The 136,933-nt window shown below is 50.2% G+C and overlaps 12 protein-coding genes and 4 long non-coding RNA genes across 22 annotated transcripts; 12 read left to right on the top strand and 4 right to left on the bottom strand.

Annotated features, from left to right (window-relative positions):
• Positions 1-8,540: 8,540 nt before the first annotated feature.
• Positions 8,541-10,726, top strand: Hoxa13 (homeobox A13). Its single transcript, XM_028864222.2, is given in 4 exon segments — positions 8,541-8,783; positions 8,786-8,923; positions 8,926-9,504; positions 10,227-10,726. Coding segments are annotated over 4 exon segments (1,155 nt in total). The 5' UTR covers positions 8,541-8,590; the 3' UTR covers positions 10,472-10,726.
• Positions 10,727-18,488: 7,762 nt separating this feature from the next.
• Positions 18,489-23,994, bottom strand: LOC119087616. Its single transcript, XR_005091098.1, has 2 exons — positions 22,381-23,994; positions 18,489-20,089 (listed from the first exon to the last, which is right to left on the bottom strand). It is a non-coding gene; the product is annotated as an uncharacterized LOC119087616 (long non-coding RNA).
• Hoxa11 (homeobox A11) lies at positions 23,295-27,143 on the top strand. The gene is made up of 2 exons (XM_028864223.2): positions 23,295-24,191; positions 25,625-27,143. The coding sequence occupies exons 1-2, from the start codon at positions 23,474-23,476 to the stop codon at positions 25,855-25,857; spliced, it is 951 nt and encodes a 316-aa protein (XP_028720056.1). The 5' UTR covers positions 23,295-23,473; the 3' UTR covers positions 25,858-27,143.
• A 1,260-nt stretch (positions 27,144-28,403) lies between these two features.
• Positions 28,404-38,416, top strand: Hoxa10 (homeobox A10). 4 transcript variants are annotated; one of them, XM_037203756.1, is made up of 2 exons: positions 28,404-28,976; positions 36,823-38,416. In XM_037203756.1, exons 1-2 carry the CDS (start codon positions 28,709-28,711, stop codon positions 37,095-37,097), a joined length of 543 nt encoding a protein of 180 aa, XP_037059651.1. In that variant the 5' UTR covers positions 28,404-28,708; the 3' UTR covers positions 37,098-38,416. The 4 variants fall into 4 exon arrangements, 3 of the variants coding, with proteins under 3 accessions (XP_037059651.1, XP_028719974.1, XP_037059652.1); XR_005091097.1 differs by having other exon boundaries at positions 28,717-28,804; positions 36,823-36,912; XM_028864141.2 differs by lacking the exon at positions 28,404-28,976 and adding an exon at positions 31,129-35,643.
• On the top strand, positions 37,097-41,322 carry LOC119087702 (transcription elongation factor SPT5-like). Its single transcript, XM_037204304.1, has 4 exons — positions 37,097-37,185; positions 38,815-39,336; positions 39,530-39,742; positions 40,309-41,322. The coding sequence occupies exons 1-4, from the start codon at positions 37,097-37,099 to the stop codon at positions 40,445-40,447; spliced, it is 963 nt and encodes a 320-aa protein (XP_037060199.1). The 3' UTR covers positions 40,448-41,322.
• Positions 41,323-43,432: 2,110 nt separating this feature from the next.
• On the top strand, positions 43,433-46,714 carry Hoxa9 (homeobox A9). Its single transcript, XM_028864142.2, has 2 exons — positions 43,433-44,214; positions 45,327-46,714. Exons 1-2 carry the CDS (start codon positions 43,623-43,625, stop codon positions 45,563-45,565), a joined length of 831 nt encoding a protein of 276 aa, XP_028719975.1. The 5' UTR covers positions 43,433-43,622; the 3' UTR covers positions 45,566-46,714.
• A 4,556-nt stretch (positions 46,715-51,270) lies between these two features.
• Positions 51,271-55,360, top strand: Hoxa7 (homeobox A7). Its single transcript, XM_028864145.2, has 2 exons — positions 51,271-52,863; positions 53,866-55,360. The coding sequence occupies exons 1-2, from the start codon at positions 52,488-52,490 to the stop codon at positions 54,180-54,182; spliced, it is 693 nt and encodes a 230-aa protein (XP_028719978.1). The 5' UTR covers positions 51,271-52,487; the 3' UTR covers positions 54,183-55,360.
• LOC119087614 lies at positions 55,072-68,862 on the bottom strand. The gene is made up of 3 exons (XR_005091095.1): positions 68,728-68,862; positions 57,386-57,487; positions 55,072-56,839 (listed from the first exon to the last, which is right to left on the bottom strand). It is a non-coding gene; the product is annotated as an uncharacterized LOC119087614 (long non-coding RNA).
• Positions 56,764-101,321, top strand: Hoxa3 (homeobox A3). Its single transcript, XM_028864146.2, is given in 6 exon segments — positions 56,764-56,845; positions 69,081-69,184; positions 86,509-86,591; positions 97,595-98,048; positions 98,051-98,245; positions 99,611-101,321. Coding segments are annotated over 3 exon segments (1,338 nt in total). The 5' UTR covers positions 56,764-56,845; positions 69,081-69,184; positions 86,509-86,591; positions 97,595-97,714; the 3' UTR covers positions 100,420-101,321.
• Hoxa6 (homeobox A6) lies at positions 61,215-65,130 on the top strand. Its single transcript, XM_028864144.2, has 2 exons — positions 61,215-61,851; positions 63,347-65,130. The coding sequence occupies exons 1-2, from the start codon at positions 61,410-61,412 to the stop codon at positions 63,604-63,606; spliced, it is 702 nt and encodes a 233-aa protein (XP_028719977.1). The 5' UTR covers positions 61,215-61,409; the 3' UTR covers positions 63,607-65,130.
• Positions 63,653-68,244, top strand: Hoxa5 (homeobox A5). Its single transcript, XM_028864143.2, has 2 exons — positions 63,653-66,199; positions 67,145-68,244. Exons 1-2 carry the CDS (start codon positions 65,305-65,307, stop codon positions 67,393-67,395), a joined length of 1,146 nt encoding a protein of 381 aa, XP_028719976.1. The 5' UTR covers positions 63,653-65,304; the 3' UTR covers positions 67,396-68,244.
• Positions 77,051-78,120, bottom strand: LOC119087613. Of its 2 annotated transcripts, none has more exons than XR_005091093.1 (2): positions 77,861-78,120; positions 77,051-77,532 (listed from the first exon to the last, which is right to left on the bottom strand). It is a non-coding gene; the product is annotated as an uncharacterized LOC119087613 (long non-coding RNA). The 2 variants fall into 2 exon arrangements; XR_005091094.1 differs by having other exon boundaries at positions 77,976-78,118.
• On the top strand, positions 78,311-80,411 carry Hoxa4 (homeobox A4). The gene is given in 4 exon segments (XM_028864147.2): positions 78,311-78,503; positions 78,506-78,695; positions 78,697-78,872; positions 79,363-80,411. Coding segments are annotated over 4 exon segments (852 nt in total). The 5' UTR covers positions 78,311-78,364; the 3' UTR covers positions 79,710-80,411.
• LOC119087615 lies at positions 80,182-91,015 on the bottom strand. Its single transcript, XR_005091096.1, has 2 exons — positions 90,287-91,015; positions 80,182-80,867 (listed from the first exon to the last, which is right to left on the bottom strand). It is a non-coding gene; the product is annotated as an uncharacterized LOC119087615 (long non-coding RNA).
• Positions 101,322-105,088: 3,767 nt separating the features above from the next.
• Positions 105,089-107,952, top strand: Hoxa2 (homeobox A2). 2 transcript variants are annotated; one of them, XM_037203755.1, is made up of 3 exons: positions 105,090-105,238; positions 105,982-106,192; positions 106,839-107,952. In XM_037203755.1, the coding sequence occupies exons 1-3, from the start codon at positions 105,227-105,229 to the stop codon at positions 107,576-107,578; spliced, it is 963 nt and encodes a 320-aa protein (XP_037059650.1). In that variant the 5' UTR covers positions 105,090-105,226; the 3' UTR covers positions 107,579-107,952. The 2 variants fall into 2 exon arrangements, with proteins under 2 accessions (XP_028720057.1, XP_037059650.1); XM_028864224.2 differs by having other exon boundaries at positions 105,089-106,192.
• A 4,082-nt stretch (positions 107,953-112,034) lies between these two features.
• On the top strand, positions 112,035-114,863 carry Hoxa1 (homeobox A1). 2 transcript variants are annotated; one of them, XM_028864227.2, is made up of 3 exons: positions 112,035-112,590; positions 112,794-112,888; positions 113,365-114,863. In XM_028864227.2, exons 1-2 carry the CDS (start codon positions 112,231-112,233, stop codon positions 112,851-112,853), a joined length of 420 nt encoding a protein of 139 aa, XP_028720060.1. In that variant the 5' UTR covers positions 112,035-112,230; the 3' UTR covers positions 112,854-112,888; positions 113,365-114,863. The 2 variants fall into 2 exon arrangements, with proteins under 2 accessions (XP_028720060.1, XP_028720059.1); XM_028864226.2 differs by having other exon boundaries at positions 112,044-112,888.
• The last annotated feature ends 22,070 nt before the right edge of the window (positions 114,864-136,933 follow it).

The following is a 136,933-nucleotide window of genomic DNA, read 5'->3' as shown; positions in this document are numbered from 1 at the left end:
TTGGAATCCCCTCAATTCTAAAAGGAGGGTCTTTATTTACTCCCAGCTTCTTAAAAAAAAATAATTAAAGATTGGAAATGGCAGATGAGACCATTCATGGCAAAAATGCCTTTACTGCTTTTCATAAACAGTAGCCAGTTCTCTTCACATCCTCCAAAGACTACAAAGTCTATGGCTCTCACCACAGTGCATAGTACCACCTATTGGCTAGATCCCCTCACATAGGAAACTCCCTTAGGTTTTATTGACTCAGCTACAGATTACTGAAGCAGCCCTGGGCAGGCAGGACAGCAGCTGAATTAACCAGAGACCTGAGTTGCAAAGGAACCCAGCATCCGGGGATCCCGGGCCAGGAGTAGCCCAGGTCCCATGCTGAGTTGAGATGGACTGGTGTGCTGTTTGGAACCTTTCTGCTCCCTCTCTCATCCCAACCTTGTGTGCACTACCTGAGAAGTCCCCTCGCCTTGGCCAGCCCATGGATAAACACTGGACTTCTAGCTAGATTCTACAGGTCCCACCACCACACATACACCACGCTCTCCTTTTCCTAGCACAAGCTGTAGGGACTTCTATTCCTGGGGTGACAAACGAGTCTGCTTGCTCTCAGTGACATCAAATTACTTTGCACCAGCCAAGGGTCCCATGACCCTACATAACCTCACATTAGATCCTAAAAATGTAAAGAAATATGGCCTTTTTAAAAGTGGCTGAGAGCAAGTAATTGCTAGCAGGCTTGAGGGGCTGTCCCCACCTCAGCTACCGGCCAAAGCGGATCCCAGCTGGAATTCACACGCTTGGCCTCTATAGACAGAAGCTCAATTTTGAATTTAACTCCGGGCCCTAATCAGGTCCTCGGAGTTCAAATTATTTTTGTGTAATTAGAGAAATCACAAGGAGACTTGAAGCCTGGGCTGCAAAAGTGGGGCCTGAGTGGGTGGTAGGGGATGGGGGTGCAGAGACAACACAGCCAGCTAGCTTCTGGAGAGACAGGGCTTCCACGTTAATTTTAAAACACAGGCCTTTCTTGGGTTGCCATGGCATAAATGTTTAGTCAGGAATTACGGCTCCATTGTTTTCTCATTTCCCTTTTTCCTCTCTCTCTCTCTCTCTCTCTCTCTCTCTCTCTCTCTCTCTCTCTGTTAATGTCTCCTTCCCTTTTCCCTCTTCCTCCGAATATTTTATATTCTTGATTCTGTAGTCTTTGCCCCGACCTTGACCCAAGCTTTTACTCCTTTGGTGAACTCCATCTTGAGATCAGGAGACCTAGGACACCCACACTGTCGTTAGCCACTGTGCCCTAGGCCACTCAAGAGTAGATGTGTGAGAACCCCAGGGCTGCAGTCAGGGAGGAAATGCCCGAGGAACATTTCTAGGGCTTTCTGCCACATACTACTGGAACTGGTAGAAATTGACATAAAGTATAAGCACATAAATTCTCCTGTTTAATTTATACATCCCTTATGAGTTTAGTCAAATAGCACTTTGCTGTGAACAGTTACATATACTTACTGTAAAAATCATCCCAGATATTTAGCAGCAAAAAAAGGTAATTTAAAAAAATCATAAACAACCTAATACTTTGGCTTTGAAAAGAAGCTGGACTGGATGGGGATGAATCTTATTAAGCAGCTTCAGGTTGTAGGATTTGTCAAACTTAAGAATTTCAATAATTTGGTTTTGCCATTTTGGTTTCTAAGGTTGCCAAGACTTTTAGTTAAACCAACTTCAGAGTTTTCTGGAATCATGTTCCTTTTCAAGTAGATCATGGAATGAATAAAACAGCAATGCCTTTATTCACTTTTTTAAAAAAAATCTCTTGTTGTAGAAGGGATATTTTTTAAAGTACACAGAACTGTGTTTCTTCTGAAAACCATGATAACTTTGGTATCAATCCAGTACAACTCTCTCCTCATAGTTTAATCATTAGAATTTTCTTTGGAGTCTCTACAGGGAAGGGAATGTTTTGAAATAGGAAATAGTCATTTGCTCAAAATGAAAATGTATCAGTTTAGGACATAAGCAGTACTGGGTTATAGTTCTCACACACACCCTAATCTTAAGGGAATGACTGAAATCTTCAGTGAAGGGGTGACTCACAGAAAAGGTTGATATAAGTCCCCTTAGGCAAGTGTAATTTTAAAAAAGAAGACACATACAATTTCAGATAAGATCCCAAATCGTTTTGTTCCAGGTTCCTTCTCAGTGAAACCTTGGGGGTTTTTGTTTGTTTGTTTGTTTGTTTTGTTTTTTTTGTGTTTGTTTGTTTTTTTCCCCCAGTCCAAAACTGAAACAACTCCCTTTTCTCAATCTTGAAATATTCTCAAAACCTTCTAGTGTGAATAAAGCAGTTCAATGCCTGGAATTTAATTTAATTTTAAATATTCAAAAAAAGAGTGCAAGGTAAATAATCATAAGGTTAAAGGTAATCTGGGCATAGCAGGGCTTTTTACACTTTTGTGTCTATCCAGGGAAATTATATTTTAAATCATAATTTTAATTGTATTAGGCAAAGAAAATGTTTTCCCTGCAAGGGAGGCGGAAAAGTGGTCAGCTGGGCAGCCCCTGGAATTGCCCATGTACTCCTCGGTTTCCAGAAACAGAAAGACCTTGCGTATTTTCTTTCTTTCCGACATGCTTTCTTTCCTCTCCAGGCCAGCTCTTCTTTATCCCAGCCCATAAGCGGACTATCCAAACCCAAGGTCGGGGGCTGATTAACGAAGCTTCCGTACCCAGCTACCCTCACCCGAGTGTAAATACCTATAAAAACTAATATCGAAAGTTTTTATTGAGCTTCTCCATTTCTCGGAGCATTGGGCCACGCAGGCTCCAGTCCCGCAGACAAAGGGATTGCAAGCCGGAGGCTCCCTCACCAGCTTGAGACTGCTCAGTGGGGTCCGGAGCTACAAAAAGATTCTAGGGGAGGACATCTGAACCAGATAAATGCTGAGGGCCGCCTGACCTTCAGTGAAGACAGGTGTATTTACAGTATTGACAGAGACAGGAGGGATGGCCGGTGGTCTGAGAAATCGGAATGGGACCGGAGAAGACACTTCGGCCACCAGGCTGATTTGACAAGGTGATTTTTCCCCCCTTAGGACTTGGTATAATGACTGTATTTCGCCAACAACATATCAGACATGCATGCACTACGCGTGTGCCTGTGCGTGCGTGCGTATGAAGGCACACATCGTTAGGATTACAGTATATACCGTGCCTGTAAAATCTGATTACACCTCAGTGTGTACTTGAACGAAGGGGTCTTGAGTTTCCCCTTGCTCCTTGGCGGTGAGTTTCCACCCCTCTGTGGCTTTGCCCATTGACTCCACAACCAGATCAGGAGCGTGGGACCAGTCCTTGCAGGGAAGGACTCCTGTGGGCCCAGGATCTCCTAGCTAATTTCTCGTAGAGAAACACCGAGCCCAAAAGGACCAGGCTTACGTGCAAAACCCCTATTTCCTCCGAACTCTTGAACGTCTTCGGTGTATTTGTTGACATAAAGAATCCACAACCCGGCGCTGGCTTCCTGTTTTGTAGCGAGCAGTGAGCATCCAACCTAGGGTTGGAGTGGGGGCTGGTGGCGTCGGGTTCAGCGTCCTGGTCCTTTTCACGTGGCAGCTTCAGGCGCTGGGTTACCAGGAGGTACCGAATTCTGCCAGCACTCGGTCCCAAAGTGGCTTGGGCCCCCCTGCAGTCCCACAAGCTGGTCCCTGTCCTGGCTGCCTGCCACTCCCTGTGGAAAGGAGCGTCCTCCTTCAGATTGAGCCTCTATTTACTGGAACTCGGTCCCTGTGCCTCCAACTCACATTCGAGTCCTTAGGTGAAGGCTGAGTTTCCAGATCTGGTGGAGGGCGGCGCAGTGACGCAGCCGCCGCCTTTAGGACAGGGAAGGCTCCTGCCACCATCTAAGCTCAGGGTGCTCCTCACCGCTGCCTGAGCCCCGCTGCTGGTTCTTCTAAAATGGGGGTGTGGAGGAGCTGCCCTCTCTCTCTTCTTTGGAACTGTAAAAAAGAAAACAGGCCAGTGATGTAACTGGGGTCCTCTCTGAGTTTCTGCTGTCTTTCCTTGTGTAAGGCTCTTTCCCCGTGGCTGGCTCCCGGCTGGTTTCGCTGTACCTGGTTCAATCTGGCAGGCAGTGAATAGGCCACTTATCCGATATTTTGCTCTCTTCAAAGTCCATCCTGAGGTGATCTTAGGTGATCTTAGGGGCAAGGTCTGTGGTTTTCTTCCCTGACTTCCCACTTCCACTTTTCTAAGCCTTTGGTCACCGTAGCACAGAGTTATTTCCCATGTTCCAAAATTGTCCCCACAGCACCAAACCTGTCTTTGACTTCATTATTGCTTCACTCTAGAACAAAACCTCAAACGAGTGACTCAAGCTATGACATTGCCCTGTGCTCTAGCCAGCCCAGAATCCCGGACACCCTTTCTCCTCCACAAGCCCAAGACACTGCTTTCACCCTGGTGCATACAGGCTTGAGGACCCTCCAAAACCACAACCTCCCCCTTGCTCTGTTCTTTTGGGCACTGCCTTCTTTGGGAATTTCTCCTTCCTCTCTCCTAGGCTCCTCAGCTCCCTCCCGCTTCCGCATCTTTCTTGCCTTGCCATTACCTCTTTGCCCCCAGCCTGCCTGCGGTGGAAGACAGAGGGTTAACGTCCTGCAAATGCAGATCATAAAGCGGCTTGGATACATTAGAAACACATGAATATCCCGAAATACAAAGTGTCTTTAAAACCAAACAAGGAATGTTTATCCTAATACCAGATCAATGCAAAGAAGGGCTTCCAGAGGGCAGCGCTGACAGCCTCCTTGGGGTAAAGTGAGAGCAGGTAAATTTCATTTGCTAATGAAAATCAAACTCGATTAGACCTTGGTTTCCCTTTGTCCTGTTCTTCTCCAACCCTAGGAACCCAGGGCCCTGTCGCCCTAGTTGGTAAGGAGTCCTCTACCAAGAAAAAAAAAATTGCAACCAAGGTCTCAAGCCAGATGCAGGAGGGCTGTCAAAGTCCATGGCCCCTGGCTTGCCCTAGTAAAAACCAAGAGCAGGAGAAAAGCTATGGAAACTCCTGGAACAAAGGCCAGGCTGCAGTCATGCTGCCCTCAAAGGGCTTCACTGAGAAATCTGGGAGCATCAGACAAAGCCTGGACAGTAACAGAGACTTCTCCAGCTCCCACCCTTGGCTTGGCGCTAATGACCACTGCGGCCTGAAGGTCATCGTGGGTGCTCTGGCTTCTCTTTTCTGAGCCATGGGGAACCCGGGGATAAAATGGCTGAGGTGCTGGTGCTTCGGCCATATCTTAGAAGAATCCTAAGCCTGGGAGACAAAAAGAGCTCAGAAAGTCAGGCCCTGCTAGCTGGATGGACAAACAAAATTTGCCTGTGCTTTTGGGAAATGAGGAAGAACGCTGGAAGAGACTGCTGGTTTTCCGAGAGAGCGCCAGCCTTCATCCTCTGCCCTTTCTCTTCCTCCCCACACCAAGCTGGTTTGGAACTGTCTGGGGCATAGTATTAGAAATCATTAATGAATCTCTTCTCTCCCACTTTGAAAGACCGAGGGATTATTCTTGTTTTGAAGGGAGTGGAAATTCAAGAAAGTCTTACCCTAAATTATTCCCAGAGTGCATTGTAATTCGAGAAACAATTTCCAGTGATGCCTACAGCTCGACAATGCAGTCATTTAAAAAATAGCGAAGACACAACACAGAAGGAGAAAAAAAAAAAGAGTCAGATGTGCCAAGATGCCATTGACACACGCCTGGGAGAAAATCGCATCAGTGTATGAGACAGGAGGAAAGCAAGGAGGCTGCCTTTCTCTAACTAATCCCGTCTTGAGGTTTTTTGTTTGTTTGTTTGTCTTTTTTAATTGATAAGAAAACATAAACCTCAGTAAGTCAGAGCCAAAGCCTTCCGCGGTGGGGATGCCACGTGTAGGAAGCAAAGTCCAATGGATTCAAGATGCGACCCAAAGCCTTCCCCTGCTCCATTCTCCCCAGACAAACCTGTTTCTGGCTCCTCTGCAGAAAAGATGAGATCCTTTCTCACCATTTTTGGAGTGGAGCGACCCAGCCGACTTTGGCAGTCTGTAGAGCTGAGGCCCTTCCTCTGAGTGCAAGGCTCCCGGCTCCAGAGAAATGAGGGGGAGGGAAGAATGTGGAGCCGGTCTTGGCTGCTGTGTGGACCAGCAGTCCTGCCATTGCCAGAGGCGAACTGGCACAGGAATCTGCTGGTGGAGGCTTCCCGAGCTGTGTTTTCGTTTTTCCGAATCTAGTTGGAAAACTTCGGAGGCTCAAAAACCCAGCTAAGAGCAGAGCAGCGGCAGAGAAGAATCAGTCCAGTCCGTAAAACACCGCCCCCAAAACTCTACAAAGAGCAAAAAATGGTGTTGAGTAGCCAAACAGAGCCAGAAACTAGAAAAGCAAAGGATCGTGGACTGGAGAGTGAGGGGAGGTGGGCGGTCGGCCTCCCTGCTGCCCCCAGTCCCCAGGCTTTCATTGAGGTTTCTCACGCTGACTAGACAGCAGCAACTTTCAACTTGACCTTGGCCTCCAGCCGCGTCTGACCTGTAAGTAAACTGCCCTCAAGCCCTCAAGTCTGCGAGGACTGGAGCCTGGAACCCTACTTGGTCTCTTTGTCACTGTGGAGTTTTACAATGCCACTTAGAGGGAGGAAGGAATCAACGGGAAGGATGAATAGGGCTCCGAAGGAACACAAAAATCAAGTCTTCACAGAGGTTTGTTCCTTAGTCTGCAAATGGCCAGTCAGTGAAAAGGTAAACTGGGGGCAAACCAATATTTACCCAGGACTGCTAAAAAGTCAGGAGAGAAAGGACGCACTGGGTGTGGGGGAGAATTGGGTGTGGGGATCAGGGAAGGTTTTATTGGGCGACACTTAACATTAGTCAGAACAAACCCAGAATCTGGGCAGATAAAAGCCTGAGCCTAGCCTTATGGGTCCCAATCCTGCCAGAAGCCCAGGGGGCTTAGAGAGCCGCAGATGGATGATATGTGTGGTGCCTGAACTTAGGGATAAGTCTGCATACACACTGGGACCCGAAGACAGGTCCAAGCCTGGCTGCCCACCAAAGCGCCTGAGACCAAAGGGTGCAGAACCGCTCCCAGCTTATATATTCCAGAATGCGCCCACTTTCGCTTTGATCGTTTGCTACCCTCTGGACATCTGGCCTGTTCACAGATGCACGGTCAGAAGTGGATACGGTCCTAAAGAGGCAGGGTCCCCCCAGAATCCCTCACCAAGACCCTGTGACTCTTCCAGTACAAACACCCCACCAGGCTCCCAGGTACAGGGGGACTCATCAGTCTGGCTCTTCGGTAGGTAGCACTGCAGGCTGAGCTCCTACTGGGAGGAAAGGCATGAAATGACCCCAAAGGTCCCCTTTCTCTTTCCCCAAAATGGAATGCAACAGTGGATTCCCAGATGTCTGGAGAATGGCGTCCAACTCAGGATCTATGGAATGGCTTGTAGGAAGCCCCAGAACTGGAGCTGGAGTCACAGCCAGCTGCCCAGCTGGGGCCTGTTCCTCTTAAACCCCTTCAGGAAAAGGCAGCCGGACTCATGAGACAAGAGCAGGAGTGAATGGCGCTTCCTTCATCTGAAATTCTCTGCAGACCAGAGAGAATAGTTGCTGCATCGAAATGAATAGTGAGCTGTGTATACAAGTGGGAGAATGTGGCGGTGTGCATCTGTGTGTGTGTGTGCGTGTGCGTGTGTGTGCACGCGCGCGTGTGAGGGGAGCAGGGAGATACAATTGGTTGTTCTGATATTCTGAGTCTGTGGGCCTAATTGAAAGTGTCCTCCAGGGCCTGAGAACAGGGAAGAGAGCTCCTAAAATGAAGCCCAAGTTTCCCAGCTTCGTAATGTCCTAGGACCCTTGCGCCAGACTTCTCCCAGGAACTGACAGGAAACAAACTCCCTGCCCTTGTTCCCCAGGGGTAGGGGGAGTCAAATCTCGACGTGTCCTAGGCGAAAGCTCCGACATCCCTGGTAGGGTCTAAGCTGCGGAAAGGCATCTCCATACCTGGAAAGAGAACAGCTCCAGAGCCCCCCCCCCCCCAAACACCCCGGGCCACGCTGGGCGAGTCCAACCCCATCTCTCTCCTCCCTGGCTACTAGAGAATTTACCTGACTCGTCCCCACGACCTCAGCTCTCACCCCAACCGCGGGAGCCCACGGCCCCTCCCAGCCTGCGAGCGATGCCCTGGTGCCCAGTGAGACCGGGGAAGGGATCGGGGTCCGCGAGGCGCGCGCCCTGGGTTCCCCACCCCACCCACCCGAGTCCCCGCCTCCTCCGTGGGTGACTGCTGCGCGGCCGCGCGGCGGGCGCTGGCGCAGAGGACCGCGCGGGCGGGCGGCGGCGGGGACGGCGGGCCCAGCGCCGAGCCGAGCTGGAGCCGCCCGCTTTGCATACGCCGGGGGCGGGCCGGGGGCGGGCCAATGGGCGGCCGCCTGGCGCGACCCCGCAGGGCGCGACCCGCCCCCCTCGCTCGGGCCCCGGCCCCGCGCGGCGCGCTCTTCACTTCTTGGGGGCTTTTTAAAACAGCGCCACTGGGGTCTTCTCCATGCGGCTCGGGCTATGACAGCCTCCGTGCTCCTCCACCCCCGCTGGATCGAGCCCACCGTCATGTTCCTCTACGACAACGGCGGCGGCCTGGTGGCCGACGAGCTCAACAAGAACATGGAAGGGGCGGCGGCGGCGGCGGCCGCGGCGGCGGCGGCGGCGGCGGCGGGAGCTGGGGGCGGGGGCTTCCCCCACCCGGCTGCCGCGGCCGCGGGGGCAACTTCTCGGTCGCCGCAGCGGCCGCCGCGGCCGCCGCCGCCGCGGCCAACCAGTGCCGCAACCTGATGGCGCATCCCGCACCCCTGGCGCCAGGCGCCGCGGCCGCCTACAGCAGCGCGCCGGGGGAGGCGCCCCGTCCGCCGCCGCCGCGGCCGCTGCCGCCGCCGCCGCCGCCGCCGCTGCAGCCGCCGCGTCGTCGTCGGGAGGGCCCGGGCCAGCGGGGCCCGCGGGTGCCGAGGCCGCTAAGCAGTGCAGTCCCTGCTCGGCGGCGGCCCAAAGCTCGTCGGGGCCCGCGGCGCTGCCCTACGGCTACTTCGGCAGCGGCTACTACCCGTGCGCCCGCATGGGCCCGCACCCCAACGCCATCAAGTCGTGCGCGCAGCCCGCCTCGGCCGCCGCCGCCTTCGCCGACAAGTACATGGACACCGCGGGCCCCGCGGCCGAGGAGTTCAGCTCCCGCGCCAAGGAGTTTGCCTTCTACCACCAGGGCTACGCAGCCGGGCCTTACCACCACCACCAGCCGGTGCCCGGCTACCTGGATATGCCGGTGGTCCCGGGGCTCGGGGGTCCTGGCGAGTCGCGCCACGAGCCCCTGGGGCTTCCCATGGAAAGCTACCAGCCCTGGGCGCTGCCCAACGGCTGGAACGGCCAAATGTACTGCCCCAAAGAGCAGACGCAGCCTCCCCACCTCTGGAAGTCCACTCTACCCGGTAAATGGCGCCCCCTTTCCAGCCCGGGTCTTCGGGCTCTTCTCCAGCTTCTCCTCGGCTCGCGCCCCCGGGGTCACTCGGGTGTCCCCCCTCCGCGCTTTCCCTGCCCTGGCCTGCCCTAGCAATTCTGAACCCCTGGGAGACTGAGCCCGGCTGGCTGGCGCTGTCCGCCCTGCCCTAAGTTGAGCTGCCCCCTGGCCCTCCTTCGGTGAGGGGTGAACTGGGAGGGAGCTTGTGGGTTTCAACTCCCCGCAGCCCCCTTCTCCCTGTGTGCCCCACCCTCCCAAGCCCTTGACACTGACTCCTAGATGATCTCGAGCTCACCAAATTGTCCCTGATAGTTCTTTGGGGGGATGGCTTCGTCGAAGAGGCTTAGAATGTTGGGACTTGGGGCAAGCTGAGAGGCAGGCTCTACAGAAATGTTGCGCCCTGTTGAATGCTAAGGTGTGGACTCCTAGGTCAGGCTATGGAGGAGCGCGGTACATGCAGGATAACCCGAATGGGGTGGTCGTTGGAACTCTGGGCGATTCCATGTCAATACACAACTAGCCATGCCCCTACTAACTCTCCAGGCTTAGGCAGAAGGCCGGATTGTACAGAGCGCGTGGCAAAGAGTAACCGGGCTTGCAAGGAGGGCCGGGAGCTCAGACTGAACTGTCTGCCGCCTGTGTCCTGGCTCTGGTCGTCTCCCAGTGTAACTTGCCTTCTCCCTTATCTTGCAGACGTCGTCTCCCATCCTTCAGATGCCAGCTCCTACAGGAGGGGGAGGAAGAAGCGGGTGCCTTACACTAAGGTGCAGTTGAAAGAACTCGAACGGGAATACGCTACGAACAAATTCATTACCAAGGACAAACGGAGGAGGATATCAGCCACAACGAACCTCTCTGAGAGGCAGGTCACAATCTGGTTCCAGAACAGGAGGGTGAAAGAGAAAAAAGTCATCAATAAGCTGAAGACCACTAGTTAATGGATTAAAAGTGGAGCAGAGGGCAGCTTGAAGAAACACCCAAGGACTCTTTCTTTGCCTAGATAATAATAATGCTTAATAAAAACAACAGAAGAATTGGAAAGAGAGACACTGACGTTTTGCTCTCCTAAGGGGAAATCTCTTTCTCTTCAATGGAACCTACAGTTTAAAACAAAAACCTTGGGAAATGGTAAAGACTGCCAGTTCTCCCGACAACCCTTCCAGACCGTTAAGTGACAAATTCTAGAGTCAACTCCTCAGCCCCTAAAACACACAATTTCAGATAAATTACGAATTTACTCAAATCTTGTAAGTATTTATGTGACTATTATGTTTTAGGATACTGTGTTAGTTGGTAATAATCTGAAAACTGGTTACAGAAACAAAAGGCTGTTTCTACATCCGCTTGTCCAGCACCATCCCTTTGAAAGTTATGCCTGCTCAGGTAAACTTTATTGAAATTCCTCCCATCGTATGTTCTGGAAAGAAAATGTGTCATGTATAGGTTGAGAGGGAAAGGCACTGAAATTTTGATCTTGAACTATTGCTAAGAAGGGGAAAGGGGAGAATACTCATCCAAGGATGAGTGTCTTGGTAGTAAATACGGCCAACTAAACCCTTGAGGCTACAAGGGACCCCTGGGTGGGTAACGAACTTTTAGAAATACCTTTCAATTACTTAGAACAAGCACGCTGGTGGCATTTGGACTAAACCAGAATCAGAGATTTTTTTTCCATAGGATCTATTGTAATTTTGAAAGTGTTTAAAACTCACCAAGTGATCCGAAAGATTCACTTTACGCCCCATGTCCTGGAAGGATGAATCCTAATATGGATTTCTCTTGAAATATACTCCTTTTTAAAACGTATTTAAATTGGCATTTTTCAATACTTGTTAAATATTTTGCTAGAGACATCATTTTCCTTTTTTAACTTTTAAAAAAGAAAACTCAAAATGGAAACCCGTTCTCCCAAAATATTTAGATGTCTACATTCTATATTTTAACCTACTAAAGGATTAGTATTTTTCCTTGTTTATTGTGTTATGAGACCGCATTAGAAAGTTTAGGGATTCATCTTCACAGTACATTTTTAATCAAGCAGTAATTTCAATTCACACATTCGTTTTGTTCATATGCACTATAAATGCTATCTTGTAAATAAAGACATTCAGCACACTGTGAAAATGTATTTGTGCACCTGCTTTTAAAATACTTCTACTAAAAATGAAAAATTAGATCTGTAGATAGTGGTATTAATTCTGTTAATAAAATAATCACTGCCATTAAAATCTGAAGGAAACACTCGAGTTACTTTTCTATCCTGAACTTGCACTGCACAAAAAGAAAATGAGCCGGTTTGTCCTATACAAGCCAAGGACCATTCTTTTCTATTATTATTCAGCTTTTTTTTTCCCCTAAAATTTTTGAGAAGAGGAAAATCTCGTATAACTAAAATCCTACAAATGAAAAGGCTCCAAGGAGATGCAAGTGTCAGGTATTCTGAAAGGGGGAGAAGAGAAAGGAGGAGGGAGAGAGAGTCTAAGTTCCCAGGCTCCCTGTGGAAAATGAAAACCAGTTGTTGAGTATCAGTAATGCCTAGACTGTCGTATTTTAAAATCTGCTCTTGGGTCTGCATGTGACTGAAAGGACAGGTTTGGGCATTTGTTGAAATGACAGAAGTAGGAAAGGCCCTAAACCTTGACCTTGACGAAAAAAGACAATTTGTGACCTTGACTTTTGACAGCTCATGAATTGGCCTCAGCCAGATCAGTAGATCAAGGGCGCCACCTAGTGTCTACAAATCTCCTTGTAATTCGTCCACTTCAAGGGAATCCAAGCAACAAGCTCTCTTACCTCCTTGACCTGTTTTAGAGATTTGGAACTCTTTTTTTTTTTTTTTCTCTCTAAAAGAAGATTTGAAAATATGTAAATTATACATGTGCTTGTATATATGTGAATATATAATATATGTTTATACTGTACACGTTTGAATATCAGTGTTTGTGTGCTTGTGTATATAATTGTAGAATTTGTACAGATAGAGTATTATTAATTACTGATGACTGAAGACACTGTAATTTAAGGTGAATTCTAGAGTTGAGGTACAAAATGTTCTTTATGCGGTGAAGTTTGCTTTTTTTCTTTAATGGCCAACTTTAATTCGTCCTCATAGCGGCTTGCTTTGCATCAGATTTCTGCAGATCGGTTTTAAAGCTGTATATGTTTGTTACAGTCGAAGAGGTGTTCTTAAATAACCGTTCTTTCCTGGCCTGCTCCCTCCAAGGTGGTCTATGACCTTAATTAGAACTATCTGGGAATCTTTACGGCAAATAAAAAGTCCACATACCTTCCTAACTCTAGAGTTCTAGAGTTACATTTCAGAAATTCAAAGAAATCCACCTCTTTGAGAAGTCAGTAAAAGAACTTAAATATTTCATCTACAAAATGGTCAGAGTATGGATGTACAAGGAAAATTATCCTGGACTGCTAAAGGCTGAGTGTTGTTCCAGGGTGGTGTGTAATCTTTTATTGATGCTTGCAAATCTACCGTTTGATTTGTGGGAGAAATAAATGTACTTAATATTAACAACCACAATCAAAACTATATTAACAATCAGTATTATAGCTACTGTTTATTGACCCCTAACAACATAAGAGATGTGTTCAGAGTCATAAATAATGCATATGTATGTTTATGTATTTAATATACACATAGGGTAGTGTGTGTGTGTGTGTGTGTGTGTGTGTGTGTGTGTGTGTGTGTGTGGTGTAAAGTCCATTCTGCGCACACATGTATTAAAATGTTGATGGAACCAGTAGCTTTGGGATTTGGATTTTCAAGTGCAGGTTAGTTTTATCTTTATGTTAGAGGGAAATAATAGTGCATGGGAGAACTGGATTCATCATTTGGTGGAAGTTAATATTGGCCAGTTCCAATCCCAGATGATGGAAACATCTCCAGCCTCGCCTGAAGACTGAGAGCTTCTTTATATCGTTATAGATGAGGAATTATGGAAAAGACATAAAGCTGTCTCAACAAAGGATGGTCCTGAAACATCCACCTCAGATGATCTTGTAAAGTGCAATCATATTTTGCTGCCCTGAGGATTTCCAACCATTTGTGGAACCAAATGAAAATGCAGCTTCAGACCCACCGGCCTGCACCTTGTGTTGCAGCCCCCGTTTCCAAATGAACTACCACCAAGCAAAGTTCATGACTTCTCCAAAATGTTTAAAGTGTTGGAAATTCCCCTCCAAGTTGGATCAAACACTGTTTATGAACTGCTCCAAAGGGGACTCTTCTGTGGAAGGGAGATATTTTTCTGTAGATGTAAGAAATATTCTGAGCCTACAGCCTAGGAAACAGGCCAACAGTAGCTCTGCAGATGGAATACTGCCCCTTTTGAATGCCGCCACTACTGCAGGAGTCCTGGGTAAAGTACTTCTCTCTGTCTGTCTGTCTGTCTGTCTGTGTATCTATCTATCTGTATCCCTCCAGAAGATGTCAGGGCCCCCTCCCTCTAGTTCTGAAATGGTTGTTGATAGTGTCAATCTCTCCTAACACCCTTTTTATTTAAAATAGCCATGGATTTACCAGATTAGTTGAGGTGGTTATGGATTATAATGACTTCTCAAGGTTTTTTTTTAAATATTTTTTTCTTTTTGTTTTGTTTGTTTTTTGTTTGTTTGTTTCTGTTTCGTTTTTTGAGACATGGTTTCTCTGTCCTGGTACTCACTCACTCTGTAGACAAGGCTGTCCTCAAACTCAGAAATTCACCTGCCTCTGCCTCCCAAATGCTGGGATTAAAGGAGTCCCCGCTATCATGCCTGCCTGGAGACTTCTTAGTTTTTAAATAGCAACCAGCCTGAAACCTTTAGAACAAAGACAGTCAGGAGAACATTGGCCTCCTTCTGAAAAAAAAAAAAAATAGGAATAATAATGGCAGACACTGATCCATGAATAATGATGTTGAAAACCTCATTCACCTATTTTTTTCTAAAAAGGAAACTTCCTGAATAAAAAATTATAAATATGGGACTTGAAAAAAAAAAAACGACCTTTTCCATCTGCTCCTAATACTGTCAGATTTATTAAGTAACTTTAAGTGGACGATTGTAAAACGTCACTGTGCATTTCACTAAGTATTTATGCCTAATGCCGAGCTCAAGCCAATTTTTTTTTTAAATTAACGTAAGATTTTAAAAACAAACGAACTTAGAGACAAAAGGGGAAAATATTCATTTGAAAACACTCAACCTAATTTAAATATTTTGAGAGATACACCCGAAGGCTGTGAAATTCAGTCGAGATGATGTATTTGTGCGCGAGTAATAGCCCGATAGTAGATGAGTACAGATTGTTCCATGCTGTGTTTGTGTGGGTGAAGGTGCAGCGTCTCGCTTCCACTCTGTGAATTCCCCCGGTTAGGAGCTCTGAGGAAGGTTGCCTGGGACTACTAATCCCCTGATGGGGGTTCAGAGGCGCCCTTCTGGGCTTGTGAACCTCGACTGAAGAGACGCTGGGGGATTGCTGATTTATGCGCATTCCTTTAAACTTGATCGAATGCGTGTCAGCAGCCCAAGACCTGGAGAATCAGAGAAATGTGCAGCGAGTTGCTCGCATCCCATTTTTCATAAGCAAAGATGAGGCCTTATCCAAAAGGCCTGGCGAGATTTATGCCTGCCTGGGTTTTTAGACAGGCACGCTAATTAAGTTTTCATCTGCTTGGCCGCCGGGTAAATAAAATCTGGCTTCGTGTTTTATGAAAATTACCACTCAGTCCTCACGCATCTACCTGGAGCAGACGAACGCCGGAGAGGTGCCTGCTATTTAAAATGTTATTATAAAAGAAAGGTAATGCTTGTGCGGAAAAATTCCAACGTGAAAGCAGCCAAGGCCTTGCCACAGTCGATTTCGTTTCGATCCGGCTCTGCGGCAGAGCTGGACCCACCCGGCAGAAATAATTCCACCGGTGTCTTAAGATCTTCGCATTTCTGTGAGCCGTCGGGAGGCGCGGGGCCTGCCCCGGTGCAGGGGTGTGGGCGAGTGAGAGCAGCGTGTCCGTGGACTTGGAGGGCTGCCGGCTGTCGCGCCCCGTTGGGGACAGGCGCTGCCCCAAACCCAAACCTGGCGCAGGACACCCCAGCTCAAGATGGAGGCCCGAACCTTGCCCGGGCCCACCCGACTCCGACGGCCTGAGGACGGCAGGCAGAAGAGCCGCGGGACCCCAGCGGAGGTCACTGTGGTGGGACAAGCAGCCCGCGCCGGCCGCGTGGACACAGGAGGGCCGCGGACACGCGCGGTGAGCCACCCCGGTTGCAGGCTGACGTCACCACAGGCCTCGCAGGCCTCGCCCCGGCTCCAGGGCTCTATTTGCTGAGGACAGGCAACCGAATCGAAGGTTTTGTGAGGGTGCCCCCTTCTCTGCCCCGCCCCTCCGTCCCCAGGAGAATAATCGGGTATTTAATCTCTCCTGGTCTTAATTCTTGGCAGCGTGGAAGGTGGTTTTGCAACGGGAAATAAAACTTGACAGGAGCATTTTCTCAAAAAGGGGTTTGGGGATCGGCTGAAAAGAAGCCGAAGTGTTTTGCTCTTCCCAACATTTCCGCCCTGAGGGCCCGGAGCTGAGCTCGGGATGAACCCCGGGAGAGCCACGCGCAGGCTCTACCTGGGCAGCGAAGCAGCCTCGGGGCCGCACGGTTCCCCCCAAGCATCTGCCGCCTAAAGCCTGAAGACAGGACCGGGGTGCACGGGAGCTCAGCACCGCCCGCCCGAGCCTGGCTGGCACTGTGGAATACCCAGGCGCTAGCCGAGGACGGCTGGGGTCCGGCCAGAAGAGGGGGCCTGGGGAGGCTCGGCTTTAGCGCTGACTTCTGCCCTGGGGGAGGGAGGGGGTTAGGTAGGTGGTGAAAGCCGCGCCTGGGGCTTTGTTTCCTGGCCGGTGAACCTGTGGTCCCACACTTTCGAACCGCAAAGGGGAATGGGGGTGAGCGGCCCGGCGTGCGTGGATTGTCTGGGCTGCTATTGGGTGGCAGACTGGAGACAGCTGAGTCCTCTTCCTGCACCATAGGCTTTTCTCCATAAAGGTCAAGTCCTCGGCGCCACAGCCTTCTTCACGGTCAGGGCCGCCTAAGAAGCCGCCCCGATTACAGGATTACAGAAAAGCATAGGATAATTGGCCAGGCCATCACTCTTGCTGCAAGCGGATCCTGGCCCCGGTAGCCTGAGCTTGAGCACCGAGGCAAGATTCTTTCTTAATTTTCAATTCCCTCTATCCTCACCCTCCTTTGAAAGGAGTCTTTGAAGGTGGGGATAGCCCAGGCTATGTCTTCATCCTGGAAGGGCAGAAATCACCCCCAGTGAGGGTGATTTTCGAGCCCACGGAGGCCTAACCAGGGCAAGATCGAGCGTATACACGCCCGGGAAGACAGACATGGCTGAATCGAAATTCTGGGCGGATGGGAAGAGAGGTTCAGCCGGCCTGGCGGCTGGCAATCCGATATGGAAATAAAAAGCATGCTGGGTTCCTCCAGTCCAGACTCAGGGTTTTTCACGTCTTTGGTGAGACCCTTAATGCCCTTTCTGCCTAAATCTATTTTATAGGAGGTGGACTTTGCCAATGCAAAACCCTTGACTTCACACACACACACACACACACACACACACACACACACACTCCATTGAGCTCTACAGGACAGAGAATTCCTCTATGCCTGCCTGCAGTAGGTCTGAGCACCAGGCCCAGCAGTAAACACAGCTTAAGACTAGCTGGCCACTGAGCCTATCACTCAAAGAGAACCGAAAGAGACCTGCAAATTATCTTTTTCCTTTTTCAAAAAAACGAGAGAGCGGGGCTTTCCCCCTAGAGCTGTCCCAAGGAGCTACATCAGGAAGGGTATCACGGACTCGGTACCGTGGTAGAACTGCCTGGCAAGGTGGATGGAGGAGGCTCCTAATGCGGGGCTCCTGGTGCGGGAATAGATGGGCATGGGGGGCTGCTCTTGAATTTCAAATGTAAGCTGCCGCCAGTAATGAGTAGAAGTGGATCTGTTCTAGGAGACATTTGTAATTTAGGGCCTCAGGATGTCTTCAGATCCTCAGCCTAAGGACCAGAGCCAACCTTCTGGTTGTGCTACACCCCTTTGTCTTTACTGCAGACACACTCAGCTGAGGAAACCCCGTTTGGGCCGAAGCTGCTGCGAGGAATGAGTGAATAGAAGGCCGGTATTGAGAACCAAGTTTTCACCCTTCAAAGTTTTCCTCACCCCACTCTCTCCCGCTCTGTAGGAAAAGAATAAATAAAATCTTCTCTAATGAGTTGGCAACCATAAAAAATAAAAATAGTTCTCCAATAGTCCCTCCCTTCTCCCATCAGCTTGAGACTCACTAAACTAAATGATAACCAGATTGTTTGGGCGATCGAGACCCTAAGCTGAGCTCTGTGCTCCACCCTCCAGTGGCCGGAAGAAGGATGTGAACTTATTCAGATGTTTAGGGGCACTGGATAGTAATTGGACCCACTAGTTAGGCTAAGAACCAACTGTGAGGTCAAGTTCAAGGTATTACCTATTCCCTTGCTTTAGAGAACAGGTAGGCCAGCTCAGGAGAGAGTTGACAAAGATACAAATTAACCTGTCTCCACCTGGTAGTGAGAAGAGAGATCCCCTGATATTTTTCCTAAGTATAGTGTGATGGGTTGGCCATAATCTGCCAGTAAGCCATACTCTGAGGATAAATAATTGGAGATCTTTGGGCCATTCCATGCAATCCATCTCCTTAGCTCACCATAGAGGAAAGACATACTTCAATGACACCTCCCACTTTGAAGGAGAGAGTACCTATGTGGTCTGGCTCTAGTCCCTGGGAAGGGTTTTGTGGCTGTTTTATCACCAGCCAACTCTCACACCTGAGTAAAATATGGCCACCAGACTAGCATTAGTTTTCAGTTTAGCTTTATAAACACAATGCAGTGTTGGGGGACGGAAGAAAAAAAGGCTCGTGCAAGCAACAGAGGGTGAAATATTTATGGTGTTTTAATCAATCCACTGAACAGCAGCTGTAGACCACTGAGAGCAAGACCTGGTCCGTCTGGTGGGTCCAACCCATGCCGGGCGCTTGGGATTACTCAGAATGGAAAAAAAAAGGAGATGCGTTCAGGAAAGAAGCAAATATTCTTGGGGCAAGGAAGAAGGGAGGAGGCTGTGCGTGGAATGTGGTACTCAATGAGCGAGGTAAAGAAATCCAATTCAGGTCTCTGGTGGAGGCCCAAATTGGGCAAGTCAGAAACCTAAGAGACCCCTCCTTTCTCCAAACCTGCCTAGTAGGTTCCTCCTGGGGCACTTGAACACCCCAGCTCCTGCTCAGGCACAGGGAGAGAGCAGGAAAGGGAGGGAGGAAGCCTGAGAAAGGCTAAGAGGCAAGACAGGAGGCAAGCAGACCAGCAGGAGCTGCCTGGGGACAGAAAAGCTTGAGCAGGCACTGGAGGGGGGGAGTAGCTTGGTTGAACATTCACATTATGGATGCCATGCTGAGCCTTCCAAGACCTGCAATGGGGGTTTCAGATTCCCCGAGTTAGGGATATCTGGCAGCGGCTGCCTCCCAAGCAACCAGAGAAGGCAATATAACCTTGCAGCCTTTCCAGTTGGTGCTGGAGTTTAGGAGTGCCCATGTCCGTGTCTGGTTTCCCCTGAAGGGGCATAGGACTATGTAGCCTACCGAGTGACAGTGCTGGTAGGTAGCTCAAGTCTCTTGAATGACGACTGCATTGGAAACCCCCCTGGCACAGCCACCCTGGTGACAAGGCCTTACATTGCCTTTCTACAAAGTGATCCTTTCAAAGCCATAGACACCCTAGGCAGCTTCCCCGCGGTTCTCTCCTACCACTGCCCCATACATCTCCAACTGCAAGAAAAAGCAGATTCCACAGAGGCACCTGGACACACTTTATTCTGGTATTCTACCTCGGAAAGGAGGGTGGAGGGAGCGAAGGGTGCCGGAATCTCCCTCCCTTCTTGAGGCGTTTAAGCCCGACGGGAGGAAAACAGCAGCCTCTGTGGATAGCAATAGACCCTTCACCCTTTCGGGACCAAATCAGAAGAACCCTCCAAAAGGCTTGGTTTGTTTTGCTGATCAAATTTCCTTCTTAGCTTTTCAGCCCGACAAGGCTAACTCGTTGGCCACCTCCAAACGCTGGGCCAGGAGCCTTGGCCAAGCGCTAAGGGGGTCTGCCTAGATCTTGAAGTTGGGAAAAACAAGAGGAGATTGAACCGGCTCCCTCCCTTCTTTACAGACACACACGCACCGTCAGGCCGCGGCCACTTCCTGCCTTTGTTTTTCTTCCTCCAAACATTTTTGGCCTCTTGCATTAGCCGCCGTAGGGCTCCGGGTTGACGATTAAAGGAAATAAACGTTGAGGAGTGTTTTCTGGAGACAGCCCGCGCTGTGGAGTTCTTGAGAAAGAACAGCTCCTCAGAAACCAATGTCCAGGGCCAATGTCATAGCCTTGCCGGCAGCCGCCTCTCCTAGGAATGGAACTCGGACTTGGCCTTCCGGTGTGGTCTTATCCCTAGTCCGGTCTTTCCCAGAGCCTGGTGGGCTGAGATCGACCTTCGGCCTCCTGCAAAGTCAAAAACAGTCAGTTAGGCTCAGAGCTGAGTGAAAGCCAAGGACCCGCAGAATCACCTCCCTTTCTTCCCCCGGATTGGGTCCGAACCTCACAGCAACTCCCGCCTTGTACCTTGATGCCTGCCTAGAGAACATTCACTGTACCGGGTTCAAGCCGGACAGGACCAGGCAAAGCGGCTGCTGTTGAGCAGCCTTGGGAATCTTAGCATCCCATCTCTTGTCTCTGCTTAAAGAGCTAACAGTAATCCAGAGCTCCAGGCCATTTTCCTTCTGTGGCCATCAAAAGCCTTTTCCTCATCCATCTTCACCGCAGCGCCCCCACACGCTCCCTTCGAGGATGCAAATCCCTCTGGGCACCCCTCTTCTCTACAGCCTGTCGAATTGCTCTGCCAACCACTCCTGGAGCACCTTCTTCGCCCACAGCCTTTCCTGGGGAATGTGTCTGGTCTCCTGCAGACACCCATGGGATACCTACCTGCCGGCTCCCATTCAACTAGCCCTCGGTGAGAACCCAGAGAGGACTGGCTGTGCGGAGCACTGCACAGTGCCACACCGACCTTTCTGCGGGCACCCCTTCTCCCTGGCATCCGGAGAAGTCGAGATAATAATGAGAGAAGCTGCCATGCAGTCAGGGGAGGCGGCCTTGCGTCCCCCGCGGCTGGGCCACCTCGGCCCCACCGCTCGGGCACAAGCTGAAGTTGACTGCCAAAACTGCTATAAAACCGCAGGTCTGTCTAGAACTGTTTTCGGTTCTCCTTAGACGCCCCCGGGTTCAATTATGGTCTTAAAAGCCCTAATACAAGTGCAAGAATTTGTTTGCCTTCACCCAGGGGCGGGGCAAGTCCTGCAATGGTGGCGCCTTTGTTATGGCAAAGTCACTGAAACCCTTCACGAATTCCTTTTGTTCGAGGGTAGAGGTGGTGAGGACTGGGTGGGCTGCTGGGCGAAAATTTGAGGTAGCAAAAAAATCAGCCCAGGGAGCTGCTCAAATACTGCTGCTGCTCGAAACCTCACCCCCTTTCACATTAGTCTCCAAAAAGATACTGTGAAGAGATAAATATTTTGCCTCCTTGGCGACTGCAGGAAATAGAAGTTTTTTTGCTGCCGGACCATCCGGTAGTTTCGATCCCCAGCTTTAGGAGGCCTGAAGCTACCCTTCCCCAGCAACCTTTCTTCCTCCTAGATGTACTCCCTCACGCCACTGCCGTCATCTATGAAGCCACAGTGGACAAATATGTCAAGCTGAAGATGCACAAGCAATTTCAAGTTCAGCTCTCAGGGATCCAAGGGGCAGGAAAGTTCCTGCAGCAAATCCTGAATAAAGAGTTCATTAAACCAATGTGTCCAAGGAGCTTGATTTGTGATAAGCAACCCTTGTAAATGGGGGGGGGGGGGTTGGAGCCACATAAACATTAATGCTAATAAATTAGTTTACTCCACTACACAGTAATTACTTGATATTATTGATATTTACAGTGGGCATTCAAATGCAATGGTGGGTCATTATTTGGAGAAAATACATAATGAGAATAGTTCTTTTCCAGAGCAATACATGATTAAATTTGTTATTGAGTCAGTTACATTCAGCTCAGCAATAAATAAATAAATCGATGTTGACACTTAAATACCAAAGATCTTAGCGTTTATACTCTAAATCTCCCCAAGATATGTAAATACCTTTGGTTATTTCCTGGATGAGGAAAGGGAAAAAGGTTTTCATTTTTCACTCTTGACTTTTGTGACACCCTAGCTCCTTCTAAGGGAGTTGTGGGGAGCCCCCAGGTTTGGGCCCCCCTCCCTGCTCTGGCCATGCCTAGCTGCCCTGTGCCTTCTTTTTTCTTTCATTTTCCCTAAATACTTCTTTCGTCTTGCAGAAGGGCAAGCATTATTTTGTCTTCTTAATCTCCGTTTCCTCCTCTGAAGAGAGCTAAGTTCATCCTAGCAGTTATGGCCTCGTGAGCATTATCTATATGTACGACAAGCCTAGCCTTTTCAAGACATCCCTGTGGCCCAAGGTGCAGGCAGCTCGGAGAACACCTCTTTTCTTTGGCACTGTGCTTCTCCTGTGGACTAAATAGCAAGAATGATGGGAGCTGCCTGGGGTTTTTTCCCTTGAATATCCTTTGCTTTCACTCTTAGGCTTTGCAAGGAAAAAGAGACGGCTTACTTCTCTCTTATCCAGTGCTCCTTTGGGCCATTACTCCCTCTTTGCCACCCTCCATTTCCCTCTCAGCTCTGAAGAGCTGCAAGCAGCCTGGTGGGTCCCCCAAAGGTGCAGCATACCCAGGAGAAGGCTCCTCGGATGTCAGCGCCTCTAAAACAGCCCAAGGTTCGCCTCAATTGCCTGGTTTCCCGATTCGTCAGCTTCAGCAGACTAGGCAGCTTGCGGACCGGTGAGCAGAAGTGCCGTCCCAGTGCCTCTGGCTCTGCGGAGTCCCTCCGAACCCCTACAGGCAGCGAGGAGAAGGGGGTTCCTCCAAGGGAAGTAAGCAAAAAGATACAGGGAAGGTGGAACCCGGGTGAGGCGAAGGCCCTTCCGGACCGCGCGGATTATTGACAAACCGCGGAGGAAAGCTGCTCTGCCTGTTGGCGGTTTGGGGACGGAAGGCACTAAAGCGCTTCGGAAGTGACCATGAATGAGAGCGTGTAATCAAGTCACCGTGCAAATCGGACAAGCCACGAGGCCGGCACATCCACGGCTGCGAAGCCTGGCCCCAAATGGGGTCCAGCCTGGGTCTGAGGCTGAGGTGTTTCCCAGAGCAAGCCTGGGGGTGGGGGGCGAAGAAGGAGGTGGCGAACGTAAGCCTTCGGATAACAGACTCCGAGACCTGGAGTCACACAGTTCCGGGCTTTCACCTGGCCATCCCCAGCCCAGAGCATCCTTCACCCACCGGGGAGTGGGGGGGAGGCGTCGGGAGTTGCCCTCTCTCGCCGACCTCAGCGCACTCGTGGACCAGGACCATGTAGCTGAGCACAGGAGAGTTGCTTGGGGGCGCACCCCAGCCTTTCTGCGCGCGGGGAGGCCCCCCAGCCAACATGAGTTACACCGGCGATTACGTGCTTTCGGTGAGAACACCGAGTGACGATCTGTTGCTTCCCCTGAGGTGGCTACAAAGAAAGGAAGCCGGGGAGGGAGGGGAGGGGGGAAAAAAGGAAAGGGAGGGGGGTTTAAAAAAAAAAAAAAGCCGGGACTAGCTCGCAGCTTGTCAATTTCAACATCGGGTCACATGACCAGCACCTCCCTGCTAAGGATGGGGATAGATTTCCACGTCAGCTTACGTCTCCAAATTTCTACTTCACGGATCCGCTTCAAAGAGGCAGCTGCAGTGGAGAATCATGTTAAGCTCGGCTACTGCGGAGAGCCCAAGGTAGCCCAATGATGGATTTTGATGAGCGTGGTCCCTGCTCCTCTAACATGTATTTGCCAAGTTGTACTTACTACGTCTCGGGTCCAGATTTCTCCAGCCTCCCTTCTTTTCTGCCCCAGACCCCGTCTTCGCGCCCAATGACATACTCCTACTCCTCCAACCTGCCCCAGGTCCAACCCGTGCGCGAAGTGACCTTCAGAGAGTACGCCATTGAGCCCGCCACTAAATGGCACCCCCGCGGCAATCTGGCCCACTGCTACTCCGCGGAGGAGCTCGTGCACAGAGACTGTCTGCAGGCGCCCAGCGCGGCCGGCGTGCCTGGCGACGTGCTGGCCAAGAGCTCGGCCAACGTCTACCACCACCCCACCCCCGCCGTCTCGTCCAATTTCTATAGCACGGTGGGCAGGAACGGCGTTCTGCCCCAGGCTTTTGACCAGTTTTTCGAGACGGCCTACGGCACCCCGGAAAACCTCGCCTCCTCCGACTACCCCGGGGACAAGAGCGCCGAGAAAGGGCCCCCAGCGGCAGCTGCGACCTCCGCTGCGGCGGTGGCGGCGGCGGCGGCGGCGGCCACGGGCGCGCCGGCAACTTCAAGTTCGGACGGCGGCGGCGGCGGCGGCTGCCGGGAGGCGGCGGCGGAGGAGAAGGAGCGGCGGCGGCGACCCGAGAGCAGCAGCAGCCCCGAGTCGTCTTCCGGCCACACTGAGGACAAGGCCGGCGGCTCCGGTGCGTATAAAGGCAGCGCCCAGCGCTTTATGAAAGGGGAGTTGGGAATCTAGCGCAGCACCGCTGTTAAATTTTTATATGCTGTTTTATAAGCATATAAGGTTTATGAAGGGCCTTTAGGTTTCCCCCAACAAAACTTTGTTATAAAAGGAGGGATCACGTGGCGAGTGCTGAAATTGGCCGTGAAATACCCACCGGCCAAAGCACGCTTGGAAAAAAAAAAAAATACAACTCCCTTTTTCCTTTTTTCCCTTCTCAGCTCCCAAACCCAACAGCATGATCCCGCTCGAGGCCAGCTCCAGGCTGGGGAGCCGGAGGTGGGCGCCTGTAAATTCCCCCTACAAGGGCTTCAGGAGCCTTTGATAGCGAGGTAATCCGGAGATTTTTATAAAAGCCATGTGTTGCGGCGGGACTCCAGTCCCGGCTGGGATTCAAAGGCATCGCTGTTTAACGATGGCGCTAGGAGCGCATTTAACAGATAAAGTAGCCCGCTTAGCTAGAGCAATATATTAAAAGAAACAAATTAACCTAAAGTTGGCCTTTTTGTCTAAAGGAAGCCATTTTCCTTGGCGCGGTGGCAATTACGCGCCCGCCTTCTGTTATTCACAGTTGTTATTAAATCAGTCAAAAGCAATGTGGGTTTTTTGTCTTTTTTTTTTTTTTTTTTTTTTTTTTGTGGTGGTGTGTGTTTTGTTTTTGTTTTTAAGGTGGGGGTGAATAACTGGCTCCTGCCTGAGGCTTAAGGAAGCCTCTCTTCCCTCTACCCTCTCTAAAACAGCATCCCTGCCCTGCTGAGGGCCTTCTGGCTGTGTGGTGGCAGTGAGCGCAGTGTGAAGGCCCGGGGTTGGGGGTTTCCTCTGCCACCTCCCACCTCGAGAGAGCTGGGAGGCTGGCGGAAGATGCCAGAGCTCTTGATCAGGAGTCAGGCTGACAAAGACCCCGCAGCCGCCCCAGATGTTAAGGAGGGCTAAATCATGGCTGCAACCAGGAAAGCCTGGGGCCAGGATGCATGCCTTTACTGCCTCAGGAACAGGCGGCCCAGGTGCTGAAGGTGAAATGTCCTCGGGCGGCTGTTTGTTTAGTCTGGCGGGGCAAGGCGCAGCCCGCAACCCCCACTTGCCTGCTTTCAAAGCGGTTTAACCAGAGCAAACTGGCCTGTTGCTGTGGGGAGCCCTCCTTTTTGCTCAAGGGGCAGCCGGAGCCCTTTCCCTGGGGGCCTATCGAGGGAGCTGGCTTTTATCTGAAGCCGGCTCCGACTGCAACTTGTCCCTGGCCAGCCATAGGAGCCTGAAAGGCAAGGGCCTGGGAAGACTTTGAAGGGGCCTGGACTGAGCCACCAGACCCAGTGGCCAGACCTTTTTCCCCCTTGGGGGTCTTGGGGTGAGTTGCAGCCCCTATTCCCTGTTGACTCTTGGCCCTCTCTCCCTGCTTAGGTGGCCAACGCACCCGCAAAAAGCGCTGTCCTTACACCAAATATCAGATCCGCGAGCTGGAGCGGGAGTTCTTCTTCAGCGTCTACATCAACAAAGAGAAGCGCCTGCAGCTGTCCCGCATGCTCAACCTCACCGACCGTCAAGTCAAAATCTGGTTTCAGAACAGAAGAATGAAGGAAAAAAAGATTAACAGAGACCGGTTACAGTACTACTCAGCTAATCCGCTTCTCTAAGGCTCCAGCCTCCTGGAACTGGGAGGGGGGGTTCATACATGTGAAATAATATGCAGATTTTGCCCTTGACAAGGTCAAGCCACACAGTGACTTGGGAGAAAAAAAGGGGGGGATGATGTAGGAGAGAGGGAGGCTGCCTTTGCAGAGATAGCCCAATCGGAAGGGGCCTGAAACTCTTGGTTCAGATCTCAATGGCTAAACTTCCTATTAATAATTGGGTTCTAAGAGTTGTGAATCAATAGAATGAATGGTTTGGGACCCCTGGTGGTTCACTCTTAGAGCCTGCAAAAGCTTTGGGCTGGGTGTGGTCACCGGGGATTGGGCCCCCTGCCAAACCCCTTGGAGGCCACCCCCTCAGGACCCTCTGCACAGAGCCTGCCCACCCCCAGGACTCCTAGGTCAAGAAGTTGTGTATGCTCTCCAGGCCTAGTTCAGCTTGGGGACAGGGGTAGGAGGAAAGGGGAGGGTTCCAAGATATCCAGAATGGGGTCGCCTTCCAAAAGTAATGTGAAAGGAAGTTGGACTAAAAGGTGGCTGTGAAATGGGAGAAAGCTGGACCCTGGAGGGAAGAGAAATCTGTCCAGGTGACATTAATATCTTTCCATCCCTCCTAGCTACCCATTGTTCTACACACAGGCCTGAAGCTCCTAGAGGCCACCTCCTGCAGCCCACCTGGGTTTTCTGCCTCCCAATGGTGGTAACTGTCATTCAATCCCAAAGTTTGATGGCAGAGCTGACTATTCCCGGGGGTAGAAGACATTGAAAAATCCAGAGGCTGTGCTGGCTGCTGGTCCCTCAGTCTCTGCAGGAAATGCCTGTGGAACGCTATGGTTTGGTGAAGTCTCCTCCACGTTAAGGAAGCTTGGATTCGGTGGGTGTCAGAACCGACAGCAGAGCAACAGGCCTGCCTGGCCAGTGGGTCCTTGCCTTTGGCTATAAGGGGCTGAAGTCTCCCCGCTCCCAAATCCCCCATTCCTACGCTGCACTCTGCTCTCATTGACTCAGAACTGAGGTTGGAAGCTTCTGGCAATCTTCTAAGAGCCGGAGAGTGATTTGGAATTATTTTAAAAGATAAATATTATATTATATATATATTTCCCCGAAGGAACCAAAGCGAATTTTAAGATGCAATGTAGAGGGGGCGGGGATAATAAAAAAATATTTAAAGGCTCTATCTGTTTACAGTGTTCCACGGTTAAACTCGCTCACTGCTAAAAATATTTGAATGTATGCTTCATACAGGGATGGTGTTCAAAAGACTTGTAAATAAAGAAACCATAACCTAATGTGTCTCGATACTCTTCTTCCCCCACCCCCACCCCCACCCCCCTTTGGTTGATATCTTTGAGGGTGCTGGAAAGAATGGAAAGGATGTTGGGGATGGTCTTTTCAATCTCTCACAATATTGGAAAGTGTTGGCATGCCTAGAGCTAGCCTACCAAGACCTGAGGACTTCCTCTGAGGAGCCAGGCGCTCTCCAAGTGAATCTCTTCTGCCTCCCTGTGTTAAGAAATCCCTGGCGGCTCTGTTTGTAATGAGTGCCTTCGGCCAGTTCTTATCCACCCTGTATTTCCTATATGTCTTACCATACCCACAGACAATAGGGCACACAGAAAATAAAGAGGATAGAAATTTGAGTATTGGGTCCTGGTGTGAGATTTCTCTCCCTGGTTGCTTTCTCCGGCCAAATGTCTCCTCTCAGCTAGCATCCTTTTACCAGTAAAAGGAGCGTGTTCCCAGGCCCCTGAGGGGTGTGTGTAGAGGTGGTAGAATCAGAACTGAACTACAATAGAAGCCAAGCATAGGAAGCTGGGACTATATGCCCTTGTGGAAAGCAGAAGCTTAGGGATGGGATATGTCAGGGCCTAGCATGTGAGACTGACTTCAGCCTTGGAGAAGGCCTTGGGGGCGTGCAATAGCCAATGGCCTGACCGGGTCTAACCTTGCTCACCTCAGGAGTGAGTAGAGGCCCCCTGGGTGTACCCTGTGGATCCCTTCAGCAACAGGGACATGAGTCCAGAGGTATAAAGGCAGAGCCGAACCTCAGGAACCTCTCAGTGTGTTTCCTGTCCCGCTCCAGCTCCCTCTCCGTTCCCTTGGGCAAAGAAAGATGCGGGGCTTGCTCTTTGTTTGCTGCCTTTGAACTTCTGCCTTAAATTTGGACATCACCCATAACCTTGAGGGGCAGAGCTGAAAGGACAGAGCCTTTTGTTGCACACCCCACCCTCTTTCCAGCCACCCAGGCAGAGCCAAAGCAGCCAAGAGGGTCTCATTGGGAGAGAGGCCTTAGGCTCCAGACTGGGCTCTGTTTATTTGTTTGTGTGTTTGTCTAACTGTCGCGACGGGGAGAAAGCGAGCTGAAAGGGGAGAGGGACAGACCCCCTAGATGAATGTCTAGGTTGATAGACAGACACACTGAAAAGAACAAGGGCCCTCCTGGGGGGCTCAAGGGGGCGGGCAGGGAAGCCCGGTTTAGGAAAAGACTTCCTTTGGGATGGTTAAAGATTAACCAAAGTCTCTCAAGTTGCTAGAGAGAGTCTAGCCAGGAGAACTGCTTGCAGGCGGGCGGCGGGCGGGCGCGGGTTTGATTTCTGAGCCCTATAAAAGCCCATCCTCCGATGGCTGTGACAATGTGGTCGTAAACCCGTCCGGGGCCGGCCAATTTGCATATTTGGAATGCGCCGCTATAAACCCGGCTGGGGTTTTGCAGCAATTTCTTAGATGTAAAAATGAGATCTCAATAGCAGCGGGTTGGGCACATTCTCTTGCTCTTTCTCTGCCGGGAGCCAGCTTCCTTTTCTGGGCGTCAGGCTGGATCTCCAGCCTCGCCTAGGCCCGCAGCCGCCACGAGATGGCGCACTTCCGATCAATGTCAAAGCCGCCAGGGAGCCGGGAACCCCAGCGAGATTCTTGGCCTTTGTTTGCTTCTGATACTAAGAGCAGCACGGTACGTTATTTCACTTGTCCGGCTCCCCTTCGTACTCAAAAAAAGGGAGCCTCGCGCTCAAGAAGTGATTGGGGTTGTAATTTAAAGCACAGCGCCTTCGCTAGGCCTCTCCGCATCGCGGCGGCGTGGAGAGGCTGCTGCCCTTTGGCAGTGATTTCAGAAATGACTCAAGGTAAGCGGCCACAAGTTTATCAATTTCACTGTAGCAGAGGTGGGAGTGGGGACGTAGCTGATGCCTAAGCGAAGCTCCAGGCCATGATTGAGTTTGTGGGGTGATGAACGTTTGCCACCCACCCCCACCCCCCCCCCCCACCCCCCGCGCGCACTCCCCATAGCTCTCTATAGTTGGAAGCAGTGGGAGGCCTGAGTGGAAAAGTTGTCCGTTTTAGCTCTGTGCGCCAACATTTCACCCAAGCTTCTCGCCCCAGGCGATCTCTCGATTTTTGCTGAAATATTCAGTCAGCTCTGAACGCGTTAGATACGGTCGGAACCCAGGCGAAAGAGAATCAGCTGTGCTGGGATTAGGGCTGTTCAGAGAGAAAAAGAGATTGTAGACTAAGGAAAACAAAGTTTCTCCTTGGAAACAATGGAGTGGTCAGCATCTGCGGCGGTTGGAGCGGGTTTATTCCCTGGGGCAGCCCGCCAGAGGTTACCGGTTTTCTTGTAGGTGCTGACTAGAAGTCTGCTCAGCAGGCTAGAAATAAGCTTTGTTCCAAAAAAGGCCATTCAAAGAATGGGTTTTTTGTTTTTTTTGGTTTTGTTTTTTTTGAGGATGTTGGAGACAGCCCCGTACTGTGTACTGCGTATTTGGAATGTGGCATCATAATACTGGTTGGCGTTTTCCAACAAAATCTTCTAGCTGTTAAAACGAGGGGGGAGTGTTATTGCATATTTTGCAAATTATACAAAAACACATTGGTAAATATCGTTATATTTGTTTAAACGGCATGGAGGATCAAGTTTGACCCACGAGGCATTTGTTCAAGACTTTCATAAAACAAGTGGTTTTGGTTTTTAAATAACCAAAGTCCTTGCATTTTGAAGGCCAGATTTAAGTCTCCTGTTTCTCCCATATTTACATTTTTATTTTAATATATTTTCATTTGTTTCTCGAAATAGTTTCTTTCCACAAATATACCACACCATGGATTAGTAAAAAGAATTTCATAGCAAATAGGTGCTGACTCTGTTCACATGTGTGTGAGCAAAAATTAATGCTTATGAATGGCTAGTTTTGTAAAGCATGGGCTCCTAAGTCGTGCCAGAAAAAAAAGTCAGCCTGAGCAGAAATGAGGGCCCACCCTGTGAACTGCTGCTGCTGGGAACTCTTCTTACACTTCTGAGCTGCCTCCAGTTTTTCAGGCCAGAGCTCTTTCCTTACCTACAAAACCAAGAACACACTGGTCCTTCAGGACCGCTGACAACAGGCCCCAATACTTCCCCCACTAACCTGCAAGGCCAACTCGATGGTTGCATTTACAGAAAAGAAAAATAGAAAAATATTTTAATCTGAGGATAGACTGAACGTTGTAGACAAGAAAAAAAAAACCACACATTAAACATCCCTGGAAATGTCAATATTCTTAAAGAACAGGAGAGGAATATTGCTTATGAAAAAAATCTAGTTATTCATAAATGTATAACTGGGAGAATTTCTGAAATTTTGTTAATGCTGGACATGCTGACGCTGTATTAATTTTCCACCCTGAAGCTTCAACCCAGCTCTACAGCCCTCTGCAAAATTTGGACCACCCAAAAAACGTTGAGAATGGTCTCCATACACAAACTGATTTGTATTTCATTCTCAGGACCTAGGTTTGGGGGGGGGGTTAGTTTGTTGTTGTTTGTTTTGTGTTGTCCTAGTGAAAAACTCAGCTTATTTTCATAATAAGAATGTATTTTGGGGGGCCTCACAAGGACCTGCTCAGGGAGAGGCATCTGCCATCAAGTAAAATGCAGAGGAATCCTCAAACTTTCTTGATTCATGTGCCTGGCATTTCCTGTGGCTCCATGGAGCGAATGGGTGTTATCACCAGGTAGAATCCGGCAATATTTACTCCCGAACAAACACAGACTCTAGCCGTGGCGGCAGCAGGGTGATTGCTACACATGCTTGGTTAAGGCCAGCAGGCACCACGGGGTTTAGGTCAAAGGCATCTAGAGAAGGAAAAGGGAAATCAGCAGTTGAGAGGAAAGGCTAAGGAGAAAAGAAAGAAAGAAAGAAAGAAAGAAAGAAAGAAAGAAAGAAAGAAAGAAAGAAAGAAAGGAAGGAAGGAAGGAAGGAAGGAAGGAAGGAAGGAAGGAAGGAAGAAAGAAAGAAAGAAAGAAAGAAAGAAAGAAAGAAAGAAAGAAAGAAAGAAAGAAAGAGGGATTACTATACTTAATCTCCTGGGGATGGTGAATCTCCGGAAAGCCAAGGAGCTCAATAAACAGAATATTTTTATTGAGGAAGCTAACACCTCATTGTTGTGGTCTAGGGAGACACTGGAGCCTTCAGGGTGGCTGAGGGATGCCTGGGAGTGCAAACCACATTTACCTTGAGTTTCTGAGTCATTGTATTTACTTTGAGATCGCCACATCAGGCCAGTGGGCCAGACACCCCACAGTATCCCACGGTAGGTAGGCTCTCCTGTTGTCCCCTTGCTCAGCAAGTCTCAGTGGGAGTAGACCAGAGCTCCCAGTCAGCATGGGATCTCCATGAAGGCTTACACGCTTAAACAAGGAAAGAAAAGAAAGAGCTCAAATTAAACACGCCCGTTTGGTTTCCTGCAAGCCGGGGAAGTTACTGTTGAGAACAACGTATCTGCTCTCCACAAAAACTGATGAAGATCCAGGCCAATGCCATGGTCTGTGAGGTTGGTAGCAGGCAATCTAAATTCCCCCAACCTTTAGCAGATGGGCGGCCTTTATACGCAGTACCGCAGTACCGGAGCTGACTTTTTAACCTTGGTCAGCATTTGCTGCCTTCTGGATCCCATCCAGCCTAGAAGCCCATTTGGCTATCCTACAAGGCCTTGGCTAGGACCAGCCTGAGCGGCTTGTAGCTGGGCACCTGGCTTATTTTACCAGGCAAATAGGCAGGGGCTGCTACGTCCCAGGAGAGTCCTGGATGTTTTAGAGAAATTGAAGAGAAGGCTTTTTTTTTGGGGGGGGGGACGCGGAGTGAGGTTCTACAAACTCCTTGAAAATGATGGGTCAAATCATGGGAATGCAGATTTGGAGTTTTCATATGATAGAAGTCAGAACTACCCTTGGATTACTCAGAGGGCTCCTTGAAACCCTGGAAGGTTAAGGAGGATGCTGTATCTGTATCACCGTCTTCCCCTTTCTTCTTGTAGCCTCTGCTGTCTCAAACACTCTCCAGTGGCCACTGGTCCTTTAAAAACCACAGTCAGGGAAGCTCCTTCTTGCATGTGATCCAGACAGGGGGGCAGCTGAGGGCTCTCACCCTGGCCCCCAAGCCTGCTGGTCAGCTGCTGCTCCTTTTCCTCAAGGAACAGTCAGCGCTCTTGGAACCCACTTCCCCACAGAAGAGCTCTCCAGAGAGGCATCTGAACAGCTGGAGAGCAAAGGGCCTTTTTTTACCCCCCAGGTAGCCCCAGTTTCAGGGCATTTCCAGGTGATACGTTGAACACAAGAGTTCCACCAAGCCTGTGAACAGAGTAGGGACCCAGCATATCCTGGAAGCTTAAGGTAGAACCGACCATAGGCTTCAATGCTCTGAAGGTTTGCAGCGTTCTAGCTGTCTGGCTCTTTAGACCCACCCAAGTTTAAATTTGCCTCGGCCTTGGGTGCAGAAGCAAAACAGATAGTTAACGATGTCTCACACAGACCCAGCTTTTATTTTCCGGAGTGGCTGCTGCAGATTGAAGCTTCTGGCAGCAGAGAGCTGATGCTCATCTGTGTTCCTATCCCCCTCCTTTCTCTCATCCCCTTGTCTCCTTCTTCATCTCCCTCCGCCCGATTTCTTTCTCCACTCCTTTCTTTTGCATTCAGATGCTTAGATACCCAGCCCTACCAGAGAGTCATCTTGGAGAGACAGAGGTAGAGGTGACAGGGATGTTAGCAGAAGCACGGATTCCTGGGCGCGGCTGGCCAAGCAGCTGCAAACAACCTCGGTTGCTTGAATCACAGAACCCAGAGGCTGGCCTCTACCTAGCTCCGTCTCCTATGTGTTTTCTGCATTCAGGGTCCTCTCAGGGTTGTCTTTGTCCAGTGGCTGGAGTCATCCTGGGAGGAACCAGAACATGACCATTTCAACGCAAGAGCCTTTCTCTGCTGTTTTCAGAGGCCTGAACAATGTAGTTGCTGGGATCTGGGCAGTCAGCAATGCTCCAGTTCCAACTGGAGCTGGCAGGCCCAGGGCATCCTGGAGACCTTGTAACCTTGTGGGTTACAGGTCAGGGGCAGAGCATCAACCGCACAAGCTCCACTGGATCCTGCCGGAAAAGGTCACATTTCCTGAGCTTGATAGGAGGCACACACTTGGGGGTTACATGTGTCCCAGGCTGACCACTTGTAATTGCTTAAGAAAGCACCCCTGAGTGGAACCCAGTGTCTGCTAAGCAAAGCTCCTGGTCTCTGGAGTCTCTTATAACAGGGCCCGAACCCAGCTTAGCCTTCCAGGGAATGGATTGCCTCATCACCACCTTGTTAAAATGTGCACACTATACTCAAAATGGCTGGAACAAGAACTGCCCCAGTCATGTCTTGGGGGCGGGGTCCTGTTTGGGGTGGTGGAGGACAGCAAGACATGGGTGTAGTGACAGGTTTTTTTCATAACCTCAGGGTGCATAGCAATGCTAAGGATTACTAATGCTAGGACAGAAAGCAGCGTGGTAGAGGTATGTGCTGGACACATCCTTCCAAGGTTTCCCCTCCAGTCCCGTCCCCCCCCCCCCGCCCCCAGTGCAGAAAGACCAGAAACCCAAGGCCAACATTCTAATCCCCCAAAGGAAGTGAATTTGGGACCCCTCGGGATGGCGGGGAGTATGCATTTGACTCTGAACCGAGGGGTGGTGGCAAGTCTTTGGCTGGGGTTGCCAGACCGTTGATTTTCACCTCACTGAGCCAGCTAGGCAAGGCCGGATGACAGAAGTAGAGGGCATGAACCGACTGAGCACGGGGAAGGAGAAAAATCCTCACTGGCCAAAGGATAGAGTAGGGAAGTCGTGGGCACTGGCTCAGGTGGCGGCGATCAGCCAGTGCCTTTTCGATATTATTCTTTGTGCGATGTGGTCTAGCCAGCTTCCAGTTCACTGTGGCTTCTGGACACTCCGAGGGTCTTGACAGCCTTAGGACCACACCAGCCACTTTGTGGGGAGCCAAATTTAAGAACTAGAACCAGCTCCAGGTCCAGAAATGAATAGGACGGAGAGACTGCGACAGGGCCTGCTTAAAGGATCAAGGGGCGACAGGGACTTATGGCCACTCCACAGCAGACACGGGAGCGCCCAAAGATGGCTGGGGTGCACATCATAAACACCCCACTTGTTAACAGCGCAGGGCCCAAGGGCGCTTCCAAATATATTCTTTGCTGGGGTGGGGGTGGGGGGGCGAGTTGCAGGCTCAAGAGCCAGGTCCCCAGACCGCCACTTTGAGGCAGCCCCCACAGTTCTGGCCTTCGGGCCATAGGTGTCAGGCGTGCGTGCGTCTTCTGGCCCATCAATACAGATTACATATTTATATCAATCGCGGGCTCCGAGGGCGCCCTCGGAGAGCGGCCCCGCGCCTACGAAACCAAACTGGGAGTGGTCGCGTGGAAACTCTGGCTCGGGATTGGCTGTGGGCGCCCGCCGCGGTGCGGGGGGATTGCTAATCGTATTCAGCATGTTTTGCACAAGAAATGTCAGCCAGAAAGGGCTATCTGCTCCCTTCGCCAAATTATCCCACAACAATGTCATGCTCGGAGAGCCCTGCCGCGAACTCTTTTTTGGTCGACTCGCTCATCAACTCAGCCAGAGGCGAGGCGGGTGGCGGCGGCGGTAGCGCGGGGGGCGGCGGAGGCGGCTACTACGCCCACAGCGGGGTCTACCTGCCGCCCGCCAGCGACCTGCCCTACGGGCTGCAAAGCTGCGGGCTTTTCCCGGGGCTGGGCAGCAAGCGCAATGAAGCGCCATCGCCCGGAGGCGGTGGCGGGGGTGGCAACGGGGGCCTGGGTCCCGGGACGCATGGCTACGCGCCCGCGCCCCTAGACCTGTGGCTGGACGCGCCCCGCTCCTGCCGGATGGAGCCACCCGACGGGCCGCCGCCACCGCAGCCACCACCCCAGCAGCAGCCGCCGCCGCCCCCGCCGCAGCCGCCCCAGCCCCCGCCCCAGGCCACATCGTGTTCTTTTGCGCAGAACATCAAAGAAGAGAGCTCCTACTGCCTCTACGATTCTGCGGACAAATGCCCCAAAGGCTCGGCCGCCGCCGACCTGGCCCCTTTCCCGCGGGGCCCGCCGCCCGACGGCTGCACCCTGGGCGCCTCCAGCGGAGTGCCAGTGCCGGGCTACTTCCGCCTGTCCCAGGCCTACGGCACGGCCAAGGGCTTCGGCGGCGGCGGCGGCGGCGGCGGCGGGGGCACACAGCAGCTCGCCAGTCCTTTCCCTGCGCAGCCCCCGGGGCGCGGCTTCGACCCGCCGCCCGCACTGGCCTCGAGCTCAGCCGAGGCGGCCGGGAAGGAGCGAACCCTCGACTCCACGCCGCCGCCCACGCTGGGTTGCGCCGGTGGCGGCGGTGGCGGCGGCGGCGGCTCGCAGGGCGACGAGGAGGCGCACGCGTCATCCTCGGCGGCCGAGGAGCTGTCCCCGGCCCCTTCCGAAAACAGTAAAGCCTCGCCGGAGAAGGACTCCCTGGGTAAGCAGAGTGCCACCACCGAGGGCTCCGGTCAGGCGGGCAGACAGACAGACAGACCCACAAGGAAGGAGCCGAGGACCAGGAGCCCGCGCGGCAGCCTCAGGCCTTGGCCCAAAGCTGAAGGCAGGCTGACCTTCTGAACTTGTTTTTAATATTTGGGCGTGGGGACGCTGTAAAAACCCATGTCCGGCTTAGTGCCCCACATCAAGAGGTCCATAGTGCTGGCCCCAGCTCACCCAGACTTGGGGGATGATGAGGACCCCAGTGAGCAGCCCTCCTCCCGTGCATGCACTTTCTTGTGGCCCTGAGTACCCCCAAGCCCTGGTCCCCAGCCCAGCCTGCTCAGCGCGGCCCACGCGGGGGGGAGGGGCAGGGAGGGAAAGTGGCTCGCCTGCAGATAGCACGGATGTTTGTAAGGCATCCAAAATAAGCAGCCGCCAGCGCCAATAAATAAGCCCATTAACCGGCGAAGTTCGAGTTTACGATCCCCCATGCCTTTTTTCAAAGTTCCTGGAGGGGCGGGAATCCTGGTTGCAAGAAGAAGAAAAGGCAAATCCCGCCCGGACGCCTGGGCCCTGAACTGAAACCTAGAAGTGGCCATTTCCCTTCTCTTGGAATTCGGTGTCGCCCGGCTGCACACCCCAGTTTCTTGGAGAGACGGGCCGGAACAGCCCTTGACCCCAGGATCGGTTTTTCCGGACTTCCCCATTGGCCCAACTATGTCCTTCTCTTCTGGCTAGGGCAGTCTATGGGGCCAGCAAAGAGGCCGGCTTCTGGTCCAAATAAGCATCCCTTACCCCCAGCCTGGGGGCCCGCAGGAAATGGTTCCCTGCCCCTGGGTGAGAGGCAGAGAAAGGCGTTAAGTTCAAGATGTACGGCCTTGCCTACTCCGGCCTTTCATTCTCTGAGCGCCCCGCGGCGTGGTGTTAAAACAGGTGCCTGGAAAAAAAAGTAGAGGGAAATGTAAATCGGGAGGACCCGGTGTGGATTTGAGGCCCACTCGATTTTGTCATGCCTTTTGGAGGGATTTCTTGTTCTCCGAAAGTCAAAGGAGGGCATAACCCTCTCTCTATGACTTCGGGCAAGCCTCGAATGGGAAAGACCCCGGAATTCACCCCCCCTCGCCCAGCCCGAGTGGCCTCGACTTAACCTTCCCTTCTGTATTCTCTTAAACTCCAGGCATTTCCAAAGGCGAAAACGCAGCCAACTGGCTCACGGCAAAGAGCGGCCGGAAGAAGCGCTGCCCCTACACGAAGCACCAGACGCTGGAACTGGAGAAGGAGTTTCTGTTCAACATGTACCTTACTCGAGAGCGGCGCCTAGAGATCAGCCGCAGCGTCCACCTCACGGACAGACAAGTGAAAATCTGGTTTCAGAATCGCAGGATGAAACTGAAGAAAATGAACCGAGAAAACCGAATCCGGGAGCTCACAGCCAACTTTAATTTTTCCTGATGAAACTTCCAGGCAATGCCACCGTGTTTCCGCTTCCAGAGCGCCTGTCCCCCTCCTGCCTCCAGCCTCTGGCCCAGAACTCGCACCTGTACCGGAGCCCTAGTCCTCCCTTCCACTCTCCGCCATCTCCCAGGCCGTTTCGTCTGTGCAGGGCTGGTTTGTTCTGACTTTTCGTTTCTTTGTCTGTTTGCTTGGCGTTGGTTTACTTGTCTTCTGGGGGAAAAAGCCATATCGCTAAAATTCTATAGAGATTGAGATTGTCCTCACTGTCAAGTCCTTGACGGGGCTGGGTTCGCTGCCTCGGGGGGTCCCCACTGCTAGAAACAGTCCCAGTACTCCTACATAGATCTGGTTTCCTGCCCAGCCCTGGGTAAACTTAGCCGGAAGCCCCAGGTCCCATTGTCGGCCCTGAGGTGTCTGGCCTGAGGTCAATGGTGCAAGGAGCCGCCACCGGGTTCGCCAGCCTGGAGTGCTGCTGGGCTGTGTTTAATCAGGGAGTGCAGGCCTGATTTCTCTTTTCTTCCTTCTTTTCTTCCTTGGCCAAGAGCAGAGAATCGAAACGTGGACATGCAGGTTAGTTAGCTAAAGGGCTTGACCTGGCTGACTGAAAAAAAAAAAAAAATGAGAAAGAAATAATCAGAAAGATTCATTTTTCCTTCCTCTGTAAGATCTCCCAGCTTTAAATGAAAATAAAAATGGCCAGGAGAAGGAACCTTCTCTTCCGGTTTGCTAAGGTCTTGCTTGCCTGACTAAAATCCTTCATTTACCTTTGAATTTCCATATCCTGGCTGTTGATAAATAATGTAGGTTTGTTTATACATGTGGAATTAGTGAATTTTTGCCATTAAAATTGTTACCAATTGGTAACACGCGAAAAGCACACCATGATTCTCCCTATCTTATGGAGTTGGTCTTTTTTGTTTGTTTTTGTTTGTTTGTTTTGCTTTAATTCCCTTTTTTTTTTTTGTTTTGTAGGCTTTCTGAAATTCATGGAAGCCTAGGAGGGCTGGGGCAAGCAGATGAGAGAAGGGAGACATTGTTTGGATTTCCTTTATACTGTGAAGTTACAATGCATAAAAGGGTCAAACCTGTAGGTGCAGAAAAAGAAAAGACTATAAGTACAAATCTGTATAAATGTCTATTATTATGAAAAATTGCCAATCTTGTTTAAGCAAATGCATTCTATCGTTATTATAAATGTTAGTTCTAGCTTTATTTACATCAAATCTTAAATCAGAATAAATTAATATTGTATTGCTGCTGTGCGTGGAAAAAAAGATGATGTTTATGTTCTTATAGAATAAAAGCTGTGGAATGAAGCTTTTTAATTTTACCTCTTTTTTGACTTCTTATCTTCACCTTCCACTTTATCCTGTCCACCACTTTTACAACAGGAGGGCTAGCCCGAGCCCCCTGCAATTACTTTAGGCATCTATTTAAATATTACCTAGACGGTCGTAATTTGTCTGGGCCCTATAGCCCTGGTGCCTTAAGGTTTGTCGGCTTTTGTTCAGTTTTATGACTTGCTAGTATATCTGGATTGTGGCTGTCTTGGACCAGTGGTTTCAGTTGCGAGCAGAGCAGCATAGACAGAGGAAGCTAAACAGGGATTTCTTTCGGGAACCCCAGAGAGACTCGCAGAGGCCAGTTATTTTGCGGGTGTCCAGGTCCCAGAAGACCCCACGCTCTAAATCCGCGGAGGAGGGTCCACTCACAGAGCATCACTAGTGCCTGCGGCCGGCGGCAGCGGTGAAGTGGACCGGGGCCCGAGCTGTCCAGGGTCACCCCCTCCCCCTGCCGGGCCTCCCCCACCTGGCGGCCCTCCGCTAGGCCACGCGTTTCCTGCTCGCCGGAGGTGGGGGGGGGGAGCGACACTTGGGGGGGGAGGAGGGTCTCGGGAGCGCGCGCCTCAGCGGGCGGGCGGCTGGGAGGGAGGCGAGTGGGGAGAGCGAGCGGCTGCGGGGAGCAAGTCGAAGAGGCCGCGGCCAGACCCACGACTGGGCTCGGGGCTGTCCCCTGCGCTTTCCGGTCGTTCCAGGCGGCGGCTGCTGCCCTGCTCGGCTTCGCGAAGCTGCAGGACCTGGGGAGCCCTCGGCACGCCGCTCGGGCTCCCCTCTCTTCGCGCCCCCCTCCTCCTGTCCTTCTTCCTCCCCCTTTCTCGTTCCCCCTCCTCCCTTTCCCTCCTTCTCCTAGGCGTACCTTGCCGGGGACCAGTGGCTTCTTCTTCCACGACCACGGGGTGAGGGCAGTGGCTGGCGCAGGTTGCGGAGGGCTGGTCTGGGCACGATCGCAGAGCAGGGCTCTTTCCTGGGCGGCGACGGTGGCGGCAGCGGAAGGCGGCTGCGGGCGAGGCAGCCCGGCGCCGGCAGCAACAGAACTGGTCGGTGATTTAGGTAGTTTCCTGTTGTTGGGATCCACCTTTCTCTCGACAGCACGACACTGCCTTCATTACTTCAGTTGAAAGCGTCTCCAGGTACCAGCCGGGGTGGCCAGGCGGCCCATCGAGGCCCCAATCGTGCCAGGCCTGCGGTGGCATCCTCGGATGGATCCCCAGGGCTGGAGGAGCCTCGAGTTCTCAGCGCTGTGCCTTGCAGCCCGCCTCACGCTTTCCGCCCCGGCACCTGGCCCGGGGCAGGTACGGTCAGGTTAGCGGCTGATTCTGGGACGCCGGGGGCGTGGTAAGAATTCTGGGCCCCGGGCCATTCAAGGTCAGGGGCGCTCGCTTGCAGCCTGAGCGTTCCCTACTGTCGACCTGCGCCTGTCTGGGGCTCTGCTGTTCTCCTGCAAGGCTGGGCTGGAACCCAGACGCACCACTGTGATCCCGCCTCGAGCTGGGGGGAAATTCTTTCGCCAGCAGAGCCCCAGGCTGGGATAGGAGAGTCGGGATCGTCCTTCTGGGGGGTGGTATCCTGGCCTTGTTGCTTACCCTTTCCTCTGCAAGCGCGCCCTCGGCTCCTCTGAGTCGCCGCTGTGTATTTTACTTATTTTCCATCCTCTTTCCTTCTTTCTTTTTTATCCCTCCCCTTTGCATTTTCGTTGCTCTTTCCCTTTTTTTCTTTTTCTTTTTCTTGCATCTTCCATCTTTCTGTCCAATTCTATATCTGTTTCCTTTCCAAATCGTCCTTCCGGAGGGGAAAGGGCTGGCTTAGAGAAAGCTTAGAGCTTTCATTTTTATTTATTTATTTTTTTTTTATTTTTTCCCGGTGCACAGGATTGAGTGTGCGGAGGAAGGGGTGCGTAAGGGAGGCTGTTCAGGACCGTGGTTTTTGGCCTGGTGGGCCTCTGCGCAGACAAGGCCTCGGTTACGATCACGACCGGATGGCGGCGGCCTTGCGTTAGCGGCTGCCTGAGAGATCCGCTGAGGGGGCACCCGCGGCGTCTTTGTGTGCCCACACCGAGGGCAGGGAAGCCTTCACCATGCTCCCCCGGTTCGGAAGCTGGAATCGGAGCTGAAGCCCAGCCTAGGTTCTGTGGAACCTGGCTACCGAGAGAGCTCCAGCAGGAAGTTTCGGGCCGGCTCTGCCAGCTTTCCGGGTCCTAACTCGGGCTTTGACCGTGAGGAAGGAGGCTCGCTGGGGCCAAGGCTTGACTGCGGGCTGGCTTGCCAGCCGGAGCGGATCCAGAAAATGTTAGCCTCGCCCCCTCCCCCTTGTGCAGCTGGGTGTTTGAGAAGGGGGCTTTTCTAGCTCCAATACATTTTAAATGAGTGAAAAACAATGCCAAATTCAAGAACTAAGAGGGCACAAACGAGTATTGGTTCTAAATTGTAGTCTATGAAAGCCACCCCAACCACTCTCAATACGGAAAACTGAGAGCAAACCTTATCCCTGCTGCAACTCACGCACGCCTCGAGACCACAGAACTCTGTTTCCGTTCCCAGCTCAGGCTAGGAATTGTTTTTATTGCTCAGCCCAACAACCTGTTATCTGAAAGGCCAGCTCCCCCGGTTCCCTCAACTCTCCTCTGCCATTTTCTGGATCAGGGTATTGGATTTACTTCAGAGGCCACGGTTTTAGGAAGACTCTCAATTGAAAATGCGGTGGTTTGTAATTTCACCCACATATCGTTTCTAAATGTGCATACAACCCCCTTTCACGTCCAAAAGAAAGCAGGAGTAAAAAGCTAAATACTCTAGCATCCAATCTCTGGGCTCACAAGAACAATGTCTGCTTTGGGGAATTTTTTTCCCTTTCTGCCCACCAGTAAACAGCTGCTTGATACTCAATGCCTGCTGCTTATTTTGTAATTCTCCTATTTGGAGACTAATGTTTTAAAAATATTTTTAATAAATAATAATAATAGTAATAATAATAATCTATTTCTTCTCTGGGTTAAAAAAAAAAGTGAAAAAGGCAGCCAGCCAGACATGTTCTGTCACTCACAGACAATTACAATTAAGAGCAGAGTTATACTCCAGGGTTATTGCTTAAATGAGAATCTGAACCTCAGAGGACTGCCGGATATTTAGAACACCTTGGCCTGTGCTGGGGGTGGGGGGTGGGAATGACTTGGAGGAATTTGTAGGGAAAGGAAAATATTGGGGGGAGGGGACTGGGGCAGCTGGGACCAGCCACATCCAGTTCCTGGCGTTGGCCACTTTCTTCTTCCTGCTGACGGTGAAGAAGGGACTTGCATTCCCAGACTTTCACAGCCTTCCTCCTTGGTAGAGCCTAGCATTTTGGGGATTCCTGTCTCCTGGGATAGGAATGTGTTAGTGTTGGAAGGTGTTTTCTTGAACTCTTTGTAAGAAAAGAAATCAAAAAGCAAGATGGAAGTGTCTCAGCCCAGCAGTTTTGCTGATAGTGAAGTAATCAGAAACATACTCTTGGAGGGCGCAGACTTCACACGTGAATTTAATTACACAGGTCCTAGGAGTTGTTGCTTTGTGCTCTGAATTGGGATGGGGTCACCCCCCCCACCCCACCCCAACAACAGTGGCTGTGGCCTTTTCACTTTCTCTCATCCCCAAAGATTCTAAGGGGTGAGAAATACCATCCTCCATTTGGCCAATGGATGAGATAAAAGTCAATGTCCAGTGCTCCTCCCGTGGTAATCTGTAGCACTGGACTTGAGCTGTAGCAGCCTTGTTTTGGGGGATCTCTGTTGCTCTGTCTCACAGATAACCAGGATGGGGTGCTGGAGATAGGAAATGAGAGGGAGGGAAGGGAAGAGAGAGGAAGGAAAAGGAATGGAAGGGAGGCAAGTGGGATGAAGGAGGAATGGGAGGAAAGAAAGGAGGAGGGAAGGATCCCAGGCGTGCTCATACTGGGTCCTGGAAGGGCCACTACAGGCGTTAGCTCTCCTCTTTCAGGCTAGGTTGCCCTTCAGCAAGACAAACTCTCCTGGTACTGATGTTTTTTCCCCAACTCGGGTCTGGGGAGAGGCTTACAGATGATAGAGCTGAGAACCGGGCCGGGCCGCTGGCTGAGAAATCAAATTCGCTGAACCGCTCGTGCTCCAAGTCGTGGGCCAGGGCCGAGGCACCGAGGCCGGACTTGTGACAGAGTCAGGTCCTCAAACCCTTGAGAGAAGCTGGCAGCCCCTCTGTGGGGCCTTCCCTCGTGGAGCAAGGGCGATTTGGGTGCTGTGCGAGCGCCTGGTTGGCTTTACAGTCTAGCAAGGCTCGGTCGCTCACTCTGGGAGGTTGCACCATCCATGGGATGGTGCGTCGTGGCAGGGGAGGTGGCCATTCTGTTTGAGGTGGAGAGAGCCTTGTATGTGACTTTTTGAGGCAGGCCTGGGGGACCGAAAGGATTATTTACAGGGTGCTCACCAACCAAACACAACAGTCTAATTTAACCTTTCCAAGTCCTCGTAAATTTTTACAGGGAGCCGCAGCGAGGCAAAAGAATCTGTTGGTTGTTCCCGACTTCCCACCAGCCTGTGTGGCTTCCGAAACAATAACTCCTTATGAAATATCATAAATATAGATTTAAATACAGTAGAGTGAGAATGCGATTTGGCTGCCTTTTTATGGCTTCAATTATTGTCTAATTTTATGTGAGGGGCTCTGCTGGCCGCACTCGCACGCGGGACCCGCGCCTTCCTGATGGCGTGATTAATTGTGATATAAAATAGTCCGCTTAAGAAGTGTGTGTGTCTGGTGTGTGTGTCTGGTGTGTGTGTGTGTGTGTGTGTATGTGTGTGTGTGTGTAGGGGGGGGGTGGCCAGGGAGAGTACAGAGGCAAGGCCAGATTTGATCTTTTAATCTTCGTTGGCCACAATTAAAACAAACCAGATCGTGGAGCGGCGCGATCCCTTTGCATAAAAACATATGGCTTTTGCTATAAAAATTATGACTGCAAAACACCGGGCCATTAATAGCGTGCGGAGTGATTTACGCGTTATTGTTCTGCCGGGCGGACACGTGACGCGCGTGGCCAATGGGGGCGCGGGCGCCGGCAACTTATTAGGTGACTGTACTTCCCCACCACCCCCCCTGGTGCCACCAAGTTGTTACATGAAATCTGCAGTTTCATAATTTCGGCGGGTCGGGTTGGGCCGGCCAGGCGCGGGGCGACTGCCATGGCCACCACCGGGGCCCTGGGCAACTACTACGTGGACTCCTTCCTGCTGGGCGCCGAGGCCGCCGACGAGCTGGGCGCCGCCGGACGCTACGCGCCGGGGGCCCTGGGCCAGCCCCCGAGGCAGGCGGCCGCGCTGGCCGAGCACCCCGACTTCAGCCCCTGCAGCTTCCAGTCCAAGGCGGCGGTGTTCGGCGCCTCGTGGAACCCGGTGCACGCGGCCACGGGCGCCAACGCGGTGCCGGCCGCGGTCTATCACCACCACCCCCACCACCACCACCCCTACGTGCACCCCCAGGCGCCCGTGGCCGCGGCGGCGCCGGACGGCAGGTACATGCGCTCCTGGCTGGAGCCCACGCCCGGTGCGCTCTCCTTCGCGGGCTTGCCCTCCGGCCGGCCTTACGGCATTAAACCTGAACCGCTGCCGGCCAGAAGGGGTGACTGTCCCACGCTTGACGCTCACACTTTGTCCCTGACTGACTATGCTTGTGGTTCTCCTCCAGTTGATAGAGAAAAACAACCCAGCGAAGGCGCCTTCTCCGAAAACAATACCGAGAATGAGAGCGGTGGAGACAAGCCCCCCATCGATCCCAGTAAGTGTCTCCTCCCTGCCAGCCGGGGCCGCCGCCTCCACGCCGGCCACCAGGATCTACCGGGCGCCTCAGCTTTTTCTCTCGAGCCGGCCTTCGTCCTCCACGGGAGCCTCTGGATCTGGGGTCGAGAACCAGAAGCTGTGTGCTTGGAACACCTCAGAGTAGGGGCCCCAAGTCCAGAGAACTGTGTGGAGCAGGCCGGCGGGCCGGCTGGGGGAAGGGGAGGAGGAGGATGCTGCTGCCGCAAGAGGGGGCGGGGCGGGCGCAGCGAATAGAGCCGAGACCCGCCGCCGCCCCTCTCCCAAACTGCCCAGGCCCAGGACAGACAGACTCGGGGCGGTTCTTCGAAAGCAGCGCCGAGAAGTCTTTTGTGCGGCTAGATTGTTCACGACCTGCGGCGGCGGCCACGGCAGCCGGGCAACCTGACCCCGGACGCTTTGGGGAGACCTCCGGTTCCCTCCACTTCTTGCTTTCGGCCGGCCGGTGGCTGCGTAAATCCTGCCCAAGAGGAGGCTGCGGGCTATGGAGTCACCAGGGTCCCTTTGCCAGATTTATTCAAATAAAGTGGAGACGTGATCAAAGGCCTTGGGGCATCCTGCCTCCCCCCCCCCTCTAGCTCCCACGGCCTTCCGGGAAGGTCAAAGAGAGGGGCAGGAAAGGGGACAGTTTGCAGGGAAACCGGGCAAGGGGAGACCGTGATGAGAGAGAGAGAGAGAGAGAGAGAGAGAGAGAGAGAGAGAGAGAGAGAGAGAGAGAGAGAGAGAGAGAGAGAGAGAGATCTTGTTAATCTTGCTAAATGAACACAGAACAGCCTGCTCTTTGCCTTGCTGGCAAAAAGAATATGGTTTCCAAATTTCACTCTTTCACAATGTGCAGAGTGGGAGGAAGGGGAGCAAGGGAGGAGAGAGAGGAGGGCGGAGAAGGAAGGGGTGCTGCTGTTGTCAGTGACCCTCCGTGGGTCTGTCTGCCAGGGCTTCCTTGTGTTTTCTCTAACCAGTTCAGCGGCGGCGGCGGCGTCCTGCACTTCGGCCGGCCGGAGACCCCCAAGCGGCTCCTTCGCACCCATCCGGGATGCCTCTCCCTCTAAACGCAGTGTCTCTCTCCCCCCGCAGATAACCCGGCCGCCAACTGGCTTCATGCTCGCTCCACACGGAAGAAGCGCTGCCCCTATACAAAGCACCAGACGCTGGAACTGGAGAAAGAGTTTCTGTTCAACATGTACCTCACACGGGACCGCAGGTACGAGGTGGCCCGGCTGCTCAACCTCACCGAGAGGCAGGTCAAGATCTGGTTCCAGAACCGCAGGATGAAAATGAAAAAGATCAACAAGGACCGAGCAAAAGACGAATGAGCCGTTCCGGGCTCCTTTAGAAAAAAGGGCAAGCTAGAAAGAAAAAAAAGAAAGACTGTCTGTCCCCTTCTCTCTCCTCTCCCCTGACCCCAGCCTCCACCACCCGCCCAAAGCGGCTCTAAACCCCAGGCCTCATCTCCCCCTGGCAGTCCCTGCTCAGGCTGGCTCCTAGGCCTGCGGCTTTATCGGAGGAGGTATTGTGCGCTTTCCATTTTCTGTAACACACACACACACAAGGAAGGGCATTAGCGCGGATGGCTGTATGTGCTAGCTTGTATATATATTTAAAAAAAAATCTACCTGCTTCTGACTTAAAGCAAAAGGAAAAAAAAAAACTACCTTTTTATATAATGCACAACTAACTGTTGACGGGCTGTATAGTTCTTAGCCTCTGTAGTTAATTTAATTTGCTCTTCGTGTGGCAGATTACCCTGCCAAAATACTTGAACACTGTGTTTTATTGTGGTAATTATGTTTTGTGGCTCAAACTTCTGTGCTGGGTGAGACACCCATTGTGATTGTGGAAGCTAGAATTCAATTTGAACTCAGGTTGTTTATGGGGGAAGAGATGCATAGCGTATAGCTCTGTAGTGGAATACTGTGTAAACTAGACCGTCAACCTACGATTGTAAACTAGCTATCAGGATTTCCCAGCGAAATCAAATTTGGAAAGAAAAAGGGAGGTAGTTCTCCAGGACGCCTAGATTCATGATTTCTCTACTTTTGAAATGTGGGCGTCTTCATCTTTACATGTTCTAGATTCCAGTCTTGTCCAGTGTACATAGAATCTCCATATTAAAGGAATATTCATAATCAGACAAGCTTGAATATTGTTTTTGCACCAGAGGAGCTGTGAGGAAATTCGGAGCTATACATATGTGCAGAGGGTTACTACCTATGGTTTACGCTTAATTTTAATTGGGGGGGAAATGGGTGCTTATTGTAATGGAGTTAATTTTATTGATAATAAATTATACACCATGAAACCGCCATGGGCTACTGTAGATTTGTATCCTTTGATGAATTTGGGGTTTCCATCGGACTGAACATACACTGTATATTTTGCAATAGTTACCTCAAGGCCTACTGACCAAATTGTTATGTTGAGATATTTAACTTTTGCCAAATAAAATTATATTGATTCTTTCACTTTGTGCGGGTCTGCTCTTTGCACCTTCTTTTTCTAGGTCTATTTTCTGGGTGGGGGGCCGGGCTGAGGTCCAGGAGAAAGAACCCCACTTCTGTCTTCAGCAAGGTGCCAGAGCCAGCTCTGTGGCAACCCGTCGGGCCGGGCCTAAGCACTCCCAACTCGGCCGGAGACAGAAGCAGGGGCTGAAAGCTGGGGAGGCTCGCCTGCCCGCATAGCCAGTCACTGGGGCCTTGTGTGTTATTTGCCAGACGACAAGGGAAGCATCTGAGGTCCTGGACAGAAGTACTGGGCACCGGTGGCCAGCAGCAGCGGTGGAAAGGCCATTCATTCTTTCATTTTGGTGCCTCAAATTTTTTTTTTCCCAAACCCGGACCCACAAAAGGGGCTGAGGCCCTTGAAAGTAGGGTGGTCGAGTCGTGGGGTGCAGGACCAGAAGCTGAGGGCCTGCAGGCCTGCTAAGGAGGCTCTGAAGAGACAAACCGGATCCAAATGTGCACAAGGAGGTGGTGGCCCTTTCAAATACGTAGGGGTTTTCGGGAGATGGAAAAGCTGTACCCCCCCCCCGCCCGTGCCCCACTGAGTCCTGCCCATAGAGTGAGTTGGGGTGGGGTGGGGGTCAGCATCCTACACTGTTAAGCCATCTCCGGAGCTTAAGTCCCCACAGAAGCAGGCCTTAGCAACCGACAAGCCCCGAAGCGCCATAAAAGAAAATGAGGCTGTTACCCTTTATGGGGTGTAAAGGGCTGCGTGGGGGGACAGCGGCTTCAACTTCGGAGGCTCAAGCGCCTTCCAGCTGTAGCCAGAGGATTCTGCTTTGCTTCACCCCATCCCAACTCCTATTCCTCGCTTCCCCCCCCCCTCCCCGCAATGTTGACCGTCTTCTAACTCGAAAAAGGGGGACCAGGGAGAGGTTGGATAGGGGCGCCCCCACCCCCAATGCGCCGCCAGGCTGGCACGCCCTCTGTTGTGGCAGACAGAAAGGACTTCAAAGCCTGGGCAGTAAGGGTGTGCCATAAAGGAAGGTCTGCGAACTGTCTGGAATTCGGCTCTTAATGAGTTTACAACTGTCCAGCTCCAATTAGGGTATCCCACCAAAACCCTTTCATTTGTTTGCTCTGTCTGCCGCCGATAAAGAGACTGCGGAAACAGCCCTCTTTTTATGGGCATTGCCCCCTCTGCAGCGCAGATTCCCGGCTCCCCGAGGATCCCGGGGGGGACAGGGCCCTCGCTCCGCCCAGGGGAGTGGGCCGCTGCTTGGGTCACCGGCGCTGCCGCCGAAGTTCACGCGGGCCAGAGCAGCTGCGGCTGCAGTACCAAGAGAAAGCCAGGAGATGGCAGTGTGGCTCCACGCAAGAGGCACTCCCGCCGCCATCTCCCGCCGCCGCGACCTGGGAAGCTCCTAAAATGTCGACTTGAAGCGCGCCTTTCTAGAACGGGATCCGCGTGAACAGCAGTCGTATATTTTCCCTGCTGCTCATGCCAACCTGAAAGCCTCCGGGGGACACAAGCATGAGCCGGGGCTTGCCTGACGGTCGGCGCTGGCTCCTCCCAGGCCCCATTCCAATACCGCGGCGTTGCGTGGCAGCAGCGGTTGCGGAGAGTGCGGGGCTGCGGCTCAGAGAGCCGGTTCCATTCCGGGGTCACAGTGCTCACCCCAGCAGAGATCTAGGGGCAGCGATGCACGCAGGAACGGTCATTCACGACGGACGGACAAGGGAACGAACACCTACAGCCCCAGGACCAGATGACCCCACAAAGAACGCGCCCGGTGGCCACGGGTTCCGCCGATCCTCGAGGCCCCGAAACCTGCGCCCTGGTTCAGGGCCGGGTACCAGGCCTAGCGAGCCAGCACCAGAAAGAGAGAGAGAGAGAGAGCCCAGAGGTCAGGACTCGGCCGGTTTGAATACCTGACTTTAAAACTAGGCTGCTGAAATTTGGTTAGTTATAAAACCATACATATTTGGTGGCTGTCTAGCGTAGATGTGCTGCGAATTTGGCCACTCTGGGATAACTCGGGGCACAGACTGGGAGCTGTTAGGTTATTCGAAAATAAACGATATGTTTAAATAAGTAGAATACCACCCTAACTCCAGGATTGGCGTTCACGCGGTTGAAGTCGCTTTTGCTTCTCTGGTAAAGCTATTTCTTTGGCATTGAAATGCCAAGGCTACTCTGGGGTCTCTGGCTGTGGAGGCTAGAAAAGCAAAAATCCCCGATCCACTCCCAGCCTACTTTTAATGCTAGACGGGGGGACATACTCCGGAGCAAACCCGGCCAGAGTGCGGGGATCAGCTCCCGGTGTAAGACGCTTTCAGGAAGAAAACACAAGCGCAAACAGAACCAACCCTTCGAAGCGCCGCGAATAAAGGCTGTGCTGTGCATTTATTTGGGTCGTAATAGTCTCGGCCAAGCCCACAAAATGTTTATGACTCGCATCTCCGTGCTGAACACGCCGTAAAACTAGGGACTCGATTTTGGCTGACATCTCTCCTGGGTCTCCGTCTCTCTCTCCCTCCTACTCCCTTTTAGAAATCTTCCTGTATACACGTGGGCACTACAGACACATATTTATATCATCATTATATTTCCGTATGTAACAACACACGCTACTCCACAGCCTCTGCCTGTAGGAAGGGTTTTTATAGCTTCCCGGAGAGTCACCGGTGCTCGCCTATCCTAATTCTCAGAAAGCTTTCTTTATGTAACTGCAAACAAATAAGCAGCGAAATCGCTGACCAGTGGACACAATAGGAGGCTCTATTTTTCTAACAGTGGAAGTCACAGGTTGGCGGCACCTCTTCTCTCCGCCTCCGCCGCCGATCACAGAGGCCCCAGGTAGATGTGGGCCTCTAGGGCCTCAGAGGCCTGGTGAACTGCCTGGGCCGGTAGCTCCCTTGCCCTTGGCCGATTGGCGGCTGGCGGCCAGGCTGCTCTCTGGTTTTCGCTGCTTGGGAGGCAAGAACCGGCAAAAAGGAACCGAGCTTTATTTTTTCCCTCCGCTTTGGGGAGGAATTGGTATCTACGTCCAAGGTAGAAGCTTCTCACCAGGTGGGGGACAGAAGCTGAAGCCCGCAGCCCCTGCGGGGGAGGAGGACAGAAACATTTAAAGACCCCAAACTCGGAATCATTCGACTCTCCAGAAGGCACCATTCGCCGCCAAGGGCTGGGTTTACCTTTAAATCTAGATTTAAACACTGAGGACTATTTGGCGTCAGGAAACAAGTTCTGACAATAGTTTTGAAAGCTAACTCTGGAAAAGCGTTGAGAAATATTTAGATAGTTCCGCAGATTAAAAACCTGCGTATAAGGCTTCTTCTCCGGGGCCTGGGCTAAATTGTGTGGAAATACTATCATGCATAAGCGATGCATTTTTGTCAGATAAATAGGGAACCAATGGCCAAAGAAGATAGAATTAAATAGGACTTATTGAGAGTCGGATTTTGTCCAGATTTTTTTTTTTAAATTGTTGTGAGGTCTAGCTAGGGAAGAGAGACCCAGAAATGAAGGGAAAGGTTTTCGGTGACCCCAGGACCTGCTCAGATGGAAGACTTGGGCCCAGAAGTGCCAAGGCCTTTTGAAAGCAGCAGAATTTGGACCATATTTGGCCGTGGCAAACGGGAAAAGAGCCTCTTGCCGGGGACTCCTTGGTCGTGCTCCAGACGACCTTCCTAGGCGTGTGAGTGTGGTTTTTCCTGTGCTACCTCAAATCGCTTCTCACTCTGGCTGTCAGGTCTCCTTCTAAAGGAAAGTTCCACTTTAAACACCGTCGCTTTGGGCTGCTCCAGTCGCCTGAGTCTAGACAGACCGCCGGGCCTGCCTAGTCTTTCACTTTGCGCCTGGCTCTGTGTCAGCCTAGGAACAATTTATTGGTCTAAAGCCGCCTAATTTCTCCTCTTTGATCTCCTGGCCTTCTTTTTGTTTGCTTCGTCTTCCTTTATCTTTTTTAGAATTTTATTTCTCTGTTAGAAGACTCTGCTATTTGGGTTTTTTTTTTTCTTTCCTGTTTTACCCCCTCTGTTTCCCATCCTGATCCACCATAAAGGGGATCCCGGATATTGCCGCCCCAGGGTCCCCATGCTCCGGGGAGATAGCCTAGCTCCCACCTGCCCTCCTCCCCACCAAAGCCTGCGCCCTTTGCTAGGTAGGCGCTGGGGGATTTGCAGCGGGATTTGAACCATCCTCCTCTTTTGTGCTCCCAAGACGCACCCCCCCCCCGAGAGAGGATGCGGTGAACGGTGGTGGGGGGCAGCCTGGACCCACTGAAAGTGATGAGAAAGTGCTTTGTACACCAGGAACCAAACTCGATCATTTAGAGGAGAATTTCCGGGGCAATTCCATTGTGAAGTCCGGTTTATGGTGTGCAATCGAGCTGAGCAGTAAAAGGTGGCCAGTCTTCCAGCGCGGCCTGGGCAGTTTACGAGGCGCTTAGGGAAAAGGGTTCACCCAAATATCCTCCAGAGAGCGTTGGGCAGCAGGGCCTCCATCTGACCTATCACTGCACGGGGGTCCAAAGTCCCGCAAGGTAGGCCTCCAGGGTGAGGAACTAGTTGGGAGGAAGAGAATGAGACTGTTTGCCTTTGTGAACCAGTGCCTAGAAAGGCGAAGCTGTGAGATCTGGGTGGCCCTTGAGAGGGTTCCCCTATTTGCTTCTATAGTCTCCTAAAAAACTGGGGTTCCACGGTGGGCTACAGCGCCAGCCCCTGAGACACCCCCCCCCTCTTTTCACTCCAAATTAGCTCTAAAAGTCTACTGTTCCCCGGCCCACAAGGCGGAGGTGCAGGGGTAGCTTGCCTGGGAGATGCCAGAAACCTCCCAGTATGAAGGATGCATTTAGAAAATTGTGGACTCCAGCTTCCATGCTGCGGGAGGGTGACCCAGTTTCCCCGTGATCCAGGGGTAACACCAGGGGTTGTGGGAAGGACAAAGGGGGTGTTGAGCCACCTGTGGGGTTGCTGCGGGCCAGCCAGGTGCCCAGGAGCGAATGCAGAGAGACTGCAGGGCGGCGGTGTCCGGGAGGAGGAAAGGGAATCCCATGTTAATAAATCTGTTGGCAAATGAGGCTCATTAATAGATAAATATTTCACTGCTTCCTTTAGGGCGGATAAACAGTGCTCCGCCGAGCCGATTAAAGAAAGGAAGCTGGGAGACATTGACTTTATTCGAACCACATGGTTCCAGTTTGTGGCAGCATTTCGCTCTGCTCAGCTAGAGCAGACGCCGCGCCTGCGGGGTTTGCACCCGAGCATCAAATCTGGCCTCAAACGTTCTCCTGCAGAGAGAGAGGGGTGAGCAAAGAGCAGCTCTCTATGGGCCGACAGGTTGCAGAGACCCCGGCAGGGGCTTGAGTCTGCAGAGAGGACACGAACAGGGGGATCTACACACTGGATCTGGGGTTCAGGAATAGGTATGAGGTTTGCGGGGGAGGGGAGCGAACCCTGCCGGACTTCCGCAGGCTCGGGCCCCAGGATGGGGCTCTGACTGCGTCGGGCGCCCGGGGGCCGGCGGGGTGCAGGCCGCTGCGCTGCGTGGGCCGCGTATTTGAGCCTCTTCCCGTTCCATTCTAGGCGGCCGCCGGCCCGTGGCGCGAGACCACCTGTGAGGGCTGCTGAGATTGGCGGAGGCGGTCATGTGGGCGGTCACGTGCCGCGGCGAGCTCCGTCCAAAAGAAAATGGGGTTTGGTGTAAATCTGGGGGTGTAATGTTATCATATATCACGCTACCTCGTAAAACCGACACTGAAAGCTGCCGGACAACAAATCACAGGTCAAAATTATGAGTTCTTCGTATTATGTGAACGCGCTTTTTAGCAAATATACGGCGGGGGCTTCTCTCTTCCAAAATGCCGAGCCGACTTCTTGCTCCTTTGCACCCAACTCGCAGAGAAGCGGCTACGGGCCGGGCGCCGGCGCCTTCGCCTCCACCGTGCCGGGCTTATACAATGTCAACAGCCCCCTCTATCAGAGCCCCTTCGCGTCGGGCTACGGCCTGGGCGCCGACGCCTACAACCTGCCCTGCGCCTCCTACGACCAAAACATCCCCGGGCTCTGCAGTGACCTCGCCAAAGGCGCCTGCGACAAGGCGGACGAGGGCGTGCTGCACGGCCCGGCCGAGGCCAGTTTCCGCATCTACCCCTGGATGCGCAGTTCAGGTAGGCGCCCCCGACCCGCCGGGTCGGCGTGCGGGCGGAGCAGGGGGGTGCGGGCGCGGGGCGCGGGGGGCCGAGAGAGCCCAGCCTGGCGGCTTCCAGCCGGCCGCCCCGCAAGTCCCGGTGGCGCTGCCTTTCTGGTTTTAATTAGAGCTGAGGCGCCATTGCGTGGAGAGACCCGTAGCATTGTATGTAAATGAGGCTCATAAAACTTTTTATGGCCCAATTAATGGGTTCGATCCTCGTAAATTTATTTAACTCCATTTGCCTTGGAATTTTTACAGTAAGTTTCTCTGCTATTCTCATTCTCATATTCTTTCTCTCCCCCTTCTCCCTCTCCCTCTCTTTTTCTCTCCCTCAGCCTCTCCCCTCTCTCCCTTCTTTCCTGTCCTTCATTCCTTTCTTGACTCCAGCTCCCACCACCACCACCACCACCCTCCTTTTCTTTCGGCCTGGCTTTCCTTCTCAACGGCAAGGAGAGAGCTAGGACCTCCGGGATCCCACACCCACCCCTGTACCCAGAGGCCATTTCCAGAGCCTAGCTGGATCGAATGGGACAGAGGGTGGGATTGCTACAGGAAGGTCTTGTGCATGAGGCTGCCGAGGAGGGTCGCTCCCTTTCCAGCAGGACTGGGGAGCGGCTAGGCTTGCCTTTGAATGGCAAAAGTGCGGAGTCTCCCACTTGCCACACTCTATATTTACAATTTCCCTTTGTCAAGGGGAAGCAGGACATTGTAGAAACGTAGCCGGCTGGAAAGGCCGGTTGTAAAGTTGGAATTCTGCTCTAAGACTCTTCACAGACAGGCTCGTTTGTCTGGACCCGGGGTCTTCCGCTCACACTTCTCCTCCCCCAGCTCAATTGGGGGTGATGGGGATTGAGCCTGGGTTTGGGCAGGGTGGAAGGTACAGGCTCTTGGACAGCGAGCGGGCCTGACTAAAACATTCTTCTGTCCACATCCCAGTCTGCTTGTCTGTTTGTCTATATGTCCAAATTTCTGCTCTCAGGACCCGATAGGAAGCGGGGACGCCAGACCTACACGCGCTACCAGACCCTGGAGCTGGAGAAGGAATTCCACTTCAACCGCTACCTGACGCGGCGCCGCCGCATCGAGATCGCCCACGCGCTCTGCCTCACCGAGCGCCAGATCAAGATCTGGTTCCAGAACCGGCGCATGAAGTGGAAGAAAGAACATAAAGATGAGAGCCAGGCTCCTCCTGCGGCCCCCGAAGACGCCGTGCCCTCCGTCTCCGCGGCAGCTGCTGACAAGGCCGAGGAGGAGGATGAGGAGGAAGAGGAGGAGGAAGAGGAAGAAGAGGAATAAAGGGCCAGGCACAGGGCCCTGGCTGCACAGGACAGTCGGAGAAGCGTCTTTAAGAGACTCTGATTTTAGTTACAAAAATGGAGGGAATAAAGTGTTTTTAAAAAGTGAGAGAGAGAAAGAAAAGAAGGAATCAGTCCCCACCCTCATCCCACCCACTCCATCACCCGCTTTAGCTCCCAGGGAGATTAGGTCACCTTGGGGACCCTCTCTGCCTCTGAGGACCCCAGTAGATACCCACAACCCTGGGCCAGTGTTGTGCTCTGGCACAGTCAAAATACTACCTAGCACAGGCCTCCTTGAGAGGCACCCCCAAACTACCTATGGGCCCAGCCCCGGTGGGCCACCACTCCTAAGAAGTCCTCTCCGTGTCCTAACAGTGGCAGACACCCAGCACCTGCCCCTCCCCGCCCCCTCCCTGCAAAAACACGATCAGTACTACCTACTAGGCCTAAACTACCTATTTTGTGCTGGCTAGCTTTCCTGCGTGTGTACCCACTCCTCCCAGGCCAGGCCTTGACGCTTCAAGCTGACAGTCTTTGGAGTCTCCCAGGCTTCACAGACGAGGCAATGAGGTTCAGGGACCAGGGCATTGGCTTCTATTTAAATTGAAAAAATAATATATTTATTCCAAAAACATACCAAATGCTGCAGCCTAGAATCCCTCTTTCTCTGGCTTTGGCACCTCAAGTTCAGGGCCATTACCCCTACTTCTGGAGGGGAGCATTCCCGAGCTGGCTGCAGACCTCTGGAATAGCTTCAGCTTTGTGGGACTCAGGAGAAGTCCCCAGCCTCGCTCTGCCCACCCCCCCGTTTCTGTGTCCTACTGTTCAGCCATGTCGAATATGTATACTCTGACTTTTCCTACCAAGGGCAAATACTGTATATTTGAACCAGATTTTTTTTTTTTTTTTTGTCATTTCTATAATCTTGGAGCTCATTTGTAAAGGAATGTCTTGATTTGGGAAGGCTGTTTTAAATGGGGTGACTTTGTAGCATGATGTGTTGTGTTGAACTAATTCTGTTGTGGGTGGGAGAGGTCCAATACCCACCCGGGTGCCCATTATCTCCCGTGTTGTCCCATGTCCCCCGTAGACCCAGCCTGGGTTCGGGGAAGGCATGCTTACCAGCCCAGTTACCTATGTTTTATGTATCAATAAAGATGCTTGGTGAAAAAGAAACGTGGACTGTTTTATCCAGAGGGTCTGGGGCGAGGGGAGGTGGCCATAGGTGAAGGGCAAGCCTTGTAGGTCAAAGGACCAAGGGGAAGCCACCATAGAGAGACTGTCCTTGAGTCTCAGTTTTAGTTATTCATGTATATATGTGTCCTGTCTCTTTTCCCATGTGTGTGTGTAGATTTGTGTGAGTAAGCGTGCTTCTATATTTTTTGTTTGTGGTTGCTTCAAGTTTTCATAATTGTGTACATTTACACATCCATAATGTGTGTACATCTGTGTTGTGTGTCAACATTTTCCATGTCTATAATTGGATGTGTGCGTTTCTGTGTCCAACTGCACGTTTTTCTGTGTCTATGCGTCCATTTTTCTGCGTCTACAATTGTATCCGTGCCTTCCTCTTTGTAGATGTTTTTGTCTGTCTATTGTGTGCACCAATTACCTAGATCCATTGAAAACAGCTATTAGTTAATACAGTATATTTTATCTGTGACCTCCCAAACGTCCACAAATTCCAAGAACGAATTCCAAATTCAACCTTTCCTCTAAAGGTGTAGACTGAGCTCTCAAAGGGTATTACCTACCCTCCAATTGATTCCGGATTCCGCATGCGCCCTGAGTCCAGCCCTAGAGTAGGAAATAGGATTCAGGGTCCTTGCCGCAGCACCCCCACTTAGCCTTCAGTAGAGGCGAGGATGCCCCAGGGCCCAACACTGCAGCGGAGGGGTTCTGGGGCTGCCAAGGGCCTCAGACCCGGCTGCGCAACCTAGGCAAGTCCTGATGCAGAAGAGGGACTGTGGTTGGGAAAGGAGCGAGCAGCCAGGGACCAGGGGCGAGGGGCGGTGGAAGTAGCTTAGAGCATCCCGAGTTTGGCCCGCGAAGATCTCCATTCTTATCTCCTGGCTGGGTTGAACCAGCTTCTTAGGATTCTTTTAATAAAATCGAACCTAAAAGGGTCTGTAAAACCTGCAGCCCCAAGTCGGGACAGCCTCGGTGGTAAGATGGCGCCGGTGTAAGAGCTGCCTCCTCTTAGTGATGGGGAAAGGGTCATAAATCCGTTGTTGTTTATGAAAATTTACAACTTTGCAATACAACTTTATGAGTTGTTCGGCCCTTCCATTGGCCGCTGTCGGTCATGTGGATAGGAACCGTGAACATGAACTTTTTTATAATTTCCCTTGCGAGAATAGAGCCGCATTCTTTTGCTCCGCTCCGTCCTGCGTGCTTCGGAGCTCTGCCTTCCCAGCCTGCTTGGGCTCCGCTTTGTCCGGCGATGGCGAGCGAGGGGAAGGCACTGCCAGGCCCAGGCCGGCCGCTGGCGCTGGAGGTGGGGCGCGTCCAGTTCCTGGAGCAGCAGCCGCCGCTTTGCAACTCACAACCTGGCTAATTTCCTGCGTCCTCTGGCACCAGGAAGGAGGACAATTCGTCTCCTGGGCTGCCGTAGCGACAGCTGTCAGAGAGGCTGGAGCTTCTGGGAGCCGCGGTCTGAAGGTGAGACATGTGGGGAGGAGACAGGGCAAAGGTGGGTGAGGTGCCACAGCGGTGGGAGAGGGCACCCAGAACGACTTTGAAAAAGGGCATTTCTCACCATCATCATCATCATCATCGGCACTGTCCCTTCACACCCAGCCCCAATACACACCGCAGCCCAAACACGTCACTCATTCTCCCCCACTACCGCCACCACCTACATCACTCGCTCTCCTCCCTCAAGGCAGATCAGCCTTCCTTCTGTGGCACAGTGCCCTTCCCCGGTGACCCCGGGAAGCCCAAAGGGAAGTCATCTGGCATTCTCCTGTTCCCTATCAGCCTCTGGGGTTTGGGATTATTTCATTCATGGCCCAATTGATTCAACTGACTCCCCTAATAACCAGAGATAGTTCCCGACCTGGGAATGTGGGCCGAGAGGAGAGCAGAGCGAGGTAGCCCACGGGCGTTTTGTTAGCTTCGGCACACTCTTCTCTCCTGTGGGGCTGGTCTCAGAGAGAAGGGAGGATGGGGCAAACAAGCAAACACAAAAGCAAAACTTACTAATTCAGAGTTCTCCGATGGTTGCCTGCTTCATTTGCCCGGTTTTCCGACCAGAGTGATGTCTGGAGCCCTGGGAAAGGGGCTAGGTGCATGTGTGGAATTCTGTGGTGGAGGAGAGAATCGAATTAATTGGGTGCTACTGGAGGACGTTTCGGTGCAGAGGACTGTCGTGTTGGCGCGTGTGGAAGGACCATATCTAAGGTTTCTGAAGGAAGGTTGCGAAACGGAGTCTGAGAAATAACAGGGTGGCAGCCCCAGCCCACCTAAGGACAGTGATAGGCTGGTGTCCACGGTCCCCTACCTCTCGAGCCGCCAGGGAGAGGACTACAGCAAGCCGCGAGGCGGCACTGAGTGTTGCTGGCCTGGCTGTAGCTTTGCATTGCGCGGTGGTACCAGCCGTGGTGGCTGAGCCTGAAAGCGCAGCTGACCAGGTCAGATCTGCACCCCCCTCCGTCCGTCCCCCGACCCCCCCGAGAGACAGAGCCACTCGAGAATCAGTCGCGAGGTTCTGGGCTATAGTTCTTTTTGTTTATTTGGTTTTGGGTTGTTATTGTTGTTGTTGTTTTCCTCTCTCAAGAGAGTGTCTCGGCATAGATCAGATAATTAAGATGGACACGTTGATATTTGGGATGTTCGTTGGACGACGCTGTGGGTGCGCCCCGGGGCAGGGGCAGAGAAAGCGCCGCTTTTGCCTCCCAGGGCCGCTGGCTGCCTGACTGTGGCTGCCTGGGGCGGATTATTTATTGCGACCGTGCTGGGAGCTCGCTGCTGCCACGCTGTGGCCGTCCCCGGGACCGGCGCCAGCAGCGGCCCGCCTCTTCGAGCCTGGCGCGACTGCTGTACGGGCCCCTCAGAGATCCCCCAGAAACAGGGGAAGGGGGGCACAAAGGGGGACGTGAGGGGCAGTCTCCCAGGGTCTGTTTGGCTGTGAAACCTCCCTGCTTCGGCTACCCATGGCAGAAACCTCAGCCGCCGGAATAGACTCGGGTCCTTCCCTCGCCCCCAACCCAGCACCAAGGAGACTGGTTGTACAGGCCGCCCGGCCGGTCATGGCTGCTTCTGTCCAAACTCCGCGTCCCAAAGGCGCCCCGGGGGCGCACGCCAGTTGCCAGTTGGGGAGCGCGCGTTGGCTTTGAGATTCTGACATCGGAGAGACCATTTGTAGTGCTGAGGCCTGCTGGCCTGGCTGGCCCTGAGAATTGGCTATGGCATGGAAGGCGGCTCTTGGAGAGGGCCTGGGACTGGCAGAGGCCACACCTGTGTGCTTTGGGTTCTGGGCTGGAGACTTGGCTGCATGGAGATGGACCTTCGGGGTCCTCCCACACACCTGCAGGCCCGGCTCCAGGCTGGCCGAAGTGGAGGGGCTCAATGGGCAGCCCAGGGCAAGGGCAAAGTGCCATCCTACCCCCTCTGAAGAGAAGATGAGAGGTAAGTTTTCTGCGTGGCTTTGACCTAACAGAGTCCTGGGGCGGTCACTCTCATCACCTTAGGAGAGGCCCTATTGAGGGAGAGTTCTTGTTCCCCATTCAGTGGAGCAGTCAGGACTGACCCCCCCCCCATATATATGTGGAAGAATAAATAGATCGACTATCATCTTAAATAAGCACTAGCCTTGTCTTATACGTAAAGATTTCAATTTAATATTTTTTTCCATCTTAATGTTTACAAAAGCTGGAAAGACATTTTCTGGCTCCTAGCTGAGAGATCAAATTCTCTTATTGGTTGAGACAATTAAATGTAGACTCCAGAGCAAAACATAACAATAATAGTGGTGAACTATTACCAGCTCCAGCCCTGTGCAGGACATGGAAGGATGAAAGAGCAATGATAAATGTAAACAATTAACACCTGCAAAATGGCTGTTTTCACTTCGAATCATATTGGGTGAAATAATTGTTATCTGATTTTTTTGTTTAAGAACCAATAACTCAAACTTATTTTCTTCAAACAGCTTTTTTAAGAAAAAAATCCCCCATTTTTTTCTCCCAAGTTTTCATTTTTCATGTATGGCATCTTCTCAGTGAGACACGCTAAATTTTATCCTCTCCTGGATAACTCTTGCTTTTATGGAAAGAAAAAACTTTCTTGGGTTGGAGAGATAAAGACTTGGGCACACGGTTTCTGGCACAGCCTTCCTTCAATGTGCCTTCATAGGCTCTCTGGAGGCAAGTCCTTTTCCAATTTTTCCCCTTTAGGGGGAAGAAGGCCAGGGAAAAAAACAGAAAAGTAAAGACGAGATTAAGAATGTCAATGTGCCTTCATAGGCTCTCTGGAGGCAAGTCCTTTTCCAATTTTTCCCCTTTAGGGGGAAGAAGCCCAGGGAAAAAAACAGAAAAGCAAAGACGAGATTAAGAATGTCGTTACCAGATTCCTGCAGGACCATTACCAATTGTCACCTCGGCCCAAAGCCTAACCTCATCAGTCCGCATGGGCCAGGATTTTACAGATCTTACGAACAGAACAACCTCCTGAATTTCCAACCAAACCTTGTAAACAGTCTCTCCGCCGCCCAGAGAACTGGGGGTTTTAAAGCTGATTCAAGAGCTTTTTATAAGCCCTACAAACACAAATGCCACCGAACGGACGTCACGTTTTACAAAATGAGACGGATCCCTGTGGCAGCAAGTCCAGGACAGGCTCTCCATGTCCAATCTGGAGGTCACCAGGCCTGGGCCGGTGGTCAAGGCAATTCAGGATTCTGGAGCTGGTGACAAGATGGCAGGACTATTCTGGTTTGGGAGCTACTGCAGCACTAGGGGTATTGGGGGGTGGGGAGGTAGGGGGCAAGTGGGTATGCCTCATACAGTGCAATCTGTAGTGCAATCTACGGACTACCAGGAAACCAAGCCCATTAATTATCCTGTGGGAAGCTTTGGGCCCCAGGAGCTGCACTCCGTGCCCTGCAACTGGGGCCCTGCATCTCTCTCGCTTCTGGAAGGAGACTAGGGAGAGACTGCAGCTGGAATTTTATCTGCCACTGCTCTGAGCAGTCCCAGTAGCTTCGGGGAGTCCTGGGACGCTGGGTGAGGGGAGTTAAATCCCCTGGATGGCTTCCTAGTCCGGGTTTCACAGACACTCTTCCGTAGAGCATTTCTTGTCGAAACCACGGGTTTTTAGCCTTCCCTTTCTTGGGGTTCAAAGACAGGATGCGGTGCTCAGCCGGTGTGGCTGCTCGCTTTAAGTCCACGCAGGCACGGGCCATTGCAGGCGAGGCAAACATGGAGTGCGGCAGTGGGCAGAGGGGGCGGCAGGAAGGGCCTGCCTTCGGCCTGGGTCTGCTCAGAGAGGGTGGTCTTTCAGCTTTGGGCAGTAAGGCCCAACCTGTAGTAAGAATGGGAGGGGGTAAGGCGTTCATGGATCCCTAAAGCCTAGGGCTGAAAAGCAGAGCGAAGGCCTGGTTTCTCAGAGCCCCATCTCCAGCTCCAGAACCCACACCCACGATTAAGGGCGCGCTAGGGGAGGGGCAGCCTGGGACCTGCCTGGGACAGAGGGCTCCCACGAGCAAAGGCCCTTCTAGTCACCGCCCCTTCTGGCTCAGGCTCGTCAGGTTTCCTGTTTGGAGGGGAAAACCAGCAAAAAAAACCCAACAAGGCAGAAAGGGAAAGAGGAAAGAGCAGGGCCTAGTGGGGCCTCCTCGTTGACCTGGGCACCAGTGCCTCTCCTCGGCTCTGAGCTGCACCTCCCTGCCCGGGCCGTGCCCGCCGCTGGCGTTCGGGGGGTGTGTGGGGGAGAGCGGGGGAGAGCGGGGGGCCGGCTGGCTGTGTGCGCCCATTAATCTGCCGGGCGGGCGGCGGGCGGGCGGGCTGGGGGCTGTTTGTAACTTTGCTGCCTCGGTCGCCGCGGTCCCCGGGGAGCGGGCTCCGGCGCTCGCTCCCATTGGCCGCCGCTGCGTCAGCTGGTGCGATTTGCTGCTGTCGCTTTTGGCGTTCGGCCATCCAGAAACAAACCAGTTCGATGACTACTAATAGTTATAGCCAGATGTACTAATACACAACAAATCACAGTCCTGCAGAGGGGCGCGCAAATGAGTTCCTATTTTGTGAATCCCACTTTCCCTGGGAGCCTGCCCAGCGGCCAGGACTCCTTCTTGGGCCAGCTGCCCCTCTACCCGGCCGGCTATGACGCGCTGAGGCCCTTCCCGGCCTCTTACGGGGCGTCGAGTCTTCCGGACAAGACGTACACCTCACCTTGTTTCTACCAACAGTCCAACTCGGTCCTGGCCTGCAACCGGGCATCCTACGAGTACGGGGCCTCATGTTTCTATTCTGATAAGGACCTCAGTGGCGCCTCACCCTCGGGCAATAGCAAGCAGAGGGGCCCCGGGGACTACCTGCACTTTTCTCCCGAGCAGCAATACAAACCTGACAGCAGCAGCGTGCAGGGCAAAGCCCTCCATGAGGAAGGCACCGACCGGAAGTACACGAGCCCTGTTTACCCCTGGATGCAGCGGATGAATTCCTGTGCGGGTAAGGCATTTCCCTGCTCCTCCACCCCAGAGAGTGTAGGGAGAAGGAAAAGCTGGCAGGCAGACAAGGAAGGAAGAGGAAGGAAGGAAGGAAGGAAGGAAGGAAGGAAGGAAGGAAGGAAGGAAGGAAGGAAGGAAGGAAGGAAGGAAGGAAGGAAGGAAGGAAGGAGAGAGACTAGGAAGAAGGAAAGGACAAAGTTTCCTTCTCTCTCTCTCTCTCTCTCTCTCTCTCTCTCTCTCTCTCTCTCTCTCTCTCTCTCCCTCTCTCAAAAGAAAAATTAAAAAAAGAAAAAACCCAAACATTCCCAGTGGGGCAATCAGGCCCAGCCAGAGGACAGACTGGGCCACAGCCCCATGTAAGGTGATACTTCAGGGGTGTAAAAGATTCACTGCCAAGCTACACGAGACCTGAAACAGGGCAACAGAGGGGAGAGGAAAGTCTGTTCAGCTGCACCCTGTGACACCCCTCAGGTTTCCACGCAAAGGGGGCCTCCAGAAGGCACCACAGACAAACTCCTTCACATTCCTACCCCTCTTCCTTCTGCCCTTCGGAAGCTCAGAAGCCCAGACAGACAGAGGCGCTCTTTTCCTCACTTGACCCTTTCAGGGTCTCCACCAAAGCTCTGGAGTTGTGGAGGGCTACCTCCTTAGAATATTCATATTCTCTCTCTCTCTCTCTCTCTCTCTCTCTCTCTCTCTCTCTCTCTCTCTCTCTCTCTCTCTCTCCCCTCCCTCCCAGTCTTACCTTCCACTCAACTCCACACTTTTAGCCAACTTCTCTCTCCTCCTGAGACCCTGCCTGAGCCTCACACCTGCCTTGGGTACCTCTGGTACCCAGACAGCCCAACTCAGTCCCACATGGCCAGGACCTCACCTATGGGACCATCCCTCCATCCCAGGTTTTTAAAGACTCCACAGGGACTCCCCTTTCCCCTTGCAGCAGGACAGAGCCTAATGGGGACTTTAAAACGCACCCTCCCAGTGGAGTGTGTTCAGAGCAATCACAGAACTTGCTAACAATATGCAAAGATTTGAGAAGGCTGGCCATATTTAAGTTTCCCAAAATACACTGAGTTCTGACGCGAGGAGCCGCCATAGCATCTTTCCCAGACACCAATGTGAGAATTCAGTTTTCCATGCTGCTCCCAGGATCCCCACTCCACCCACAGAAAAATAAATGCTGCCCTCCCTTGACACAGTGACTTTGGCCCCTCAAATTAACAATGCCCATGCTATTTCTTCACTTCTAATGGTTTGCTCACAGGCCGCATTTGTCAGAAGCAACGACTTCCCACCCCAAGTCGTTTTTAGGTGAAAACCATCTCGCCTTGGTAGGAATCATCTTTGCCACCCAGCCGGCTTTTTGCCTTCGGTTGTGGCTGGTGCTAGAAGCTGGGGTGGAAGTAAGGTGCTCGCAAGCTTAGGGACTGCTGGCGGGAGGCACACGGACTGGATTCCTTTGGCCTCGCTTACCCGCCCTGCATTTTCGCCTGCAGGTGCCGTGTATGGGAGTCACGGGCGCAGAGGCCGCCAGACCTACACGCGCTACCAGACCCTGGAGCTGGAGAAGGAATTCCACTTCAACCGCTACCTGACGCGGCGCCGCCGCATCGAGATCGCCAACGCGCTCTGCCTCACCGAGCGCCAGATCAAGATCTGGTTCCAGAACCGGCGCATGAAGTGGAAAAAGGAAAATAAACTCATCAATTCCACACAGCCCAGCGGGGAAGACTCTGAGGCCAAGGCGGGCGAGTAGACTCCAGGCAGGGACCAGGCCAGCGTCCTAACCTCTATTGGCTTTGCCCCCTGGTGCCCCTGCCTGCTCCCCAAGTTTTCTTCCAGCCTGCTCCCAGCCGGGTGCTTCCGCAGCTTAGGGAAGTCCAAAGCTTTGCAAGCGTCTGCGCATTTACTTATTACAAAAAAACAAACAAACAAAACTCACACACCCAATGTCAGCTGTGGGACAGACGCACTGTATACACACACACACAGGTTCTCTCCTCAAAGCTGCCCGAGCCAGCTTGGGAGTCCCGGGGTGCACCCAGAATTGGCCCTGCTGCTGTCTTAGCGCCCCTGCGCTCCCTGAGCTGCAAGACGCGGGGTTGTTGGGGGAAGAAAGAACCCCAGGCAGTGCCCGGTTTGGTGTCTGGACTTTTCCGCCTCGGTCCTTCGCCATCAAATCTCGAAGGGCATCTCCAAATCGGCCCTGGCTACTGAAAAGAAAGGGCCTAAGAGCTGGGCCCCAGCCCTGTCTCAGCCTCTCAGGATGCCCCTAAACAAGAAGCCGGAGGAACAAAGGGGAACTCCCCTCTTCCCCGACAGAACCAAGTCTTTCTGCCGGCGCGTAACCATCAGTGGGAGAGCCGCAGCTTCAGCAGAGGGCGAGCCAACCTGGGCGCGAGTGGAACGGTACAGCCTCGGAGCGACTAGGCTCCCGCAGGCTCCCAGCTCCCGATTCCTGCTCCCTGCCTCGTATAGCTCGGGCGCCGCATCCTAGAAGCTCTCAGGACCCAAGGAGGGGGCCCAGGACCATAGGAGCAGCAAGAGTCCAGCTTCCAAGCGTGCCAGGGACGCCTGAGATGCCAGGCCTCTAGTGGGGAGAATCTGCTCGCCTCTCAGCTACATTTGTGATTTACTTTCGTCTTTCGGAGCCCAGGAAAATAACTACGGAGATACTAGGCACTGCCACAAAATGGTTCCATTAGTTCCCGCAATTTCCTCCTGGAGGTCTAAGCGAGACCCCGATAGCTCTGCCCACGGATCCCAGCTTCCAAGCAGCCTCAGAGGCTGCAGGGAGTCAGGGCCCACTTTCTGGGTTCACCAAGAACCCTGCTACCTGGGGCCCGGCTGGCCGGAGGAACCGGACCAGGGATGAAGATATTCCAGGCTGGATAAATAAGCAAATCAGATAGCAAACTAATGACACGAAAAACATATTTACACGGGAGGAAAATCGACTCTGGTTATACGAGTGTATGGAATTTGACCTCGCCTCGGAGCAACACTACACAAAAGCTATCTTTAATAGACGCCTGTCGTTTAAGAGCGGCAGGGACACTGTCCTTCACGCGCGCTCACAAAAACAGAGCCGTAATTGTGGCTGCTGCTGTGGGCAGGATTTATTTCTTCAATTGGCTAAATGGTCTTTCCTTCCCCGAAGGTGATATCTGCGTTTCCAAAATTCACAGCTGCGGGCCGGACGGGCAGAACCGACCCCAACCTCTACACAAAAATAAGAGGGGCTACAAAGCCAGGGAAATAAAGTTGTAAATAATTCCAAGTCACCACCTCCCCCTAATCCTCTGTATCCTCGCCGGGCGTGCGATCGGCAGCTGACGGCCTCACAATTGGTACATCCTAATGGAACTGCGAGGGAAATGCAATAATTTTGCCATAATGGGCTGTAACCTCAATTCGACCCCGGCCCTTGCAGCCCGAGGTCGGAAGCGATGCAATGCGCCCTGCCTCCAGAGGGTGGCGCTCGAGTCCGACTGAACGGCGGCGGCGGATGGCGGGCACGCGCCCAGGGCGCGCGCACCACCCCTCTCGCCTCCACCCAACTCCCCCATTAGTGCACGAGTTTACCTCTAGAGGTCATCAGGCAGGATTTACGACTGGACAACAAAAGCACGTGATTCGAAGTCGTACCCCATATTTGGGTGCCTACGTAGGAGGGAACCGAGTACATGTCCCAGTCATTTCCATAATTCATCATAAATTGTGCAAGGGTGCTATAGACGCACAAACGACCGCGAGCCACAAATCAAGCACACATATCAAAAAACAAATGAGCTCTTATTTTGTAAACTCATTTTGCGGTCGCTATCCAAATGGCCCGGACTACCAGTTGCATAATTATGGAGATCATAGTTCCGTGAGCGAACAATTCAGGGACTCGGCGAGCATGCACTCCGGCAGGTACGGCTACGGCTACAATGGCATGGATCTCAGCGTCGGCCGTTCGGGCTCCGGCCACTTTGGCTCTGGCGAGCGCGCCCGCAGCTACGCGGCCGGGGCCAGTGCGGCGCCCGCCGAGCCCAGGTACAGCCAGCCGGCCACGTCCACGCACTCGCCTCCGCCCGACCCGCTGCCCTGCTCGGCGGTGGCCCCCTCGCCCGGCAGCGACAGCCACCACGGCGGGAAAAACTCCCTGGGCAACTCCAGCGGCGCCTCGGCCAACGCCGGCAGCACCCACATCAGCAGCAGAGAGGGGGTTGGCACGGCGTCGGCAGCCGAGGAGGACGCCCCTGCCAGCAGCGAGCAGGCGAGCGCCCAGAGCGAGCCGAGCCCGGCGCCGCCAGCTCAGCCCCAGATCTACCCCTGGATGCGCAAGCTGCACATTAGTCACGGTAAAGCCAGCCGTTTTCTGATCCACGCGTCCGTGGGGGCGCGGGTCTCGGTCCCCCTCTGTTCTTTGCAGCCTCTCTCTCCGGGTCTCTCTCCTAGTCTCGCCTCTCTCCAGCCCGCAGAGCCTCTCCCTGCGGTTCTCCTTCCCTGCCTTCCTCTTTACTTCCTCCCCATTACTGCAGCAGCATCCTGTGTTCGCAAATACTGGGGGGGAAAAGGGGTGGCCGAGCAAGTTTAGATGTGGAAAGAGGAAGAAATTCCATCTGGAACCCTAACGCCTCGGAGCGCGTTTAAGGGTCAGGCCAGCCGAGCAGGGCATGGAGAGGTAGGGATGGTCGTAGGGGCCGTGAATCGGGCTTGTCAGGGTGGATAATTTATGAGAAGGGCTATGCCGGGGGAAACGGCGTTACTAATTAGAGTCCCCTAAAAGGGGCTTGGGGGGCATAATCCCGGCGAGGGTAGGCGAGAATCTGAAGTTTGGGGGCAAGAGAGAGAGAGGGAAAAAGACAGGGAAGGAAAAGAAAGCGGGCGCCCCAAGCGTACAGGCTGGAACAGGAGGCGGCTAGGGCGGCTGGAACTTTAACGGAGGGTGACCTGGAGGCCACTTGGGAACTCAGAAAAAGGCAGTGCTTCGGGGCTGCGTTTCTGAGCGGTGGGCAGCCTGGGAGACCAGTGCCCCTGCTTCTGACAACTCCTGCAGGGCCAAAGAGCAGAATGGGGGCGAGGGAGAGCCAGGCTGTCCTTCAAGACAGGGTTCCAGCCTCAGGTGGGGTCCAAATCCTGTTGTTTTTCTCTCCAGAAAGGAAGAGGGAAGGAGATTCGGGGCAGGGTGGGTGGGGAGCGAGGGGAGGACTTGTTGAGCTTTCTCCCCGGCTCAGGACCCCGGCTGACTCTTGGAAGCAGGTGCTAAGGGCTTGGTGGCTAAACCATTGACTTCTCTGTTGCAGACAACATAGGTGGCCCGGAAGGCAAACGGGCCCGGACGGCCTACACGCGCTACCAGACCCTGGAGCTGGAGAAGGAATTCCACTTCAACCGCTACCTGACCCGCCGAAGGAGGATTGAAATAGCACATGCTCTTTGCCTCTCCGAGAGACAAATTAAAATCTGGTTCCAAAACCGGAGAATGAAGTGGAAAAAAGATAATAAGCTGAAAAGTATGAGTATGGCCGCCGCGGGAGGGGCCTTCCGCCCCTGAGTATTTGAGTTAAAAGTACTGAGCAGTGTTAGCGGGGCTCCCTGCCCGTAGTGTCAGTACTAAGGTGACTTTCTGAAACTCCCCCTGTGTTCCTTCTGTGAAGAAGCCCTGTTCTCGGTGCCCTAATTCATCTTTTAATCATGAGCCTGTTTATTGCTATTATAGCGCCTGTATAAGTAGATCTGCCTCTGTTCATCTCTTTGTCCTGAATGGCTTTGTCTTGAAAAAGAAAAAATAGATGTTTTAACTTATTTATATGAAGCAAGCTGTGTTACTTGAAGTAACTAAAACAAAACAAAACAAAAAAAAAAAACAAAAAAAAGAAAAGAAAAGAGAAAAAAAACCACACACAAAAGCCCCCCCTCCAACCTCGTTTAGTGCCAATGTTGTGTGTTGCACTTGAGTTGTTTAACGTGCATGTGCGTGGAAGTGTTCCTGTCTCAATAGCTCCAAGCTGTTAAAGATATTTTTATTCAAACTACCTATATTCCTTGTGTAATTAATGCTGTTGTAGAGGTGACTTGATGAGACACAACTTAACTTGTTCAACGTGTAGTGGCTAGTGGCTGTGACGACGACTGTGACTCCAAGCAGTGTGTGTCCCTGCGTGCCTTTGTAGGACCCTTTGCACGGACTCTGGAAGTGGCTCTTATAAGCCCAGCTTCAGTGATGTATGTTTTTGTGAACAAAGTTACAAATATTGTCCAAGTCTGGCTGTTTAAGCAAACTGTGATCAGCTTTTTTTTTTTATTTGTATTTGTTTTTAAGGAAAAAAAATACTGACTGGAAACAAAAAAATAAACTTTCTATTGTAAGTTCTCTTGGTCTGATTTGTGCCAAATAGCAAGCGGCTCTTTCTGTTTTTCTGTCTGTCCAGCCGTGCTGGAAGCTGGTGAGTCTGAGGGAGGCTCCTTGGGGCAGCTTGCCTGTCCAAGGTGGTCTCCCACGGACACCTTGACTCACAGCCTTCCTAACTAGGAGCCATCAGAAAATTCAGGCCAGAAGAAGGTGGGAAGAGTTGTAGGAGGTTCCAAAGCATGAGTCCACCCTGTCCACCTCTGAGGAAACCAAGTTAACTAACTTAGTGGGTGCCAAAAAGGAGAGGAAGAGAGAAGAGAGAAAAGCCAGGTCTTTGTTAGCCATACTCCGGCCCACACACATCCTTCACTCCTAAGGCTGTCCTAGGCCTTGCTGAAGGGGATTCTCTGCCAGGATGTAGACCCCAAACCCCCTGCCTACTAACCCACCCCAGCACCCCTTCCCCACTCCTCTCACTTAACCCAGTTGGCTTCTTTTGCTACAATTAATTTGCTACAAATGGAAAGTACTTACCCCATCCTAGCTCCATTGGGAAACTCCTCAGAACGGCTAAAGCGCAACTAGAGATTTGCACATTTACCGACTGCTTACACGGATGCCGTCTTTCCTTTTAAAAGTTATAAAACAGTAAACTTTATAAGCCCCAGTTCCGGCTATATGACATTTGGGTGCCAAATGAATAGGGTTTTGTCTATGAATTAGATCGTAAAATCATCCATAGCACCGACAGATCGGCTCACTGGCTATAAAACGTCACGTGGGGCCATTAAAGTAAGTTTTATGGTTTTGGGGAGTTGACATCCAACATTATATACCACATAACATATAATCTCACTAACGCTGGACTCCATTTGACTCTTTTGCAGGCTACGTGTGCTGCCTGGTCATTCAAATTGTCAATTTTAGGTCCAGAAGTGTCCAACCCACAAGTTCTCAAAACTCTCTGAAAAATGGCTCCCTCCAAGTTAAGGTAAGCTCGCCTCTTGAGTTTATTTGCACTCCGCAAAGTTCCTTGCTCTTCTTTCTCTCTGGCTCAGTAACGCTAAAGCTGTCTCTGGATCCAAAATGGGAGAACAAACTTTTCTCTCTGCCCAAATTAGCAGAGCCAGAGCCAGCTCTGTGGAGGGAGGCAGCGCGGTGAACAGCGCCTGTGGCCGAGCCGCATCCCAGGCCTAACTTTAATTGCTGCACCATCGTGGATGTTAATGACTTCCGCTGCTCCCGCCGGCGTGCAAAAAAAGATGATTTTTGTGTGTGTGAGAATGGGTCTGTGTGTGAAAACTTGGCAGCCCCCCGCCCCTCTTTCTAAGCTTGGCCAGGTCCAGGCTCTTTGGGGGTCGTGGAGCTCTGGTATGGGGAGTGGGGGTCTGGGAGTTGAAGGGGCGCGGGCCACTGGAGTAGAGGGCTGAACTGAACTGGAGAGTTTGAAAGAAAGGCCCAGGCAGGGCTGAGGCCGACACTGGCGGGATTCCTTCTGGGGCTGTGGCAATATGTCTTCGCGGGCCAGGGTCATTTGGCAGCCCTGAATTGAGGCGGCGGCCTTTGGGGCTGGGCTTCAGACTGGCTGGAGAGCGTAGATGCTGCCTGGGGCCCTGGCTGTGTGGCAGAGACCAGGCTGCTGGCACCCACAGGGTGCTGGGGACAGCGGGTCCCCACCTAGGAGGTAGGGGGTACTCAGCTTCCCCGCACGCACGCACCGGGCCAGGCCCTGAACCCAGTTCGCCCGCCTGTTCTTTTCATTTCGCTGGCCGTGTTCTCACCCGCCTGTGAGTCTGAAGCAATAAACTTTATGGCCGGATTTAACTTTAGTCTTTGAATCCTCAGGCTAATTGAAAGGGGTAAAAGCGCTTTCTTTTCTTCCGCCCTGCCTTTCTTCTGACTCCCTTCTTACCTTGTCCTCCATTTCTTTGTAGGAGTAAGACATCAATGCTCAAGACCCTCGAAGGGCTGCTTAGGGGTGGTTCCCTCGCTGACACTAAAGATAGAGAAATGCACCCCTCTTCAGCACGCAGACACAGTTTCTCTTCTGAAACTGTGCCTAAAGTTTTGAGGGAAATTGAGGTGTCTTCAATGCCCAACTTAAAAGTCCCTAGAGCCATTAGGCTGTTTTTCTTGACACATCATAAAGGGCAGTTTAGGAAGAAACTGCTCCTTTGTCACGAGGAGATTTCCTTGTCTCTTTTGTTATTTGTTCTTTCTGTTTGATCCCAGGAAATTTACATAATATATGTTTTCCAAAACAGTCTCCAAAATTACACCAATGAGTGAAGTTAAGCAAAATACAAATTTCCTGGATACACTTCCATCCGGGCTCCAGCCTCCCACCTCCTTCAATGGCAACGCAAACCAAATAACTGAGGACTTTCTGGCCTGTCCTGGGGTCTTTTCAGGGTAGGTACCCACCAGAGGCCTGATAAGTTCCCCTCAATCCTGTTTAAGGAGCGCAGGCAAAATTTCCAACTATATTTAGAAATGAAGCAAAAAAAAAAAAAAAAAAATAGGCCTCTTCTCTTTCTCTGGAGCTGGGTAGTTCCTTCAAGTACTGGTTGGTAAAGGTATTTACCAAGTACTTAGAGAGAAACATTTCAAAGTGTTGATTTGAAATCCTAACAAGCATTATTATATAGATGTATCTTATCTTTCATTCAACATAAATCCACAGAAGCCCTAATTCAGAGATCCAAAGAAAGCTAAACTTAGGACATTAAAAAAAAAAATCAAAACTCTCATAAATCCCATTTCCCCTAAACAGTGGCGAGCTGCAGAATCCACAAAGTTATTTTGTGTGCAGTGAATATTAGTACTTCAGCACTCGGGAATATGTGTCCACCTCTTAGAAAGAACTGGAGTAAAAAAATTTACATGGGAATGGGTTCTTACTATTTGATGTTTCTGAGAATGTTGGATTCTTTGTTTTGCTGCTCTGAGTTTGGGTTATTAGAAATGTTGGGTTGTGGTTCTGTTTTGGTTATATGTCTGGTGATTTTGCTTGCATAATTTTTTTGGTGGTTGAAATTAGGAGGTTAAAAAAAAAAAAAACAACCCAAGGGTTGTAGAAATGCTGGTATTCCTAGGTGTACCTGGGAGAAAGAAAGCATCCACAACACCCGTGGGCCACACCCTGAGGTGTGGGAATGGGTAAAAAGGCTGATGGTATCCTATCCAACCAAATACATTCCTAGGGATCTTTCCCACAAATTAAAAAAAAAAAAAAATCACAGGCTATGAGTGCTGTCAGCTTGCTTGTTTCTGTGTGCTTTAATCTTCACAAGACTTAAGTAGAATTTGAGAGGGCAGGTTGACCCACGTGGAGTCAAGTGACTGTAGGCTGCCATTGGAGGGACTGTTCCCTTTCTTACTGTTTTCACGGGAAGTGTATTTAAGATGCTGGTTGGTTATCTGCTCATTTTGTAGATGAGTTATATCTTCTTGTGGATTCTTTTGAGTCTTTTTTTTTTTTTTTAAAGAGGAACTTACTTAGAGAGAGAGAGGAAAAAAAAAACAACTCTCCCACTGAGGGCTTTATGAAGACATCCAGCTTCAGCTGGTGGCAGAAATCTGTGTGTTCTCTTGTAAAAGGAGAAGGTGGCGGAAATGTGCAGGGCCCTGTTTGTTTCTACAAGCCAAAAGGAATATATTCCCTCAACTATGAGCATCATAGGAAGCTTCTGGTCACACTTGCTTAGGGGTTTGTTAGTGTCTCTCTGGTCTAACTTCACAACATTATGCCAAGATCCCTTTTCTCCTATGATTTCTCACTTTGCCCTGCTTCATTTGGCTCTGAGAGAGCAAGACAGAGTTTTCTCCCAGAAACAGTGGTTCTCACTTGTTGAGAGTTGGAGAATGTAACATCCCAGCAACCACAGAAGAGAAAATTGGCTGTTAGCTTGCAAGATGCCCTTGCCACCTCCCCTTCTCTGGCTGGGGTCTACCCATGGCTTGCCCATCAGAAAGGAGGCAGAGCATCTTAGGCTGCAGATCCTTGGCTTCCACAAGAGTATAAACAGGATGCCAAGGCAAAAGTGTGTGTGTGGGGGGTTTCAGTCAAACAGGGAGGGGGATCCACAGCCCTAAGCTCCAGAACTGGAGGGGAAGCCCAGATTTGTTTTGTTTGGTGTTTTCTGAAAAGAATTTTGTCCCTCTAGCAGACCCCTTCTTCACAAACTGGCCTTTTCAATAATAATATTTGTTATGAAGGTTACTGGGTAATTATTGCGATTTTGTGAAGCAGCCCTAGGTGGAGGTGAAGTCTGTCATCGCCTAACAAATGGCGCCCATGCAGTTCACTGCCGGGTTAAGTAAATGCAGAGAATATAAATCTGCACACCCTAGGACCCGCCAGCAGAGCACGCTTTAGTACAAGTTCACAGTCAACCCGGCCCTCCGCCTGCCCGGGCCAGCTCTCCCAACAATTAAGGCTGCGGCTTTATTTTTAAATAAAACAAAAACCACCCCACACCCCCTTGCCAGCTCACCCTCCCCTCTCTCTTTTCTTGCACTTCTGCTTCAAAAGTTTCTCCTGGTCTCCCCTAAATTGTCCTGGTTAGTGGGGTCACCAGTGACTTCAAGTTAATCTAGCTCCTAATTCCTGACTTAAAAAAAAAAAAAAAAAGAGGAGGAGGAGGAGGCTGGTTTGACAGGAAACATGGTCACAACACAAATACACAGAAATATATACTCTATCCTCTAATTCCAACAGAAAGTGGCAGAGGCAGGACTGCCTAGGATCCAGAGGGGGGCCCCTTCCTCCTGAAGAGGGGGCTCAGGCTGTGTATCTTTGTGGTTAGTGCGTTACAACTGCAGGTCAAAAAGTTGAGGGTCAAAAGTTTACATTGTGCAGCACTCTTAGTCATCTGCACAGACAGAGTTTGATGTCAACGTTAGAGCTGCGATCTTGACTATCAGCACAAAAGATAAAATAGCTCAGAGTGACGCGTGTATCACGGTGTGGACTCCAGGTGAACCCTAGTGGTTGAATGACCTCAATTACGGAGGAAAGGGGAGAAAATTCCTCTTTTCGGGAGTAATACATGCTGTATTTCATATTGAATTATCACTCCCATTCTGAGGGAATCGCTGCAGGTAAATAGGCATGGCTTACCAAAAATACCAAAACCTTAAATGTTGGAGAATCAAGAATGGTATGTAGGCTTGTCACAAAATAAAAATGCTTAGAACTCATCAGAGGACCACTAAAAAAAAAAAAAAACCAAGTAGCGAGCTTCTAACATTTCTAACGTTCCATTATGTCCCTTTTCTATGAAAAAAGGGAGTGATTCTGATTAGTCAGAGTGGTTTTTTTTTTTTATATTGTAATACATATAATGATCTCTAAAATGTGGGAGAAAAGGGCAGATATCTTGCAAAGAGTATTCTTGGCAATTTTCAAGCATAGATTATGCACCCCCAAAACTGCAACCCACTAAACGCAGAGGTTGTCAGAGCAGGGAGGTGGGAAGCCCTCATAAAAGGGGCAGGATTCCTAAAATCACCACTACCCGGAGGAAAGTGCTTATTAGCGTTATTGTGTTCATGTGGTTGAAAATTTTTCTGTTATGTTTATTATTAAACCACTGTTGGATATAAATACTGCGACAATCTGCAGTTCCTACATGCCATGCCATTGTTAAACTACCAGGCTTCTGCTCTCCAGAAAACACCTCTAAAAAATAGGTGTGGACCAGGGGTGGAGGATGAACCCAGGACAAGAAACCGAACTAAGGAGGAGGGTGGGGGAACAGAAGAGAAAGGGGACAGTGTGTTCAAGAAGCAGACGGGGAACCATGCCTCATTTGTCTGTTGCAAATGAAGTGTTAACCAATATTTTATTTTTCATACATCTAGATTAGCTTTAAGTGTCTGGGCTGGAATCTATTTTCTAGGGGACATATTTTCTTTTCCTATATGTTGACCTTCAAATGATCAAGGTGGGAAAAACAACAATGAGAAAGATAAAATATTTTTCTTCTTTATTTTGGGAATAATTTAAGGACTCAGAATGTCAACCTTGCAAGTATGTTTGAGACAAATCCCTACACACTCAGGCTAATTAGATTTAATGGTGCCAGGTGTATGTTCAGTGGTAAAGTAAATATTTCCCAAATGCTGCCTTCATGGAAGCAAGTAACCAGAGTATCTCCTCTACTGTGCAATGGGTAAAGATTTACTCTGGCCAGAAGCTTGGAGCCAAATGGGGTTTGCCAGATGAAATGGAAGGTCACTGCTGTTACAGCAGTGAACACTTCACATCTGGTCTCTTGAAATGAAAAGAAGAGAACTCAGCCCCCACTTGCTCACCCAGAAATTATGTCTCTTCCAGGGAACCTTTCCATTGTATTTTTGGTTAAAGCCATGTGACATACCTAAGAAACATTTTAGCATCAATACTCAAAAACACCCTTTAAGCTAGTCTAGTGACAAAATGGACCTGTGGAAGTCACTGTTTTGAGAATGCTTACCTCCTTAGAGGATTTTGATCATTAGGTTTTTGTTTTGTTTTGTTTTTTAATACCATCCTGGTACTAAAATATAATAATCCTAAAATGCATATCAGTCCTTATATCTGGGCTGTATTTTTATTTTAAACCACAACCAGGAAATTACACCCTAAACAAATTAATTGGTAAAAATGGTCAGTCAAGTGTTGTTCCTCTATAACCAAACGCCTAATGTAGGTGGGAGGAAGCCCTAAAATGTCACTCGGAGGCAGTTTAAAATCCTGCCATTCCCCAGTGTGCTCCAGGGAAGCGCTGGAGATAGAGGACAGCCTGGAGGCCCTCACTTTAAAGAACAAAGGACAAATACAGTCAATACATCCCATAATGCTTACATTTCCTTTGCCTTTTCCCCTTGGTTTTTCCTGGGAAGGGCTGACCTGGGCAAAGCACCCTGCTCTCTAAAAGACACTGTATAGACCTTTTAGAAGCGCAAAGTCCAAGGCTGAGGTGAACTTCAGGTCAGCGCGTCTAACAAATATGAAAATGTCGGCTGGTGAGGGCGCGCCTGTGACTTAACAAAGACTGTCAATGTGTAAGATTAATAAGAAACAAAATGCACACGGTGTCACTGTTCGGTCACTTTGAAACTTGGGACAGGGTTGCATTCAAGTGGGAAGGCTGTTCCAAATATATTCAAAATGATTCAAATCAGATTCAAACCGAGCTGCAAACACTGTCTCCTCCTATTCCCCACTCTCCCTCAGACTCCCTTCCACTCGCCTCCTCCATCTGGGATTCGAGGACATGATGAAAAGTTATTTCACTTAATGGGATTTTAAGAAAGCTTTTGGGGGAATGTATGTTATCCTTGCACATGGAAATGAGCAAATGTGCTTACCAGTTTCCCAAGGAAAAGGTAGCTTCAGCCCCGCTTGGGACTAGAGCCAGTTGGTGTGCGGAGATGAGCATGCTCCCTCTCTGCTCCATTCCAGGGCACCCCATCTCCCCCCCGCCCCCCCCCCCCCCGCAAGATGCTGCTGGTAAACTTTGGTTTGTTTTCTCTAATTGAGTTAGTTTCTTCCTAGCTCTTCTTTGGTGTCTTGGATAGTATGTAAAGGCAAGAGGTGCTTTTTAGTTTTAATGTTTTTCAAAAGGTTATCCGATTCAATGGGATTATGCTATGGCTTGCTTGCCGAGGGAGGCTGTGGAAGGTTCAGGAAAGGTACTGAGACTGTTTATTACAGCCATAAATCTTGCAGTAAAATGTCAAAATGTCGGTGTGTGAGATAACACTTGGTGGTCCTGGCTCCGTTTGTGTTTATGATAGAAGCGCAAAGACAAGTTACAGGCCTTGAGGGATTCTGTGTAAGCCCATCTTCCTCAAGTAATAGAACCTCCGGAAACAGGCATAGTTAACTCACCCAGCTTAACCATATACAAAACAGTGCCAGTGTCTCCTTAATACTTAAAAGTAGAGACTCTGTAGACAATTCTGAGGCTAAACAACATGAATTCTGTGTCTCGGTGCCTGTAAATAATATTAAACAGACACGGCTAGGACTCGTGTGCTCAAGCTTGGTGACACCAGGAACAGGCGAGATGCCCTCATCATGCTTTTTTCTGCAACTTGAAACATAGCCAGATGTGTAATACATATATATTTGTATATATAGTCTATATGTGTGCTACTTATGTTGGATAATTTATGTATATATTCTCTTGCTAGAGAGGGCAGCCACATCACAGGCTCGATTTCCTCCCTCCAGTCTAGAGAGGATATCTAAAGATTATAATCAGTGTTGATTTCTGTCTGCGGCTCAGATTTCATTAAAAAAAAAAAAATTCAGGGTGACTCATGTCAGTGGACAGCTCTCTCTGGGCACACGCACCCAGTGTGGAAAAGCTCTTTGTACCACTTCAGGACGACTCCAGTCTGAAACTAACATGATCCTTTCTTTAACCTCTTTTTTTCTAAATTAGTTTAAAGATTAGTCTCATATAATAGTCTTTATGTGGCTAAGCATTAAATGACTATCCATCAAATGGATATATTCCAGCATTTAGTAGCCCAAATGAGTAACCGATATAAATGAAGAGAGAACTGACATTCTTTTTGAAGTGTCTCCAGGCTTGGGTTATAACTTTCCTTGTCTTCGAGACTCAGTTGTGAGAAGGTTGCTGGTTTATCCTGCTGTCTGAAAAATCAACTAGGTGCTCCACCTCAACTATCTTTGCTTTGTATGCCAACATGAGTTATTTTAGAATGGTGACATGCCAGCGTGCACTGTTTTCCTGTCATACAAAGGGGATCTAGGCGGGTCTGCTATTCAGAAGAAAGGAAAGAGGACGGACACAGTACGAATGAAGCATCAGTATTTACTTCAAAGATCAACATTAGGTGGAATTAATAAGTAATTTATTTGTTAATAATGGCATAATTAGTTTACCCATCAAATTTCAATTACCAAATGGCAGACAACAGTCCCCTCTCTCTCCTTTCCGGAGCTACTGATATCGTTAATATGCTAATTTTCAGCAATTCAGGGATTACAGGCTGTCCTGTAAATTTAGCCCTCGCCGCTGATACAGCCTGAGAAAACAGCATCCAAAAGGAGGAGGAGGGAAAAAAAGGTTAGAAAAGGCCGATGGACGATCAGACCCCGCAAGGGTCTTATTCTATCTCAAGCTTGTTTTTGTTTGGAGTTTGTTCTGTAATGCGAAGTTACTGGATTCAAGCCGGGTTTTGTGCATCCCCATTCTAGGGTGGAGGTCTCACAACAGCGCCTGGTAAAGGAGGCATGTTTAGCTCTTGTCTGCCCCTCCATCAACTGCAATATGGGAAGTTCCAAATCGTAAATGAAATGCTGTACAAATTCTGCCTCTGGGGGGAAAAAAAGAAAGAAAAAAAATTAAGTATCCATGAGGTTTTACTGGAACGCCCTCGCTGTACATCCTTGCCTGGATTGTTCAGCGGTCCATTCCACCCACCCTTCCTGTGTGGCTCCAGGCCGGCTTCGCAAAGCAGGGACCCCCCCACCCCCAGCAGCTGGGTGGATGTGCAGGGTGTTGGTGAGGAATCAATGGGCGAAAAAAACGGGTCTGTAGGCCTCCTTCGTTTTGTTCCGGAATTAGGATAAAAAGCCAGGGTCTGCCTCTTGGTCCCAGTGTCCTTCCCTCTCCTGGAAGGCCTCGAACCCCTGGAGGATCACCCGAGGCCTGGATGGACAGGAAGTCAGCGCTGAGCCCTGGAGACCAGCTGCCCCAAGGCCTAGGACAGACTTGGGCAGGAAGAGGGCTCGAAAGGACCCATAGCCTAACAGGCACCGATTTCTCAGCCGGAATCCAAGTTGGGGGGCCGAGGAACCCAAGCCCCTGCTCGCTCCTCCCGCCCGGGTGGATAGCGGCATCCATCACGCCCCCCGCGCGTTTCCTGATCCGGGTCCGCGCGCGCGGATCGCCCATTGGCCGGGGCGCGGCACGTGGGGCGCGGGGCGGGGCGCGCAGGGCTGCGGGGAGCGCGCGGGGCGGGGGGGAGGAGCGGCGCGAACTTCGGCGGGGACGGCGGGAGGGGAAGGGCAGGCGTTTGACAGCGGGGGGAGGGGCGGGCGCCGGGATGGGGGGGGATGGGAAGCGCGGCGAGAGGGGAGGGGCCTCGGCGAGCGCAGAAAAACGACACCGCGAGAAAAATTAGTATTTTTGCACTTCACAAATTAATGACCATGAGCTCGTTTTTGATAAACTCCAACTACATCGAGCCCAAGTTCCCTCCCTTCGAGGAGTTCGCGCCGCACGGCGGCCCGGGCGGTGGGGACGGCGGCGCGGGCGGGGGTCCCGGCTTCCCGCGGCCCCAGAGCACCCGCACCTGCCGGCCCCGAACCTGCACGCCGCCCGCCAGCCCCCAGCCTACTACGCGCCGCGGGCGCGCGAGTCCAGCTACCCCGGGGGCCTCTACCCCGCGCCCGCCTCCGCCTGCCCCTACGCCTGCCGCGGCGCCAGCCCCGCGCGACCCGAGCAGTCCCCGGCCCCCGGCGCGCACCCCAGCCCGGCCCGCAGCCCCCGCGCCCCCTCGGCACTGCGCTCCAGGCCCCGCCACCCCGGCTGTCGCGACGGGGGGCAGCGCCCCCGCGTGCCCGCTGCTGCTGGCCGACCAGGGGCCGGCGGGCCCGAAGGGCAAGGAGCCCGTGGTGTACCCCTGGATGAAGAAGATCCACGTGAGCGCCGGTATGTGGCGCCGCCGGGAGGGCAGCGGGCGAGGGGGCGCGGGGCAGGGCGCGGGAGGGGACCCCCCATCTGGCCCGCGCTCTGGCTGTGGGTGTGTGCGCGCTGCCCTAAGCCTGGTCCCAACGTGAGAACCCTTTTGTACCCAGGGTCCCTTTATCCCAAGATTTACGAGACGCCAAACTGTTAGGGCAGTAATTATAGCCCCCATAAATTTAATTGCCCTGGCAGAGGCTCCGGGCCATGTGTCTTTGAAGCTTTTCTTCAGCCCCAATGCCCAGCACCATTCTTTATGGCTCTCGGGTGTTTCCCGTTGTCAATAGCCTGTGAAACATTTTCTTTGCCGTTTTATGTATCTTGCGTGAACTTGGTGTCAGGTTATTATATAATGATGATGTCCAATTGCTCTTCCCCACCCTATCTCCTCTCTCCTCCTCTTCTTCTCTTCCACTCCCTCCTCCTTGGCCTTCTCTATCGGGGTTCTGGCGTTCAGTCAACCCCAGTTATAACGGAGGCGAGCCCAAGCGCTCTCGAACCGCCTATACCCGGCAGCAGGTCTTGGAGCTGGAGAAGGAATTCCACTTTAACCGCTACCTGACCCGGCGGCGCCGCATCGAGATCGCCCACACGCTCTGCCTGTCTGAGCGCCAGGTCAAGATCTGGTTCCAGAACCGGAGAATGAAGTGGAAGAAAGACCACAAACTTCCCAACACCAAGATGCGATCTTCCAACCCTGCCTCGGCCCCTGCCGGCCCTCCTGGAAAAGCACAAACTCACAGCCCCCACCCCCATCCCCACCCTCTACCTAGTGCCTCCACACCCATTCCCTCCTCCATATAACCATCTGGGGACCTGAATCAGTTTCTGTCACTCACCTGCCCTTCTCCTCTCCTGCCCCTATCCTCATCCATTCCTCCCCAAGGAAACCATAACAGACACCAAAACAAAATTCAACTTGGTGGAAACCATAACCAAAAAGAAGGCATTATCCCTGGTAAGTGTCTGTGCGATCCCCAAGAGGACATCTGTCCTGGACACTGCCTAGTGGAACAACCTGCTGACCTGGACAACCTTGCCAGGGTTGGATACCTGTGAGGAAGCACGCGTCATCAGATACCTTTGAGTCAGCTGGACAGCGTGCTGACTGGGGACGTGTACTTGTATCTTTGTTACAAGCAGAAGAAACAGGCCCTTCCTTTCCCAGCTCCTTACCTTCCTCTTCTACATTAAGGCAGCTCACACGAGCTTTTCTGAGTAGACATTGTGGACCTCACCAGATTATTTAATTCTCAAAAATGTGTAGACCTTGATGGTAGGTGTGGCATGTAGTTTCCTCTCCTTGCATTTATTTAAGATATTGTTATAGAGATATTGTTGTCTTACTCTCGGGCACAATCTTGGGGGAGAGGGAAATGCATTTAGACCCACTTGCAACTGTACAAAGTGATATGGCTGTGTAAAAAGGAAAGTGCTAAGAATAAACATTTTAAAAAACATTAAAAACCTAAGAGACAGATTTGTGTGTATTCCAAGCTTTTCACACACACACACACAAAAAAAAAACAAAACAAAACAACAAAAATCAACTCCTCTTGGTGGAGATATTTGACCTTGTGTGCAGAAGCCTTGTAGGCAGTGTGAGCTGGGGTCACATTCTTAGTATTCCCAGAATTTGTGCCTCTGTATGTGTCTGTATATGTGTGTGTTCAACTTGATCTGAATTCTTGTCAAGCTTGACCCACTGTGGAAATGTTCCAAAAAGCAGAATGCTCTTGAGTCCTGAGAGGGCTCCTCTTCTTTCCAAACTTGGCCAGGCTTTTAGGCTTCAAGTCTCTGTAAGGCATAGAAACATGTCTGTCCCCGCAGTGAAAGTTGAAACCGTGCAGAGCAGAGGCCCAGGAGTTTCTGCAGCTGCTCCACAGGGTGAACTCTGAGCACACTTGGAGAGAGGCGGCCCTTGGCATCTGTTGTACCTTCACACTTAATCTGCCTGTTTCCCTGGAGATAAAAAATAGTTTATGCAAAGGCTTGAGATTGCTTTTTGGGTTTTGGCTGGTCTTAAGGTCTTCTCGCTGAGCACAGCTTGGGAATTTTTGTTTGCTTCTCTAAGAAGAGCCTTTAGAGTAAAGTGGACTTTCCCCCCATACGCTCCAAAGTATCCTCTGAGGAAATAAGAAGTGGAATGAAACCCCAAAATACACCCTAAGCAAGGTAGATTTGGAAGAGCTCACTGTTGGAAAGAAGCCAAACCCTGATTAGGGTCACTTTCCTCAGTGCCCTGGGGGTGTGGGGTGTGTCTGTGCACTCTCTGAGTTCCAGATCTCAAGGGTGAAAAACACACTGAAAACTCATCTCTCAACCGCTGTAACCCTGGTATTTGTTCATTGGTTGAAATTTGGTACTCTTCCAGCTCTCTCTCTCTCTCTCTCTCTCTCTCTCTCTCTCTCTCTCTCTCTCTCTCTCTCTCTCTCTCTCTCTCACACACACACACACACACACACACACTGCATAGAATAGAATATTAGAACTGCCACCGGGCCTTGAAACAGCAGTTTTGGAGGTTTGTAGTAAATGCAGGAGAGGGAAGAGTTTTTCACCTACTTCTGTAACAGGAGATTTAAAGCCATTTCCGCAAGTGGGACACAGGCTCAGTCACCCTTGCTGCACCGAGTACAAGCCAGGGGGGTCTGCTCTCTACCTAGAGTTAGGCCAGCTTTTAGAAAGAAGTGAGAGGCCAAGAAAATTCATGGGGAAAGGAGTATACACATGCCTTCCCAGGTTAGGAAGAACCTGGCATAAAGTGCATTTTATAAGGGGAGAGCAGGCGCTAAGCATTTCTGGAGGCAGTGTAGCTGCTGCTACAACTTATTAACCCCCCTACTACATGCACTTGTAAAGCAAAATTAAATCACACTGAAAATAGCAATTTCCCCAGGAATCATTAATCACCTCATACAATAAATACTTCTTTGTAATTCAACAGCAATTCTGAAAAGGCGTTCTCTGGGAAAAGTCTTTGGAGGAGAGAGGGATGCTCTTGCAAATAATGCTTTCTCAGGCTAAGAGGCAGCATCTTGCTTGTCTGCATATATATATATATATATATATATATATATATATATATATATATATATGCATGCCTAGGCTCATAGTGGAAATTGACTGTCAAGCCGCAAAGCCGCAAATGGCAGATTTTCATCATTTAAGGTAAATTCGTATATTTCTCCTCAGTGGGGAAGGAAGGATGTGAGACATTCACTGGCTTCATTCTGGATCTTGGTAGGTAGGTAAAGGGTACGCCTTTCATTTGTCCATTCAGAAAAGGAAGTGAGAGACAGGATCCTTTTTTTCTGCTGTTTTGGGATAAGATGTCATTTTTGTATTGATGATTAAGGCATTGGTGTTTTGCAAAACCAAAATTATTGAAGATGCTACAAATGATTATGCCATTTCTTCATGGTGGGTGTTCGATTTGTGATTCAGCCAGCCTTTAAGGGAGCTCGCTATAACAGCTTAGAAAACCTCACTGTGTGCTCTAAAATCCTTCATTGTCTGCCCTTTGTCAGGGCAACCATAGGAGTTCACTGAGAGGACAGATTTTCTATCTCATTAATTGTGTGTGTGTGTGTGTGTGTGTGTGTGTGTGTGTGTGTGTGTGCGTGCTTGCGTGCGTGTGTGTGTGTGTGTGTGTGTGTGTGTGTGTGTGTGTGTTAAAGCAAACCTACTAGTCCTTCAAACCCTTGACCTTTAAAGACAGTATTTTGTGTAAGCTCCTAGCTCTCTCTCTCGCCAAAGCAGCCCTGGCACATGCTCAGCCCACTTTCCCCCTCTCTTCCTTCAATCCACACTCATCCGCTTTAGTCACAGAGCCAAGCTGTGCAAGACTCTGGAGAGAAAAGTTTTGTCAACATCTGAAATCAACCTAAATCGGGTAGGAGACACTTTAACGGTCACAGTTTGAATTAAGTACTTAACACTCTCCCCCTTGAAGAAAAATGGCAGTTTGCAGGCTTTCTTTGCTAGTTTTGCTGAAATCTACGATATACCCGGTGTTTTATTACGGCAGGAATTCATCTGTGACAGGCGTAGTGGAGTACTTAATACCCAGGATGGAGCTCATGGGAAGATTACCCAGATATATGGGGTGGGCCCACTCACGCCCTCTGTCTTTATGTCAGCAATCCCAGAGTGCCCCACTCCCTCTACTTCGTCCCCTTCTCCCCACGGCTCCTGGACACCACTGTCCCCCTAAGCTTTCCAACTGTGCCCTGGTCCCCTGCTGGACTCCCTCTAGCAGTGCCAACATAGAAACAGATCAGCAACCCTTTAGAGAGACACCCCAGAGAATAAATGTAGCAGATGACAACCTCTGGCTTCTCATCCTCATGACTGGGCTCTGTACAAGCAACAGGCCTTCACCATTATTCTCTTGATGAATTCATAGGTACAGTCCTGCAAGGAAGAACTCAGGCCTAACCCTTCCCAGCTGCTGCCCCTGGCATCCCTTTTCTGTATTATGCACTGCATCAAGGGGAAAAATGCTTTGTATCTCAAAGAGGATGGTGTCTGCCTGGCAGTGGTGGCGCATGCCTTTAATCCCAGCACTGGGGAGGCAGAGGCAGGCGGATCTCTGAGTTTGAGACCAGCCTGGTCTATGAAGTGAGTTCTAGGACAGCCAGAGCTACACAGAGAAACCCTGTCTTGAAAAAAAAGGATGGTATACAAAGCAGAAGAGGAGAAGAAATGGACTAATACCGGGGTGGTGGTGGTGGTGGTGGTGGTGCTGGTGGTGGTGGTGCTGGTGCTGGTGCTGGTGGTGGTGGTGGTGCTGCTGCTGCTGCTGGTGGTGGTGGTGGTGCTGGTGCTGCTGGTGGTGGTGCTGGTGCTGGTGCTGGTGGTGCTGGTGGTGGTGCTGGTGGTGGTGGTGGTGGTGGTGGTGCTGGTGGTGGTGCTGGTGGTGGTGGTGATGGTGTTGTTGTTGGTGTCATTAAACCTTCTAATCTGTAACTTCTGCCTTGGAACTCAGATGTCCCCATTGCTAATCTGAAGATGTCAAGTGTTCAAGATGAAAGAGAACTGGGGGCCATTTTGGTTCAGTTGTCTCAGTTTACAGAAGAGGAAACTGAGGCAGTTGAATGACTCTCTTCAATTTCCTTATGCTAATGAGAATGTGGGTTGTAGAACCATTGGCATTACTCTGGATGGGTATAAGTGCATGGGCATCTTTCTGCTTCGGGATAAACAGAAATAGAGAACTGGAGATCGATATCTAGGCTTGTGCTGATGTGCAGGGCCACAGGTGTGTGTATAGCCTGGGAAAAGAACGATGTATTATTAATGCTGCCCTGGGAGATTAGGGAACTAAACTGCCTTATCCTGTATCCTGTTCATTCCAACAGGTGGGCTGACCACTGAGTTCAGGTGAAGGGCTTCTGGTCCCTATAGTGCTGGTAGCCCCAGAATGATTAATTCTGCAGAGCTCAACCTGGCATTTCCACGACATTCCCTTTTAGGACAAGGATGGTTGTGTTTTGGAGGCCCAGGGAACAAAAAAGCCAAGCATGGACCTTGGTTGCCACTGATCAAGGTGTAGCGCCTATTAGAGTAGAGGGAGATATTGAAATTGTGATTCTTGTGGTCACGTGACTCATTAAATAATTAATGCAGATCGTCAGGAATGGATCTGAGTCGTCAGGGCCTCACTAGGAATGAATCTCTCAGTAGTGAGACTCCAACTTCCTATTTGATTTTTAAGTACACATACCTTCAGAGCTATCTCCAAAGGCATTTAACTCCTTCAGGAAAGCAGACAAGAGCCTTTCAACGTGGAGAACGGAGCTGTCCGGCGCTTACCGGGTCCAAGGCTTTCTTTTAAGATTGCTGCGAGTTCAGGGAGGCTCTGTGTCAAGGGAAATGTGAGTTTGGATTCAGGGTTTTTCTTTCTTTTTTTTTTTTTTTTTTTTTTCTTCTTTCTTGTGGTCATGCCCTGGTTTTGGTGATGAAGTGGGACAGAAGCACAGACAGTTGGTAATGTTCTGATTCATGCTGGGGAAGGCTGCAGAGATACCACAGAAGGAGCACGCGGCTTTGTTCAATTTTTCCCCGGTGTTCATAAATCACTGGCGCTAGGCAAGTGAGGGAGCAAGTAGACGCCAGAACACCAGAGAGGCCACAACGGCTGCAGCCATTGCAGAGCGAGAGACCTGAACAGCATCTCTCCGTGACTCATTAGTCTGGAGGATTTACGGGGAAGAGGAACCATGAATATTAGACTTAAAGATAAAAAGATAGCAACAACAATAATAACCATAATAATTTCAATACTCCTAAGCCTTGTGGGTGGTGGTGGTGGTGGTGGTAGTGGTGGATTGGGGCATAGCAGATCTTTCTGGGATGAAGTTGAGTAGTAAAGTACACAGCATCTAGGCCCTCACCCTGCTCAGGAGTCCCAAGACCAGGGACTTGAAGACACAAAGTGAGAGTTTGAACAGGACAAAGGGGTCCAGAGTAGATTCTGGTCCTGAGCACTCTTGTGGAGGGTAAAGGCTGTGGGTGGATTCGTGGCGGAAGGCACCTGCCAGTGTGTTGCCAAACCCTTAGCATTCTAGGAGGCTCCCAAGCCAAGAGTCAGGCAATTCCGCAGCTACTTGGTAATTCTTTTCTGGCTATCAGCTGGATTTCATGGGTGTAGGGCAGACCCACACAGGGCTGGTTTGGAGCAGGCTGGCAGGTGGGTAGTGATTGGGTCTACAGGGCTGTAGAAGCAAAAAATCCTGCACAGTCTCAGCAGAAGCCCAACAAGCTGGGATTATTCTCTGCACTTCCCTTTTTCCTAGAAAGTCATCAGGGGCACTTTGACCATTTTCTGGCTAGTAGACAAGGGGGTGCTAAAATACAGAGGCATGGGGCTGCAGTCAAGTCTGGGGGGTGCTGGGGGATGGGGAGGCTTTCACAGGTGGGTATTTATTGTCCAGCACTTTGGTCTTGCTTGGTTTCTGGCAGCAGTAGTTGGTCTGTTCTTAGGGACTGGGCACCGCTCTAGTCCTGCCAGCCCACCAGGACGGAGAAATAGCCTGCCCAGCCCTTGAATGAACCAGAAGACAAAACCTCCCAAGACTGCCCCGATCTGTGGACTGATTTCCACAGGGGTCTGATTTCCCGCCAACAGAAATGAACGCTATTAGCGAGGTTTCAGCAGAGCCTCTGATTGACTGCTTCCAGACAAGGCTTCCCATTGTTTGCAAAAGAAAATAAAGCTTGCGTTCACATTCCCCAAGTTGGGGTACAAGCAGAGCTCTGCCAGCGGAATCCACATCACCAGCAAAGCCATCTTATTTTTTTCTTCCCTCTAATTCATTCTCCATCCCCCCAAAAGCTATACAAAAGGAAAAGGAGATTGTGGGTGCAGAGATGGAGTATGTATTTGTTTTACAAAAATAAATCACCATCTTCAGGCCATTTGTAGACTGGAATATTTCGAGCTATGAGTGCGTCTCATGGACCAGTGCCCTGGCGACAACTCCGTGTCCGCGTCACCCTGGGGCCACCCTGGCGCCCACACAGGACACATTTCTAACTCCAGTCTTCATTCCCTTCCTTCACAGCCACCATTCACCCTCTGGTGTTTATTTGTCTGCAGAGTGCCTGGACCCTGGAAAAAGCGATTCCCTGAGCACCTGGGATTGAAGACCATTCCTGATTCAGATTTAAACATCTTTGGAGGTAAGTGTTGCACCAAACTCTTCCTCAGGCTTGGGACTTTGCACCAGGAGGCAGGGAGAAGTGTACCGACCCCACTCCTGGCAACTAGAGCTGGTTGAAAGAGGTTTTGGTCAATATTTAACTTTGGCAGACTTTGGAGCTGGGCTCCGGGAGGACCATGCGGTTGTGAAGGCAGACAAAGAGCAGGCTCCAGAGCCCGTAGTAGGCAGGAGCAGAGAGTGCAGAGCAAAGGATGAGGGAGGGAGAGCCAGAGCCGGTGTGCTTGTGTCTTCCTCCAAGCCCCAAAGAGACCCCCAACTGAAGCAAACCCAGCAGAAGCAGACTGGGGCCAGGGTGGCAAAGGGGCAATGTGGGCTGTGGCTGGGGAGGCCGGATGCTATGAGTTCCGAAATTGCCAGCCAGTTCCAACTCTGGGTTGAGAAAACTTGTCTCCACCACCTGCATTGTCTCTGGTCTTTCTGCCTCAAGAGATTTTTGCCAGTGTGTAGGCCCTGCTCAGGCAGGGTCTGTCCCAGTCTTTTATGAGAGCAGATCCACAGTACTTCCCACAGGAAAAGCTCAGATCTTCTATGTCTGAATGTTTTCTTTTTCTATTTGGAACAAGGGGAAAAGTCTTTAAAATTCTTTTCAAGTTCTGGCTTAATTTGTTCTTTTAGTTTGAGATGCAGGGAGGTAATTACTGTGGTTTATTACCTTGTAAAAGAGCCATAAATTACAGGCCTGTTTGGGGGAGGGGCTGCTGAAATAGTTTTCAGAAGTTTAGTGTGAACGAATGAGTTTGCTTTGTTCTTTCAGGGGTTAATTTTTTTTCTGGTGCTGGGAATGGAACCCAGGGCCTCTGCACATATCAAGCAAACACTCTACCATTGACCTATGAGGTACCTCCAACCCAGGGATTCTTCTTAAAAAAAAAAAGGCCAAACTTTTCAGATTTTGTATTCTGTTCCCTAGGTCCAAATCTTTCCTAAAATTTGCTCCCCAGACAGATATCAGATTGCAAATTAATTTCAGCATGCTACTTAGTGGTGCTTTAAGGCTGGGATGCAGTTTGGAATACCATTATTTTTATCAGATAGGAAGTAAACAGTCCCAGTAATGGAGTCTCAGCTATGGGCATCTGTTTATATCAGATACAGACAGAACATTTTAGGTATTTACAACTCAGCGTGTATACATGATTTGCATATCTACAAGTAATAGAATGATTGCCGATATCGGAAGCTGCAGGAGTCTAACAGGATGCACACACACACACACACACACACACACACACACACACACACACACACACATCCACTGGTGTCGAGAGAGCTTGGAGCCCATTTGTACGGCAGTTTGTACCCACAGGAAACATCTCATGTTAAATACAGACTTGTCATTTAAGTACAGTTTTGATAGAGAAATCAGATTGCGGTGTTTGAGTACAGATATATCTAATCTGCCAACAGCCTGGCAAATATTGACTGATAGTCTGTATGCTTGGTCACCTGCTCCTCCCAGGCCAACTTCCCCACACTTTGGCTCTGGTGGCCTGGCTCACAGTATGGGTTCTCAGGCCTGGCCAGAGCAGAGTGAGTGGAAAGGGTCTGGTCACCCCCACCCCCACCCCACCCCCACCCCCTAGTTTTGCTTCAGGAACGTGGAGTTCAGAGTGGTGAAGGAAGAATCTCAGCTGTTGGGTGCCTGTGTGGTTGCCTGGCCTCACTTCACTCTTAAGGAGAGTTTTGTTTTGCTTTGTCTTCTCACAAGTTAAATTTCTTTTGACTTCCTCCGAGTTCTTTTCCCTTCTCATCCCACCAAATCACCCACATCAGTCCCCAGTGTTAATTGTTGGGCAGCAGTCGGAGCATTAATGGGGATGTTTGTGGCATGGCGGCTGCAACATGGGTCTGAGAGGCCAGTGGGCCTCACTGCAGGTGAGGCACTTCTCTGAAGCAGCGCCAGGGCTGCTGCTATTTTATGGCCTCAAGAGTTCCAGTTTGCTTGAAACTGTTGAGAGAATTCAGAAGGCAGCCCTTCTTATCTTTGAATCAATGCCTCTGCAGAAACCTAGGAGGGAGTTGTCGGAGATTGGGCCATATTTCTAGGTCCCTCTCTATGGTATCTGGAAAGCTCAATGTGAATGACAGGTACTGGGGAATGGGCAGAAGACACAAAGATGAGTGGATTGAGTCCTTGGAAGGCAGAAGAATATGGTATGGAAGCCAGCATTTGGTCTGTTCTTTATCTCTCAAACCTGGCACAGGCAGGTTTGGATTCTTGCTTTCCAGCATCTGAGTTAGGTCATGGCTAGGAAAGTTTCTATGGAAGTCCTCCAGGCATACCACAGTCAGAACCTTAGAAGTGTGCTGCCACCAGCTTAGGCTAGTACTCACTTCCAAGGTTGTGATTTGGGCACCCCCATCCCTTAGGAGAAAGTCTCAACAAACTCCTTCTGGGTCCCTTCTGGAGAGAAAGAATGGGAGACTCATATAAGGTCTTCTGCAGTTGCTACAAATAAGTCCCCACACTCAGGGCCAGCTGAAGACTAACCCTCCAGGAATAAGACTTGTGGCATGCTCACAACACTCCAAGTTCAGATACCAGGACTGGGAAATTTTTTAGACAGCCTGTGAAAAGGTTGAAATGTGTGGGTGATGTCACCAAGCAGAAGGCAAGAGTAGGGGGTGGGTGGAGACTGGGAGGACAGTTTGTTTTAGCCAGGTTCTACTAAGCAGAACCGGTTCAGTTCCATTTCAGCTGGCAGATGTGGAGTTAGTTGTCATAAGGGGTGAGTGTATAGAACAGTGTGCAGGTAGAGTCTCAGGCTGTCTGGTAGGTCAGCGCAGGAGACTCCAGTGGAAATAAGGGCTTCCCCCTATTTCAGAGGCAATTAGATCACTTCCTCTTACATTTTTCATCGTTGGAAGCATATAATTTCACGTATCACTCAGCTATGCACTGAGGAAATGTATAAGTATGGGGCATTAGGTCTCTCCAGATTTAGCAAAATCTTGACCCACAACTTTATAGCGGCACACAGCTTTGCTAGTAGGCTGCCACTGACCCAAACCAACTGGACTTGGGGGAGAGACTTTAACATTTTGTCAGGTAATTACAGGCCCTTTTGGTTTCTCCAGTGACTGTGGTGGATGGCGTGGGTGTTAGCAAACTCCATACAATTGCATGCCATAAAGAAATCTGCTGACTGATCCACTGACTGGCCAGTTATCTCTGGGCTTGGCTCTTGCCTTTTGGTCTGTGGGTCGGGTCAGAGAAGCCAGGAGGGGGTAGTGGCTGGGCATGCTGAATTCAATTTGTCTGTAGAAGAGAAGGCCACAGGGAAAGTGGACACTAAGAAGACAGACAGCATTCCCTTGTGTTGGGAGTGTGTGTAAAGATATGTAAGTGGAGATAAACGGCTTTGTGTGATATGTATGCGTGTGGAGTACCCCCCTCATGGTCCTGCTGGTAAGACAGAACCCTCTGACCCTGGTCAAGATCCCCTACTTTTCCTCCCCCAAAATCTAACCTGGTTCCTTCAGTGATTCCCTATTTCAAATAAAAAGATTTAAGTTGACGTATGACCACGTGAGCACATAATACTGCACATTATTGTGGTATTTGGAGCGGAGACCCAGGCAGGCTTCCTCTGTGATTACGTTTTCTAGATTCTCTTTAGAGCGAGAGCTTTTCCCCCACCCCCACGCACCCACCTCCTCCTTCTCCTTCTCCTTCCCTTTCTCCGGAGCAGGCAGGCGCTCTTCCAGCGGCTTGCAGTTTTCAGTTCTCATGGAGCAGTCCTGGGCAAGCTAGCTGATGGGACTCCAGGCCATACCAGGAGGATGGAATTTATTTTAAGGTATTTCCTCTGATTGTTCATATCTAGAGTGAGTTATGGCTATGAGAGACAAAGGTCAGGCGAGGAGACACTGGATCATGGACAGGACCCTCAGCCTCTGTCTTCCTTTGTTTCTGTTTTAGAACCGAAAGCATTTGAAAGATTCCCAGTAACTCCTCAGACTCCGGGTTTAATTCCCTGGAAAATATTGTGAGGTGTAAAGGAGAGGGCACTTGGGGGCTACTAGATGGATCAAGTACTCTCCAGTATTAGGCTTGCTTTGTCCCACTGCAACCTGCAGGGCTGAAGTCCCAGGAGCTGAGCCCCAGGCAGAGGGAGGGTTCTGATGTCTGAGGGAGCTGGAAGCTGTGGTCAGGCAGAGGTGGCCCGCCAGAGGCTGGAAGGGCCAGACCTCATGAAAAGAGTGGGGGCCAGCAGCTGGGAAGGGGAGTCTTTCTCCATTTGGCCAGTGTTTACTGAGCAGGATGGAGGGTTAGGGCTGACCTGGGCAGCCTGAGCAGATGGAGGAGGAAAATCAATGAGGAAAATGTGCAGATGCGCTGCCATTTTATCGATGATGTCTCCAACCACGTTGTTCAGTGTTGGGTTGCAGGGGCAGAGTTCCCCACGCCGGGACCCAATGAGTCCAACCTGGGGGCATGCCATTGTTTCCAGGGCAATATCTGCCTGGGAGGGATGGAGAAGGACAGCTCGGACCTAGGGGAAGCTTGGGATGCTGGTGAGCATGCCAGTTGCCTGGAGGTCGGGTTGTGGTGATTTTCAGAAGCCAACTGGGGCTCGGTTTGGGCTACCGTCATTGTTTTTGGTTTGGATGCTTTCTTATACCCCTAAGCCAGCCTGAGTTAAAGAACTGGCCTATGTGCCCAAGATCAGAGGGAATTTTGCAGGTACAGTTCTCAGCAAGCAAAGACAGACATTTCTCTGGCTTTATATTCCCTGAAAGGGAGCTGTTGCCAGCATGGAGGCAGATGAGCTAAACCGCTTGCTTCTAAAGTACTGGCCAGGCTGGGGCTAATTAGACTTTGGGGACCTTCTGCTCCTGGGAGGAGTGCAAGTCTTTGGAAAGGTGGAAGAAATTGGACTTTACTTTGCTCCTTGGAGCAGAGAAAGGGATGCCTGGTGAGAAGTTGGAATCAAATTTTCTCTCTTTAATAAAACAAAAAAAATCGTATTTCTTTATTAAAAAAACAAAACCAAATCGGGCTTCTACTTGAGTGAGATTTACTTTCCCAGTAAGGGCCGCCTCTGCCTTCCCCATGCCGATCGGAGGTAACTGTGCTGAACTGAGGGCGCTTGGAGTGCTCTAAAACACCCCTTGGAAATAAAATGTAAGCTTTAATTGCTGTTCAATTACTTGTCAGCATTTCATATGATTTATGACCCAGTTCTGGTGCATTTTTTGACCCAGTTAAAGACTCATAAATAATATAGTTTCACTAGAAAGAAGGAGAAATGGAGTAAAGGTTTGTTAGAGGAGTCTTTTTTATTGTGGCTTCAGTGCTGGCCAGCCGAATAAATATCTAAGGACAGACTCTCCAAACTGGTTCTATATAAAAGCATGCACAGTGAGAAGCCAATAACTGCTTTCATAGAGCACAGTGGATTTTTTCCTCCCAGGAAAGAGCTAAAGCCACTCTGTTACAGCCAAACGATTCGCTATTAAAAAGACCGGTCCCCCTAGGCACCACAGTACCAGCCTCAACCTCACAGGCCAGGGTATTTCCTTAATACCTTCCCTCCCCATTCTTGGATTTTAAGGCTTCTTGCTAAAAGCTGCTCCTCACCTTCCTCCCTGGCTTGCACAGCCAGCCTTGGAGCGGTGAAGCCTCTCAGAGATGGGTAGGAAACCCCTTGGAACGGCAGTAAGGTTCCGCCAGGCACCTTCATGGCTCTAAGTACTGGTCTGGGCCGGAGAAAACGCTTTCTTCTAGTCCCTCTGGAAATCATGGGATTTAGGGAAGCTCAGCTGCTGAGCAAAGACAAACTTGGCGGGTCTGAAGAAGTCGGGTGAACGGTGGAATTTGCCTAGAAAGCTTACCGCGGCAGTGAGCAATTTCAAGAGGTGGAAACCGAACAGCGTATTTTCAATCACAACACAATAACAAACCAACAAAAACCTATTGTGAATCATTAATTTTAATCATCTCGCCCATGCTTGCTCCAAAACCAGCCTTTTTGGATTTCAGATGAGAGGCATAAGGCCGGGGTACAGACCCCGGTGTCTTGAAATCAGAGCTCTGTTTCGCCCGCTGGGGCCCACCGCCCTGAAGCCACCTAGTCGCGAGTCGGTGGAGGCCCGGGTCTGAGTAGAGCTCTCACCCAAGCTCTGCCGTGGCTCCCCCAACTCCTCAGGTCGGGCCTGGTCCCAGCGCTTGGGTGCCTGGGCTGGGTCTGGTCGAGCCGGAAAGGTACGCGGTGCAGAAGCCCCAGCTCCCGCGCTCTCAGCCCCTTGGACCAGACAGTCCACTCCCAGGTCTGGTTCTCACGGCCTTCCCTGCAGCTGGCTCAGCTGAGAAGGCGGTGAGAGTCGCGTCAGCAGTTTGGAGGAGAAAGTGCGGGTTGATTATTGACCCACGCCTTCTTTCTTCAAATGCCACATCCGACCCTGAGGGTTTGAAGAGAAAATGCCGCCGCCGAGCGGATTTTTGCGGCCGGGTCTCACCTCCTACACGTCCCGCTCTTCCCTTTCAAGTAGCGCCGCTGCAATATGCCATAAGGAGCAAGTGTTGGCTGTTTTGTGCTCTGTTTACAGCTTTGGGGAGCCGAGTCATAAATCTTGCCCAGCCATAAATGACAAAAACCATTGGTATGCATGAGGCCACCCTGGCCCGGAGTGCTTTTTGATTTCTCCCTTTCCCCCCGGCTTTGTTTTTGCTCTAAGGTGACACTTTGGCTCCCTGACAGTTTAAACATACTACTTATATTTTTAACACCTTCCTTTGAGAAAGGACCCTAGTTGACGCCTCGGAATGGCACGAAAGCTCCATTTCTCTCTCTCTCTCTCTCTCTCTCTCTCTCTCTCTCTCTCTCTCTCTCTCTCTCTCTCTCTCTCTCTCTCTCTCTCTGCCACACTCCTGCCCAGGAGTTCGCTTCTGAAGCTGGCAAGCTGAGGGATGATCCCATCCTCTTTAAAGTTGTGGTATATAAGCAGGCAAATGTAGGCCTTTGCTCAACCCGGCAAAAGGAAGGGCCACTCCACTGGTTAGGGGGTGAAACCTCATGGATGTCCATTTGTGTTGGTGTCAGAGCCCTATCTGTCTTCCTTGTAGGCGACCTGGTTGCGTGCAGTGCCATGAAATGGGCACGCAGGAGGTGGAGACTCCAGTTTCTAGGTATCTTTGTGTGTGCCTGAGCCCAGAGAGGTTCATTTCGCTGTGGGGCCAGTTGTCTCTCTCCCCAGGACACTTCCCTCCTTTCGGCCTAGAAATATAACCAAAGGCAGTTGAGTTGTGTTTGGGGGTGTGTGTGTGTCTGGAAATAGGCCTTCTCCCCGCACCCCAGGGACTGGCTTCGGGGTGTCTGTAGGGGGAGCGGCAGGTGAAGTAAACTCCCCAAAGTCAGGGCAACTCATTTCTCCCCCCGCCCGCCCCCCATTCCAGTGCAAATGTCCAGGGCAGGGAATTGCGTGGTTTCTCAGACAGATTCTTAAGAAACAGAGCCCCGCAAGAGAGCCCCTTTGTGAGAGCCGTTTGTCCTCATTAGCATAATTTTCCTGGACTTTAGTGACGCCTAGGAAGGAGAGGGAGGGCGTGGGGTGGGGGAGGCCGCCCTCCTCCCGCTGCCACCGCCGCCGCCGAGCTCGCTCTGCTCCTGTTCCTCCCCTCGCCTCAGCCCCATCCCCCACGCCGGCGCTGCCCCAGCCGCTCGGCTCTCCCCTCCCGCCCGCCCCGGCACCCCTTACCGCACCCCCCGACCGACCCCTGCTCGGCGCAGTATTCATAAGAAACATACCCAAGTCCGTGCCACCAGCCCCGCGGAGCCCGGCCGGCCGCGCCAGCGCTCATCTGGGGCCGCGGCCGCGGGCAGGGCGGGGGCGGGCGTGGGGGAGGGCAGGGGAGGGGAGGGGGTCCAGGAGCCCCAGTCCGCCCGGGGCCAGCCGCCCGAGCAGCTTAGTCGCCCCGCTCTCCGCGGAGCCCCGGCCTCGGGGGTCTCCCGCCCGCCCGCCCGCCCGCCCGCCCGCCTCGGCGGATGCTGAGGGTCCTTGGCCATCATCCCGCGCCGAGGGGACCCGGGGCCGCAGCCCGAGCCCGAGCCCGCGGCGGCCGTCAGAAGTTAAGGTAAGCGGGGCCACCGGCGGCCTCTCTCCGCGCTGAATGGGAGAGTGTGTGTCTCGGTGATTTATGGCTGCAGACTTAAATCTCGGTTCAAGAAGAGTTCACAAGCCGGAGCTTCCTCGCCGGCAGTGACTGATACCCTCACACTTCAGTTCAGGCCGCGCTCCCATCCCCGCCCCCACTCTCCCCTCTCCCCCAGCCCAGCCTCAACTTTTCTGGGTTGGGGAGAGAGGGAGGAGGAGTGGGGCTGGGGACGCGGGCTGCTACCTCGACGTCCCCTGGCAGACTCGGGCCAGGGCAGCTAAGGGAAGGCGAGGGTGCCGAGTGCGGAGAGGGAGGTGAATTTGGGCATACCTTGGGCAGGGAGACAACAGGGCCGGCTTCCTGTGCTCAGTTCAGCCTCCTCAAGTCGCTTCTGCTCCTGCACCTGGAGGTTATTGTCCAGGAAGAGATCCTTGCGGAGGAATCCCCCCTCCACCCCCAGCTCTTGCTTGGGGGGACAAAGCAAAGTTTCCTGGCTGGCAAACCTCCAACTTCTTCACTAGGTTGAAAACTTTGGGGGCTGGAGGGGGCGGGTTGTGTGGGCTCCAAGGTGATTGCGGACCTCAAACAATGGGTTCTCTAAGTTGAATTCGTATTTTAAGTTTGCGGACGCTCCCTTATGCACTTGGATTTTAAAGATTTTTGTTGTTGTTATTTTAAAAGACAATATACAGTCTGATGAAAAGGCTCAACCAAGCATCAGGCTGGTATAGCCTGTGCTAATGGCTTAGAAAGTCACTAGAAATACTGCACGTTCAAAATCAACTTAATTTTGTTTTATCTAATATCTTGCTGTTCAAATGTCTAGAGTAATCTTCTTAACCTGACGTTTTACCTTAATCAAACTTGGTATCTCAAAAATTTATAATGACAGGCATTAACACCGCCAAGTGTAATAGGAACTGTTTTCAGTGTAAGAACGAACGAAGTAGACATTAAATTGTAATTCACTTTAAAATTTTATTTTACCCTTTATTTACTTTCCATAGCGTTATCTGTAGCTTCCCAGACATTTCCAAAAGGGAAACAATACTCCAGGGTTCATGACCACGCACAATAACTCTGGATAAGTGCTGCTGTAATTCTTTATTGAGGTTCTGGAAAATTAATTGTGCTTGTTTTCCAGATGTTGATCAGATTGTTGGTTTAATGATGAAATCAAAGGGAGTTCATTATTAAAAACAAAATTATAACCACCCATTGGTGGATGTTTCTTATATTATTATTTTTTTTTTCTGGTTGATATCTGCTATTTCTAGAAAAGTTAAATAACTCTGGGATTGAATAGCCATAGTTGGGGTTTGAAATGTAAAACATTATCTGCCTGGATTTGTCAGTAATTTTCTTAATGATCAGAGGGACTAGCATTCTGAATGTGTTTGTGTGTGTGTGTGTGTGTGTGTGTGTGTGTGTGTGTACATGTAAGACTCACAAGGAACTTTTCTTGCTGAGAACTAGAAGTTTACCATACAAAAGTTGAAAACCAAGAGAACACAGATTTCACTTCTCCAAACTGCTTTCTAAATAAAAGAGATGTGAAGTTGCTTTTTAGGTTTCTCTTTACTTATAGTGTTTCTGAAGGCAGAAGATAAACCAAATAACAAATATGATCAACAACAGTACACAAAGATCAGGGAAGTCTGGCAGGAGTTTATGGTCTGTGCTTCCATGCCTCCTCTGGAGTCAAATGACCCCCATACATCAAATTGCATAGCAGTTTCCAAGACAGAACCTATTATCGTTAAGTTGGAAGGAGAGTTCAAGCCGTGGTCATGGAGATGAACGCTGGTTTTTCAGGTTCCTGGTGGGTTGTTTTTTTCTCTAATCCATCATGTTTTAACAGGTAGAATTTGATAGTTGCCCAGAATAACAGCACCTCAGAAAGTCCAAGCCAGGAAAGTCTGGGAACCTCCTGTAACTTGGAAAAAGAGGTTGGGGTGGCTTGTTTCAAAGTGCCTGAAAAATAGGGTGGGAGAAAGGGTATAGAAAGTTACAGGATTTGAGTTGTGACTTGTGGGTGGGGTGGTGGTGTTAGTCGTTCCTAACACTCCCCACCCCCAATACAGAGAGAGAGAGAGAGAGAGAGAGAGAGAGAGAGAGAGAGAGAGAGAGAGAGAGAGAGGAGTTCCACCCAAAGTTTTCTCTCGCACCCACCCACTTTTTGACCTCACAGGGTTCATTTGGAGGAGGTCGGTCCTCTTCACTGAACTAAAGCAGACTAACTGCTTAACAGGCTCAGCTTCTGAAGTCCATCATGGTCTGATAGGGCAGTTGCCTGTGTTTGTGTGTGTGTGTGTGTGTGTGTGTGTGTGTGTGTGTGTGTGTGTGTGCAAACCTCCTTTGAGGGCTCCAGGAAAAGGCAGGCTAGGAAGGAAGTCTGACTATCTTAGGTCTTTGGGGCAAATATAAATCCTAAAGTGGGGATTGGAGAAAAAAAATGTCGACCCATTGCCCTCTTGAGAGTTCCCCCACGATCTCGAGAGAGCCTCGGCCTCTACAAAGGGACATCACAGTTTCTTCTGGAAAAGAAAGACCCCAACCTAGCCTCCAAAGCCTTCCTCACTTTGGACCTGGACTCCAGAGACCCAGCTCCCAGCCCTTGCTGGTTCTGCTCCTCTCCGCGGAAAAGCCCCCAACTCCAGACACAAGTTAAGCAAATATTTGTAGCTGCCAGTAAATTCCAGCAGCTTTTTATAGCGCAGCTCCCTGCGCCCGGGGCCACGTCGTGCTGCTAAATATTGCTGACCACTTTTTCTTTTATGGCTTTCATGTCACTTAGCTATTGAGAGTAAGATGGATTTGCGCGGAGCCCTCACGGCGCTGCACTTCTCCCCCCCACCCCTCAGGTCTGCGCGCGGCGGCCATTGGCGGCGGAGCGTCACGTGACCGCGGGGGCGTGCCAATGTGCTCCCTTACGGGTGTCAAGCCCCTGTCAGAGTGTGCGAGCACGATCGTGAAACATCGCGATGCAAAAAGCGACCTACTACGACAGCTCGGCGATCTACGGTGGCTACCCCTACCAAGCAGCCAATGGCTTCGCTTACAATGCCAGTCAGCAGCCATACGCGCCGTCTGCGGCTTTGGGCACCGATGGTGGCGTTGAGTACCACCGACCCGCCTGCTCCCTCCAGTCCCCCGCCAGCTCTGGGGGCCACCCCAAAGCTCACGAGCTGAGCGAAGCGTGTCTGCGCACCCTGAGTGGCCCTCCTAGCCAGCCCCCAGGCCTGGGGGATCCGCCTTTGCCTCCACCTCCTCCCCAGGCGGCGCCCCCGGCCCCACAGCCTCCCCAGCCCCCACCCCAGCCCCTGCGCCCACCCCTGCAGCTCCCCCGCCTCCCTCTTCTGTCTCGCCCCCTCAAAGTGCCAACAGCAACCCTACCCCCGCCAGCACAGCCAAGAGTCCCCTGCTCAACTCTCCCACAGTGGGCAAACAAATCTTTCCCTGGATGAAGGAGTCGAGACAGAACACTAAGCAGAAAACCAGCGGCTCCAGCTCAGGTAAAGGGGTGCCTTCTGGAGGCGGGGCCCATGGCCCAGCTCCCTAAGCCACCTCCAGCTGCCAGCACAGCCTAGGAGCAGTGAAAATGTACCCCCCCCCCACTCACTCTTCCCCACACAGACAAGGAGAAAAAGGTTTCCAGAATCTTTGCTACTTAGGGAGGTGGTAAGGTTTCTGTGACAAGGATGCCCCAGACATAAACCTGACTCAAGTCCCTCTGGACCTCTCCAGGGCAGGTTGAGCCTGGTGAAGTGGGAATCTTTCCTGGTTCCACTGTTGGGAGTTGTAACCTCTAGGCAGAATCACCCTGAGGGCCCCTGTCTCTCCAAGCAAAGCTCTTTTCTAAGCAAACAGTGGCATCCTCCCCATACAGAAATGTGGGCAGAATAAAAGCAGGCCTAATCATCACCCAAGTCAGAATCAATGCTTTGTCTATGATCAGAGCCAGGCTTTGCTGCAGCAGATGGAGGCGGCCTTACCTCTGGGAAGGCCTTGCTCAGTCTTAGCACAATGAAGGAGGCAGCCGGCCATCTCCTGGGGGAGGGGATTCAGCTTATCACCCTAATGGGAACCACATGGGGCTTTGGGAACTGGACTCCAGTGGAGGAGCCTCAGCCCGGAGGCCTTGGGCTTCCAAGCCTCCTGGTTACCTTGGCCCCTCCCTGTCCCCTGAGCCTGAGTATCTGGAACATCCAGAGCCAGTATTTGGGGAGCCAAGAAAGACAGGAGGCACAAACGTGAGGGGCCGAATTGGGCAGCCTGCTTGATGACGTTTAAGACCCCTAATGACCAGGACTCCTCGAGGGCCTGGGCCTCCCTACCAGGACTAGACAGGTTCAATGAGGTCTGGTCTGCCTTGGTCAGAGAAGGTCTTCCAGTTTGACCTCAGCACTCTGCCCATCTCCTCTTGGTAGATTTTAAAACTGGTTCGTTGAAGCTAATGGCTGATCACTCTCAGTCACACAGGGAGGATGAAAGGCCTTCGTGCGTATTCTAGATCTCTCCCGTTTCAGCAACTGAAGGCGCGAAGACACCTGCCCACAGGAGGCTTATTGTCTGATGGGCCAGTAAATAAGCCAGCCAAGTAAAGGGTTAGAGAGGAAGTGCAGGCCAGAGAGGCAAGCAGGAGGCTCGCTCGGCCGCTGGCTCGGTCCTTCCCTCGAAAAGCCCATGATTCTCTCCTGAGCCGGAAGGAAGGGCAAGCTAACCGGGCCGTTTCCGCACACCAAGAGGACTTGGGGCGGCGTGGACGTCCGGCTCCTCTCTGGTCGTGGGGTGAAGAAAGGAGGGGCTGGGCTAGAGCTGGGGAGCTGGGCGGGGTCGCCAGCAGCCCCTGACACGGCTCTTCCTCTCTGTCCCGGCAGGGGACAGCTGCGCCGGGGACAAGAGCCCGCCGGGCCAAGCCGCGTCCAAGCGCGCACGCACGGCCTACACCAGCGCGCAGCTGGTGGAGCTGGAGAAGGAATTCCACTTCAACCGCTACCTGTGCCGGCCGCGCCGCGTGGAGATGGCCAACCTGCTGAACCTCACCGAGCGCCAGATCAAGATCTGGTTCCAGAACCGCCGCATGAAGTACAAGAAGGACCAGAAGGGCAAGGGCATGCTGACCTCGTCGGGGGGCCAGTCCCCAAGTCGCAGTCCCGTGCCTCCCGGCGCAGGAGGCTATCTGAACTCTATGCATTCGCTCGTCAACAGTGTCCCGTACGAGCCCCAGTCGCCCCCTCCCTTCTCCAAGCCCCCCCAAGGCGCCTACGGGTTGCCCCCGGCCTCCTACCCCGCTCCCCTGCCCAGCTGCGCACCCCCACCTCCCCCCCAGAAGCGTTATGCAGCGGCGGCGGGGTCAGGCGCAGGGGGCACCCCTGACTACGACCCGCACGCTCACAGCCTGCAGGGCAGCGGCAGCTATGGGACCCCACACTTACAGGGAAGCCCCGTCTTCGTGGGGGGCAGCTATGTGGAGCCCATGAGCAACTCGGGGCCAGCACTCTTTGGCCTAACTCACCTCCCCCACACCACCTCGTCTGCCATGGACTACGGGGGCACTGGGCCGCTGGGCAGCGGTCACCACCATGGGCCGGGGCCTGGGGAGCCGCACCCCACCTACACGGACCTTACTGCCCACCATGCTTCTCAGGGAAGAATTCAGGAAGCGCCCAAGCTCACACACCTGTGATAGGCTCGGGCTGCGAGCCAGGAGAGTGGCCCTCCCCACCTCCTTTTGGTTCTTTTTCCTTAAACATTTTTTTTTATTGTTTTATGTTCTTCCTGCCTCTCCCTTTTCTCCTCTGCACCCCTCCCTTACTTTGTTGCCTTTGGTAATGCGTTTTTATGGTTTATGTGACGTAGCAATCTTGGTTGCTGGAAAGGCTGTCGGTATCAGTAGTGACATTTACATCCCCCCCCCACCCCGGCCCAGGCCTCTGGCCCTGCACCCTTCCCTTCTCTACTCGTCGATAAGAAACAGGGTATATGAACAAACTTTCTAGTTGAGTTCTCAATGTGAATTTGTTTGTACGTTATGGCTCCCGAGAGGAAGCGATTGCGGTTTTGTTTTGTTTTTTTTTTTTAAGTTTTAGTTTTTAAAATTGCACTTCTTGTAATGAGCGAGAAAAAGAAATCAAAGGCGCTTTGGAACAGGGGCTCCCTGTGCAAAAATGACTAAGTGTACGTCTTTCCGTGTGTGTATGCTTGTGAACAGTCAGATTTATTTATATTTTTTGCAAGCATTGAATAGTCTAAGTTTTAAATATTATTTATCCCCATCCGTTCGTATTTATATTAAAGAAATTCTGTACCCTGATTGTTCAGAAGGTTTCTGGAGCCTTTTGTTCAATGGTGTATTGGCATACATAAAAAATTTATTTGAAAGGGAAATAAAATTCCTTTATAAAAACCGTAGCGATGCAATAAGAACAGAGACGACCCAGCGTTTGAAAACCGTGGTTTAGGTTTGTAACATCCGGCAAAACTGAACGCTAAAAATACTAGATTTGTTTTGAGAGTTTTACATTCCTTGCTGCTCACATTCTGAGAAACAAAACAAAAAAAAAAATAAAGTTTTTATTCTGATTAAGATCCGTGTCAAAAGGGTGTCTTTGGCTGAAGAAGGGGCTCAGCGTGGAGTACCGGCAGAAGCGAGCGAGCGAGGGAGCGGGTAGCCGCTGCGGCAGCCCCGCGACTCCGGCGGCGTGCGGCCTGGAAGCTCAGCGAGTTCAGGAGCCAGAGGCCGTGGTTTCGGGAGGCCGCCGCAGCTCGGGAAGTGTCGTCCTCCGGGTCGGCTGGGCAGCCTGGTTCCCAGCTGCCGCCCAAGCAGGCGGAGGGCGCCTGGCAGCGAAGTGCGGGCCGGGCCGGCGTGGAAGAAACAAAGGGCGCAGGCCGGCGGCGCGGCGGGGGGCGCACAGGTGCGGGGCGACGCGCACCGAGAACCCGGAGCTCCTCTCCGCTCCCCCGCACCGAAAGCCCATCGGCCATCGCCTCAACCTTGGGAATCTCCCAGGGTCTTGAGCTCTTCCTACAAGCTATCACATTCCACGTCTCCATCGCGGATGCTTTGTGGTTCATTATCGCTCCTGGAGAAGGGAGGAAAAAAAGGGGGGGGGGGGTCTCCTAAATTCAGCTCCAAAGGGACTGCTGCTCCTTCTGGTCTCCAGCAAAAGAACTGAGCTCCAGAGAGTCTTCCAGGCCTTCCTTGGACTGGAAGGAATCCCTTCCATGAATCTCAGCATCAACTTCCTCCCGGAATTCAGCATTTGCCATTCTGTGGATTTATTTCCTCTCTTTTTATGGCCCCAGGGGGAGGAGGAGAGAGAAAGGAGATTGGTATCTTTCTAATAAAAATGCAATTGTACAAGTGCTTCCTTCATTTGCTGCTACACAAGCTTAATATTACATTTCCACGTTTGGATTTAAGATAGGACGCAGGCTGACCGGCTGGCAGAGTCAAAGGCAGACACAGGAAAAGGGAAATATTTCCATCTTCAAGGTAAAGAATTACAGATTCAAGAAGCCAAATTCAGAAAATACAAGCCTCAGAGCTGCACCTCATCATCAACCCCCCAGAGCTGGAGGTGAACAGCCTGTGTCTGGGAATTAGGAGGATCTGAGCCCCCATTCTCCTTGGATTGTATCTTTCAGAGGCAGAAGTGAAAAATGTCGCCATTTTGTTTGCAACCTCAAATATCTATCATCATGGCCTCTACCCACCCCCTACCCCAGCACCCTAAGAAACTCCTTAGAAGCTAGCACTGGAGTCATCTCTGGGTACCTGCTGAGTCTCAGAGAGCAGCTTTAAGGGACCCTCTCCATGTTTTAGGAAAAAGAAAAATCTCGGAGGATACAAAACCAGGCCGCCTGCTGCAGAAACCTCGGAGTCTCATGCGGAAGACGCTCTCCCCACGTCTATCCTCCAGCTCTTGACTCATGGTCTCTTTTCAAAGATTTTGGCCTGTGGGGAAGTGGATTTGCTCCCCACCCCACCCCCAACCTCTCTACCGAAATATGATGCACACATCAGAAATGCAAAGGCTGGAAAACCAGTCTTTGTGAGGACTGGAGCCTTTTGGTTGTTGATGTGGTTCAGATACAGTAGTCTTTTTAATGTAAGCATTTTAAAACATGCACAAAATTACCTGGGAAGCATCAAAAGGAAGAGGTGTGTGTGGGGTCTCCATCTGAAACCCCTTCAGAGGTATCAGCATTTGAACCCATTTCCAACATCTTCCCTTTAAGGCAAGAATGGTTTGGGGGGTTGCCTTCTTCCCTCAGGGCAGAGATTGTACAAGGAAATTCTAATACTATTTCCCATATCTTGCCAGTCAAGGCATTTATTTTGGCTAGCAAAGAAAAAAAAATATCCATCTCATCCTCAGCTTTATCAAAATATCTCCAGAGTTAAAATAATAGATTGGGGGAAGATCTGAATGCTGGGCCATCTTAGAAAAGGGTTTTCTTCCAGATGGCGTTTGAATTAAGGCAGCTGAGAGAGGCAAAGCTCTCTCTCACCCACGCAGCCTGACAAAACCCAGTGGTGTGGGTAGCCGCTTCCTAACTTTCTTACCCTGTCCCTCTCAATACTTTCTGGTAAAAGCAAATGCCCAAAGCCACCACCCTCCGACCCGCAAAGCACCTTCCCTAAAAGCTGCCTTAGAATTCTCTCCACTGCCCCAAACCAATCTTTAAAAAGACAAATTGTCCTTGTTTACTTGCGTTTCCTGCTTCTCCTCTTTGCTCGGCCACATTTGAGCTTGGAAAAAGCTTGAAGCTGAAATGTGTTCTTAAGGGCCAGAAGCTGTCAAGGCTTTTGGTGAGCAAGATTGATCACACCCAGACTTCCTTCAGAGCTTTGTTTGGAATAAAAGCAAGAAAACGGGAAAACCTTACATTTTCCAAAATAGCATCTCTATCTGCAAGGCAATGCTCTGGGCTGGTCAAGGTTGAAGACCACTTTATAGTTCCTTTCCAACCCAAACCCCTCAGATGCTGGCCTCAGAGACGAAGTTCTGCCCTTGTTCCTTGGTTGGCCTTTCTTGTTTCCTGCATAGAATTTTCTCCCCCACCAACCTCTCTCTCCTTGGCCATCAGAATGATTTATTTTCCTGCCACTGATGCCTGCCGGCCTGGGGCACCCTGATCACTTGGTCCATTTCAAAGGAAGAAAAAAAAAAAAATGAATCACCATCCTTAGGGTTTGTGGGAGAGAAGGTACCTTTAGCAGTCTCTCTCTCTCTCTCTCTCTCTCTCTCTCTCTCTCTCTCTCTCTCTCTCTCTCTCTCTCTCTCTCTCTCTCCTTTCTGGTTTGGTGATTTTTTTTCTTTTAAGTTCTTGCTTGGTACCTAAAGGTGTTATCTTTTGAATCCTTCAGCACTGTCCAGCACTCAATCTGAAGTCCTGTCTCAGAACTGGAGGAAAAAGGATGAAGGGGAAGTTGAAGAGATGTAACTCCTCCTTGAGTCGCCCTCTCCCCCGCAATGCTGTTTCCCACCACAGAACCAGGGTGCAAATCTCCCTGGTGCCCATGAGCAGGAAGGTGTGGGAGGCAATTCAGGCTGCCAAGAAACACTCGCTGCATCTGAACCAACCAGTCCCCAACCAGAGCGACCAGTACTCGAAGAGTAAGAGAGAGAAGAGAGCGAGGAACAAGAGTCCTCTCCCTCCCTGCTGATAAGTTCCAGCAGCCTTCCTGGAAATCGGAAATACTCACCGCACCCGAGCCCTACGGGTATGAAACCCAGAGTGCCAGGAGCCGCACGAGTCTGCTCGGGGCGGCATTTCTTTGGCTGGCCGCCGCCCAGGCTACGGGGATTTGGACACAAGGACCTGGGGCTGCTGTCTCTCTTGGCTCATGCCTCTATCTTTTCCCAGTCATGCCTGAGAAGTTGATGGCGTAGGAAGGAAGATCGGCGAGCTTCGAGAGTCGCCTCTCGTTTTCCGCTGCCCGCCTGGAGCCAGATGCAAAGCTACCGTGGAAAAGCAGCTAACAATGGCCGGGCCGGGGGCGCAGATCCCAGGCTGGACATTGAGAGGAGGAGAGGGGCTGCGAGGGAGAGGCGGACAGGGCAGAGTGGGATGGGGGAAGGAGAGAGGAAAAAGAGGAAAAGGGAAAGGAGAGAGGGAGGGAGGGAGGAAGGGAAGGGGGAGAGAGAGGGGGGGGGAGAGAGAGAGAGAGAGAGAGAGAGAGAGAGAGAGAGAGAGAGAGAGAGAGAGAGAGAATGAATATGTGAATCGATTCTGAGATCCAGGAACTGATTTTAGGAAAAGTAGAGGAGGAGGAAAAGGAAAGGGGAACCCCCAATATTCTCTCTCTCTCTCTCTCTCTCTCTCTCTCTCTCTCTCTCTCTCTCTCCCTCCCTCCCTCCCTCTGCTCTTTTCTCTTGCCTTAGCAGAACTTATGTGGCTGGGATGCAGGGCCCTCGGGTGTCAAAACTTTGAAGATTAATGGATTACTTTGTTAATGACTGCAGGCGTCAGGCTGAGGTGCTTAAATGATTTGTGAGGTGCGAGGCGTCTTCCCGACAGTCCCAAACAATGCGCGGAGTGTGCGGGGGAGGCAGAGGGCAGCCGCTGGCGGGACCGGCAGCAGGGCTCACACGCACACACTCACACACACTCCAGGGAGCACACTAGATCTCACAGATCAGGAGGCAAACAGGCACTCTCGCCCCCACGCACTCCGGGGCATCCCCATCCACACCCACATATATGTATTTTTGCCCTGAAAAAAGTGTAAATAAAGCCTCGATGGCCCCCAATGAGGCGTTCCTTTCTGACTTTTTTGGATCAATCAAACAGACAGTGGCTTCTTTTGATTAAAGCCCAAATTGTCATTGGGCAGAAGCAATCATGTGACAGCCAATTCGGTCCAATTTCAACCTTGTCTCCATGAATTCAATAGTTTAATAGTAGCGCGGTCCCCATACGGCTGTAATCAGTGAATTAGAAAAAAAACACCCCAGCACCGATCTTCTATGATAGATTTTTTTTTTCCTCCGCGCTCGCCTTTTTCTTGGGCCTTGCCCCCCCAACGCCCCTCCAAAAGAGGGAACTTTTTCTCCGAGGGGGCTCCAAGGAGAAGGCCATGAATTACGAATTTGAGCGAGAGATTGGTTTTATCAATAGCCAGCCGTCGCTCGCTGAGTGCCTGACATCTTTTCCCCCTGTCGCTGATACATTTCAAAGTTCATCAATCAAGACCTCGACGCTTTCACACTCGACACTGATTCCTCCTCCTTTTGAGCAGACCATTCCCAGCCTGAACCCGGGCAGTCACCCTCGCCACGGCGCTGGCGGCCGCCCCAAGTCGAGCCCCGCGGGCAGTCGCGGCAGTCCGGTGCCCGCCGGCGCCCTGCAGCCGCCCGAGTACCCCTGGATGAAGGAGAAGAAGGCAGCCAAGAAAACCGCGCTGCCGCCCGCCGCCGCCTCCACGGGCCCTGCCTGCCTCGGCCACAAAGGTCAGTCCCGAGACTTGGCCCAGGGTCCCCGGGACCCTCGTCCCCCTGCGGGCTTCCCAGAGAGCGGGTTATGGGGGAGGGGGCCATGGGCTTCCAGGGAAGGGGGAGAGAGAGAGAGAGGTGCCTGGTGGCGGGTCCCCTGCCCCTGTGGGCTCAGGAGTGTGGGCTTGATGGAGGAGAAAATAGATCCTGAGCTCCACAATGAGACATATATATTTTGAGGAGGGGGGGACTTTCCCTAACTTGTGTAATGTAGGATGATTTATTTGAGTTGGAACTGACCTCCTCTTGTCTAGTTGTCCTAGAGTTTGGCTTTTTGACAGTAATGAAGAGTGATAGACCGCTCTTGCTCAGCTAAGCAGCTGATGCATTAATTATAAATTGTGTTGTAGCTAATATAAAGTTTGCTCCCGGATGAAGAGGTTGGGGGGGAGCCACAGTCAGGATTTGATGGAGGTGGAGGAGATTGGGCTTCCCCGGGGCTGGGCTCCCAGGAAAGGCAGCACAATAGCCGCTCTGCATCCAGGGGCGGCCATTTTGTTGAGTTGATCTCTTCTGCTGTATTTATTCTCCAGTGGAATAACCCTGCTCAGACCCCTCCACCTTCAACTGTACGTGTGTCTCTTGTTGGTTTCCCTTCCCGCAGAGTCCCTGGAAATAGCCGATGGCAGCGGCGGGGGATCCAGGCGCCTGAGAACCGCTTACACCAACACTCAGCTTTTGGAGCTGGAAAAGGAATTTCATTTCAACAAGTACCTTTGCAGACCCCGGAGGGTGGAAATCGCCGCGCTGCTGGATTTGACTGAGAGACAAGTGAAAGTGTGGTTTCAGAACCGGAGGATGAAGCACAAGAGGCAGACCCAGTGCAAGGAGAACCAAAACAGCGAAGGGAAATTTAAAAGCCTGGAGGACTCAGAGAAAGTGGAGGAGGACGAGGAAGAGAAGTCACTCTTTGAGCAAGCCCTCAGCGTCTCCGGGGCCCTTCTGGAGAGGGAAGGGTACACTTTTCAGCAAAATGCGCTCTCTCAACAGCAGGCCCCCAACGGACACAATGGCGACTCCCAAACTTTCCCAGTTTCGCCTTTAACCAGCAATGAGAAAAATTTGAAACATTTTCAGCACCAGTCACCCACTGTTCCTAACTGCTTGTCAACAATGGGCCAGAACTGTGGAGCTGACCTAAACAATGACAGTCCCGAGGCCCTCGAGGTCCCCTCTTTGCAGGACTTCAATGTTTTCTCTACAGATTCCTGCCTGCAGCTTTCAGATGCACTGTCGCCCAGCTTGCCAGGCTCCCTGGACAGCCCCGTAGATATTTCAGCTGACAGCTTTGACTTTTTTACAGACACACTCACCACAATCGACCTACAGCATCTGAATTACTAAGAACATTAAAGCCAAACAAAGCATCCCAACACAAAACCCCCTGTGACCAGGTGGTTTTGCCTCCTTTTATTCCGGGAGTTAATTTTTGTTTTATTCTCTTCTTGATCTACCCCTACTCTCTTAAATGTTGAGGATTTTCTGTTGAATGTTCTCCCCTGACACAGTTTTAAAGCCATCTCTTACAAATTATGTCGGAGTTTTAGTCGTTTTACACCGAACCCAACAAGCTTCTACGTGATTTTCCTGAAAGCAAAACACGAGGCCTGCGAGAAAGTGACCATAAATTGTCTCGTCACTTTCTTTTTATTTTTGTATCACACTAGGATGCATTGTCATGCGTATTTTTGGTAGAATAAATTCTCCTTTGCTATAAAGTAGCTTTCTTATTTTTTTTTCCTCCCCTCTTTCTCAAGGCTCATTCCGATTTCTTTTTATTTCTTTTAGTCTAATATGGTAAATAAAAGTCTGGTCACAGTTTACCTTTTTCAGTTTTAATATATTTTATTAGGGTAGCATGTTCAAAGTCTGCAATAGACAGCAACAAAGAAAGCCAGAAAGTAGCTTGGGCTTCTGGCAAGTGGTTTTTTTGTTTGTTTCTTTGGATTTTTTTTTTTTTTTTTTTTTTTGGCTTTTTGTCCCTAAGGGAATGGATTTGGTTTTCAGTGTTGAGACTCAAGCCATAGAGGTAAATCAGTAATAGAAACAGGATTGGGCTGCCTGAGTTGGCCCCAGCCCAAGCTTTTGAAAGTGGAGAAATAAAGTGCCTAAAGAAACTCCCAGATCTAGGATGAGCAAAGTGGAGTTCCCCTAACAAGCTGCCAGCCTCCAGGTCAATAACCAAGTTATCAAAAATTCATTTATTTATACACATTTGCTTCAAACATCTACATTCCAACTCTCCCCTTCCCTCTCCCCGTTTTCAGTGTGGTTGATTAATCTCCCCGTTGTTGATGGGTTCAGGCAAAACAGACCTAAAAGACAGAGGAAAACAAAATAAAACAAAACAATGGTTACTAGCTGGAAAATCCATGCCAGGAAGGATTCTTTCCAGTCACCCCAGGATCCTTGTCCCCACAAAACACACACACACACACACACACACACACACACACACACACACACATATTTAATTCTTAGATCTGTTTACATTGCTAATAATAAATCATTATAAAGGTTTGAAGTCAGGTTAGTAAGTTGAGATTTTAAAACAGAGTTTCTGCACCTTAGATTATTAATTAACCCACTTTCTTAGACAGAGAAGGAGCACTTTAAATGAAATATCAATAAAATGTGATCTAGGGTGTGTTATTGGGGTGTTCTGTTTCTTTCTTCCCTCTTCTTTTGTCTGCCCCTACATTTATTTATTTTTTTTCCTTTCTGGGCTCTGTTCTGATGGCTTACTTACCGTGAGAAACTGCAGCAACATGTGCGTGGGGTGAGCTGATTGACATTCAAGAAGCCAGCTCTTAACTGCAAAGGCTTGGGAGTTACAAAGAAACCTCGATCCTTCTTCAGGGGTATGCTCCCTACCTTCCCTCGACCCTTCAGTCCTCCAGCCCCTCAGCAGCTTTGGTGTGTGGGGACAGTGCCGGCTCAAGCCCCAGGCTCCGAGAGAGCCTAGCAGGGCGTCCCGGCTGTGGCAGGGCTGTGCAGCTCCTGGATACGATTCGTCCTAAGCTCATAAATCAAACGCTTTCTATGAATGAGAATGTCATCAAAGAGATCAATTGCAGGAACACATGCACAAATAAAAATCCTCTTACGTATTTGCCGGGGATCCCCGTCCGAAAGCATTAAGTTAGAAGGCGTTTAGTCATAATTCATTTTTATTGCTCTTTTAAAACAACAGCTTGGCTGAGCCGCGGATGCCAAGAACAGCTCTGGGCCTCGGTTTGTCTCCTCCTTGCTCATTCCCTTTCCAGTAGAAGAGCCCTAAAAGAGGCACTTGGAGCCAAGCAAGCCGCTTGCAGAGGATTATTTCACTCATGGCCCAAGCTCGCCTTTCACCCACTCTCTGGGGGCTATTTAAAGAGACTTTAGCTCGATTCTTGCGTGGGTCGCTGGCCTCCTTGCTCAAAAGACCAAAGGTCTCTTACCCTGCACAGTGGCCTTCCCGATTCCTCCGGGTGGGGGTTGGGAAAGAATCCGGGCTGCAGAGCAGAAGCCTACCCGCTCCAGGCTGGGGGAGGTTTTCTTGGAGAGCCTCCCCGGGAAAGCACGGGCCCACAGCCCGCAGAGGCCGCAGTTAATAGGGCAAGGTCTGTGGAAGCCCCGGAAACTGTGGGCCGGGTTCCAGTGTGTGTTTGCGATCTCGAGGAAAACACCCCACCTAGGCTGCCCAAGAAAACAGAGGTGGAGGGAGAGGGCTGAGGGAGCGAGAACTAGCACAAGGAAGCCAGCAGAGGCCTGGGGCAGCTTTGAGGCGGGCGTCCTGGAGCTGGAAGGTTAGTGCGAATCCGGAGGGAGGAGGCCCACAGAAGGCCGAGAGACTAAGAGACCAGCTCACCGGCACTCAGAGCATTGAGCCTCTCACTTCCTGTTCCTGACCCACAGGAGTTCCTTTCCTCATAGCTGGAGGATTGCCCTCCCAAGAGAACCTCTTCCCGGAGGTCCGCCTTGCTTTCCTCTGGTATGATTCCCCAGGAGCTGAAGCTAAGGCAGGGGAAACTTTCCAGTCCTTGCTCCCCCTTAAGCATGCTTTGGGGGCGAGTCAAAGGTCACAGAGAAATAAGTGGTTGGGGGAAATGTTCAGTTGCTACTGAGGGAGTCCAGGGACAAAGGTCTGCTTAGGTTTCCCTGAGGATGTTCAGGTTTGGGGAGTGGGGGAGGGTTGGAGGATTCCAACCTCTATATGTGGAGAACAAAACACAAAAGTCTGAAGAGTGACTTCACATTTGAAAAGTCCGGCCCTGAGCAAAACTTCCTTTTTCTATAGAGAAAAGACCCTCCCTCAAACTCACACATACATTACACTGTTAATTTCATGTCTGGATCCAAGGCTAGAGGCATGGTCAGAGTAAAAACTGTGCAGAATTGTCTGCAAGGTTTCTTAGGTGACCACTGAATTTCTCCTCCTTAAGGCTGCGTCCATTCTGTTTGGCCTTTTCTCTTTCCAAGCCCAGGGCTGACATTAAACCCAATAGTAAACAGCAATTACCAACACCATCAGCATCAGTGTAGGGCGAGGTTGTGATGGAAAACAGGACCCCTGTCTTGGGATGATGCTCACATCTGCACGTGTCTCTCCCGGGAGTGACCTGAAGGCTCACACAAGCAACTACACAGTCCGTTGGAAAGTGTCCCATCCACTCAGCCATCTGTCCACTGCCCCTCCCACCTGCCAGTCCTCATCCCCGCCCCCACCCCCCACTCCACACTCCAATAGGGGGCGGTGGGAAGAGGAGGCTCTCCCACTCCTACCATGCCCCCCCCCAAGAGAGAAATGTGACGGGGGAGGTCAGCATACTTTGTAGGAGCTGCGATCGGGCCCTCTGAGGCCTACACTGGAGTGCGCAAGCTCCTGGGTCTCTAAGAAGGGACAGATGGCCTGCAGCTCAGGCTCGGCCCTCACGCCGGCCACGTCTGCTAGCGTCATCTCTCTCCTCTGCCTTCTAGCCTCAAACTCCAGCAGCAGAATAGCTCCGGATCCTGCAAGGCTACCAAGGGCAAAGCTGGCTAGGGAGGAGAAAGGGGAAGAGATCTAGGGAAGAAGGAGGGCAGAGAGCGAACGCTCGGCCTTTCCCGGAGAGCTAGGTTCCTAGGGCTCCCCCGCCCCCTGGGGTCGAATTACAGAAGCTCCCGTGACCTCGCTATTGGCCGTACGTGTCAGGAAAGAGGGCTCGGAGACCCTCCGGAGGAGGACAGTAGTTGCTTTTCTTTCCCTGGCCCCCTGCACACCCATCCTGGTTCCTCCCAGACAATCCTCTGCGCACGTCCCCCTACATTCCGAGGCTGGCGAGCCAGTGACGCACGCAGCCTTGCCCTAGGCGCCGCAGTTCCGGGCTCAAGTCTCTGCAGGGGCTGGGTGGTGGCGGCGGTCCCTAGCCGAGGGCATGTCAACTGGATTCCTACCCTTCCCACCCCGCTTGCTCCCGGCTCCGCCAGGGTCCTTGCAACCATGCAGAGAGCTCTGGCCTACCGATGTCCGCCTCAAGGGAGCCGGGAGGCCTGGTCCCCTCTCACCTCTTGCCAGTTCAGCTTTCTGGGCTGGGTGGGGAAAGGGCCGCCGAGGGTCGCCTCCCATCCCCCACATCCTGGAGGCGGAGGCGAGCAGAGTCGGGTGCGCGCAGAAAGGCAGTCTCGACTCCCTTTGGCCCCAGTGCTCCAAGTCAGCTCTGGCAGCGGCCGCAGCGACCGCCGCGGCCCGGGCCGCCTGGGGGGGCGACCGCGCGCGTCACCTAGACTGAGGAGCGCCGGGGATTTAAATGCCACTGAAACGGTGATCCATCACCGCTGCAGCCGGTAAACTTTCGCAGGCGGCTCAGCCATTGGCTGACAAAGTCACGTGTCCTCCCCCTAGAGCCCTCCGCCTTCCCGCCCCGCCTCTTGCGCACTGTACATTCATATCATTTTTCTTCTCCGGTCCCATGGAGGAAGTGAGAAAGTTGGCACGGTCACCCAGGGCTTCGCAGGACCCAGTCACTCAGTGACAGATGGACAATGCAAGAATGAGCTCCTTCCTGGAATACCCCATCCTTGGCAGTGGCGACTCCGGGACCTGCTCTGCGCGAGCCTACCCCTCTGACCATGGGATTACAACTTTCCAATCCTGCGCGGTCAGTGCCAACAGCTGCGGCGGCGACGACCGCTTCCTAGTGGGCAGGGGGGTGCAGATCAGCTCGCCCCACCACCACCACCACCACCACCACCACCATCACCACTCCCAGCCGGCTACTTACCAGACTTCTGGGAACCTGGGGGTTTCCTATTCTCACTCGAGTTGTGGTCCAAGCTATGGCGCGCAGAACTTCAGTGCGCCTTATGGCCCCTATGGAATAAATCAGGAAGCAGACGTAAGTGGTGGGTACCCCCCGTGCGCTCCCGCTGTTTACTCTGGAAACCTCTCATCTCCCATGGTCCAGCATCATCACCACCACCAGGGTTATGCTGGGGGCACGGTGGGCTCGCATCAGTACATTCACCACTCTTATGGACAAGAGCACCAGAGCCTGGCCCTGGCCACGTATAATAACTCCTTATCCCCTCTCCACGCCAGCCACCAAGAAGCCTGTCGCTCCCCTGCTTCAGAGACTCCTTCTCCAGCGCAGACCTTTGACTGGATGAAAGTTAAAAGAAACCCTCCCAAAACAGGTGAGTCCTGCCGGCTAGCAAACAAACGCTGCTTGATTTTGAAAAGGGGCCGGTGCGCTTAGTTTCCTAGGAAAGTTCATGATTTTGAACGATGGGTTCTTGCTTCTATCTAGTGTCGCCTGGAGTTGTAGTGTGTGAATGTAGGGTGCCCAGGTGTGTTGGGGCAAAGGAGTTCCCGGCCCGGCTTTTTGAAAAGGGCTGAGGTTTAAGTGGTCTAGAGCAGGAAGTGTGTATGTTGGGGATGGGAGGTGTCGGTGGTGGTGGAGTTCTGTTAATATCTACAAACTCCATTAATCACGAGCCCGACCACGCTAATGGTTGACTTCAGGTTAACACTTGACATACACATCGTTCGTCACTGGCGCTTCCCAGCCGGGTTTGTGCTGAGCAGTTAACCGAATATTGCCCCAAACATGAGGCAATCGGATAAGGGTTTAAGAATTTTTACCTTTTCCTCTCTTCTTCCGTTACCCTAGGGAAAGTTGGAGAGTATGGCTACGTGGGTCAACCCAACGCAGTGCGCACCAACTTCACCACCAAGCAGCTCACGGAGCTGGAGAAGGAGTTCCACTTCAACAAGTACCTGACGCGAGCGCGCAGGGTGGAGATAGCCGCGTCCCTGCAGCTCAACGAGACCCAGGTGAAGATCTGGTTCCAGAATCGCCGCATGAAGCAGAAGAAGCGTGAGAAGGAGGGGCTCCTGCCCATCTCTCCGGCCACTCCTCCTGGAAGCGATGAGAAAGCTGAAGAATCTTCTGAGAAATCCAGCTCCTCGCCCTGCGTCCCTTCTCCAGCATCATCTACCTCAGACACCCTGACTACCTCCCACTGAGGTCACTCCAGCCCAACTCTGCAGTCCAGGCTTCTTCCTGGTCTGGGATTTCTTACCCAAAGCACATTCTTAGCTTATCTTCCTTTCTTTACAGTCTCTCTCTTCCTTTCTGGTCCTATCCAGGGAGCTCCTGGACAGGCGAAAGTAGTTCCAGAGAATTCTGCAGACTTGTTTGGAAGTTAACTTCTTAATCCACATCGGGTACCCACATCAGTTTCCGGTGGTCCCCAACATTCCTTCCTCACTGTTGTGAGATTTTTCACACAACCTATGGTTCCTTTCAGATGTCCTTTTGAGGACAGTTCCATTTGCCAGCAGACATTTGCAGGAGGGAGGCATCTCACCTTTAATCTGTGTATTGTTCTTCTCTACCTGGCTCTTAAGTAGGACCCACAGAAAAGAGAGTATCCGAAGGCTCATGAACAAGAGATGCACTGAGTGTGTTTACACAGTTAATTAGCTCCTTAACTTAGTTGGTTTCATGTGTGTGAGTTTGCTGGTTCTAAATGCTTTCTCTCGAGAGATTTATCTTTATACAGATTTTCTAGAAACGCGTAGGTAACTGTATCAAACAGGGTGGGCAAACTCTCAAAACTGATACAGTTTATGTGTGATTATGGGTGAAAAACAGGGGGGGGGGCTCTCTCATTCAAACAGAACCAGATGCCTCAGAAGGTAGCCTCAATTTGTTATTTCAGAGTCAAGAAGGCCTGAGAAGCCCAAAGTTCAAAACGTTTGCTGTGCCAAGTCTTCCCAAACTACCGATTTCTTCTTACTTCTCTGGCCACCCTCCATTTAAAAAAAAGTGATGGATTATTTGTAACCTAAAGGTATTTCAAATCACCCTTTCTATCCACTGTTATAATGGCTGGATACAATGTATTTTCAGCTGATTGTTAATGTGATGGATGGCACAATGAATGTATATTTTGTGTGATTCGTGAGTAGTCTTCTGCATGTCGCACAATGTTTGGATGTCCCTGAAGTACCACACTGAGTTCTATCAGTTATCCTTTGTGAGCCTATGATAGTCCCCATTTCCTGTACAATCATGAACAGCTCTGAGATCCTGGAGGGATGTGATCCAGAGCAGAATTTACGGGTCTTAAGATGTCTGTAATAAAAATATTCAAGTTTCGGGTATGCTTAAGCATCTGCGTGTTTGCCTGGGCTACAGTTGGTGGCTTACTACAAAGTTAGGGGAAGGACATGTGGGGAAGGACAGAAAGGTGGTGTTTATTTGCAGAGAAGTGGGCCTTCCATTGCCAGGCAGCTTGCAGCTTTCCTGTAAGCATATTTTCATCCAACCAATGTCCAGTTAATGCACTGGTCTTTTTTTTTTTTTTTTTTTTTTTTTTACAGTAACAACAGCTCCTTTATTATAATCAAAGTTCAAAATGGAAAAAACTAGTGGAGAAATTTATGAAGGAGATCTATTTTTTGAAACAAACATGGATACTTCCTGGGTCAAGTGCTAACCTTTTCACCTCCAACTGAACGATGACATATATATAAACAGAGCCCCTTCAAAAGCTGAGAACTGTCTTCAGTCAGTCTTTCCTCACATTAGGAAACCAAGAGCAGAGAGATTCGCATTTAATCAGCTTCAGTATAAGGCTTGTTAAGGATTCCCCTTTCTTTGTTGGATAGTCAGGCAGTGTTTCAATATATTCTATCTTTTAAGTTGAGTACGGTCTGTTTTCAGTAGAGCCTTGCCTCTGTTCCCCTATCCTTCCTATCAGTGTCCACCCATCCGACCACTCCTTCACATTTCTGCATTGCACATCTTATCCCTTCAGATTCAACTTTCAAGTCATTGGCGCCATGACTGTAAAGGGTCTACCTTTCTAATTCCATGCCACACCAGGGGGAAAGAAGTTTATACTCTCCTTTCTAGAGTCAGATTCTTCCAGGTGACCTTGTGGAAACCAACTCACATCTTTGTCACCCAAGTTGTTTCTGATCCAGGCATGTGTCAGATCTCAGAGGAAGTCAACAAATGATGGCGTTCAACATGGCTCTCCTAGACCTCTTGCCAATTCCAGTTTATTTTTAACGTATTTCAGGGTGTAAGCAACATTTTCTGAATTTTCCTGATGGTGCTGGGGATGGGACTCAGAGCCTTGTACATTCTAGGCAAGTGTTGGACCAAAAAGACAAGTCTCCATTGTCAGTTTTTTCACACCTATTTGGAGGTTTTGAGCCCTAAGAGCAGAGTAGGAAATCTACAGCATCACAAACACAGACGTATGACTTCCTTCCTTTTCAGAGGGGGCTTTGAAAGGATGGGCTGAGAGAAAAAGCTACAAAACTTGGGAATTTGCAGGCCTTCTAGAGCGCTTGTGAGATTTCCTGCACACCCCTGTTAAGTGGGACGGACTTTGTGGGAGCAGTTGCTGCGTGCATATCAAGAGCTCTGGGAACCCTCCTCTCAGCTGCTGGGTTCTGAGGTGGCCTGAAAGGATTCAAGTGGATGGAGAGAACTTCAAAGAGACCACCCTTTTCTTTCCTTTCCCGCCTGGCTATACTGTATCTTTTGTTTATTAGTGTAAGGCCACAAAGCAAAACAGATGGCTGGCTTTCAAATACTTTAATGTGCTAAGGTGTCGTTTGCATACCACTGTCCTGATTTCAATATCTGAAAGCAGGGTCCGACCTGCTGGAATCCTGGAGATTCCTATCTTTAAGGTGCTGTTTTCATGTAGCTGAGAGGCAAGAGAACGATAAATTACGGCTAAATATCCCTAGCCTTCCCTAGGTTGTAGAATAAATCAGCTAACAAGCAATGCATTTAGGAGACATTAATACACCTTTCAACAAGGAAAACATTTGTATCTTTTTAGCTGTCCCAATCGATTAAATCAAAGGCGTTTAGTGCATCCTATTTCAAAGTCTCTCTTTTTTTTTTTTCTGTTCTGGTCTCTGAGGGGCATAGCTAAACGCCTTGAAAAATGACAGCAATTGTAACGGAAACAACCTAAATAGGGACAACAGAAAATAACATTTGTTCACACGTTTAAAAATGAAACAAAGGTCTTAATCAGGGATCCCGGGTAATTGCAATACAAAATTTGTTTTCAGATGCGCCCTCTCCCTATTTCCTCTCCCTTCATCCGAAGTACTGGCTAAACCTCAAACTGGCCTGAGTTAGGGCTCTGTGACGATGAAGTCTGCTGTGGCTTCACCTTTGAGAGTTTACTTTTGGAGGCTATTCAGATGCAGCGGTGTTTTCCTCTGGGGCAATCAGATTCAAACCGATCAATATTTACTCAGTCTGAAAGGGTTGTTGAAAAGGCTGCTAACAACAAACTGCCTAGCTGCTCACCCCTGTTTAATCTCAGGTTCACCGAAAGTTCAAGAAGAGATGAAGGCAGTGATGGGTCACTTTAGAATGAGTCCCAGCAGTTTATCTGAGCTCTCAGCTAAAGGCAACAATTATAGTTCCATCCCTCCTTGGGAAAGGGGCAACCTTCCTATTATTCTTTTGCTAAACAATGTTTACTAGAAACTTAAAACACTTTCCTCTTCCCTTTTAGCTCTTTTTTTTTGGGGGGGGGAAGAGAGGCACTTCTAGCGGGCCCCCCCACTGCGTCTCCTCCAGTTTTTCTGCCAACCCACTCAGGTCTCAGTTAAAATAAGTGACACTGAATACTTTTTAAAATGTTAACTTATTCCAGCGAAAGAGTTCAGACTTATTTCAGAGGCCATGAACTAAGAAAAGAAACTCATTGGGTCATTAGCGCTAATCTTCGTGAAAGTGTGGGGTAAGACTGAATTGAAATGCGTTGCTTTTGAGCAATATAGATAATCAGAGTCCCGATATCTAAGAGGGATGTTCAGACAGGAGTGGAGGGCAGATCTGACTTGTGAGGAAGAAAATCTCGGGCTGGAAAGCCAGCTTTAATAATTTACACCCTCCTAGAGCATAAACTACAGAGAGAAGGAAGGAAGGAAGCAAGCCTGTGGGGAATGGTGTGTAGGAGATCCCTGAACCTAATTGCTACAGCTCTTCAGAGGTCAAAGTTCATGTAATCACTGCATAAATGCATACTAAATAGGGGTTTATTAAGCTTTCTTGATGGCTGAACATGCCTGTGAAAAATGGCCACTACTGTTTGTTTTTCTTCCTTAAGAATAATTTTTCTCGAAGTAGCAGCTCTAGGTGCTCCCGTCTAATTTACCATTTTGAGAGACAGGCGACCTTTCTGTTGTAAAAATTTGAAGTCGGTGAATGGGCAGTATCTTTCTCTACATTGGATGGGACTGCAAAATGCCTCTCATCCCTAGAAAAGCTCAGGCTCTTTCAATGCACACAAGAACACAACTTAGCGTGTCCATGTCAGATGAGCTATGCCTTGGATGGCTAACTCTGGCGACTCTCCTCAGATAGGAAGCCTGCTTGGTGCCTCACAGAAGCTCTGCCTTAGAACCCCTGGCGCCTACAAGACCAGAATTGAGGCCCATCTAGTTAACCACTCATTTTGAGAATCAGAAGAAGCCAGTGATAATTGATTTGAAGGAGAACCAGTGACCAGTACCCAATTCTTAAATAAAAACCAGGATAACTTAGAGCCCAAGTCCAGCCCAGTTCTAAGTTCTAGAATTCTAATTTTGCTCTTTTTCTCCACTCTTTATCCTATGTGCTTTCTCTCATTCTAGTTACTGTCTACAGTGGAACCACTGAATCGTTGAAACAACCTTTAAATGACATGTTTTTATCATCGTGTTTAAGTAGTACAGTTTTGGCCTCTTACTCTTCAAGGCATACCATCTTAAAAAATACACAGAAAGGGCACGTGTACACACACACACACACACACACACACACACACACGATTTGCCTTTAAAACACAAGCTTGAGAAGAATAAGTGAAATAGTAGTTTCCTTCAAAATATAAAGAAGCTTCAAAGTGCAGGTAACATTTCCAGAGCCCCGGGTCTTCTGTTATTTTCCTGTTTTGTTTTTTTCTTGTTGGGTTTGCCTCCTGACTTGTTCTGACCCATATTTCTTAATTTATCCATGACTCACTCATGTTCCTAAGATGCACAGACTCCAAATCTGAAACATTAACATATAGATTTGTTGTGACAGCACTTTCCACCTTCTTATCCCCATGGGGTCCCACTAATCTCAGCAGAACCTGTTGCCCAAGGACATCAAGGGCTGTCGATGTTGAAGAGTTGAACTGGAACCCTCAGAGAGTTAGTGCCCTGTTTTTAATAACGCCATTTAGTACAGCTGGCTTTGGATTGCCCTGCAAACCAAGCGTCAGTCAGGCAACTCCGTTGTGTGGAGGCTAGCCACACAAAACAACTGCTTTTGCTTTTGGGGGGCGGGGTTTGGGAGTGGGAGTGGACGTACAGGGTACAGGACAACCCAAAGCTCTAATTATATCGTGTAGCATTCCCTTCAGATACTGTGTTTAGAGTTTATTGGAAATACATGAAAAGACCAATGTTTCTTTTTCAGCGTTTCCGGGCACAACTAAAACGCTTATTTCCATCTTTCAAAAATTTGAGTTATTCCAATTAAAAACGTGCTGCACAAAGGTTCAATCACAAAGCTAATCTATAGGCATCAGACTCTCTCGGGTTTTCACTTCAGGCGTGTGTGGTTGATGGCTTAGGAAAAAAAAATATGCAACTGCTTGCAACACAAGATAAAAAAAATGACATTTTTCTTGTCAGACTGGGATATTTTTAGCTGCGTTGGATCTTTTACAAACTATGGCCTGCCTCATGGTAAAGAATCACCGCTCACCACAAGGAGGACAGTTTAGAAGAGGGGGGGACTCCGCTCCTCCGCCCCCTCCCGCAGTCTCGCAGAGTGGCGAGGATGCTGTTCTGGTCAAGTTTGAAAGGAGACGCTCCTCCATTCGGGAGGAACAAATGGGGTCCCTCCTTCAGGGGCAGCTGTGGCAGCCTGTGCCGGCGGCGCTTAGCTGCGGCTTCCCAGCTGCAGGACCGCAGACGGGCTTGGCGGTGCCGAGGGTACCCGCGGGGCCAGCCGCAGGGGCCTGAGATCCGCGATCCTCACCAGCCCTCCCTCCCCCCCCCCCCCCCCCCGAACTCCGCCTCGCTCCCCAGACGACAGCATCGCGCCCTGGGTCCATGCCTTTGCTAGCTCGCTTGGGAGTCAATGGAAAGGGAGTTGGGAGCTCATCTTCCCTGGCTGCAAAAACCCCAACTAGTTCAAGAAACAAGAAAACCTCTGTCTGTATTCTTTTCTCGCCAGCACAGCCCTGCTTCCAGGTGCTGCTGAAGGGTGGCTCCTTTCTTGACCTCTGTGGGATGGGAGGGGTTCCCAACCAAGACATAGGAGGAAGGAGGACCTAGCAGTTTCGCTCCTTAGGAGAAATCCAGGCTCAAGGCCTAGAGAGCTAGCTACCTTCACGGGTCCATCTTTCTAAGGCTTTGAAAGGAAGGCGGCTTGCCTCTCAGCCCCAACCCCAAGACACTTGAGTATGGGCTTCCTTTTGTAACCTCACTCTTCTAGTTCAGTCTTACACGGCAAGGACAGGGACGAGGAGTGACGGGTAGAAGGTTAGAAACGTTATGTCCCTCTGTCTCTGTCTCTGTCTCTCTGCCTGCCTCCCTCCCTCCCTCCCCATCCCGTCAGTCTGTCTCCCCCTCTCCCCGCCCCGCCCCCGTAGTATGTCAGGCTGGCCTGGAACTCAGCAGATGACCTTGAATCTCTGATCCTCCATCCTCTGCCTCCTCAGTGCTGGGATTACAGGTGTGCATCACCGCGCCCGCCCCATCTCTGAGGGGTTCCTGTGGGCTGAGGGAGTGCTCCACTGAGTGAGCTGGGACTTCAGCTCTAAACTCAAGAGTGAGCGCCCAGAAAGTAGCCTTGATGCTCCAACTTCCAGAGTGGAATCAGGCTCCAGCATAGAACTTTCCTTCCAGTCTTACTTTTGTTTCTAGAAAGTTTCCTATTTTACTTTCTATTCTTTTTGCTAACCCCCTCCTGGGAAGACTTTTTTTGGGGGGTATAACCCCTAGCTAGGATGTGAACTAGACTATCCATAATGTTAGTCTTGACTCTTCACATGGATCTCAAGCTTCTTGAGGTCACAGCTCTTGACTTCTGGTAACTTGGAGTTCTTTGTAGCCAGAAGAACTCTGGGTTACGGTGCTGGAGAGATGACTCAGCGGTTAAGGGCACTGGCTGCTCTTCCAGAAGACCCTGGTTCAATTCCCAGCTCCCACATGGCTCACAACTGTCTGTAACTCCAGTTCCAGGAATTTCTACACCCTCACACAAGCATGCATGCAGGCAAAACACCAATGCACATAAAATAAAACCGGGCAGTGATGGCACACACCTTTAATCCCAGCACTCAGGAAGCAGAGGCAGGCGGATCTCTGTGAGTTCGAGGCCAGCCTGGTCTACATGGTCTACAAAGTGAGTTACAGGACAGACAGGGCCACACAGAGTAAACTCTGTCTCAAAAAACAAACAAACAAAAAATCTCAGGTATAATGGGGTTCAAGTATGCATTGTAATGATCAACGCAAGCTGGACACCTTAAGTTCTCATCATTTCTTTGTTGTATTGTCAAATTCCTAATATGAAATATGTAAGCCATTATTCATTGTATAGGTGCTGATATTGTAGGACTCCAGAATTGATTCCTTTATCAAAAATATTATTGTAGGCTTTCCCTTTCTCCCATATATATATATATATATATATATATATATATATATATATATATCCACAGTCTCTGGTAAGCATTACTCTACACTCAGCTTCTGTGAGATCAAGATTTAGATTATACTTATGAGTGTGAGTATGCATACAAAGCTATGTTTTCTTTTTCTCACTTACAATGTAAACTTAGAGAGAAGGGTGGGAATTATACCCAAGGCCTCATACACATGCCCTTCCACTGAGTTCTAGCTCTGTCTCTCGGATTCTTAAACTATAAAATGACTATTCTTGTTAATGTTTAAGTTGTCCTATCCAATTTATGTGGTTTTTCAATTTCCTGAAATTCTGAGTTAGAATTGTTCTGAGCCAAGCCCTATGAGAAATATTTTACAAGTACAAACTCATATAATCCTTACTTAGCCCCAAGAAGAAGCTATTTTTGCTGTCTTGATTTTGTAGATAAGAAAAAGGAGTGATCCAGGATGTTAAGTAACCCATCTACTGAATCCCGAATGAAGCGCTGTTTACTTCTCTACAGAGTTAACTGAGGGAACTGGTATAAACCTTCACCCAAAAAACCTTATTAGGTTACTATTATTCCTTTGGTTTTTTGGGGACAGGGTTTCTCTGTGTAGCCCTGACTGTCCTGGAACTTGCTCTATAGACCAGACTGGTCTCGAACTCATGGAAATCTGCCTGCCTTTGCCTTCCAGTGCTGGGATTAAAGGCATAGGCCCACATCCCAGCTTCTTAAGCTATTTTTAAAAAGTGAAGCCACTGATGGTCAAAACATGTTAACAGCAAGAATGTAACAAAAATATTTACTCATATCTCAAATATACCTTTAAACTCGTATTGAAACAACAATCAAGCCAGACAGTGGTGGTGGCACATGCCTTTAATCCCAGCACTGGCAGATCTCCGTGTGTTCAAGGCCAGCCTGGTCTACAGAGCAAGATTCGGAACAGGCACCAAAACTACACAGAGAAACCCTGTCTGGAAAAACAAAACAAACAAACAAACAAAAAACCAGCAACAATCAAAAGTCAAGGCTGAGCACATGACTCCCCAGTAAAAGTGACTCCTGTACAAGCCTGATGACCCGAGTACAGACACCTGGGACCTGTGTAAAAGCCAGATGCGCTGGCACAGGCCTGTAACCCCAGCGCTCCTCGGGTGAGATGGGAGGCAGAGACAAGAGAATGTTCCAGGAGCTTTGGGCAGGCTGGCTTGGAGTACACAGTACAGTGACAAATGACAGAAGATGTCCTGCTTCCAAAACAAGATGCTGGGCACCACCCCAGAGGCTGTCCTCTAACCTCCTCACCGGTACCAGGGCACAGGCGCACACTTCCACACAAACATGAACACACACACCCAAACAAATAAATTTTTTTTTTCCGAGACAGGGTTTCTCTATGTAGCTTTGCACCTTTCCTGGATAAATATTTTAAAAATTAATTGCATGCTGGATATAGTCACATTAATAATTACTACAGTAAGCATAGCAATTACAGTAGTAACCAAATATTAAAGGTTTTATATATATTATATGTAATATACAAAATAATATTAAAGGTCCTATATAATAACTAGAAGTTATTAAGAATAAGCAAATCCGAATAACAAGATTTTGGTCAGACATTTTCTCATACCTTAAAAGAAACTAGCCAATTTACTTTGTTTCTTCCATCCCAGAATTTCAAAATTTATTTCTGTGCACGTGTATGGTGTATGCCCACATGTGTGTTCAGGTGCCCTCGTCTGTGCATGCTTGTGTGGACTTCGGTCCTCTTGCTCTATCGCTCTCCATGCTATCTTTTGAGGCAGGATCTCGCATTGAACCTGGAACTCATGCTTTTGGCTAGACTGGATGTTCAGTGAGCTTCGGGGATCTTTCCCTCCCTGCTTCACAGCGATGGTGTTACAGTGATGTGTTGCTACATCTGGCTTTTATGTGGTGCTGGAGATCTGAACTCACTTTACCAACTAAGCCATCTTCCAGTTCTAGTTCAGATCCACTCCGCACCCTCCTCCCTCTCCACACGCACCCCCTGCCAGAGACAGGGTTTCTCTGCGTAGCCCTGGACATCCCGGAACCGGCTCTGCAGACCAGGCTGGCTTCAGACTCAGAGATTCACCGGCCTATTTCAGAATTTTTAAAACTTATTTTTTAGCCGGGCAGTGAGCTCACGCCTTTAATCCCAGTACTCAGGAGGCAGAGGCAGGAGGATCTCTGTGAGTTCGAGGCCAGCCTGGGCTACAGAGTGAGTTCCAGGAAAGGTGCAAAGCTACACCGAGAAACCCTGTCTCGGGGGGGAGGGGGGGAGACATATTTTTCTAGGTGAGGCAAAGACAGCATCATGAGACTCAAGTTCCTTAACTGCTTTGCCCAAGCTTCTATTACAGCACGCCAGCCCCTCAGTCTCTGTTTGATTCAGGCGCTCTGGAGGCTGAGGGCGTTTTGGATTCGTTGTTGAGAGAGTTGAGCTGAGCAATTATGCAAAGTCAGTGTAAGGCAGTTCAGGGCAATGTCTCTGTAGGAACACACCTGCTGTGTTAGACTTGGAGGACAACGGAATGGGAACTTCTCCGCCTTCCAGAAATATGCTGCTAACTGTAAAAGCAAGGAGGACCCCCTCCTCATCTCATCGTATTGGAGACTATTTTGAAGCAAGAATGTTATTTGCTCCTAAACCTTTGTTACCCTAAATTGGACAACAAATGCTGAGATTCTAGAGGCTAAAGAGAAAGCAAACCCAAAGTATAATTTTTAAAGATCTGGATAAAAGTCATGTTCTATCGGTGTATCCTGATACAAAGTAACTTCCTGACCAGTGTTGGCCGGGTTTGGAGATTGCTGAAAAAGTGGCACCTGTCCTCCTCTGAAAGTCATCAAGGCCATCCTGGCAAGGCTGGTGGCCAACTGGCCACTCTGTGTGACTGAAGATGAAAGGAAGGGCCCCAGCTGCCACCACCACCCTCTTGGTTCGTGGCTCTGGGGGACACTGGATGTGTCATGGGTTGTCATGTCCTAAACCCTGTAGGCACATAAAAGATAGTGATTCTCCTCGGGTTGCTTCCTATCTTTGGCCAAAAGTTGGGAAATCCACCTTGCTCCAGTCTTGACCTTTTGCCTGTCAGACTCCTTCAAGCTGGACCTGCCGGGTCTCTGTGAAGCCTTCTGTGGCTCTCTCAGGCCTTCGAAGGAGGCCTTCTCTGCTCTCCTTCAGCACTTTCCTCTTCTCACTGTTGGATCTTACCTTCTTCTGACACGTTGGTGACTCTTCTTCTTTTTTTTTAAAGATGTATTTTTTATTTATCTTATTTATGTCATGGTATATAATAATATATATATGTATATATATATATATATATATATATATATACTATTTATTTATTTTTGAGTTTATGTGCACCATGCGCTTGTGTGTAGAGGGGCCCTAGGAGGCCAGATCCTCTGGAACTGGAGTTGCAGACAGTTGTGAACTGCCATGTAGGTGCTGGGAACCAAACTTGGGTCCTCTGCAAGAGCATTAAGATCTCTTAATTGATGAGCCATCACTCCAGCCCATGGTGACTTTTTTTTTTTTTTGAGACAGGGTCTCACTGTGTAGCTCTGGATGACAGCTCTTGATAAACCATTCAGCATAGTCTCTGCCACCACCCTGGCACATGGTGAGTACTTGGCAGTATATGCAGAATTTTTGAATGAGTGAATGATTGAGAGAGCAAATGGTCCTTTGGGTCCTTTCCGTAACATTCCAATGTGGTTTGGACACCCTTCCCTCACAAGGCTGTATTTTCCTCCTTGCTCCTGAAAAATTTTCTCGTTGTTTGCTGAAACTGAAGTTCAAAATTAGGTAAATTGCCGGGCGGTGGTGGCGCACGCCTTTAATCCCAGCACTCGGGAGGCAGAGCCAGGCGGATCTCTGTGAGTTCGAGGCCAGCCTGGACTACCAAGTGAGTTCCAGGAAAGGTGCAAAACTACACAGTGAAACCCTGTCTCGAAAAACTGAAAAAAAAAAAAAATTAGGTAAATTAAAGTTTAAATTCTCTAAGGAGAATCAATCAACCGTTTTTATTTTTTATTATGTAACGAGGAGTAAAGGGCTTACAATGCAAATGTCGTTTAAATTAACATAGAGACTAAAGCTTATTGAAACTGAAGTGTAACCCATCAGTCACTCAAAAAGTGTAAATAACTGATACTAGGGTCTTTTCTGTTTTGACAGGGGGTAGGGGTCAGAGAGAAGTCGGTGTTTGGGCCTTCCCAGGGACAGGAGTTCAAAAGGTCATCTGGGAAGCTACAAAACATAGACAGGGAGCCTTGGGGACATGGATTTCGTATTTCCTTACTGTCTCATATTTAGAGAGGTGGATGATGCTTATGCTGTGGAAACAGTGTTGGGGGTTCTTTAGTCCACAAATAGTGTTTCAGTTAAGATCTGTTGTATGAATTTTAAAAGGTCTTTTCATGAAAAACCCAAAACCAGATGTTGGAGTAAATGCTGAGAGATCAGAGAGACAAAGGAACAAGCCACTGACATGACTCACCTCTAGGACTCCTCAGCCTGGAAAGTTATAGCCGAAAGGGCCTTTTGTTCCTGTCTCCTCACGCCTTATACACCTTTCTCCACCCAGCCATATCACTTTCTTCATAACGCTGGGATTAAAGGCGTGTGTGCTTCCCAAGCAAAGGCGTGAGATCTCAAGTGCTAGGATTAAAGGTGTGTGCCACCACTGCCTGGCTCTGTTTCTCTCCTAGACTAAGTCATTCTCATGTCGTCCAGGGTGGCTTTGAACTCACAGAGATCCAGATGGAGCTCTGCCTCCAGAGTGCTAGGATTAAAGGTGTGTGCCACCACTGCATAAATCCATGTTTAATCTAGTGGCTTGTTCTGTTCTCTGATCTTCAGGCAAATTTTATTAGGGTACACAATATATTACTACAAAGATCTGGAATGCGTGCCTCTGTGTGTGTGTGTGTGTGTGTGTGTGTGTGTGTGTATGCTTTAACAAGTGGCTTCCTTGCAAAGTAATTATGTTTCCAGAGGAACTAAAGAAAGGGTTTTATAATCTAGATTGAATCCTAAAACATCTCACCAGAATCCTCTGAGTATTTTACATGATTAACTAAATGATGCTGAGTATTTGCTAAATAGGGAATGCTTAAAGATAAACATAACTTGATTTTGAGTTGAGCTCCTTAAATGAGGGGTGGGTATCATATATATATACATATATATATGCATATATATATAATGATAAATGGCTAATATCAAAGAACCTTCAATTTATCAGATTATTCCCATAGGGCTATTTAAGTAGCTCAGGGCACTTTGCAAACTTCTGGTTTGTTTCCTTAACACTTTTAGAAGTAGAAAGTCAATGGGTGCCAAGGTCTGGAGCTATTCAATGGGTTGAAGCATGTTGTTCATCCCATGTCAAGTGATCAGTTTGCCACTTTATTTATTTATTTATTTATTTATTTATTTATTTATTTATTTATTTATTATTTATAGCCCCCTTAAACTAGAAGCAGAGCCTAGGAGTCAAATGTCTTAGGTTTTACTTCTGGCTCCACAACTGACCAGCAGTGGGACATTTTCTCTTCAGATTCTCGTGATGCTAGAGAGTCTTGGAGCCCATTCCAAGTCAACTAATTCTGTACAGTTTTATTCAATAATAACGACTAGAAAGTAGTTCACAGAGCAGACCAGTAGCAGAGATTGGACTAGAATGCCCTCCCCTCCCCTCCTCTCCTCTCCCCTCCCCTCCCCTCCCCTCCCCTCCCCTCCCCTCCCCTCTCCTCCCCTCCCCTCCCCTCCCCTCCCTTCCCTTCCCTTCCCTTCCCTTCCCTCTCCTCCCCTCCCCTCCCCTTCCCTTCCCTTCCCTTCCCTTCCCTTCCCTCTCCTCCCCTTCCCTTCCCTTCCCTTCCCTTCCCTCTCCTCCCCTTCCCTTCCCTTTCTTCCCCTCCCCTCCCTTCCCTTCCCTTCCCTTCCCTCCCTCCCCTTCTTTCCCTTCCCTTCCCTTCCCTCCCCTCCCCTTCTTTCCCTTCCCTTCCCTTCCCTCCCCTCCCCTTCTTTCCCTTCCCCCTCCCCTTCCCCCCTCCCCTTCCCTCCCCTCCCCTTCTTTCCCTTCCCTTCCCTTCCCTCCCTTTCCCTTCCCTTCCCTCCCCTCCCCTTCCCTTCCCTCCCCTTCCCTTCCCTCCTCTCCCCTCCCCTTCCCTTCCTTCCCTTCTCCTCCCCTTCCTTCCTTCCTTCCTTCCTTCCTTCCTTCTTTTCTTCCTTTTTACTTTTTTTTCAGACTGGGCCTCTCTACTTAGCCATGGCCAGCTGTCCTGAAACTCTCTGTGCAGCCCAGGCTGGCCTCAGACTCATAGATATCCCCCTGCCTCTGCCAGCTGAGTGCTAAAATTAAAGGTGTGCACTATGCCTGGCTAGAATGCCCTTAGAAAACAGAACTTTCTCAGCACACCAAAAGCTTGGTTATTTGTCCATTTAATACTGTCCCTAACTTTTACCATTGGATTAGTATTCCTGTTTCTATGTTTCATACAACCAAATTGTGTAGTAGGTGTTATATGCTCTCTCTCTCTCTCTCTCTCTCTCTCTCTCTCTCTCTCATAGTCTCATGGGTCCTAGGCTGGCCTCAAACTTGCTATGAAGCCAATGATGTCCTTAATTCCTGATCCTTCTTCCTCTATCTCCTAAGCACACATGTTACAGGCATGTACCACCCTACCTGATTCACGCTGTTCTGAGTCTTAAACCCAGTGCTTCTTATGTGCTAGGCAAGTACATTACCAATCAAGCTACATCCCAAGCTCAGTATTGTATGTCTCTTAATATCTCCAGGATTCATTAGCATTCATAGCTAGCAATAATTGTTCTTTTAAAAAGACCACTGTGTAGTAGTTCACTCTAGAAATAAATACTCTACGTATAAGTTACCTATTTATTGTGATGGCATTTAAGGTGCTTTATTTTCCCTCCCTCTCTTCCTCCTCTTCTTCCTCATCCTGTGGCTATGAAGAATAAACTCAGGGTTCTGCCCATGTCAGGAAAGTGCTTCCTGCTGAGCTACACTTTCAGCTTCTAAGTCAGTCAGTGTTTAAAGAGATTTTATTTTTTATTTGTAATTTGTGTGTGTTACATGCACATTTGTGCAGGTGCCCACAGAGTCCAAAGGCGTTGCATCCCTGTGTAGTTAGAGTTTCAGGCAGTTGTCAGCTGCCTAGCATGGGTGCTAGGAACTGAACTTTGCAAGAGCAGTAGGCACTCATAACCACTGAGCCATCTCTTCAGCTACTTAAGGAAATGTTTTATGGACATTTTTGTTGCTACCTTTTTTCAGACTCTTCGCCCTTGTCTCTGGATCTATTGCTAAGTGTGAAACTGTGGTATCGGCTAAGCATATGACACTTTCATAGATGCTGCTAGACAATTGCCAAGATGATTACACTGATTTTACCTTCATCATCCATGTCAGAACATTGCAAATACTCCACCTCCTTGCCAAGGCTTAATACAGCCAGTCTTTAGTCTTTTGGGAGTGTGTATTTTAATAACAATTTAAAAATAAATCTATTGTGTCAGGACAGTGACCCGATGCCTTGTGGTGTTTTTTTTTTTTCAGAGCTGAGGACCAAACCTAGGACCTTGCGCTTGCTAGGCAAGCTCTCTACCACTGAGCTAAATCCCCAACCCCAATGCCTTGTTTTATACACCTAGACTGAAATTATACATACAGAATCAATAGTGCCACCCAGAAGCGTGGAGACTCAGCGACAATCAGTCATAGTCTGCTTCTGGCAGAGGCTTCACAAAGCTATCAACAGGAGCAAAGGGTGATGGAACTGCCTAATGTTGCCCAAAGGACCCGTATTCCTTTTAGTTACTGTTTCACCTCAGTGGTGGTAGCAGGGAGGCTTCCTTCTCTAGCTCAAGCTTCTCTTCTCCATTTTAGTATCTATTTTACCTCTGTTCCCTAGAAGACAGTATTTGGGAGGCTGGTTGGTAAGGACCTTTTCCACTGAGCCTTGTCGAGAAGCAGGTGAAGTCGATTTCATTCACCATCATCCACTGAGGTCAAGGGAACATCCACTCAGAAGTGGCAAGAGAATCCTTGAATGAAGTGTGGGTAAAGTTCCACCTCCAGAGGAAAAATACGCCCTTTATTTGCATAGACAGTGATTTCTTGGAAACACAATGAAGCTAAATGGTCCTTCAGCTGCTACCCTTGGTGTTGACAGCAGCAGGTAGGTCTGAGCTAGTGGGGGCCATGGCAGGCACTGCAAAAACATCTGCTTATCTAATAGTACACCCAGGGAAGTACACACAGAGAGCCTCAAGATGTATGGACTCTGAACCTACTATGTACTATAAAGTGAGGGCTTTACATACCTGAGAATCACTATGCATTTTCAATTATTTCCGTCCACCCCACAAATACATGAATCAGATTAAAGAACAGCTAGAGAGACTTGAATTAAATGCATATTCCCATAATGGTTATTATCTTTTTTCTTGGCCTGACATTATTAAAGCAAGCTGAAATAACAGGAGATAAGTGGCTATTATAAATGAACCATTAAGAGCAACAGCAAAGCAACATAACCATTGATCTCTCATGACTTTTACTTTATAAAAACTAATGTACTCAATTGCTATGGTGTTACCTACTGTAATAATAAATCTGTTGTGTCAGGACAGTGACCTGATGTTTTCTTCTACATTAATTTATAGTATATCGATTCAACTCTAAGACTACCTCACCTTATTGATATCACAGGCAACCATTTCTTAGTTGGAAGACAAAAGGAGCCTGGATTAGAACATCTGGTAGCTCTTTTTTCCTCCTCACAGTACTGAGGATTGAATCTAGTACCTCACACATGACAGGCAGGTATCTTATCAGTGGGCTTTAATGCCAAGCCTCTTTTAAGTTTTTAAAAACAGTTTTGGATAGACTTTCACTAAGTTTTTCAGGCTTGCTCTGAAAGTGTGATCATCCAGTCTCAGTCTCCTGGGCAGCAGGGATTATATAGGTCTGGGCTATGAGACCCAGTTCTTTTTTATTTTATTTTATTTATTTATTTATTTATTTTTTTTGAGACAGGGTTTCTTTGTAGCTTTGGAGCCTGTCCTGGAACTCACTCGGTAGATCATGCTGGCCTTGAACTCAGAGATCTACCTGTCTGTGCCTCCCGAGTGCTGGGATCAAAGGTGTGCGCCACTACCGCCCATCATTTATTTTTTGAGATAGTCTCAGAGTGTAACCCAGGCTGGCTTTGAATCTGAGATCTTCCTGCTCCAGCCTTGCAAGTGTTGGGGGATGACAGGTGTTTACCACCATGTGCTGTGGAATAACCCTCTTGTACTTGGTGAAGAATTGTTACTCAGATTGGTTTAATAAAAAGCTGATTGGCCAGTAACCAGGCAGGAAGTGTAGGTGGGACAGCCAAACTGAGAATGCAGGGAGGAAGAAGGGCGGAGTCAGGGGAACCGTCAGCCAGATGCAGAATGAGCTGGACACACAAAATGGGATAGAGGTTAAAGCCATGTGGCAGAATGTAGATTAATAGAAATGGCTTAATTTAAGTTGTTAATTTAAGAGCTAGTTAGTAATAAGACTGAGCTATCTGCTGAGAATTTGTAATTAATATTAAACCTCTGTGTTGGTTTTTTGAGAATTGGCGGACAGGACAGAAACTTCCACCTACAACCATGCCTGGTTCTGGAAGACTGTTTTAAATGAGGATTTGTACTCAATCAATAGTCCAACAAATTTGACCTTCTCTTCAAGTTTGTTATATCAAAAAATGAGGGGCCGGGTGGTGGCGGCGGCGGCGCATGCCTTTAATCCCAGCACTCGGGAGGCAGAGCCAGGCGGATCTCTGTGAGTTCGAGGCCAGCCTGGGCTACCAAGTGAGCTCCAGGAAAGGCGCAAAACTACGCAGAGAAACCCTGTCTCGAAAAACCAAAAAAAAAAAAAAAAAAAAAAAAAAAAAACCCAACACTTGGGAGGCAGAGGCAGGCGGATCTCTGTGAGTTCGAGGCCAGCCTGGGCTACCAAGTGAGTTCCAGGAAAGGCACAAAGCTACACAGAGAAACCCTGTCTCGAAAAACCAAAAAAAAAAAAAAAAAAATGAGATGTTTGGATCCATCATCTATTTGAAAAGTTTATTTTTAGATGTTTTGAGAAATCAGAGGATTTTACCCCCTGCCCCCATTTTCAGAGGAGTGAGGATTAGGGATATGTTTTAAGACATTAGCTACTTGTTTATTTATTAGTGAATCATAAAGCAGAATAGGAAAATGAACCCAAGTAGCAGACAGTTTAATGGAGCAACATTGGTCCCACTGAGCTTTTTCCTTCCATCAAGTAGAACATGTCACTTTTCCACTCATTCACACATGCCAGGGTGCCAGGCACCACCCAACCACTCTCTCACAGGTTTCAGGCCACAGACTTCCTCTTGCTGCCAGTTTTAAATTTCCATCAGTGATCTCCAGTCTACCCAGTCCTTGACCTACTGCCCAGCTTCCAATTTCTGAGCTTTGTTCACCAGTTTCAGGGAAAAGTATAATGAGTCTTTAAAATAGTCTCTGAGGCCAGCTGTGGTGGCGCACACCTTTAATCCCAGCACTGGGGAGGCAGAAGCAGGCAGATCTCTGAGTTCAAGGCCAGCATGGTCCACAGAGTGAGTTCTAGGACAGCCAGGGCTATACAGAGAAACACTGTCTCAGAAGAAAACAAACAAACAAATAAAAACCCCCAAATCTCTGAGAATGAAATAGATGCCCCCTTCCCTCCTTCCTGGTTTGTTTGATGCTTTCTTTGTATGTCCCAGTTCTCCTCCTCCTCCTCCTCCTCCTCCTCCTCCTCCTCCTTCTTCTTCTTCTGATTTTTCGAGACAGGGTTTCTCTGTGTAGCCCTGACTGTCCTAGAATTCACTTTGTAGATCAGGCTAGACTGCCTCTGCCTCACAAGGGCTGGGATTAAAGGTGTATACCACTACCAGCTGTATGTCACAGTTCCTAATGAAGGAAAACATAAAAATGTCCACATATCATTTGCATACACAAGCATAACTCGACTTGGGAGGTAGCAATTTGAGAAATCTATCCTATTACTATTATTTTTCCCCATCTAATGCACATAACCACAGGGAAGGAGTCAGGTGTAGTGGCGTACACCTTTGACCCCAGCCCTAGAGAGGTAGAGGCAAGTGGATTTCTGAGTTCCAGGACAGTCAGGGCTACGTAGAGAGACCTTATCTCTTAAAAAAAAAAGGGGGGGGGATTGGGGGTGGATATGGAAGGGACCTGAAACTCACCCAGGAAGAGGAAGCAGGCAGGGTTTACGGCTCTTCCAATTCATGGTATCAGTTTCATCTGCAATAGGTCCATGTCCAAATCAGAGTAATTAGATGGATTAGTCTTACTAAATGTACTCAAGCTACCACATTGGCAATAACACACACACATTTACAGTTAAGTCTTGTCCTTCTCCTCAGCTACAGAGAACTGTGACAAACACAGAGTTGTGCAGGCATGGGGACCCAAAAGGGCACTCGTTACAATAAAAGCACCAGGTGGCCACTCGGGGGTTATGATGTCTTCTTCTGTAATTACTCCTTTTCAGCACATATTTTTAATCAAATAGCAATTATCATTGTACCAAGAAAAGGCAGGATCAGCTAGTTTCAACCTGCTTTTTTTCCTTTCTTTCTTTCTTTTTTCTTTTCTTTTTTTTTTTTTTTTACATCCCCTTGCTTTTTAAAATGTGCAAAGCAGCATAGAACCACAAATGTTTTTTCAGATGAAAGGGTGTTTGCTCCAGCTCTTAGCTTTGAAGGGGCAACAGATTCTCAGTTGCCGCATACTGAGCTTTAACACAGCCACTTATGGCCTACAAGACACACCACTACAGATGCATATGGATGGCGTGGTTCATTTCCTGAATTATCACTAGAAATCATCAATATGACACAGAGAAAGGAGGCTGGAAGGCCAGCCCAGCAGTGAACTGACAGCCATCTTTAACCACCGTGACCCAGGAATGACCCTGAGCACCGCTGGGTGTGGCAGTGAGCTCTATTGCAGAGCGCAGGAATTAGGTGTCTAACAGGCTCGGAGACTCCCACTGGGCAGCAACTGCTGAGTCCCTCGAGGCCTGCTGTGCATGTAGGTGGCCAGCAGAAGGCAAATGTCATACTCTTTATCACGAATTATGAAAGAAATGGAGTTGTGTTTCGTGTTTATTACCTCTGCTTTGCAGTATTTTAACACTCAGAACAATTAAGTCTTCATATTATTTTAAAACAGTCTAATTTGACTTGGTCTTCAATTGCCTAGTATGATGTAAATACAAGTCAATAATTTTAATTCTGAAGTGCCTGAAATGTCACATGTCATTTTATGACAGAATACGCCCTTTATTTTGTTTTTCCTGGCTCTTTAACCCTAAGGCCTGCTTACATTTTGCATGGCTTGCTGGCTTGCTTGCAAGTCACTGGGTCAGCAATGGTAGATGAGGGTAACCGCACCCATGGGGCTGCAGAGGGAGGCCATGAACGCCACAGCCAGGCTGCTGTCACAGAAAGCCCGGGTGAAAGCTACTTGTTATTTACTTTCATTTTTGTTTAAGGTTTCTTTTCTTTTTTTAGTGCTGAACCCAGGCCCTTGCTGCGTCCCCTCTCCCCGATGGTTATTTGTATAAAGCAGTTATTAGTAAGTGGTTACTAAGCAACCAACATGTTTGGTACCTCATTAGCTTTCAGTGAATAAGGTAGTGAGTTCCCCTGCTTCTTTGTGAGAATTGTTTTCCTAGGATTTTCATGAATGAGAAGTAAATATACTTACCTGGAAAAAAAAAAAAAGACAGAGATTTAACTATTTGTACTATCAGCTTATACATAATAACTAACACGTTTACATGTCAGTCACCGAAAATGCAACCAATGGTTTCTGAACAGCCTTCTGTCTTAGTCACCTTTCTTGCTGTGATCAAATACATGACAGAAAGAGGTTGAGGGAAGAAATATTTATGTTGACTCACGGTTTCAGAGAGCTCAGCCCATGGCTGTTCGGCACCAGGTGCTTGGGCAGAACATTGTGAAAATGAGCGAGTGGAGGTTCTTTGCCTCATCCTGGACAGAAGCAGAGAGGAAAGGGACAGGGACAAATGCTCCCAAGGACCCAGTCCAGTCCTACCTCCTCAAATTTCCAGAACTGCCCCAGGTACCAGTGGGAGCCTGTGGGAGACATTCCATATTCAGGCTATAACATCTCCATGTGTATAATTCATTGAAAATTAGCCAATAACCCTTTCAGTTTCTCAAAGGCTACTGAAACTTATGCACGGATGCTGTGGAACTGGCTGGTGACTTCAGAAGTGCCCCTGGCAGCACCAGGGGGACTAGATTCCCAGGTTTGGGGTGTGTGTGATCCTCAAACAGCACGGACTTGGAGGTCCCACTCCAACTGCCAGAGGGCTTGTATTCACACCATTGGTAAGTGGTAAATGTTTTGAATGGAATCCTCATAGGGATGTTTGCTGATTCTCCTTCCCTCCAGGGCCATTAGAAGACTCCGAACTCAACGAACCTGTGTACTTTCAAGTCCATGCTTTCCCCAGGACAACATCTCATGATTTTTATTCCTTGCCACACTTTTAATGAGAGAAGTGGATGAAATTTGCATCTTCTGATGGTTTCTAACCAAATTCTATTCTGAGCGTCTGTATGAGACCCCTATGGTGCAGAGGAATTTGTAGGCAGAGAAGAGTATTGCCTCCCCAGCTCTGTGATGAGTTGGGATTTTAATCCAATTTTTATAACAGCGCCATCTTACCAGACCACCTTAGTTGGAGACCTATTCATTAATGCTCAGCATTAATCCTAAGCACCTACATTGAAGAAATGACAATTAATGAGTGTTGGTCACCTTATTAACTGGACTAGTACTGTTAAATGAATGATTGGTGTGCCCCTATGGACACCTGTCTACCCCAGGACAGTAGCACAATCTTACTATTGGCTGTTGAGATTTACATGCTCTGCCACACCCTTCATTTGTTGCTTTAACAAAACTGTACAGTTTGCTTCTAGCTTTTCTTTTCAAAAACTATCTTGGAATCGTCCTTGTTTCTAGTCTGTCCTAGTCAGGGTTGTAGCTGAATTTTTCCCGTGTCCCACCTGGCCACTCAGACCCAAGTAAACACACAGAGGCTTGTATTAGTTAAAACTGCTCAGTCATTAGCTCAGGCCTACCACTGCCTAGCTCTTACACTTAAACTCAGCCCATTTCTGTTCATCTATATGTTGCTGTGTTTTCTGTGGCTTTACCTGTGTGCCATTACATGCTGCTCCCTGGATGATGGGCGGGCATCTACTCACTCAGCCTTCCACTTCTCAGAATTCTCCTTGTCTGTTTATCCCGCTTATACTTCCTGCCTGGCTGTTGGCCAACCAGCATTTTATTTATCAACCCATCAGAGCAACACATTCACAGCATACAGAACATCCCACAGCACAGGGTTACCATTGTTCTGATGAAACGCCATGTCAAAAGCTAGCTGGGGAGAGAAGGGTTTCTTTGGCTTACACTTCCACATCACAGCCCATCACTGAAGGAAGTCAGGACAGGAACTCAAACAGGGCCCCCCGAACTTAGAGGCAAGAGCTGATGCAGAGATCATGGAGGGGGGCTGCTTACTGGCTTGTTATCAATGGCTTGTTCAGCCTGCTTTCTTATAGAACCCAGGACCAGCCACCCAGGGATGGCACCACCCACTATGGGCTGGGCCCTCCCCCATCAATCACTAATTAAGAAAATGCTCCACAGACTTCCTTACAACCAGATCTTATGGAGGCATTTTCTCAACTGGGGTTCCCGCCTCTCAGATGACGATAGTTGACACAAAACCAGCCAGCACATAGTCAGCAATCAGGAAGTATTTCTCAAATGTCCACCTTTATTATCTTTTCTTTCTTTTTCTTTTCATTTTGGCCACGGTCTCTCATAGTTCATGCTACCCTTGAACTTGCTATTTTACCCAGGATAAACTTGAACTCCTGGTCTGTCTGCTTCTGCCTCCCAAGTGCTGGGATTACAGGGGTGCTCCGCCACGCCCAGCTTATGAGGTGCTGAGGACTGAACCCAGGGCTTTGCATATACAAGGCAAGCATTCCTACCAGCTGAGCCCCAGCCCCGTCCTCATCTCCATTTTTTTTTTTTTTTTTATAACTGCAGTCTGAGAATGTCATCTGAGCCTCTATCAGAAGTTGGGACACTAAGCTTTGTTATTGCAACAGTCTTACAATGCTCTGCTATAAACATTACGAACACAGATATGGCAGTTGGAGAACTGATATGCTTAAGAACTGCATTCATTTCTCATTACCGAGCTGTCGGGATCTCGCTGTAATCAGCACTTAGCAGAGTTACAGAGCAGGCATTTGGCTCTGGCTGAATTAATCACAGAATTTAATGGCCATTGAAGCCACATTTCAAGAACCCATTTATATATTTTGATAAGTGGGCAT

Source organism: Peromyscus leucopus, chromosome 3, assembly GCF_004664715.2.
Source record: "Peromyscus leucopus breed LL Stock chromosome 3, UCI_PerLeu_2.1, whole genome shotgun sequence".
In the NCBI taxonomy this organism is placed as follows: Eukaryota; Metazoa; Chordata; class Mammalia; order Rodentia; family Cricetidae; genus Peromyscus; species Peromyscus leucopus.
This window is presented reverse-complemented; position numbering and strand designations above follow the sequence as displayed.

Coding starts and splice junctions, on each gene's coding strand:
- Hoxa7 (XM_028864145.2), top strand. CDS start 52,488: ATGAGTTCTTCGTATTATGTGAACGCGCTTTTTAGCAAATATACGGCG. Junction 52,864..53,865: donor CCCCTGGATGCGCAGTTCAG/GTAGGCGCCCCC, acceptor TTCTGCTCTCAG/GACCCGATAGGAAGCGGGGA.
- Hoxa5 (XM_028864143.2), top strand. CDS start 65,305: ATGCGCCCTGCCTCCAGAGGGTGGCGCTCGAGTCCGACTGAACGGCGG. Junction 66,200..67,144: donor CAAGCTGCACATTAGTCACG/GTAAAGCCAGCC, acceptor TCTCTGTTGCAG/ACAACATAGGTGGCCCGGAA.
- Hoxa11 (XM_028864223.2), top strand. CDS start 23,474: ATGATGGATTTTGATGAGCGTGGTCCCTGCTCCTCTAACATGTATTTG. Junction 24,192..25,624: donor GGACAAGGCCGGCGGCTCCG/GTGCGTATAAAG, acceptor CTCCCTGCTTAG/GTGGCCAACGCACCCGCAAA.
- Hoxa6 (XM_028864144.2), top strand. CDS start 61,410: ATGAGTTCCTATTTTGTGAATCCCACTTTCCCTGGGAGCCTGCCCAGC. Junction 61,852..63,346: donor GCGGATGAATTCCTGTGCGG/GTAAGGCATTTC, acceptor TTTCGCCTGCAG/GTGCCGTGTATGGGAGTCAC.
- Hoxa10 (XM_028864141.2), top strand. CDS start 34,650: ATGTCAGCCAGAAAGGGCTATCTGCTCCCTTCGCCAAATTATCCCACA. Junction 35,644..36,822: donor GCCGGAGAAGGACTCCCTGG/GTAAGCAGAGTG, acceptor CTTAAACTCCAG/GCATTTCCAAAGGCGAAAAC.
- LOC119087702 (XM_037204304.1), top strand. CDS start 37,097: ATGAAACTTCCAGGCAATGCCACCGTGTTTCCGCTTCCAGAGCGCCTG. Junction 39,337..39,529: donor TCTTCTTCCACGACCACGGG/GTGAGGGCAGTG, acceptor TTCTCTCGACAG/CACGACACTGCCTTCATTAC. Junction 39,743..40,308: donor CCCGGGGCAGGTACGGTCAG/GTTAGCGGCTGA, acceptor CCCGGTGCACAG/GATTGAGTGTGCGGAGGAAG.
- Hoxa2 (XM_028864224.2), top strand. CDS start 105,820: ATGAATTACGAATTTGAGCGAGAGATTGGTTTTATCAATAGCCAGCCG. Junction 106,193..106,838: donor TGCCTGCCTCGGCCACAAAG/GTCAGTCCCGAG, acceptor CCCTTCCCGCAG/AGTCCCTGGAAATAGCCGAT.
- Hoxa9 (XM_028864142.2), top strand. CDS start 43,623: ATGGCCACCACCGGGGCCCTGGGCAACTACTACGTGGACTCCTTCCTG. Junction 44,215..45,326: donor CAAGCCCCCCATCGATCCCA/GTAAGTGTCTCC, acceptor CTCCCCCCGCAG/ATAACCCGGCCGCCAACTGG.
- Hoxa1 (XM_028864226.2), top strand. CDS start 112,231: ATGGACAATGCAAGAATGAGCTCCTTCCTGGAATACCCCATCCTTGGC. Junction 112,889..113,364: donor AAGAAACCCTCCCAAAACAG/GTGAGTCCTGCC, acceptor CCGTTACCCTAG/GGAAAGTTGGAGAGTATGGC.